This window comes from Podarcis pityusensis (assembly GCF_964106645.2).
Source record: "Podarcis pityusensis genome assembly, chromosome: 15".
Lineage (NCBI taxonomy): Eukaryota > Metazoa > Chordata > Lepidosauria > Squamata > Lacertidae > Podarcis > Podarcis pityusensis.
Window position 1 is genome coordinate 779,219 of NC_138040.1, and position 115,838 is coordinate 895,056.

The 115,838-nt window shown below is 51.7% G+C and overlaps 5 protein-coding genes and 1 long non-coding RNA gene across 11 annotated transcripts; 1 reads left to right on the forward strand and 5 right to left on the reverse strand.

Annotated features, from left to right (window-relative positions):
- Positions 1-8,422: 8,422 nt before the first annotated feature.
- Positions 8,423-50,417, reverse strand: RPA1 (replication protein A1). Its single transcript, XM_080983967.1, has 17 exons — positions 50,278-50,417; positions 39,739-39,786; positions 39,449-39,527; positions 37,580-37,688; positions 35,901-35,989; positions 34,088-34,198; positions 30,676-30,805; positions 29,359-29,461; positions 26,980-27,048; positions 25,787-25,979; positions 23,913-24,052; positions 22,368-22,516; positions 18,257-18,389; positions 16,912-17,088; positions 13,071-13,178; positions 10,151-10,237; positions 8,423-9,377 (listed from the first exon to the last, which is right to left on the reverse strand). Exons 1-17 carry the CDS (start codon positions 50,308-50,310, stop codon positions 9,264-9,266), a joined length of 1,872 nt encoding a protein of 623 aa, XP_080840093.1. The 5' UTR covers positions 50,311-50,417; the 3' UTR covers positions 8,423-9,263.
- Positions 49,129-64,885, forward strand: SMYD4 (SET and MYND domain containing 4). 4 transcript variants are annotated; one of them, XM_080983965.1, is made up of 12 exons: positions 49,129-49,150; positions 51,762-51,829; positions 52,597-52,736; positions 53,418-53,562; positions 55,719-55,808; positions 56,519-57,650; positions 58,988-59,170; positions 60,427-60,602; positions 61,790-61,925; positions 62,465-62,581; positions 63,630-63,753; positions 64,537-64,885. In XM_080983965.1, the coding sequence occupies exons 2-12, from the start codon at positions 51,827-51,829 to the stop codon at positions 64,709-64,711; spliced, it is 2,421 nt and encodes an 806-aa protein (XP_080840091.1). In that variant the 5' UTR covers positions 49,129-49,150; positions 51,762-51,826; the 3' UTR covers positions 64,712-64,885. The 4 variants fall into 4 exon arrangements, with proteins under 4 accessions (XP_080840091.1, XP_080840090.1, XP_080840089.1 ...); XM_080983964.1 differs by lacking the exon at positions 49,129-49,150 and adding an exon at positions 50,504-50,715; XM_080983963.1 differs by lacking the exon at positions 49,129-49,150 and adding an exon at positions 50,902-51,047.
- Positions 51,012-64,530, reverse strand: LOC308464569. Its single transcript, XR_013980095.1, has 3 exons — positions 63,947-64,530; positions 52,613-52,809; positions 51,012-51,070 (listed from the first exon to the last, which is right to left on the reverse strand). It is a non-coding gene; the product is annotated as an uncharacterized lncRNA (long non-coding RNA).
- A 638-nt stretch (positions 64,886-65,523) lies between the features above and the next one.
- Positions 65,524-74,269, reverse strand: SERPINF1 (serpin family F member 1). The gene is made up of 8 exons (XM_080983984.1): positions 73,922-74,269; positions 71,358-71,452; positions 70,790-70,982; positions 70,548-70,703; positions 69,792-69,995; positions 69,410-69,552; positions 66,796-67,006; positions 65,524-65,930 (listed from the first exon to the last, which is right to left on the reverse strand). Exons 2-8 carry the CDS (start codon positions 71,442-71,444, stop codon positions 65,674-65,676), a joined length of 1,251 nt encoding a protein of 416 aa, XP_080840110.1. The 5' UTR covers positions 71,445-71,452; positions 73,922-74,269; the 3' UTR covers positions 65,524-65,673.
- A 3,272-nt stretch (positions 74,270-77,541) lies between these two features.
- SERPINF2 (serpin family F member 2) lies at positions 77,542-87,493 on the reverse strand. Its single transcript, XM_080983985.1, has 9 exons — positions 87,336-87,493; positions 86,414-86,510; positions 86,025-86,075; positions 84,044-84,443; positions 83,100-83,240; positions 81,850-82,053; positions 80,018-80,160; positions 79,548-79,752; positions 77,542-78,528 (listed from the first exon to the last, which is right to left on the reverse strand). Exons 2-9 carry the CDS (start codon positions 86,486-86,488, stop codon positions 78,191-78,193), a joined length of 1,557 nt encoding a protein of 518 aa, XP_080840111.1. The 5' UTR covers positions 86,489-86,510; positions 87,336-87,493; the 3' UTR covers positions 77,542-78,190.
- A 947-nt stretch (positions 87,494-88,440) lies between these two features.
- On the reverse strand, positions 88,441-108,217 carry WDR81 (WD repeat domain 81). Of its 3 annotated transcripts, none has more exons than XM_080983961.1 (11): positions 108,088-108,217; positions 103,347-107,003; positions 102,985-103,092; positions 102,117-102,307; positions 97,720-97,910; positions 97,332-97,485; positions 96,694-96,826; positions 95,334-96,023; positions 94,404-94,549; positions 92,514-92,693; positions 88,441-89,751 (listed from the first exon to the last, which is right to left on the reverse strand). In XM_080983961.1, exons 2-11 carry the CDS (start codon positions 106,975-106,977, stop codon positions 89,428-89,430), a joined length of 5,748 nt encoding a protein of 1,915 aa, XP_080840087.1. In that variant the 5' UTR covers positions 106,978-107,003; positions 108,088-108,217; the 3' UTR covers positions 88,441-89,427. The 3 variants fall into 3 exon arrangements, with proteins under 3 accessions (XP_080840087.1, XP_080840088.1, XP_080840086.1); XM_080983962.1 differs by lacking the exon at positions 108,088-108,217 and adding an exon at positions 107,970-108,040; XM_080983960.1 differs by lacking the exon at positions 108,088-108,217 and adding an exon at positions 107,413-107,545.
- Between the last annotated feature and the right edge of the window lie 7,621 nt (positions 108,218-115,838).

The window sequence follows — 115,838 nt, forward strand, 5'->3', positions numbered from 1 at the left end:
GCGGGGTGTGTGTGCCTTTCAAGAGAGGTGAGCAAAGTTTGCATCCCCCACTCCCCCAAAAAACAACAACCCATACACACACTTGAGAGACCTTTGTGCAATCGCCAGAGCTCAGAGTACACAAACGCTCTCAATCTGCCATTTGTATCAACAGGAGAATCGTTTTCGAGGCTTCCAAAGTTGGCATAATTTTCTGCTTGGGATTTGCAAACAGATGCCCAGATCGTTGTTCGGCTCTGAGCGGCAGAGCTTTTCTGGATAATGTTGTCGGTGGGCAGCAAAAGGAAATACCGCGAGGAGGGCTATGAAGATGAGAAAGGACCTAGAAAGTCCGAGGGAAATGGGGCACTTGTAGGGGGATTTCGAAGGGAGAAGCGAGGCCTAAGTGGGGCAGAGATCTAAAGGGACATTCAAGTGTGCGGAGGGGGAGACCAGGACAGTCTGGTGGGCAAGACAAGAGGAGGTTCAGGGAAGGCGCTGGTAGACTTCGCCTGTGTGGAAGGAGCAGCTCCATGATGAAATGAATCAAGGAAGAACTGCAGCTCTGGGTGCAGAAGGCCCCGATCCCAGTCCTCAACAGCCCCTCCAGACAGACCTGAGAAAGGTCCCTGCAGCACATATCCAAAAGCACTTGCTGGCTCCAACCGTGGAGGGGAGGACGCAGCGATCATGGCTGACAACTCTTGCTAGCCTTCTCCTCCTTCAGGCATTTGCCTAATTCTCTTTCAAAGCCATCCAAGTTGGTGGCCATTGCTGCCTCCTGCAGGAGGGAGTTCCGCAGTTTCACTGTGCACTATGTGGACTTTATTTGGTCTGTCCTGAATCTCCCAACATTCAGCCTCATTGGATGACCCTGCTGGGCTCTGCAGTTAGGAGAGAGAGCTCTTCTCCCTGTCTGGCAGGCCAGCCCCATCAGGCCTCCTCTCCCCCAAGTGCTATCTGGGGGCAGCCATCAGACTGCCTCAGTTGGAGAGAGATGGGGAACGGGGTTCATGGCAGAGCTGGCTCCATCAGGCACCTCCTGCCTCTCAACTGGGCCAGCTGGGCATTACAGGAACACCTGTTTAGAAACCGGTGCCTGAGTTTTGGTTTTCCTCTTACCTCCTTATCTCTTTTTCCTTGTGTGCTGTGCCTTTTTTAAAAAAGGGACTTTCTTGTCTTGATTGTCTGTAAACTGCTTGGGGAGTCTTTTTAGCCAATAGATCAGGATACAAATGCCGAAAACCTTTCCTCACGAAAACCAAAAACCTTTCCACACAGAAAAACGGACCAACGTTTCCAACTTGGGCCAAAGGCCGCTTCTTACATTCCTCCACCTGGGATTCTGGAGGCAGCAGCGACGGAGGGAAAGAGAGAGAACTCTAGGTACTGCAAGTTAAATATAGGCTGTGTTCCTTGTATTTTTACAAGTGTGAGGCAGGGATATTATCCAGAGAAAGCTGTCATTTTTAATGACAGCACAAGCTCCAATTACCAGAAAGCCAATACACTTGGGAGCTGAAGGGTTTTATTCACCCAACCCCCAACCCCACCAAATTGCTCAAAATTGGGGAAGGAAAAAGAATGAGATTCATGATGCCAGCGTCACAGCCAGATGTAAATAGCTACGCCTGGCCTTAAGACTCCCAACCGTTTCGCAAAGTGCTTCCAAGAGCTGAGGCTCATTTATGCGAAGAACACCTCGACCTCTTCACAAAGCCCGTTGGGAAAAGGGCTTCTGGCTGGAGATGGGGTGGGGGTGGGGAAGCAGAGTAAGGCTCAGAGGCTGACCCTACCCTGCAGGGAGCAACCTGGACTGAGAGGGCCAGAAGAAGAACTGTTTGCTGTGGACACACCGCCCCTGGGCCATTGCAGCTGGCCCCGAGCAAGCAGCCAAGGCCTTGATCCTCTGTGCAAAGGTCCTTGCTCACTGTTGCCCTCAGGCACTGCTTGCTTTGGGGCTTCCCTTGGGGACACCTGGGGGCCCACTGCGAGGACATGCTTGGCATCACAGTGGGGCAGAGCCGTCTTTCCCATAGGGCTTAGTGGTGTGTTGCGCCAGGGCGTTGGCCTCTCAGGGGTGCCCCAGCGAATGGAGGAGCTGTGCAGCTTTGCCAGCGGCCTCCCCTTTCCCTGCACGCCCTCCAGCTGTGCCCTGCCAGCCATATGTCTGGTGGGTGTGCAACTTCCCTTCCAAGCCTCTGCAGCCTCTCCTCCCAAGGAGACTTGGGAGGGAAGCTGCGTACCTGCCATCCATATGGTTGGCGGGGCACAGCTTCCCTCCCATGTCTCTGTGGGAATTCCTCTCACACAGTGGCATGGGGGAGAGTTGCACCCCCCTATGGCTGGCAGTGCGCAGCTTCGCCCCCCCCCCACTATCCGTGGTAATTTGGGGGTGCTGGACAGATATTTGCACCCCGGCGCCGAATCTGCTAAAGGGCCCTGAGTGGGGATGTGGCACTCCAATCCCGCTTGCTTGCAGGCTTCCCTTTGGGGCCTCCAGGTAGTCTCCATGAGGATGGAAATCATAGAATGGAGTTGGAAGGGACCTTGAGGGTCATCTAGCCCAACCCCCTGCAATCTCAACCCCCGGTCCCTCATCCCATTAGAAACCATGGAGGCTGAGCTAGATGGGCCGCCTTTGGGCTCTTCCTACACCTTTAAGATGCTCTCTCCCCTTTGGCTCTTCGTCCTCTGTCTTGCAAGTGCTTGGCTGGGACTGGACCAGGAGCTCCTCACATCGCCTGAGACAGACTTTTCTCCCACCACTTCCTCCTCCGTGGCTGGTTTTTAGCAACCGTGCTCATGAGCACTGCAGGCTCCAGAGTCCAGACCATCATGGCTAACAGCTTCTGGAACCAGACGCAGATTTTGGCAGAGCTAGGGGTTGGGCTAGATGAACCCAGGGGTGCCTTCCAACTGCACAATTCTATGATTCTAGATAGTCGCAGCTCTTGATGAGAATCAGCTGGGTGGGGGGGCAATTCAAATACGAACGAGGTGAAGGCGAGCCCCTCCCTCCCTCTCGCTCACAAGGACTTCCCCTCTAGAGAGTTGATAATCCTGGCCCACTTGAAGAGGCTTTTGAAGCATTGCTGAGATAAGTGTGTTCAAACATCTTCCCCATGCATTGAGGGAAGGGCTCCCTTTATGGTTTCCATGTAAGAACACGAAAAAGAGCCCATTTGGTCCAGTTTCCTGTTCTCACAGTGGCCAAATATCCCTAGGAATATAGATAAGACTCTTTCTGGAGGTCCCATAGGGACATGCTAAGAGTTGCTGGATCAGGGCAATCAAGTCCAGCCTCCTGTCCTCACAAGCGGCCAACGAGATGCCCCAAGGCAAAGGCCCCAAGCAGGATCCATGCACGAGAGCCACACTCTCCCCGCCTGTGGTTTCCAGCAACTGGGATTATAAATAATAATATTATTTATACCCCGCCCATCTGACTGGGTTTCCCCAGCCACCCTGGGTGGCTTCCAACACAATATTAAAATACAGTAATGCATCAAACATTAAAAGCTTCCCTAAACAGGGCTGCCTTCACATGTATTCTAAAAGTCTGGTAGTTGTTCTTCTCTTTGATATCTGGTGGGAGGGCGTTCCACAAGGCGGGTGCCACTACCGAGAAGACCCTCTGCCTGGTTCCCTGTAACTTGACTTCTCGTAGTGAGGGAACCACCAGAAGGCCCTCAGAGCTGGACCTCAGTGTCCGGGCAGAACGATGGGGGTGGAGACGCTCCTTCAGGTATACTGGACGGAGGCTGTTTATTCAGGATTCAGAAGCATTGCTGCCTCTGACTGTGGAGGCAGAGTAGAGTCGTCAAGAGCAGGAAGTGGTCCAAACCTCAGTTTGTTCCACAGTTTAACTCTGTGCTGCGTGGACTTTATCTGCCCTGAATCTTCACTGTGCTGACTATGGAGGCTGGCACCCATGGGGTTGGGTGGCCGGTAGGCGGATCCAGAGTCAATGACAGTAGGAAGAATTGATGATGATAATTTATATTCTGCTAAGGAATTCTGCCTGAGTTCTATTAAGGCAAACTTGAGACTAAGGGAGGAAGGGGAAAGCAGCCAGTCCCATCCCCTGAGAGGAAGGCAGGCAGGTGGGGAGGGGGCTGGCTGAGGCTGGTGGGGGAAGACAGCCATTTGCCCACATGGACCAGACTCCATCCTGTGCAATCCCACAACAGGCAGGTCTGCTTCTCGCCATCTTCATCCTCCATACCTGAAGCAGAAGAGCACCTGGCTCCCCCCCCCCAGCTGCTCCAGGGTCCCACCATTGAACTGGGAAGGAGGTTCTCTGGAGACGAGGGAGGGATGTGGTGCTTTCATTACGAAGTGGTGGGCAGGCAAGCTGGCAGCTGCCGTGAGAAGGATGGGCCATGGCAGAACCACATCTCAGAGCGAGGGCTGAAGCCCAGGGAATTGCGGGCAGCAAAAAGAAAAGAAAAAAAGGCACTTCTAACATGCCATTGAGTTACTTTGAAGGAGGGAGAAGCCAATGGGTAATAAGAAGAGTTTGGATTTGATATCCCGCTTTATCACTACCCGAAGGTGTCTCAAAGCGGCTAACATTCTCCTTTCCCTTCCTCCCCCACAATAAACACTCTGTGAGGTGAGTGGGGCTGAGAGACTTCAGAGAAATGTGACTGGCCCAAGGTCACCCAGCAGCCGCATGTGGAGGAGTGGGGAAGCGAACCCGGTTCACCAGATTATGAGTCCACTGCTCTTAACCACTACACCATAAGCAACACCTGGCCGATTCCTCCACTTGGGCAATTGGGACATGGCCTGGCGCATCCATAACGGCTCAGCTCCTTGTCTGTGGGACTCATAGGGGAGGGTGGGGAGATATTATCTTTAACCACTAGGGAACATAAGAGCCTGCTGGATCAAGCCAGTGGCCCACCTAGTCCAGCATCCTGTTCTCACAACCAGATGCCCCAGTGGGAAACCAGAGAGCCCTCTCCCCTTCCCAGCAGCTCAGTGGGAGAGCATCTGTTTCGCATGTCCAGGACCCCAGGTTCAATCCGGGTTGGACAGGGAAACACCCATCGTTTTCTGAAAACCTGCTAAGCTGCTGCCAGTCAGTGTAGACAGCACCATGCTAGATAGACCAAATAGTCTGGCTCAGCATGAAACTCCCTCAGATTAAGACACCTGCCCAGCCAGTGTCCTAACCACCAGTTGTTTCTGCTTAGCCAGCACACAGCAGAGGGGTTGCTTGCTTCCTGATCCACTGGCGAGGAAAGTGAGCGCTTTCCCCCTGGGAAAGACACTGAGCAGGGGTACTTTGCAGAGGAGGGGACAGGGTGTGTGGACGCATCCCTTGGCCTCCAGCAGGCACTTGAAGCAGCTGGCTGGTATCATTTTGAAAGTTTCCCTGGAATACAAGAGGCTTTTAAAAAAGGACACCCTTTATTGCTCCTACAGTAAGGTTACCAGACAGTCCCCGGATTTACAAATCAGCCCCCATACAAAATGAATTGAAGTTGAAAAGTGTCCCCGGATTCATTGGGGAAAAAAATCTGGTAACCTTATCCTACAGTGGTACATAATAAAAGACTTTTCCTGCTATGGGCCAAACACCATTTGCAGTTCCCCCCCAGGGAGGTTGGGAGGCTTTGCTCTGCTTGCAGGATTCCAGGTTCAGGGCTGGGAAAACCCTGGAGAAGGGCAGCCAGGATTCGATTCTGGGTGAAGTGAGCCAGTGGCCTTCCTGGCTATAAAAGCAGCTTCCAGTGTTGGCCCTCTCTGTTGTCACAATGGGAAAACAAGCCAGCCAGCCTCAAAACCCAAAGGCCACATAGATTCCTGAAACTGCAGGCTCAGTCTGGTGTGGAGTGGGGCATTTAATAGCTGGGCTAGACAGTGACACCAAACAGCCATCCTGCTATCTCTGAAGGTCATGTGGAAGATGGAGGAAGCTATCTGCTGATACAGAGGATCCAAGCCAACGGATTCAAATGCTGAGAAATGAGATTCCAACTAAACAGGTAGAACTTCCTGGTGGCAAGAGCCACTCAACAGTGGAGCAGACTCCCTTGGAAGGTGCTGGATTCTCTTCCATGGCCATCTGTCAGGGATGCTTTAGCTGAGATTCCCGCCCTGCCAGGGCTGGACAAGATGACCTTTGAGGGTCCCTTAAAGGTAAAGGGACCCCTGACCATTAGGTCCAGTCATGACCGACTCTGGGATTGCGGCACTTATCTCGCTTTATCGGCCGAGGGAGCCAGTGTACAGCTTCCGGGTCATGTGGCCAGCATGACTAAGCCGCTTCTGGCGAACCAGAGCAGTGCACGGAAATGCCGTTTAGGTACCTATTTATCTACTTGCACTTCGACGTGCTTTCAAACTGCTAGGTGGGCAGGAACAGGGACTGAGCAACGGGAGCTCACCCCGTCACGGGGATTCGAACCGCCAAACTTCTGATGGGCAAGTCCTAGGCTCTGGGGTTTAACCCACAGTGCCACCCGCGTCCCCTTGAGGGTCCCTTACAACTCTACAATTCTATGAACAGGGTAGCGTAGGAAGCTCCCGTGAGGAGCAGATGGCACCACCTTTCTCTGGAAGAACGTCCCCCACCCCCGCCACCAGCTCAATGTGCTGCTAATGCACAGCAGCCGTATCAAGGGAGGCTGCGAATAACACAGCCATTAGTGCAAACTCACACGCCTGCGTTGCTGCGCTAAGAGATAGCATAACAGGTGAAAAAGCTAAATGCCTGGGAATTTTAGCACCCCCGCAGATAAATGGAAGCCTTTGAGCAGGTAAAAAGCAGTTCTCTTCCTCTCTTGTGTTTGGTGTGGGGGCCAGACTCGCCCCACAGAGGAGGGGAACCGGCTTCCCTTTCTATAAATAAGATGGCCAAGGCAGGCTCCCTGCCAGAGCAGCCCAGTCAATACGGCTTTCTCCGTCTGTGCTGCCAAACTTCACTTTAAGGGAGTGTATTAATTACGTAGTCGATATCTGTCTGTTTCATTAGTGTATTAAATACCCGGATCAATAATATTTATACTGTTCACAGAGACAGCCTTAAGTAGGGGGGCAGGGAAGGGGGGGGAGAGAGAAATGGGGGACGTTTTGGACCTGGAGGATTCAAAATGCCAGGGGAACCCACCAGGGACCAGCCGGGGCCTTTTAATGGAAAGCATAAAGCACTGGAAAGAGACAGGAGCCAGATTATCACTATCTGTTTTTCAGTCCCTTGAACAACGAGGCACGGGGGAATTCAAGGAACATTTAAGAACTGGAAGTGAAATGATTCGGTTCACTTCTCCCTCCCTCCCTCCCACAGAGAGAAGGGGGAGAGAAGGAACGCGATTCTCCACCCACCACTCCCAAAGAGTTAAGTGAAAAAGCGGCTCGATTGCAGAGCCCACCATTGGCCTTTTATTACAGCCTTTACGAGGAAGCTAATGACTCCGTGCTTGAACCTAATTAGGACATATGGCTGCATAGAAGACTTTGGTCACAGCACTCCCACTATGGTTGTCTGCAAACAAACTTATTGGTGTTTTCTTTGCGGGGGAGGCTGCTTTTCTCCCCTCACCCCACATTCAACCGTCAGGCCAGAGAGCCATCTGCACACACTGAAAACTCCACCATTTCAGCCTGTGTCCCCTTCTCCTTCCTGAATTTGGGGGTGGGTGGGTGTGGTAGTGAATGGAAGCCAGGAAGGAATAGAGACTGGTTAGCAGAGCAGAAAGAAAGACGATCACACCAAACCTGCAATTTGTCAATCGCAAAGCGGGTGGAAGACCATAATTTCCCAGCCAACGTTTCATAAGCAAGGTCAGAAGGAAGAAGAGCCAAGGCCCCAGAGCTCGCTTGGGAGAGCCAGAGAGGGATGCTCTGCTCCACGGAGAGAGCGAGGAGGGCCAAGAGGTCAGGGGTCAAGGGAAGCCCTATTTTCATGCTCATCGCTAGAGAGGACACGCGCTAAACAAGGGCGACCTGTGTGGGCAAAAGCATCGTCGGCTCCAGAGCCGCCTTCCAATTCACACCCCACGGGGAAGCTGCAATGCTGCCCAGCCATGCAGCCAACGCTTTGCTGCAGCTGGCAAATGCATAATTCATGCAACCAGAGGCAGGCGCAGCTCTCTGGCTCTGCTAACTAGCCCAGCAGCAGCACCTCTGTTCCCGGGACCAGTTCACGCAGAGCACGTGTATGTAAAGCCTGGTTAGTTCTTAGGCTGCTGGGTAAACATTAATAAAATAATAATAATCCAAAATGCCAGAGAGGCCACCTTCACCAGCCAAAACAAGATCACATTATCGGCTCTCGCTGACACAAGGCTGAGAAAAATCGCCACTCTTCCATCTCGCCAACTTCAGCCCCAGCGTCTTTCCCCCAAGTGAAAGCGTATTATGAAAACTAATTAATTGCTTTCCAGTAATGAGAATCCGCTGGCGTTTGCAGAAAGCAGAGACCACAATATAGAACTAAATGCTGTTTATAGAAAGAGACAGGAGGAAGAAGGGGCACAGGTGCACCCTCCGTTGGAGGCTTCTATGTCCTCAGTGATACAGAGAAGGCATTTCGTTCACACACAAAAATTATGGACAGGTAGCAAAGCCACCGCAGTCGGCAGCCCCAAAAATGCAGTATTAATTGAAGTGCAAAACTAAAGCACTGCTTTGTAGTTGCCTAGATTTCCCAGGGGGATGAAGAGTCAACGCTTATCAGCCTCTCTCAGAAGAGACAATTTTGATTAATATCGGGCCCATCTGACTCAGTCTATTAAACCCTGAAGGAAGGATATTCTTCAGATATAAGAGATACGTCTTTGATTAATAATTCTGCCATATTGCCATTCCAAGCATTAACAGTCGCCTGGCACCTGTGGAAGGAATGAAGCCTTTGAACATTAAGGGGGGGAGGGGAGCCTCTGTTGAGCTAAGGGACCCCTTCCACACAACACCCCCCCTCACAGAAGCCCCTCCCACCCAGGTCTTTGAGCATTTCCCAAGTTTGTGGGGGGTAAGGGGGTCTATCGCAGCCTGGGGTCTCCCCTTCCCAGCTCAGCCTGCAGGTATTCCCTTTGTGCCGGCAGGTCTTCTCCACCTCCCACCCCTGTCAACGATGGCACTCAGCCACGGCACAGGAACACAGAAGTCAACGGAGGCAAAGAAGGGGATGCAAAGCATTCTGGAACTTGGGTCTGTGCAAGAGTGTGGAGAAACCAATTCAAACATTTGTCTCTAGTTATTCTACAGAGGGGACCCCGGCTCTGCCAAGGGGCAGGGGGGCACCAGTGCCAGGCTGCTCGTCGCCCTCGTCAGCATCCCAGCTGGGCAGCATTCTTCCTGATGGTCCCGATCAGCCTTCTGCTGTACTCCTGGTAGTTGACAGGCTTGACATCCAACGCTGTCGCCTTCAGGCGCGATTCGTCCTTGGGAATGAGAAAAGGCTTCAGGTGAGGACACCGTACCGTCTCCAGGCTCGGCTGTGCTGCTAGCAAATCACCTGGCGCGGCTGCACAGTTCCCGGCATTGCAAGCGAAACCCGGAATTGATTGGGAGAGGCCCAATTCTCAAAGGCTAATTCTCTGGCAAAGGCAGAATCCTACACAGCGTGCGGATTGAGGGAGCAGTGTAGTGGTTAACAGCCTGCCTTTTGAGCTGGCTCAAGTTCACAAAGTGGCCACAGGCAAAAGCTTCTCAGGCCCCCGCAGGAGCCTCCAGCAAAGGAACATCTCTACTTAAGGGGAAAGAGGGAGAAGGGGGAAAGTGCCTTTATATATATAAAACACACACACAGAGAGATTCCTTTGGAAGAGCCACAGAGGTGGGACCTGTTTCAAACCCATCTCAGTTTCTAGTGCAGACACTCCCTTCAATCCCAAGCAAAAAACACCTGCATGGAATTCCCCCAGATATAGTTTTAACTCCTTGCGGCTACTGATCATCACACAGCATTTCCTGCTGCTGGTGTTCAAACCCTCTTTAATTTTGTCTAAGCTCTGTGTGTGACGTTCCACTGGACAGCCTCCAGTTCTATTCTGGCAGGGCCCCCTCTCTCCTACTTTTTCATTATTCCACCTCTGCCAAAGAAGAGCCCAAATTGCTTAACAAACAAACAAACAAACAAACAAACAAACACCCCAACCCCACAAGATACAGATCTGCTTGTTTCTGAGTGCACATCTCCGTGTGTCCGCCTTACGTTGAAAGTCTCTTGCTTGACTCTGACCCGGAATACATGGGTGGTGAAGCTGGCTTTCTGGAGCACCTCATCAAACGCGTTCTCATTCTGTGGAAGAACAGCAGAACAGACGCGTTGAGGCCAACCCTAAGCTGGAAGTGAGCATGGGGAGCCCAGCAGAAAACGCATTGTGGCACCTTCAGCTCCAGTCCTAAGCCAGCTCAGAAGTTCCTTCCCAAGCCAGACAGACACGCAGGTTCACCATGAGACGCTATCAGCAGAAGGTGTGGGAGGCTTCTCTGCTGCGATTAAAGGAGGGTGCCTAAAACACAAGTGTGGACGGCCTTTTCCTTGTTGCCAGGAGCCTTATCAGAGGCAGTCAGCTGTCCCTGCTTATCTTGCAAGCCACATCCTGAAGCTGCAGTTGTTCCAGCTGGGGGGGTAGGGGATGGGCAGGTGCTGAATGCTCTCTGGTCATCCATAGCATCAGCGCTATAGAGCCACTGGCTTCAGCGCGTAGGGGAGAAAAGCAATGGACTAGCAGCTCGGATGCCAAGCACTTGTGCCCAGGACACACCTCACGGGAGCTGCTTCCCTTCATTCCACCCCAAACCAGCCAAACTCTCCGGCTCCGAAAGAGCTCTCCATTAGCCGGCCACTGCATGACCCTTTGCCTTCCCTCCATCTGCATCTTCCCTTTCTCCACAGCCTTTTAAGATGTGCTCATCATCTGTGCCGATCTAAGCAAGGCTAGCCCAACCCTCAGAGCTTTAGGTTAATGATCAGGCACTGGCTGCCCAGGAAAGGGGCCTGCAGAGAAACAAGGAAATGCTATTATCTTGTTGTGCTAAACGCACAGCTTGCATCCTCCTTGGCAAAATGGCTGCTTTGAAAGCAGCGAGGCACGACGCCTTGCTAGAGAGCACCGCTGCCCATCTACCCCTACGGAGCACGGCTCTTTTGCCAGCCACAACATCTCTGTTCCCCAAAAATTAAGACACAGCAAAACCTTTCGTTCTTGCCGGAGTCTACCCGACGAGAGGGCAGATCGCGTCGCAGAAGCGAAACCGCATGCCAGGAACTTTAACTGTGTCAGTTGGAAGCCCTTTTTCTAGTTCAGGGAAGCAGGTGAGCTGCTAACGCAAAGGCAGACTCTGCACCACAGGAAGGAAATGGATGGGGGGGAAGGGTTGTCACATTAAACGAACACAGGTTCTTCAGGGCACGAAGGACTCGCTCTTCCAAAAGCACAGCATTTTGGCTGCAATCTGGAAAGACTTAGTAAGAAAAGCTGCAGCCAGATCAGGCTGGGGTGGGGGGTGGGGCTCATCTAGGCCAGCATCCTGTTCTCACAGTGGCCAAGCAGTTGTCACAATGGGAAGAAGCCTGCAAGCAGCACATGAGAGCGCCTGGTGATGACAGGCGCAGGGCCTCTGGCCCTGGAGGAAGCACAGAGCCAGCACAACTCCTGTCAGCCGGACTCCTGGCCAGGCCTTTCTGGAAAGGGCAGCAACAGAGATGTGCCCCCAGCCAACTCTGGTTTCTCATAAAACATCCAGCTACTCCTACATATATGAAAAGCCATTTAAGGAACAACCCTATAGGACAGTGGTTTTCAAAGGACATGGCAAGAGAGGATGGAAAGGGTGGCAGGAAGATGCAAGGACAATCCAGGAAACATTAAAAAATTTTCAGTGTAGTACAGTATAGTATCAAAATAATTTATTTATTTGCAGAATATGGATAGGTATCTTTTCAAAGCGAGCAAGAGCATCCTTCCATGTGACAACAAGGGGTTAGAGGAATTCACAGGAGGTTATCCCTGGTGAGGCAACACCAGGCAAGAAGGGCAGAGACCACCTCAATGAGGCCATACGCCCCGAATGTCAGCTGCTGGGAAGGAGTGTGTCAGTTGATCTGGGACAGCACAGCAGTAGGAAAGGTCATGGGCCTCTGCCAAGAGACCACAGGCCACTGGGAGGTTCTGCTCAGCTCTACCACCTCCCAGAAAGAGCATCACTATGAGGGAAAGACAAGCCTGGGTCCATTTATGGGCAGGAGAAAGCTGCTCTCCCTGCAAAAGAGAACGCTTAGACTGCAGAGCAGAAGGGAAGCAGACTTCAGGGAAATTCATCTGCTGTGGGTCTACTGGTGTGTGTGTGTGTGTGTGTGTGTGTGTGTGTGTGTGTGTGTGTTGTTTTGTGTGCATTGTTACAATTTGTTATTATTATCTTAAACCATCACTATAGGTGTAACTGTTTTTAAATGTTTGTATTTACATTATTTCTTAAAGCCTGTATTGTTCTCTTACACAGAACTGAAGTGGAACTGATTTTCATTCTTGTTGTAACTGCTTCATTTGTTTCATAAGAATGTATTTTGCGTATGCTGCCCAGGGACCTTGTGGTGAAAAGCGCATTAAGAAATCAAGCAAAATAAACAAATAAACAAAGTATTCTGATTGAAAGGCAGGGCACAAGTCTCCCAAAGTAAATGGATCCCAGGGAAGGCAGTGCACAGCACTCGCTAAGGACTCCTCATGCCCCCCCCCCGGCCGGAAACACAAAAAGCCAACAGTCCAGGCTGCCCGGCGCAGCTACTCAGGATTTCAGGTATTTTCTCACTGGGGTGGGGAGTGTCCTCAAGAGAGAAGCAGGACTGTGCCCTGAGTGCCCTCCATTTTCAGACAAAATTGTTACCCGCTGCCTTGCCTGCAGTCCTCCCGCCACTGGCTGCCAAGCAGCCTTCAGACACAGCCCCCCCAAAACACTGCCAGCAGTAGGCAGACCCCTCAGGGCAAGCCCCCCAGACTCCCCTCCCCAGAGAGCTCATCGTTGTCAAGGAGCCTGAGAGGCCTCTGCAGACCCCGTAATGAGTGTTAAAGCATCCAGGTGACGAAGGGAAGAGAAGCCCCCAAGGCAAGCGACACAAGTGGCCTGACCTTTTCCTTCAGTTCTCCCAGGAAGGCTGTGTTCTGCCCAAGGATGGTCTCTGCCGATTCCTGGAAACAGGTCAACCACAAATTGTCCTGGAAATCAGCAACGTTGACCTGGGGGGGGGGGGAGAGAGATAAGAAGACCAATGACACAGCAGCACAGCCTCAGCCCACCACCAAGGGCAGCCTGGAGCCCCCAGCTCAGCCCCTCCAACGTGCCCCCCCGAGCCTTGACTCCTCCTGTTTCCACTGCCTGCAGGCAGCCACCACAAGTGGAGGCACACATGCCAGGGGGCAGCAGCCACCCCCCAAAGAAAACGACATGTCAGGGGGGTGTCAGCGGAAAGGAGCTCCTCTCGCACAACCAGGCCGCCCAGAGCAGCCACAAGTCAGGGCAGATCACAGGGCTCCTCTGCACAGCCCTTCCCAAAACCTCTGTCTTTCAAAGTCCTTCCATTTTATCCCCATCAGTGCCCACATCCATTATTCAAAGCAGTGTTTCTGTGCTGTGAAAGCAGCTCAGGGGTTCTTGGGCAAGTTTGTTTTGTTTTTAAAAACCGAGAGAGAGAGAAAGTGATGAGGAGGGGATGGAGAGTAGGAGCCTGGCCAAGAGGCTTCACTTCAACCAGCCACATCCTGCTGGGACCATGTGGGACAATCAGGGCTGTAGATAGGGGGTGGTGAGGTGGGCCCCTGCCAGGGGCACAGGCAATGGGGGGCGCAAAATCGGGGGGAAAATTGTCCATAAATATAAATATTGATTATTGCCTCATAAGAAATCGTTTTAAATAGAGGGTGAATTGAATGGGTGGAGGGGGGGTTGGAGGAGAGGCGGAAAGAAGAGCTAATTTGTCCGTGGCTAGGGTGCGCAACCTGGACGGTTCTGTGGCCATCCCCAGCCGTGGAGAAAAAGCAAGGGATGCCTCCTTAGTGGTGGGGCCAATAATGAGGGAAGAGGCGGGGCTCTGGGGCTTTGACTCTGGCAGGAACTGGCGCCCACCATGGTGGAGGAAGGAACCAGGGCAGCCAGGGAAAGCAGGCTGATAATGCCTGATGGGCATTTAGATGCCTTCTGAAAAAGCCAAGACACTTTTGTGTATTTCCAGGAGCCAGGACCAACTTCAGAGCAAGGAAAGGGCAGCCTTCCCTTTGTCCCACTTTCTGACTTGCAAATTGACCCCCTTCTGGACGGACAGGGCAGAGCCTTCCACTCTTTGGGGATTTGAGACAGCTCCCAGTTCACTCAACAATGTCACTCAAACACAGACACACTTTCAACAGGAACTGGGCATGCAAGACCTCTGGAGAAGCCGCCCAAACACGTCCCTAGGAGTGCACAGTGCCCACCTCTTCTGCTCTGCAGCTCCTTCCTGGGACCACCAGCATCTCTCTCTATTTCTGGCCCAGCCACCCGCTGCCTGCTTGGGCCTCACAGCCAAACACACTCCCTCGGAAGGTGTGGGGCTCTCCTTCCTTGGAGGTTTAGAAGCAGAGGTTGGCTGGTCACCTGTCACGGACACTTTAGCCAAGATTCCTGCATTGCAGGAGTTTCACTAGATGACCCTCGGGGTCCTTTCCCATTCTGCAATTATATTCCCCCCTCTTTCTCTCCCCCTCCTCATGCTCGCTATCTTCACCATTTGGGGCGCGGGGGCAGGCAGAGAAGGGATTTCAAAAGGAGCTCCTGTCAAACACCAGGCAAAATCTCTTGCCCACCGCAGAGCCTAGCAGAACAAATGCGGAAGGAGAACTCAAGTGGCCCGTAATTCAGAAGCACTTCTCCGGCTTCCCTCTCCCTCTTGTCCTCCCACCTCCACTCCGTACAATAAATCCTTCCCCCAGGGGGACAGCTCCCCCCACCGCCACGTCCTCAAACATTCTAATAAGGTGAGGCCGTCGATTTGGAGAGGCTGTTCATTTAGCCGCTCTATTAGCTGAAGTGAAGCCTCCAGCAGCCGCCAACCTCCCCTTTGCAGGCTCCCTGCATGGGAGTTTCTAAAGGCGAGTTGCAGGGGCCCTAATTTGGGGGCACTTTCATGAACCGAAAGATGGAGGAAAGCAGCAGTGTTGCTCTGGAGGTGCAAGCAGGCCTCACAATGGCAGCCCTCAGATGCTCTGCTCCAAAGCCGGTTCCCGTTAATGCGCGAGACACAGAACATTAGCCACAAAAGAGAGAACTAAATATAGGGAGCAGCTGAATGAGTGCAATTACAGCTCTCCAGAAATGCCATTCCACATTAGCTTATCTTCCTAACAAAGAAACGTGGGCCAGCGATGCTCCTGCGCTGAAGGCTGCGATGCTCGCAAAGGGGCTCCGCTGGGCGAGAGGCACTTGGGGTGGGGAGGGAGGGAGGGCAAAGGGCTCAGGAGGGCGCAAGGACCACAGAAGCCAGTTGAACAGTACCCCCTTGAGTGGGGGCAAAAAGGATCTATTCGTTCTACTTCCTCCCCTGCCACTGTCGGACATCTGAAAACGCTCTCCAAAACCAGTCTCTAAGCGAAGTGCACAAAGGTGTTGTGGCCACACAGTTCTCAGCAGCAGGGATCCTAATGCACCAGTTCCCAGTTCAGTAGGAAAAGAGCGGCAGGGATAAGGGACGTTTAACGGCACAGCACCATCTAGGCTGTGCAGCAGTAGCAGCAGCGCCACAATGGCAGCAGAGCAGCCAGAAAGACGCACAATGAACAGGCAAGGCCAACTTTAAAAGCTTAGCCATTAAAAAGGGGCATGTTCTGAACTGCAGTCAACAAACAGAGCGCGCAGTTCAAGAGGCTGCAAGGCCCTCACAGAGCAATAGCCTGGATGGTTTAGCACAAATAAATAGATGGTCATATTGCTTATAGACTTGGTTTGGACAAATATACTGACATTTGGAATGAATTAATACAGAATGTAGTAGATTATTAATAACCATAGATGTATTAAAATAGCACTTAAGGTAATAATATCACTGTCATGGATGTTTTAGCTGAGATTCCTGCCTTGCAGGGGGTTGGACTAAATGACCCTTTTGTGTCCCTTCCAACTCTACGGTTATATATATATATATATATATATATATATATATATATATATACACACACACACACACACACACACATATATATGTATGTATACGTGTGTGTGTAAAACGTATGGAAATGAAGCTGATTTTACTAACTGTATTACACTGAACTTTCTGCCCTTTTCTTTTCCCCACCCTTTTTTCCTTTTATCACTTTATTTCTTTATAAAGGAAATTCTACTAATAAAATATAAAAAAGGAATGGAAGATCATGGCTGAAAGGGGCCCATTTGGCCTGGGTGGGCAGGAGAGCAGCCGTTGCTACACTCCTTGCAGAGGCTGCAGTGAGGAGTGGGAAGAAGGGTTGCTTGGCCCCTCTGCGTGGCATATGAACAGCGCATCTTTCCATGGGAATGCAGGGCTTAGGAACAGAGGAGCCTTGCCTGATGCCAAGTCAGGACATCTGGCTCAGCACTGCCTGCGTTGACTGGCAGCAGCTCTCCAGGCTTTTGGAGGGGAGTCTCTCTCTCTCTCTCTCTCTCCCTTCCTCCCTCCCTGCAGGGGTTCTGACAGTGAGCCTTCCCCCGCAGCTCCAGAGAGGGAGAAACAGAAGGTGGTCTCTGTGCACACTCACGTGGTCTGGGAAAGACCACTGCAAATGCCGATTGGCTCAGCATAATCTTCTCTCGTCCGCTGGAGCAGGAGACAGAAGCTCTTTGGTGCTCATCTTTCCCCTCAGCAAGAGCAGGCTGGCATGCACACACACAGCGCTCTCTGCTCCTCCCAAGCCAAAAAGGAGCCTGCCTGCGAAGGGCACAGGACCTGCTGGAAAAGGGACTCACCGAGAGGATCATGCGGTACTTGAAGTTGGAGAACTCCCGGTCACATTTCTCGCAGCGGTAGAGCCCGTTCTGCAGGTCGACTAGCTTCTTGTTGCAGTCCGGGGATGGGCAGGCCTGGTACATGCAGTTCTCCTTGCGCAGGTACACCACTGTGGCCAAGCAGCTGAAGTAGTCTGCCTGCGGGGGGACCGGAAATGCTGTGGATGGGATTTTGTTTTTCAAACCTGACAAGCCACCACCAGAGCAGCGCCTCAGGGAGACAGGCAGGCCGCTGCAGCTCTAGCCTTGCTGGAATCAACACCGCCAGCCCCCCCCCCATGTTAAAGGGACCCCAACATGCCACACCTCCTGCTCAAAACCAGAAGGGTCCACTGCCTAATCATTCCTTCGCATAATCAGGCAAACTCCCAACAGTGAGTTGAACAATGCGCCTGTGCTAGTTAGGAGTCAAGATAAAGAACTGTGTTCATTAAATATCCTCCAACACATTACCTGAATTGAGATATTGTAACCTGCGCATGTGTGTTTTAATTGACTGATTAATGGACGAACCGTTTAGAGAGTGAACTAATTGAGCTGGCTGAGGAGTCTGACTGGCTGTGCGGCCGACATTTCCCTCCATTGCAAATGTGAGGCCCTTTGTCTTGCCTTATTAACATCCCAACACCTCAAGACACCAGGGCTATTGCTCTTAATTCTTATTTTAAAAGATAATGAGCTGTTATCAAGACTGACATTTAGGCTACCAAAGTGTTTCCTTCACGTTTCTGCTCCACTGGAATTGAATTGCCTCCAGACATGGTATGATTTAATGTGGTTTAACTGCGTTGCTTTTAACTGGTTATTTACTGTAAGGTTTAGGAACGTCTGATGCATTCTTAAGAATAAAATACAGCCACTTCAGTATGAAACACTTAATGAATTCCAATATGCAATTTTTAAATTATTTTGATTTTTGTCCTTAGTGACTCTGCAAGGAAGGTAGGAACACAGGAAGCTGCCTTAGACTGAGCGAGGCCGTTGTGCCCAGCTAGCTCAGGAGCGTCTCCTGCATCCTCCGGGGTCTCAGGCAGGAGCCTCCTTCCCAGCCCCACCTGGAGATGCTGTTGAGGACCTTCTGCTTGTCAGGCAGGTGCTATGGCCCGTCCCCTGAACGTAGCTGCTACTTTCGTTTCGGAGAAAGGGAAGGGATACTGAAGGGGGAACTTGTCTAAGGCTCTGCATATGACTTTGCAGGCAGCAAGGGGGACCCTTCTAGTTGCAGGGCTCTGCTGACTGCCTGCCTCTGCCACCTCCACCACAGGAGCCCCAGGGAACAGCCCAAAACGCTGAGTCCCCATTGTACCTTATCTCCTTGCCCCAGGTTCTCAGATTTGGCCTCATGCAGACTCTTCCAGTTGGTGTCTGCACCTCCCATGGGCCCAGTCCTTGTGCCTGAGATGGAGGTGGACTCCAGGAGCTGCCCTTCAGAGTCAAACCTGGAAGTAAAACAAAACAAAGCGGGGGTGTGGGATATTTCTCTCGGTTCCAAGAAGAAACAGAAACATACCAAGGTTTTTATTTTTACCCTCCTGCGCTCAATGCAAGAGGGATTTTTATCAATGGCTTGCACAGGAAACAATTACAGTAACTTGTGTATATTACTCACTAAAATAGCATTTCAGGATACGCTAATACTCCATTTTAATTAGTGCAATATTTTATAATCTTGGAAAACGGGGACACGCTCCGTTTCGCTCGTGCGGCAACTAGAGGCCATGGCTCAGCACTGCAGCCGCTTCAGAGGAGAGCTGAGGGCACTGGGACATTTGCACGGTGAGAGCTAAATTACATGCTCACATTATCTTTGCAGAAGCTTGGGAGAGAAATGCAGGGAGAGCTTAATAGATCCCATGCCCGGAGTAAAAACCAGCCGGCCCCTCTGCCAACCAGATAAGCCGGTGCTACCACCCCTGCACCAACAAGCAGCGCCGCAGTTTAATTTGTTTTTTAGCACGAAGCACTGGCCTTTGTTTCATCAGACCCATCAGGCACGGCTAACAAGCAAGGAAGCGAGAGAGCAGCTCACGTCGGGCGGAGGAGAGGGGCTCAGTGACAACCTCTCGGGTACCGCTGGCGGAAAGAGAAACAGAGAAGAGAGGAAAGAGGAGAGAAGCAGCAGCCCACACCAACAGCAGCAAGAAGCCGTCAGGGCAGGGAGGGGAGGGCGCTTTGCTTCAGGAGATTTTTGTTCCCCTCCACAAAATTTCACCAAGGAAGGGAGAGAAAAAGGGCTGAACGCAGCATTTTCCGCTTGTGAACACTACTGGCTTCTGAAGGAGCCTGAGGCAGAATGCCAGGTGGGAGTGTGCTAGGGCCAGAGCAAAGGCAAAGCCCTCCCTCAACGGAGACAGGACACAGGGCCTGCTAGGAAAAGAGCCAGGAAGGCGGCTGAGGAAAGAGCCCAGGCAGAGTCCTGTCTTTCTTCCCAGGGGGCTCCTCAGGCCCACCTTTGCAAAACCTCCCTGAAGGGGTGAGCAGCAGTCTAGGCAGCTATGCAGGCTTCCCCTCTCAAGCCTGCAGTGGAAGCAGGCACCTCGGGGAACAGAGCCAGCCTGAGCTACTGACCCCGTTCTGGAGGGATGCAGCCACATCCCCCTCTGGAAAAATGGTGACAGTGCTTGAGAAGGACCCATCAATAATCAAGGTGGCAACATGCGGGGCTCACATGGACCAGTGCTCCTCCATACAACAGCATTCCTTGCCTGCGGACAACTAAAAGGCAGAAGGGAAAGGAGTGGAGCCAAGCCAAGCCCTTGGCACTTGAGTTTCATATGCCCATGAGCCCATCGCTTGCACATCTTAAGCAGCTCAGCTCTGACATCCAAGAGGTAAACAGGCCCTGAGAGTCTGAACTGAAGTGGAAGCCGCAGTTGTGTTTAAGAGGAACAACAGAAGCTGCCTTATACAGAGTCAAACCTCTGGCTCCACCTAGCCCAGTACTGTCCACACTGACAGAGGCTCTCCAGGGGTCAAGGCAGGGAGTCGTTCCCAGCCCAACCTGGGGATGCTGCCGGGATTGAACCTGGAACCTTCTGCATGCAAAACGGCATCTATTCCACGGAGCTGTGGCTCTTCCCTTCCAAAACTGTTCCCAGAGCAGGGGTAGGCAACCTAAGGCCGGTGGTCCGGATGCGGCCTAATCGCCTTCTCAATCCGGCCCAAGGATGGTCTGGGAGTCAGCAGGTTTTTACATGAATAGAATGTGTGCTTTTATTTAAAATGCAGCTCTGGGTTATTTCTGGGGCATAGGAATTTGTTCACATTTTTTTTTCCAAAATAGAGTCCGGCCCACCGCATGGTCTGAGGGATGGTGGACTGGCCCACGGCTGAAAAAGGTTGCTGACCCCTGTCCCAGAGGGACGAAGTCAGGCAGGGTGGCACTTTTGAGGCTCTCTCTCGCAACCACCTGCTTGGTCCTCCTTGGCCACGCTCTGCCCCACGGCTGCTTCTGCCTCACAGCTGCCTGCCCCACCTCCCTCCGGTGCACACGTCCTCCCCCAACACGGTTACCAAGAAGGCAGGCTCGGCCTCCTTTCCAAGCCCCTCTCCAAACCTCCATCACGCCTGCAGAGCCGTCCATGAATACCAGCCCACGCACCGGCACTCCAAGCATGCAGGAGGTGCCCAGAGACAAGAGACGCCACCATCCTGTGCCTCTCCTGGTGGCTTCTCAGGCTGGCCAGCAATTCAGAAGAGAAGCGTTTGGCAGGGGGAGGAGGAGGCGAGCACGGCTGCCTCCTCTTCTGTCTCTGGCACAGCCTTGAGTGTGCCAAGAGCACTTAGAGAGGAACAATGCGCCAAATGAAACGGAGTGCATTATTGAAGTGCCTCCGTCGCTAATGGATTCCTTTCCTCAGCAACACACACGAGGCAGCAGAGAGGGGTTGTCTGCGCCCCGTTTATAGACGGGGGGGGGGGGGCAAGGTTAACCAAGCAACTTTCTCAAAACTTGTTACGGCTGATTCAGGAATGCACGCAAGCTTCCCTGAGCGTGTTTTGGCCACGTCTGGATTCCTCACACGTCAACTGGTGGGGAAGGAAAAACTCTTCCCCTACCCTGGCCCCAGAACCTGATGCTCCAGCAGGCAAGTGTGGAGCGGCTACAGCCTCTGCACAGTTGCCAGCAACTAAATGCCCTTTTGGCATCATGTCAAATGCTGTAATCAACACAGAAGCCAGAGTGAAAATAAATGGCAAGCCCCTCGCAGAACAAGAAAGCAGCATCGCCTCCCCCTGAAGAGGCTCAAAGGAAGCAGGAGTATTCTACAAATGAGAGCAAGTGGAAGGAAACACAAACGGGGAGGGGGTGTCCCCGAAGAAGGCTGGTCTAATGGGCATCTGGTGGGTGAGGTGGGAAATCCGAAGGACAAGCCCCCTCCTGACTGATTCAAACATGGGGTGCAACACAGCAGGGAAGTCTTGTGGGGCAGCCTGGTGTGATGTGGACCACAACTCTCTCCCCCACCCCAGCCAGTGCAGCCAATCAGAATCACCTGGAGGGTAGCAGGCTGGCCTAGTGGGCAGATCTAACTGAAATGGTCAGGAATCACCGGGAGACCTCGCTGAAACGATCAGCACAGAGTCCAACCACGGAACTCCCTCCGGCAGATGGCAGAGATGGTCCCCAACTTGAGCGGCTTTAAATGGGGATTGGACACATTCATGGAGGAGGAGAGGGCTATGGGTGGCTGCTATCAAGGTTGGCTCTGCCCTGCCTCTGCAGTCGGAGGCAGTGATGCTTCTGAATACCAGCTGATGAGACCCAGAGGGAGAAGAGAGGCTCTTGCGCTTCAATCCTGCTTGCTGGCTTCTCACAGGCATCAGGTTTATTTATTTATTAAATTTGTATGCCGCCCTTCATCCGAAGATCACAGGGCGGTTCTCACAACATAAAAATACAAAATCTGGTTGGCCACTGTGTGAACAGGATGATGGGCTAGATAGGTCATTGGCCTGATCCAGCGGGTTCTGCTTATGTTCTAAGGAGCTGTGCTGCAAAAGCAGCCGCCTGCAAAAAACTCCCAGCGGATGGGTCGGATCTGCCTCGCCCTCCACTGTCCTCCAGGGTGCCCAGAACCTGCCCTGTGAAGCAAACACCTTGCCCCCTTGGCTCCCAGAGCAGAATCCCATTTCATGCTGCCTTGCACAGATCAGGGAACTGCTTCTGCCTGACCCTCTCCCCATACCCTACATCTGTTTCAACACCCAATCCTTCAAGGTTTGGTCACAGGATTATGGGTGTGCGTGTTTTGCCTCTCTCAAGAGGAACACCACCTCAAATTCCTAGTGCCTAGATTTTGCATGCAAGCATGTGGCCAGGAATGGCGTGGGGTGTACCTCCCCCCCCCCCACTCTAGCCAAGATGTTAAATCCAACACGTGCCGTGCGGCGCTCACAGAAGCGAGCAAGCGTACCATCCACGCAGCTTGAAGGACTCTGGGATGTCAGGGTTGATGAGGATGCTGCTCGATGAAACAACAGACAGAGTCCGGCCACCAAAATCCGAGACTTTGACTCCCTTGATGGCCACCACAGGCTGCTTAGAGCCGTCAAAGTTCTCTGCCTGCGAAGATAAAGAGGAAGGGGCACACTCATTCCACAAGAGGGCATTTGAGTTTAGGGGAAAGGTGAGTGAGAAGCAGCATGATAGAGCTTGAGAAAAGTACACATGGTGGGGGGAAAGCACTAGAACTCGGCTGAAAAGCAAGTATTTCCTTCACATCATAGCACATGAACTCTGGAACTCCCTCCCACAGTAGGCAGTGATGGCCACCAATCTGGATGGCTTTAAAAGACAATTAGACAAATCCACAAAGAAGAAAGTAGGTAGTAACCATAGTTACTAACACTCATGCTTATGTTCTGCTTCCACTGTCAGGGAGAGTAAATGCACCTGAATGGTGGCGGCAGGGAATCCCAAGAGGAGAGAGAGCCCTGCTGGGCCATGATCACTAAATGGACTAGGCACAGGATTGGTGAGCCACTGCCCTGATGCAGCAGGCACTCCTTGTCCATCCCTATGTAGGGCACGAGAAGCAGCATGCCTATGGGGTCTGGGTGGCCCTGAGTCTCCCTGGGCGCAAGTGCAGCAAGCACTTTCTCAACCAGCCCTTGGTTCTCGGGTCTCTACAAAAGGTGGCAGGAAAAGTGGTGCTCGCGTGGGCTCTGCTCACCCCCCTGCATAACTCCCCAATGTTTCAAAAGCAAGAGGAGTTTGCAATATCGACCTAGGAAGCCGCGGTGCAAAGTATGGAAATGACTCCCTCAGTGCTTTCTGAGCACGACAGCATTAAACCCAAGGCCATCACGACTCCATCAACCCTACTTGGGGGGCGGGGGAGGGGAATTGCAGGGAACAAAAACCTTAGGAAATAAAAAATATGTCCCTGGCTTTTAAAGCAAGGAGCTGAGAATAAACTACAGCTCAGGAAGCTGCCCTCTCGTGAGATCAGTGCCCTGCCTGGCCTTCCCCGACCTGGCGCCCTCCAGATGTTTCAGACACTACAAGTCCCAGCAGCCTCAGCTTTCTCCAGTGGTGCTGGCTGAGCCTGATAGGACAGTGCCAGGCGGGAGGAGGTTGCTCTGCTAGGACTGTCAGGACTGTGTCTTCCTCATTGCCTCCCCTCTGATCCTTTTGAACAGGAAATGCCAGAGACGGAACCTCGGACCTTCTACATACAAAACCAGGGGCTCTCCTATGGCTCCTCCCAGATCCAGGGCCAAGAGGCACCTGTCAAAGGGTGCCATTCTCCTGGGTCCACAGGTGAGGCAAGCTGGTCAACAGAGCAGCAGAAATGAAGAGGTTTGGTGGCCCTCTCTCTTGGATGCTTTAACCCCCCCTGTATTGCAGAGGGTTGGACTGGATGACCCTTGGGGTCCCTTCCAACTCTACAATTGCATGATTTCTACGATCTTAAGGGTCTGCCCTGAATGGGTTCCCTACTCCTCTGACAACTTACGTCGTTTCCCCACAGAGTGACGTTCACTCCTTTCCCAGTCATGTCCATCAAGTGCACAACTCTCTTCAACACCTCTCGATTCGAAGACTTTATGGTGATTTTCGTGATGTCCTCGCAGCTCTTGCAGATCCCAATTACATCTGAAAGGCAAGCAGAGGGTTGTTAGGAGCGTCCTCCGTACGTTTATGGCACAGCCCATGTTAGTGGAGTAGCCCAGATCAGCCCTGCTGAAATAGGAGACGGTCCATCCGTATTGGCCTTCCGCCGACTCCTGAAGACACACCTGAACCTGAACTTCCTGATCTGATAGCTTTTTAAAAATAACTCTTCTAATTGCTATGCGTTTTAACTGGCTTGTTTTACTGCATATTAAATTATGGATGCTTTTAATGCTTTGATGGAATAGTTTCACTGTATATTGTTAATTATGTATAGATTTTATAATTGATTTTATACCTGTAAACTGCTTAGAACAGGGCTTGTTGGTGGCTATTCGCTACAGTGGCTATGTTCTCCCTCCAGTGTCGGCGGTGGTATGCCTCCAAATACCAGTTGCTGGGAAACACAAGTGGGGAGGAAGAGCATCTGATTGGTCGCTGTGGGGAACAGGACATGGGCCCAGAAGGGCCTCCTTTGGCCAGCCGCCAGCCTCTGCTGACATTCTGATCCTAACTAGCACCGTACACTTATCATTTGCTACTCCATGCATCACCAGGGGTAGGGCTTTGGATCCATTTCATGAACGGGGGGTTTTCCTGTGAGGAGGGCACAAACCCTTGGCTGACGTGCAGGACAGAAGCATGGCCACGGAGGAGCCTGGTGGCGGCTGCCTTCAAAAGTATCATTCTGAGTTGTTAAATGTGGATAAGGAAGTTTTTAATGTTTGACATTTCACTGTGTTTGGTGCTTTAATTTGTTGGAAGCTGCCCAGAGTGGTTGGGCCAACAGTCAGATAAGCAGCATAGAAATAATTAATAATAATTAATAATAATTAATAATAATAATATCACCCTGAAGGGAAGTACTGCAGCAGTACTGCAGTCCTGACCCACAGCCCAGTTTGCTTATGCACCTTTCGAATTAGTAAGGCCCTGGAAAGCTGTGCCTTGGTGCACTAAGGCAGCCTGGAACCGTTCACCTGAGCTACTACAAGAGCTGGGATCACTCAGGGGAGGGGAAGTCTGGCAGAGCCAGTCTAGAAAGCAAGCCAAGAGGAGGAAGGTCGAGAGAGCAATTCAATGGTCCTCTTCTTGTGAAAACACAAATTACCATGTACCCTAGCTGGTGGCTAGGTCTCTGCGTGAAGGAGGAAGGCTGCTGGTCTCTTGGCAACAAGGAGCAGCACTGGGATTGTGCCAGGGGATCTTTCCAACGAGTGAGCATGAGAGACTCGTACCTCAGTACCTAAGGCAGCAGCACAGTACTGACTTGGGCTGATGGGAATTGTAGTCAAAAACACCCTGGAAGGCGCCAGGTTGGGGGTGGCTGCCCAAGGCCTTTGGGACCTTTAAAGATGCTCTGATGTGGCCTATCATGTGGTTCCCCTCATACCCCCTGAGGCTTGGGCTGCCTTCACTAAGGACTGAGCCTTTAGGGTGGCAGGCCCTCTGGAACTCCCTGCCAATGAAGGTTCAGCAGGAATCATTCCTGCCTTCTTTCAGACATCTCCTAAAAACTGTTATTCAGACAAGGTCTTTGCAATGGCCATCTTTTTCTTGATGACTTGATTGTAATTTTGTGTGCTGTAAACCACTTTGCTGTGGTGTTGTTGTTGTTGTTGTTTTTAATACCCTCACATGGCTGGATTGTTATGACAGTGCTGCCCAGAAACATTTTGCTAAACACGCAAGCAATGCCCCCGCTGCCTGCCTCACCCACAAGGGCGTCTCTGTCTGCGCTCTCCAGGTCACCAATGGGGACGAAGTCAAACTTCACAGAGGGGAGGTGCTGCGCTTCATCGCAGGCGACGACGGACGTCTCGTTCGAGAACGTGATCTCGTAGTCGTTCTTCACGGTCGTGTACTGCTTGTTGGCCGTCTTCAGGTGGCCCTTTGAGAAGTAATAGACCTGAGGCAGAGAAAAAAGAGTGAAGCAACCGCACACACCCCAATTCAAGTGCTCTGCTGCTCCCTTCTCAACCCCAACTAAGGAAATTCCAAGGGGGTGGGAGATCAGGGTCGCATCCAGAAACACAGAGGAACCTGCGCTTTCAGACAAGTCCACTTGCTGTCTCCTGAAAGGGGAACCTCAAATTTATATGGGCTAGCCCAAACCCTGCTGTCTTTATCAAAGGCCCTTCTCCAGATGCCCCACCCGAGGGAGGGGTGGAGGGTGACCACACGAAACGGGCTCCAGCTGCAGAATACTCTGCTGGCCTTTGACAACTAAGCTGCCTCCCACGGTGGTGCTCGTCTTTCAGTGGGGCAGGGAGGTCTTGTGGCCTTTTATGTTAGCAGAGGAACACCTTGTGCTTTTGAATTGTTCCCTGCTTTGAATGTTTCTCCTTTTAGTTTGTTGCATTTTAACTTGCCAAGCTGCTCTGAGGCTTTTTCTTTTGTATAACACCGCTGATAAATTAAATAACCATGATTATTACTATACGAGAGCTCTGCTCTTGTTTTCAGGCATGTGGACAGGGCAGCCACACCTCCTAACCTAGTTCCAGTTACAGATAGGTAGCCGTGTTGGTCTGCCATAGTCAAAACAAAAAAATACCTTCCAGTAGCACCTTAAAGACCAACTAAGTTGGTCTTTAAGGTGCTACTGGAAGGAATTTTTTTGTTTTGACCTCCTAACCTGTGAGCTAACCCAGAGACCCTGCAGGGGAGGGGGGAGGTTTGGCTATGGGCAAATCAAGCTGTACTGCAACCCTTCACCCCTTAGGCAAGAGTAACTGCAACACTCTTCCCCCTAGCCTTAAGAGATTCCAGTTATCAGGCCCACAGATCAGACAGACCCACACAAGGTTTATTCCTCCAGGCAAGAATGAAGGCAGGCTGTGCACATTCTGCTTTAACACGTTTAAAATACGCCCCCACCCCCGCTGATCCAGCCAAGGGCACAGTACCTTGTTCAACTCAATGAGGGGGAAAAACTTGTCCACTTGTTCATTGAAGGCCGTTGCTCTGATCTCACCCTAAAATAAGGAAGCAGGAAGGGCAATCAGCACAAAAAGGGGATTCTAACCCCACCCCCAGACCACATGAAAATTGCGGGGGGGTCTTTGCAGACCCCTTAACGGTTCTTTCGCCTGTTGAAGCAATGTGCTGTGCTAGATGCTGTACGTGAAAGCAGCAGTATTTTTACTGCTGCTTTCACTGCTTACATATTGTATTACCATTCCACAGTATTCAAATTGCAATTCAATAAGATACAACAGGTAAGAAATAAAAGAAGCAATTAAATTACAATTAGCAGTCAATATGAATGTTATATATCTTCAGGCGCCAGGCAAGAACATTCCTTTGTAATCAGGCCTTTGGCTTTTAATGATCTGGGGCTTTTTAGAGTGGGTGGGGTGTTTCAATGTTTTCTTTAATGCATGATTTTTTAATTTTGTTAAGTTGCTTTGAGTTGCCTGTAGCAAAAAAGTGACTAACAGGGTTTGTTGTTTTAAAAAAAGTCTGTTGTGATGGATATGCAGTCTCCTATCTTCAACCATAAATCTGCAGGCATGCCACAAACCACCTGAAGTGGCACCGGTCTGTTCCCACCAGGCACCAGTGCTGATCTGTTACCACAGAAGATGGAAAAGGTGAAAAGATGGCCTTCCCTTTCAGCAACAGGAGAGGAAACCTTTTGCAAATTCTCACAGTTCCACCATTATCCCAGAGACGCAGGCTTGGGTAGCATGTAAATTTCACATGAATTTAAAATCAATCAATCTGTTGAAAGGGCAGATGATTTCTAGTTGCCAAATCAGCTGACAATCCTAATGATGCGAGGTATTTTGTATTTGCTTTATGAACGTAATTTTACTGTTGATTTTATGCTGTTCGCTGCCATGTTGTTTCCCCATCCTTAATGTCAGTGATGTAATATTTTTTTGCAAATGAACAGATAAGTATAAAAATAATACCTATGAACAGATTCCTCTCCCCACCTGGACTCCAAGAAGACTCTCTGGGTTGCATGCTTCCCTATAGTCCCCTGAAAATAAACTCCAGAAGAACTGGGCCTATGCCAGGCATAGGGAATCTTTGCCCCCCCCCCAGTTGCTGATGAACTACAACTCCCATCCTCCCCTGCCACTGACGATGCTTGCTGGGGCTGATGGGAATTGTAGTCCAGCAAAAGGTCCCCCACACCTGGCCCTTACAAAGCAGCAATGAGCCCCTTGTGCTGCCGCCCAGCTGAGAGCCCTCTTCCGGCTCCACGACAGTGTCGTCGTCTCACAAGCTCCCTGATACCTGCTTCTCGCTCCACAAATTAGCGGATGACATCACCCACATAGCAGCAGGAGCAGAGGCACCCAGAGTGTTGTGACAGGCCCTTCCCAAAGTGATAATTAAAAGCGGAGCTAGAGCACCACCAGCTAAGATGTTTATGCAGGAGGAGTATTAAAATTGTAATAAAAACCGTCAGTCAGGAACCTGACAGCACGGAGATAGAGAGGAAGCAAAAGGAACAGCTGACGAGGATGTGCCAGGAGTTCAGAGCCACACCTCCCCCCCAAAAAATGTTTCCACACACGCAGACAAACAGGCAACAAGCCTCTGCGCAGCGAAGAGAGCTGTAATTTGATCAAAAGCTTGGAATTACAGAGCTTAAGTACAGGGCTTGGCTAATCAAGCTTCCCTCCTCGCAAACAAACTGGAGGCAGGAGTTTTCCTCCAGTTACATATTTATTTTCCAATTAAAAAGATGTTCTGTTTGGAGATGCTAATCATTTGCATACCATACCTCCCCGATTCCACAGGGCGGCTGGGCGGGGGGGGGGGGGAGAACCTGCAATCCACACTGCTGCAGCAGCAGCAGCAGAGCCAGCTGTCCATTAAAGGGGTGCAGCAACAGAAACCAGCAGGCTGCTCTACTCTCTAAAAGTTCCTCCTTACTGACACAAGGTTTTCGGTGGACAGAGAACCTGTGGGGTAGAAGGCTAGAGAAGGTCTGGAGGAGACATGGTCCTAGTCACTGAGTGACCTTGGGCCAGTCTCTGTCTCTCAGGGAATAAGCAGCGGAGTAAATATTCCATTTCAAGACTGGGAATGGGGGGGGGGGGGAATGGTCGATTTGAACTCAGAGCGTTCAAGGAAAGGTGGGCTGTTGAATCCAGTGGCGGCAGCAGAGACGGGAGCGTGTAGAAAGTTCAGAGCTTTTGGCTGATCTCTCTGTAGTCTTCTTCTGCAACAGCCTTTGCCAGTTGGGTGCCTGCTGGAGGGTTTGGACTACAACTCCCATCAACCCCAATCCAGCCTTCAATTCACTCCTCGCCATGAACACTTACACTTTCATCAACCAATTCGATGGAGAAAAGCTTCCCTTCCCCACGTGAGTTGCTCCATGCACGGACCTGGCCCTTCTGAGTCACCCGGGCGCAAATTGTCCACCTAGAACCACAGGGGAGAATTAGGAACCTTGCCAGCCCACTTGGACTAGCTCCTGCCAGCATCTCTTCCAGAGCCTTTATAGACGGACAGCCTTGAAATCCATTTTAAGATCAGGGAAGAACCACACAGGAAGTGCTGCAGTCTCTTACCGTGTGTGTGTGTGTGTGTGTGTGTGTGTGTGTGTGTGGAGGGGGAAGAACGAAGCCCTCTAGGCCTGTCTGTCCAGCCCTCTGGACTCCCCCTCCCCAAAGGGCTTCCCACTCCACCCCTTCCCTGCACCCCTCTCTCCTAGAGTGCTTTTGCCAGGGTAAGAGATGTGGTCCTACAGAAACCACTGGCACCGATCCCACTGGAATACAGATCAAATCTGGTGTTCCACCCAATTCTGCCTCCAGCCACGCCCAGCATTGGCATGTGGGCTCTCCAGAAGGTTACCCCCCACAAGAGAATGAGGCTGAAAGGGCCTCCAACCCCGCCTTACAAGCCTCATGACAGCCAATGGCTGATCCAGGGACTGCCTCCCGCTCACCCAGCAGAGCACCTACAGGGCAGAGACAAAGGAACACGCCTGGCAGGCACTTCTGTAGGCAACAGCCTACTTCATCAGATGTGCATATGGAATAAGTGGCATTCAGCTCATAGCTCTCGTACATCTCGTAGCACAAAAGCCCCTTTGTTCTGCCGCAGTAGGAGTAAGCCTCCCTATTCTTCGCCTTCCCCCACAATTTACACCAATGACTACAGCCAGTGACTTGCTGAATGAAGCACGGCAGCATTGGAAACCCGAAACGCAAAGGAACAAGGACGGTAAACAGGCACAATGGAAGCCTGCCATGCCCAAGCCACCTGCTAGGAACGCAGTCGGGAAGGACACTCTGTTTTCGCTGGGAAGAAAAACAAGGCAAAGACGCATGCACGTGCACTCAAGAGCGCAGCTTGCATCGGATTCTGCAGACTTTGTGCCACAGGAGCAAAGCCCTCCCCCCCCCCAAAAAAGAGAGGCACCTGCAGGCTTCAAAATCAACTTCCTAAAAATTAATCTGTCACCCAACCGGGAGAGGTTAATCCCACAGTAGTTGGGGCTAAGCAATTAAGACCAGAGACACAAGCATAGGGCAATGGGGCAGCAAGCCCTGACGTGAAGCTAACGCAGCTCTGAGTGCCCAGGGCGTTCAGGCCATGGTGGTGGCAGGCCCTCACGCTGGACAACTTACCTGGACTGGTACGGGTTCAGACTGGCAATGGGCACCACTTTGGTCTGGGAGCCCCCAGGGGTGCTCAGGAAGCTGGAGCCGCCTGCCTTCCCAGGCACCTTTGAAGGGGTGATGTATTTTGACGCAGACCCTAAAGACAAGAGATGTATCGGGCTAAACATTAGGAAGAACTTTCTGGCAGCAAAGGCTGTTCGATGGTGGAAAAGACTTCCTCAGAAGGTGGCAGACTCTCGTTTGCTGGAGTTTGTTTAAACAGAGCTTGGGTAGCCATAAATTGGGGATTATTTAGCAGTGACTCCTGCAGTGCAGGGGGGGTTGGACTAGATGCCTCTCACTGTCCCTTCCGACTCGACAATCCTACGATCAGGGATTCAGCTCTGCGGCGCAGCAGCGACATCAAGATAGCCTGGCACTTGAGCTCCTTCCATGTATTGACCAAAACCCAGGACAGACTGGTTCTGGCGCCACTCGGCCACTTCCCCCACCCCACCCCTTCAATATCTCAAGCAAAGGCAAGAGCTGGTACAAGCTATTACCACAACTTTTTGTTGTTGTTTTGCATTTAGCTTTTATGGCCAAGAGCATCCTGCTCTGCCCAAAGGGAACAATCACCGCAACACTCAGCTGGCACCCTGTGACAGTTCACAGTCTAGTGCCTTGTACCCTTCTATAGCAATTCTGTGTGCAAACGCTGCCCCCCACCAGCCACACTGAGTACTGCAAGGGGGGGAAGCCTCATTATGCAGTTTGCTAACATTCTCTGTTATCACTTGAATTGCACATTCCATGAAAAAGAGGACAAACTGCAGCACCAGTGGGGGGGTGAGGGAGGGTGTTTACAATATTAAAATCAACACAGATCCTTTCAGCATCTTAAAGACTTAAAACATACTTATTCTGGCCTACGCTTTGCACCTCTAGTGAAATGGGCTGCCGCCTACGAGGGATCGCACCTTCATAAATGTGCATTGTCTTTTCTGAGGTGGCAACAAGACACTTTTGCAGGGGTTTCTGTTGCAACCGACTAGTCTGCCTCCGGAAGTTTTATAATGTTAGCAATATATACACAAGCTGTTCTGATATGTAAACTCCTTTTGCAAGACATGTATTTCCTTTTCTCTTATGCTGAATAATTTACGCTGCACCACAGTTTGTTTCGCTGTTGTGAAATAATGCCTTAATAATAAGTAAAAGGGGGGGGGGGGGGAGAGAAAAAGAATTAAGCTGCCTATCAAATGCCAGCACAAAGCTGCGTTTCCTCATTTAGATAACAATTACAGTGTGCGCCTCTGATAATTTTCTGCAAGCTACGAAAATGACTGGCTCTATCATTATTAATGAAGCTCCGCTGTAACCTGACAGGGGCTAAAAATTATTTTTCTGTTTCAATTTCAGCGTCCGCCTCTCTTTTTCAATTTGCCTTTCAACTCCGTGTCACCATCCTCCCTGTTAGCACCACTCACCCCTTGGAAACAAAAAGGCACTTTTAATTATAAACGTTTGTTGCAAACGATCCAGGAGCCAAACTCAAAGAGCTCAGTGTCGAGCGAAGCACCAAGAGAAACCTTTGGCAAATCAAGTCCAGTATGCTTTGATGTTACTTTTCCCCACCTGCAGGACTTTCTGGCTTTCCATTTAAAGCAGGGGGAAGGAAATATCTGTGCCCCCCCCGGATGCTGCTGGGCTACAATCCCCACCAACCCTGACCACTGGACATGCTGGGGATGATGGGAGCTGAGAGTCCAGCAGCAGCTGGAGGGCCAGAGGTGCTCCCCCATCCCCAGCTCAAGGCCGGCTCCATGCAGAGGCCAGCAGAGCGAACGATAGCAGCGCCTGGTGACAGAGTACTTGCCTTGCATGCAGGTTCCATCCCTGACTGCAGCTCCACCTAGGGTTGGGAAAGGCTCCCTGCCTGAAACCCCCAAGAGCATGGGTAGGCAAACTGAGAGCCAGTGTGGTGTAGTGGTTAAGAGCGGTAGTCTCATAATCTGGGGAACCAGGTTTGCGTCTCCGCTCCTCCACATGCAGCTGCTGGGTGACCTTGGGCCAGTCACACTTCTCTGAAGTGTCTCAGCCCCACTCACCTCACAGAGTGTTTGTTGTGGCGGAGGAAGGGAAAGGAGAATGTTAGCCGCTTTGAGACTCCTGAAGGGGAGTGAAAGGCGGGATATCAAATCCAAACTCTTCTAAGGCCCGGGGGCCGAATCCGGCCCAATCGCCTTCTAAATCCAGCCCATGGACGGTCCAGGAATTAGCGTGTTTTTACATGCGTCCTTTTATTTAAAATGCACCTCTGGGTTATTTGTGGGTAATAAGAATTCATTCATCCCCCCCCCCAAATATAGTCTGGCCCCCCACAAGGTCTGAGGGACAGTGGACTGGCCCCCTGCTGAAAAAGTTTGCTCAAGAGCTTCTGCCAACCAGTGCAGACAATACTGCGTTAGAGGGGCATTGTATAAGGCAGCTTCCTACGTCCCTATGAAGTGGGCGCCCACTGAGCAAAACCTCTTTGCCCTTTCGCTCAAAAGATCCTATAGCTGCATACGACAAAGTAGATCCACTGGAAGTAATGGGCCTATGTGAGCCACGTACAGTGGTGCCCCGCAAGACGAATGCCTCGCAAGACGAAAAACCCGCTAGACGAAAGGGTTTTCCGTTTTTCGATGCGCTTCGCAGGACGAATTTCCCTATGGGCTTGCTTCGCAAGACGAAAATGTCTTGCGAGTCTTGAGATTTTTTTCGCTTTCCCCCCCTTTTTTCTAAGCCGCTAAGCCGCTAATAGCCTTTTAGCCGCTAATCCGCTAAGCCTTTAATAGCCGCTAAACCGCTAATAGCGCTAATCCGCTAAGCGGGTTGCTTCGCAAGACGAAAAAAACGCTAGACGAAGAGACTCGCGGAACGGATTAATTTTGTCTTGCGAGGCACCACTGTACATCAATTCCCATGGGTTTGCTCTGGGTATTTAAGAATGGCGGCAGCCCTGACTTAGCACAGGGCAGCCCAAATCTCTCCAGTTCTTGTGAGGCCAGAATGAGCTTAGCGCAGGGATGGCCCCTCTGCCAGACACAGCTGGCCTCCAACTCCCAGCAGTCACCTTGGCCAATGGTCAGAGGTGCTGTCGGGAGCTGGAGCTTGGCAGTATCTGCAGGACACCACATTGGCTACCCCTAACTAAAACCTACACAGATCTCAAGACTGGGAAGGGCCTTCAGCCATAAACCAACCAACCACCACCACCTCCCCCTCCTTCAAATTGCAGCAAGTAACATTTTGACCAGTGGTTTTGAATGCAACCCTGACCTCACACAGACAAGAGAAGCCAAGCCGCATGGGAGCAGCAAGACACGACCTTCTCTTGCTACTCATCAAACCTCCTTCTCTCTCTGCTTCACACCATAAATGGACCATTTACCTGCTGCTGTGGCTGCTGCGGCTGTGCTCTCATTCGGATGTGCTGGCCTGCTAGGGGCTTGGTTGGTTGCCAGGCTCCCAGAGCTCTGCTGCTGCCCTGCTTGCATAGTGCCTGGGAAGCAAAGGGGGGAAAGCCATTTCAGTGGCAAGAGTTGGCAAGGAAAGTCTAACCTGCTCCCTTGCGGTCTTTCGTGCAACTGCTCAACCAGTCAAAGCAGTGTACAGAGCAGGGGGCTGTTGGGCTCCCAGCTCACGCCAGTCCCAGGCACCACGGAGGGCACCACATTGGCGAATGCTGATAAACGGTACAGTTTATCAGTTGCATTTTGGCTGCTCATGTCCATCAATTTCAATGGGTCTACTCTGAGGAGTAGCACTGGCCAGAACCTTGTACATTCTTTGTAAACCGCTCATAACTTTTACCTAAATTTAAGCCGCATACACTTCTTCAAATAAAATAAAATGCAGAGGATGGAGGAAACTCCTGGAACTAGTGCGGGGCGCTCTGCTTCAGCAGGCTCCGGGCAGCAGGCTGCTATCTGCAGCCTAGGGAGCCCTGCGGGAGTTCCCACAGAGCTCCCTAGGCTGCAGATATCTGCCCGAAGCGCGGGGCGCTCTGCTTCAGCGCGCCCCGCGCTCTGGGCAGCAGGCTGCTATCCGCAGCCTAGGGAGACCGGCGGACACTCCCACGGGCTCCCCCAGGCTTGCTGATAGCTTCCTGAAGCCTGGAGAGCGAGAGGGATCGGTGCGCACCGACCCCTCTCGCTCTCCAAGCTTCAGCGAAAGCCTGCATTCGCCCCATAGGACGCACACAGATTTCCCCTTCATTTCTGGAGGGGAAAAAGTGCGTCCTATAGGGCGAAAAATACAGTATTTGTAAACTCAAGAACTTGAACCCCAGATTGCTTGTTTCTAACTTTCTCCCAACCCATATTCATTTTGTGCCATGTCTCATAAGGGCAGGGACTGTCTCTCTCTCTCTCCCCCCGCCCCCGGCCTCTTCAAGTCTGTGAGCCTCAGGGGGGGGGGTTAAGAGGGGGATAAAAAATATTTCAATAAACAATAATAACCCTAGCAGCTATATAGTGAAGTCTCATTATAAAATCTCATTTTCATCTATGCTGCATTTAAAACAGGCACACACTAAGCTTTAAGGGCTGTGGATATCCAGGCTGTAGGGTTGTTTATTTCCACACTTCAGCAAATGGACAACGAAAACTGTTTTTGTACTCCCAGAATATTTTCCTTCTGGACCTGAATTTATGCTTTAGATTTACGCTCCACAAATTTGTGAAGTTCAAATCATCTGCATTAAGTCAGGCTGATTTGACTCAACCTATGAACCAACTAACTCCCGCGGCTCCTCTCTGTGAGGACAAGGAAATTTTGTGGTTCACCAGTGTGTTGCAAATAACTCATAGCATTCTTAAATATGGGTTCTCCCTAGAACACTTGCCACCTTCTCTTGGGCTGATGGATTTAAACCTTCGTCTGAGATGTGCCCTGCCTACTGGGCACCGAAAATTCAATTTTAGCGTCATCCGACTCTGTTCCAAAGGGCCGAGCACATTCCGACGGTGGCGACCGCTCACCAAAGCGGAAGGAGTTATGAATGAGAGAAGTGATCCCGGAGTTAACGGGGGACGTCAGCAGAGAAGAAATCGCTAATCCAGACACAAAGGCATTTCAAGCCAAAACACAAAATCCCTGTTTCTCATTAGGACAGGGAAAACACATCATTGAAAAGGGCATCGCGGCAGTTAAGATGCCAGAACAAGGCCCCTGCAGACCCATTGCTCAGGAAAGCTCCTTACCTTCGGTGTACTGCACTGGATTGCCTATCTTCCCCGCCACCATGTCGGCCGTCTGGAGGACTTCTAAATCCATCACAATAACCACCTTCCTGCAAAGAAAAAGCTGAGGTTTTACCCGCCTGGTGCCTGCTTTGCTTGTTAAGAGACTGTGAGCTGGAAAGGTAAACAGGAGCCAGGATCTTTTGCCACAGGGCAATACCTGAGAGGCAGAGGTAACCCAAACTGGGGATTTAAGTGCTACAGCACCTACAATCCATGCTGCACTTTAATTTTAATTATTGAATTTATATACCACCCTATACCCGAAGGTCCTCATATGATAGAATAGGGGTGGGGAGGCTGCATGCAAGGGCCACATTTCCTTCACAGCAATTTTCCAAGGGTCCCATGGCAGCAGTAAGCAGGACCAGAGGGAAAAGTAGGCAGAGCAACACACGTCAGTTTTTACCTTTGTACAGTCAGCTAGTTTCTACTCACAAACCCCTCTCTATCTTCCATTCAGGAAACCAAGGAGCATCACCAGGGTTTAAAGTTACTTTCCCAGCCCTGCTAAAATACTCGAGGTGCAAAGCTGGGTCAAGTTTTGCAAGCCAGACAGAGAGGGCTGGAGAATCATGTTGGAGAGTCAGAAAGGGCTCGGGTCTGAGTTTACCCACCCCTGTATTAGTACAGTGGTACCTCAGGTTAAGTACTTAATTCGTTCCAGAGGTCTGTACTTAACCTGAAACTGTTCTTAACCTGAAGCACCACTTTAGCTAATGGGGCCTCCAGCTGCTGCCGCACTGCCGGAGCACGATTTCTGTTCTCATCCTGAAGCAAAGTACTTAACGTGAAGCACTATTTCTGGGTTAGCGGAGTCTGTAACCTGAAGCGTATGTAACCTGAGGTACCACTGTACTGGATTTAAGAGTATTGGGGGTGGGGGTGGGGTTTACAGTCCAAGATTTGGAAATCTTGAGGAAGCAGAGAAAGGCGAACTGGAAATAATACATTCTGTCTGCCCATTGTTTTCTTATTTTGAATGCATTTTAACTACCATTGGATCAGATGGTGGTTTCACATTTTATGGCCCATAAAAGAAACCACTTTTGTCACATGTGATTTTGTGATTTATTTGCTCAACACTACCCAATAAGTGAAGTTCTGCGAGGGGTTTACAACAGAGATTAAAAAGCATTAAAAATTACCCAAAATCTGAAACAGAATAAAAACACAAAATGTGTAAGAAATTGCTGCCTGCTTGCCTGCTCTCCACAAGGAGGGGACACAATGCTGTATCGGAGTCTTGAACCCTAGATCAGGCTCCCCAGAAGCCAGCGCTCACTCGAGATGTTTTGGACTACAACTCCCATCAGCACCAGCATTGTACAGCCATTATGATGCTGGGGCTGATGGGAGTTGTAGTCCGAATCTTCTGAGAGCTGGTCCTTTTTGTTTTTTTAGACCCTCAATGTGGCTATGTGTGGGTAAACAAGGCAATTCGAAAATCTAAGGAAAAATTGCTGTTGCAAACTTCCTCCCCAGGTTGCCGTGGCAGACCTGAGAGCTAAGATGAAACACCGCAAAACCATACCAAGAGGAATAAAACACCATGCCTGGACCTTAATGTCACACTAGAGGGGATTGGATTGTAAAGCAGAATCATAGGCCCTCACTTTCATCGCAGATTGAGCCGTTACCTTCCATCCTTCAGGACGTTAATGATGAACCTGTTAATCTTGCAGATGGCATTCGCACTCAAGCCCTGGTCATTAACCAGGTCGTTCAGCTGTGTTGCCAGCATGAAAGCTGTAGAAGAAAAAGAAGAAAGGAGGGGGAAAGTATTTTATGAGGTGAAAGGAGGCACTGCGTGATTGTGGCCTGGCTGTGATAAGACTTCAGGTTACTGCTCAGGGATCTAAGAACTGCTTGACTTAAATCAACACTCATCTCATCAACCACCCACCCAAAGACTGACTCTGCTTTGATAGAGGTGCCTGAATAAAAACTGGAGGACAGCCACACGCCAAGGAGGCCTGCAACTGCATCTTGCACTGATTATGATTCTACGGATATAGTTGAAATGCAAACCAACATTCCGTTCCCAAAAAGACAATTTGAGACGGAATAGCCTCTACATTAAGCCAAGAAACTGAAGCCATGTTAAGCCACGTGACACAACAGCTCTCAAACTCTTTAAAAAAGAGTGTCCCACATTGGTAAATTTTTGGGAGGGAGTAATAGAAATGATTAACATGACTATACAGAAAAATCTTGAATTTGCAGAGGAAAATATCCCTTTGAATTTTATTCCCAATGCATGCAATCTAACTAAGAGACAGTATGAATGGATTCTAGATGCCCTTAATACAGCAAAAAGACTGGTTTTAATGAACCGGAAGAACAAAAATGCATCTCCCTTCAGCGAATGGATAAAAGATATGTATAAACTCACAACGCATGAGCAAATTACATATAAACGTAGACTTGCTATGGACAAAGTCAACAATATATGGAAATCAGTGGTACAGTGGTATCTCTGGTTACGTACTTAATTCATTCCGGAGGTCCGTTCTTAACCTGAAACTGCTCTTAACCTGAAGCACCACTTTAGCTAACGGGGCCTCCTGATGCCGCCACACGATTTCTGTTCTCATCCTGAAGCAAAGTTCTTAACCCGAGGTACTATTTCTGGGTTAGCAGAGTCTGTAACCTGAAGTGTATGTAACCCGAGGTACCACTGTATAAACACTGCATTAGATAAAGTTCAGGATATGTATAATAACAATCCTTTAAGTTTTCTCCCCCCTTTTCTTTTTCCTTTTTTGTTTTTAATAAAGAACATAAAAAGCTCTCAAACCCAAAGGCTCAAGAACATGCTGAGGCCCCTAGCACAAGAAGGCTTCCACCAAACCCTACCAAAGCAAGTTCCTATTTTTCTGGAGGGGAAAAAGGGCTGTGAATACACCATACATTTAAAAGCATGTTCCACCACCACTAAGGAATGCTGGGAAATGCAGTTTGTTAAGGGTGCTGAGAACTGTAGCTCTGAGAAGGGTAAACTACAGTCCCCAGGATTCTTTGTAAGGAAGTAAAACCAAAACCACCGATTCCTTAGTCTTTATCTAACCAGTGGCCAAGCCGCAAGATGGAGAGAGAGTAAGTCAAACTTCACTGGAGCAGGAATTAGGAAAGTTACTCTAGGTAACTTCACCAGTGTAGGGTAAACTCTTAAGACCTTCTGATTGCACTCCACACCCTCTTGTAAATGCACATTGGCAGTGGGCCTCTAGTCACAACGGCATATGGTCTATTTAGCCTAGTAGTACCATGTTTGGCTGACGGTGGCCCCCCAAGGTCTCAGGCAGAGGGTTCTCCCAGCCTGTCTAACTCAGGGTCCTTTTTTAAGAAGGGTGTGCCAAGGGCTGAGCCTGGGATCTTCTGGGTGTAAGCCTGTGGCTCTACAACTGAGCTACACCAACACCCCTCCAAATCGCCAGTGCTGATGTCCAGGAGCATCTTGCAGCAATGTCCCTCCAACCAACTGTCTCTGTGCACGTGATGCTTACAGGAAAGGGTTTGCACACCATCACTCATCAGCATCCGGTAACGCTGTGGGCCGGTTCCAGTGGAGATAGCTCGGATGGTCTGCACAGAAAAGCACAAGAGGCACAGTTAGGTCCAACAAGGAGAGCTGACTTAAGGCAAGAACAGTAATGTGAAGGACACATACAGTGTCCCCAATGCTTTGCCCCCTGGGTCAAGATGGTAAAGCTCCCCCCCCCCCCTTGAAGGCCAGTACCTGGCCTCCTGTACATTTATCTTGAAGCTTATTGGACAGGCAGCAGGGAATACTCACAATGAGCTGCAAGACGGGATTATTAACATTCTCTCCTTGCATCATGGCCTGAAAAAAGAAATAGACAGCTGACTCCTTTGAGCAAGAGAGGGTGAATGGCCTGATCTCAGGAAAAGGGTTCCTTGGACTAAATGAAGTTTTTCATTCTCCTGGAGCAAGGATCAGCACATTTACAGGTGGTTCCCCAGGGAGGCAATTCCAGCTCCCCCGGCCTGCAAAAGGAGCATATCTAGGAGACAGGGAGTGGGGAACCTGCAGCCCTCCAGTTTTTGGCACCCGATGAGAGCCGACCTTTTATCTGCAATTTTAAGTTGTTTTAAACTGTTTTAAACATTGTGTTTTAATTGTTGTAACCTGCCCAGGAACCTTATGGTGAAAGGCAGGTAATAAATTATTGTATTTATCTGGACTACATTATCACTCAAAGGAGACCCACTGAAATAATAAGAAGAAGAAGCAACTTTTATTTGTATCCCACCCACCCCGGCCGATACCGGGCCCAGGGTTAAAAGACTAAGCTATTCGACTTCCGGAGGTGGCGCCATCGGTTAATGGCGGATTTCCTCGGATCGGAGGAAATCGCTCTACGGAAAACAGGGTCGGATCCCGCTTCGGCGTAGCGGGGGACCCTTGAAATCACAGGCGGGGGAAGCCTGTGAACTTGGGACCCAGTGGGCACGTTTGGCGCCCCCCCAACCCGTGAAAGAGCCCAGCAACGGGTTCAGAATCGGAGCGGGGGAAGGAGCGCTGTGCTGTGGGTTGTTTGCAGATGACTTAGTATTGACGTTACAGGAGCCAGAATCTAGTACCAAAAGGGTTTTAGAACTGATTCAAGAATTTGGTCAAGTGGCAGGATTTAAATTGAACAGAAGGTACATTTTTTCACCTTTGGTGGACGTGCCCAAAGATTAAGGCTTTCTGGGAAATGATATATAATGAATTAAAAAAGGTATTTAAGTATACCTTCCCTAAGAAACCAGAGGCCTTTCTCCTGGGCATAGTCGGCCAAATGGTGTTAAAAAAGGATAGAACTTTCTTTATGTATGCAACAACAGCAGCAAGAATACTCATCGCAAAGTATTGGAAGACACAAGAACTTCCCACGCTGGAGGAATGGCAGATGAAACTTATGGACTATATGGAACTGGTGGAAATGACTGGTAGAATCCGTGACCGGGGAGAAGAGTCAGTGGAGGAAGATTGGAAGAAATTCAAAGACTATCTTCAGAAACATTGCAAAATTAAAGAATGTTAGAGTGATGTTGGACTGAAAATAAGCGGTTTCCAGCTGTACAGGTTAAGGTTAATGATAGATTAAGACTAAAGATTAGGATTAAAGATGTTTAATGAAATGGAAATTTGACAATTAAGAGGTAAAATTTTAATGTTACATTACATTAAGACTAAAGATTAGGTTTAAAAGAAGTTGAAGTTATATATTTCAATATTATATTAAATTAAAGACTGGGATTAAAAAAGTGGAAAAGAAATTGCTGGACAAACAATTTGGATTGGAATACAAAAGAGGGAGGTATGAGGAAGTCCAGAAAATAAGTAAATTTAAAAACGGAAATGGAAAAGAGATATTGTTTTTAATTGTTATGTTCTTTTTTTATTGTTGATTTTTGTCTTTTGTATTTTTTTTATTTTCTCTTTGAGATTTGTATGGTGTATTTGTGTATTTTTTTTTGATGTTTTTCTTTCCTTTCTTTGTTGTTTAATTTTTGATTGAAACTTTAATAAAAATTATTATATAAAAAATAAAATAAAATAAATTGAACAAGTCAAAAACTAAGTGTGATGGGACGATGAGCTGCTTGTGTGTAAAATCCTAGTCCCTCAGAGTTTGGTCAAGTTTGCAAACCTCTGTCTGTAACGGAGCCCCTTAAACATGGCTCCGTCAGTCGCTGGCAGATTCCGACAGTGGTTGCTTTCGGAATCGCTTCCAACATAAAAGCTCCTTAACGGAAACACGTCTTCTGGACTCTCTGCGTGACAGTTTCCGGCGAGGAGTGGGTGTCCCTACAGGAGGTCCTGAAACCTCCCCACTGTTTTCGCTGGAAGTGTCTCTGAGCCATCCCTCCAGCTCCCTTTCCCTCAGCTCAGCTCCTCTCCCCCTACTGGTTCCCTCTTCAGCTGCTGAGTCTCTCCCAACCTGTGTGAGCCCTTTCACTTCCCTTCCTTCCGATGGCAGTTCCCTGACATCCACCTCCCCTCCAGGGCCCCCTTCATCCCCTCTCGCCCCCTCCTCTACGGGCGGTGAGGAGGCAAAACCCCGGAATGAACTTCCTTCATCTTCCGATGTCCCGAACACTTCTCTCCACCTGTGGCGGTTCCTGGTCTCGAAGTACTCCTCCTCCTCAGAGTCCATCTCCCCTTCCCCTTCCGATTCCGAGAATCCTTCCAACTCCTCCTCCTCATCGGTGGTCCCAAAGTATTCCCTCCGGAACCTCTCCACAGGCTGAGGTTTCCTTGGGAACCTTTGATGGAACGTTTCTATCAATACCTCGTCATTGATATCTTCTGCCATTACCCAAGTGTTTTCTGACTCCGGTTCTCCTTCCCACGCTACCAAATACTCCACCTGATCCCCCTTCCACCTGGCGTCGAGGATTTCTGCCACATGGCTGCTGCATTCCCTTTCTTCTATGACCGGTCCCCGAGTGGCCATCCCTTCTCGTCCCCCCTCATACGGTGACAGTAACGACCTGTGAAATACTGGGTGCAGTTTCATGTGGTTGGGTAACCGGAGCCTGAAAGCCACTGGGTTGACCTGTTGAATGACCTCAAAGGGACCCAATCTCCTGGGTCTTAATTTCTTACAACCTCCTTTGAACGGCAACCCTTGGGTTGACAGCCACACCCTATCTCCCACCCTTATGGTTTCACCTTCCCTTCGGTTCTTGTCTGCCTGCCTCTTGTATTCTTCCTTCGCCCTTTCTAAGTTGAGTTGGAGCTGACGATGGATTGCTTCCATTTCTTCTACAAAATGCTCGGCTGCCGGGACACCCCATCTCTCCCCTTCTCCCCCTGGGAAAGCCCTGGGATGACACCCATAATTAGCCAAGAAGGGGCTCATCCCTGTGGACACATTCTCGGCATTGTTGTAGGCAAATTCCGCCAGCGCCAACTTTTCTACCCAGTCATTCTCTCTGTCATTGACATAACACCTCAGGTATTGCTGGAGGACCCCGTTTGCTCTTTCCGCCTGCCCGTTGGTTTCAGGGTGCCGGGCAGTCGAAAAGTTGACCTCCACCTGCAGTAAGCTCATGAGCTTCCTCCAGAACCTGGAAGTAAATTGTTTTCCTCGGTCTGAGACCACCCTCAATGGCACCCCGTGCAACCTAAAAATGTGTTCTACAAATAACTTCGCTGTCTCTTCCGCCGTGACTGCATGCGAGCAGGCTACAAAGTGGCACATCTTTGTTAGTAGGTCTACCACCACCATGATGGCTGTTTTCCCCTTGGACTTCGGCAGATCAGTCATAAAATCTATCGACACTGCCTCCCAAGGTCGTTCTGGGGTTGGTAAGGGTTCTAATAGCCCCGCCGGTGCCCGCCTCTCCCCTTTGGCTCGCTGGCATTGCTCACACCCTCTTACATACTCCCGTACATCTTCCCTCACCTTAGGCCACCAAAATTCCCTGGTGACCAACCACATGGTTTTATGTTGTCCAAAATGCCCCGCCGTGGGGCTGTCGTGCAACTGCTTGAGTACCCTCCCCCTTAAGTCTCCTTCAGGGATATACAGTGCCCCTTTGTAATACAAAGCTCCATTTCTTTCCTCGAAACCCCCTGGTTCCTCTCCCTCACCCCTAAGACCTCTGAGCTTATTCTGGGCGTATTCATCATTCTCTGTTTCCTCTACCAGTTCTCTTTGTCCCACCAATGCCGCCCCACACACCCAGCGGTCCTCTGGAATGACATGTCTCTCTTCGGGTGCTCCCTCCCCCTCCAAATATTCAGGTTTGCGTGAGAGAGCGTCCGCCCTAATGTTCTCTGGGCCTGGCACGTAACAAATCTCAAAGTTAAATTTGGAGAACTCCTGGGCCCATCTCACTTGCCGTTGGTTGAGCACTCGTGCCGTCCTCCAATACTCTAGGTTCTTGTGGTCAGTGCACACTTGCACCTTATGTTGTGCGCCAATTAGCAGGTGCCTCCATCTCCGGAACGCCTCATGAATGGCTAGTAGTTCTCGGTCATACACCGTGTAGTTCCTCTCGGATTTGTTCAGCTTTCGCGAAAAAAAGGCACACGGTCTCCACTCTGACTCCTCCTTCCCTGGCTGCAGAAGCACCGCCCCAATAGCTCTGTCTGATGCGTCAGTTTCCACTCTCATCGGTTTTTGTAAATCCACATGCAGGAGTTGTTGTTCCGAGGCGAAGGCCCTTTTTAGTTCCTCAAATGCTCGCTCCGCCTCCTCAGTCCAAACGAACTTCTTCTTACTGCTGAGACAGTCCGTAATGGGCGCCGTCAGGTGGGCAAAGTTTCGGATGAACTTACGATAGAAGTTCCCAAATCCTAGGAACCTCTGCACATCCTTCCTTGTTTTGGGTGTTTTCCATTCCAGCACCGCCTGGACCTTGCCGGGATCCATGGCCAATCCCTTGTCTGACAGGCGATACCCCAGGAATTCCACCTCCTTGGTATGAAACTGACACTTCTCCAGTTTCACCCACAGCTGGTTGGCTTGCAGCCTGCTCAACACTTCTCTGACGTCTCTCACATGCTGCTCCTCATTCTCAGAATACACCAACACGTCGTCTAAGAAGGCCACACAATTCTTGTAAAGCAAAGGCCCCAGGACATGGTTCATAAACGATTGAAAGCACGCGGAGCCTCCTTGTAGGCCGAAGGGCATAACTAAATATTCAAATGCCCCCAAAGGGGTGAACATGGTGGTTTTCCATTCATCCCCCTTCCTTATTCGTATCAGGTTGTACGCCCCCCTTAGGTCCAGTTTAGTAAAAATCTTTCCCTTCCTGACCCTTGTCAAAATGTCGTCAATCCTGGGCATAGGGAAAGCCACTGGTTCTGACACTGCATTTAAGGCCCTGAAGTCACACACAAGCCTCGGCTTGTTCGTGTTTTTTTTATCCACAAAAAACACTGGGCTGCCCCCCACCGCCCTGGACTCTCTGATGAACCCTCTCTTCAGGTTCTTGTCAATGAACTCTCTTAGCTCCTGCATCTCTCTGTCTGACATGGCGTACAGCTTGCCTACAGGGAGCTGTGCCCCAGGGAGTAAATTGATTTGACAGTCAAAGGGTCTATGCGGGGGTAGTTGGTCAGCTTCCCTTTCGCTGAAGACGTCGCGGAGATCTGCGTATTGTCGTGGTACCTTCACGTTCTCCGTTACTTCAGTCCCTGCTAGGGTGGCTTGGGCCCCTGCCAAACCCTTTCCCTCTTTGCAGTGTTCTAAGCAATGTGCTGAACCAAAAGAAACCACTCTCTGATGCCAGCCCACCAGCGGATCATGTAACGCTAGCCAGCTCATCCCCAATATAATGGGAGCTCCTCCCAAGGTGGCCACATTAAACGCTATCAGTTCGGTGTGCCTTGCCACCTTCATTATCATTGGGACGGTCTGCAAGCTGACTTCTCCTCCCAACAGCTCCCTGCCATCGATCGTGGTCACCTGCAGGGGGTTGCTTAAAGGGATCGTCTGTATCTGGTGTTCAGCTGCAAACTCTTTGCTCATGAAATTGCAGGAGCTGCCTGAGTCCAACAGCGCCTTTATCTTTAGAGGGTGTCCGTTTGGCAGCTCTAGCACCACTTCTATCACTAGGGCGGGTTTAGGAGGTTCTGGCGTGGGCACTTTCACTGCTCTTTGGCCTGGCTGCTGTGCCCCGACGGTGGCAGCCAGGCGTTGGCTTTTACTTGCTTCGGTATTTCTTCCTCTCTTCCCTCCACAGCTCCTACCATCCCTTGCCATTCCTTCCTCTGGGGGCAGACTCTGGCAAAGTGACCTGGCTGTTGGCAGAGATAGCATTTCCGGGCGCCTTTTCCCTCCTTCTTTCCCCCCTCACTGGGCTTTGAAACTGCACGCGCGCGCGCTGTTCCGATTTCCATCGGCTCTGCCGGCGGGAAAGTTGGCTCTGGAATGTCTGGAATGCGGAACTCCTTCCAACGTTCCCCCTTCCCTTCCCGCCTCTCCAATGCTCTCGCCTCCTGGCGCGCTCCTATGGTCAGCGCTGATTTGGTCAGCTGGTCCATAGACTCCGCCCTGGGCGCCCGGGAAAGTTCGTCTTTCACAGCCGAAGAAAGCCCTTCTTCAAAGAGCATTTGAATGGGTTCCGCCGATAGATCCCACCCCAATTTATGGATCAACATGGTGAACTCAGTCCAGTACTCACGGACAGATCGGCTCCCCTGTTTGCAAGCCATTAACTGTCTGCGGACCACTCCCTGTTCAATATCGCTGGAAAACATCAGATCCATGGCGCGAAAGAACTTCATCGTGTCCTTTAGGACGTCACTATTCGCTGCCATCAGGGGTCTAACCCAGTCTCTCGCCCCCTTTTCAAGATGCCCAATCACAAAAGCCACTCGTGATTCCTCGTCAGGGAATTCATCAAACTGCAGATTGAGGGCATATTGCATCTCTGTCCGAAAGCCATGATAGTCTTTGGGCTCCCCCCCAAACTTCTGCACCAATCCTGGTACCTTTCTGACGAGCTGGGTGTCTTTCCCCTTTTTGTCTGCATCCTGAGCCCTCCTCTCCTCAAGCCTCGCCGTCTGCAGCGCTAGCTGGACCTCCAACACCCGGTACCTTTCTTCCAGGCTTGGACCCGCTCCAGCTCCTGCTTCTCCGGTTCCGGCTGGGTTGCTCATGATGCCTTCTCCTGCACAAGCTGCTCACGAAGACTGTCGGAATGCTGTGATGGGACGATGAGCTGCTTGTGTGTAAAATCCTAGTCCCTCAGAGTTTGGTCAAGTTTGCAAACCTCTGTCTGTAACGGAGCCCCTTAAACATGGCTCCGTCAGTCGCTGGCAGATTCCGACAGTGGTTGCTTTCGGAATCGCTTCCAACATAAAAGCTCCTTAACGGAAACACGTCTTCTGGACTCTCTGCGTGACAGTTTCCGGCGAGGAGTGGGTGTCCCTACAGGAGGTCCTGAAACCTCCCCACTGTTTTCGCTGGAAGTGTCTCTGAGCCATCCCTCCAGCTCCCTTTCCCTCAGCTCAGCTCCTCTCCCCCTACTGGTTCCCTCTTCAGCTGCTGAGTCTCTCCCAACCTGTGTGAGCCCTTTCACTTCCCTTCCTTCCGATGGCAGTTCCCTGACACTAAGGTTTTAGAGAAAAATTTAACACCGATTGAAAGAGAGAGGTTTCAGAATGAGACAGGTTTAACAGTGGTTAAGAAAGTTAAATACCTGGGGATTAACATGACAGCAAAAAATGGGAATTTATTTAAAGACAACTATGAAAAATGTTGGGCTGAAGTGAAAAAAGATTTAGAAATTTGGTCAAATTTGAAGCTTTCACTGCTGGGCCGTATTGCTGCGATAAAAATGAATGTATTGCCTAGAATGTTGTTTTTGTTTCAAACTTTGCAAATTGTGGACAGAATGGATTGTTTCAAGAGGTGGCAGAAAGATATTTCTAAATTTGTCTGGCAGGGCAAGAAGCCTAGAATAAAATTTAAAATACTAACGGATGCAAAGGAAAGAGGTGGATTTGCCTTGCCAGACCTCAAACTTTACTATGAATCAGCAGCTTTTTGCTGGTTGAAAGAATGGCTACTTCTTGAAAACACTGACATTTTGGACCTAGAAGGTTTTAACAATGTATTTGGATGGCATGCATATCTATGGTATGATAAGGTCAAAGCACATAAAGCATTTAAAAACCACATTGTCAGGAAAGCGCTGTTTAATGTTTGGATAAGATATAAGGATTTATTAGAAAATAAAACCCCAAGGTGGCTGTCACCAATGGAAGCGAAAGCCTTGAAAAAGCTCAATATGGAGGTCAAATGGCTGAAATATTGGGAAATTTTGGAACAAGATGGAGATAGACTGAAATTGCAGAGCTTTGAAAAACTAAAAAACAAAGTGCGAGACTGGCTTCATTATTTTCAGATAATGGAGGCATTTAAATTGGACAAGAAAATTGGCTTCCAGGTGGAAAAATCAAAATTAGAAACTGAACTGTTAGAACCCAAAACTAAGAATTTGTCAAGAATGTATAACTTGCTGCTGAAATGGAACACTCAGGATGAAACGGTAAAATCGGCTATGATTAAATGGGCACAAGACGTTGGACATAATATTATGTTCACTGACTGGGAACAGTTATGGACCACAGGTATGAAATTTACGGCATGTAATGCCCTAAGAGAGAATATTATGAAAATGATATACAGGTGGTACATAACCCCAGTCAAGCTTGCAAAAATCTATCATTTGCCCGATAATAAATGTTGGAAATGTAAATAAATTGAAGGTACATTTTTTCACCTTTGGTGGACGTGCCCAAAGATTAAGGCTTTCTGGGAAATGATATATAATGAATTTAAAAAGGTATTCAAATATACCTTCCCCAAGAAACCAGAGGCCTTTCTCCTGGGCATAGTCGGCCAAATGGTGATAAAAAAGGATAGAACTTTCTTTATGTATGCAACAACAGCAGCAAGAATACTCATTGCAAAGTATTGGAAGACACAAGAACTTCCCACACTGGAGGAATGGCAGATGAAACTGATGGACTATATGGAACTGGCGGAAATGACTGGTAGAATCCGTGACCAGGGAGAAGAGTCGGTGGAGGAAGATTGGAAGAAATTCAAAGATTATTTACAGAAACACTGCAAAATTAAAGAATGTTAGAGTGATGTTGGATTGAAAATAAGTGGTTTCCAGCTGTACAGGATTCAAAGTTATAGATAGACTAAGATTAAGCATTAGGATTAAAGATGTTTAAGGAAATGGAAATTTGGTAATATTAAGATTAAAGATTGGGATTAAAAAAGTGGAAAAGAAATTGCTGGACAAACAATTTGGACTGGAATACAAAAGAGGGAGGTATGAGGAAGTCCAGAAAATAAGTAAATTCAAAAACGGAAATGGAAAAGTGATATTGTTTTTAATTGTTCTGTTTCTTTTTAGGTTTTTTTTTTGGTATTTTGTTTTCTGTGTTTTCCCTTTCTTTTTGGATTATGTATTGTGTGTTTTTGTATTTATACTTTTATGTTTTTCTGTTTAACTTTTATTGAAATCTTAATAAAAATTATTTTTTTAAAAAAAAAACTTTTAAAACTTCCCCACCATATCCCAGAATACAGTTTGCACAGCATCATTGCTATATCACAGACATGTCACAAAAGGGGAGGGGTTAAGCTTAGCAAACATGTCCAGACAAGTCCTTGGTACAAGATTAGCATGAGCAGACATGTCAGGGCAAGACCCAGGTATAAGATGAGCACAGACAAATATGTCTTAAGTACCCACCACCCAAAAGTACAATAGAAGTTCCTTTGCATGTCTGGAGCCTGAGGCTTCCTTTGGCTAACAATGAGCCCAGCAATTGTCACCTCTGGGAACTTCCTGGAGTCCTTTTTCAAGGGGAAAATAGCTTTGGAATGGAGGAAACTGGGAAAGGTGATGATTTTATATTATTTTTAAAGCTAGGTAACTTCCCTGAGCTGTCAAGTTGAAAGGATACATTCAGGCATAATATTTGTAATATTTAACTTTAAAGATGTGCCCCCCCCCCCGTAATTTTCGTAACACTCTGGAGCAGCTCTCCCATGAAGGCTGCCAGGGTTGGAGGGGGCAAGGCAGGTGGAAAGAGCCATTGCCTGATGCTGGCCAGATGGAAAGTCTCTCTCCCCTTGCAGTTCATATTGATGCAAATAAGTGTGTGGATACACAGGCATTCTTCAGTAGCCAGACATTCCAATGACTGTTCTGTATTTTAAAAAATGGTTTCTGATGTTTTTATTGTGGCTGCAGACCACCCTGGCAGGGTAACATACAAATAGGCACATGCACGCATAAAGTGCCTACGATTTAGGGATTACAGTGGTACCTTGGGTTAAGATCTTAATTCGTTCCAGGGGTCCGTTCTTAACCTGAAACTGTTCCTAACCCGAGGTACCACTTTAGCTAATGGGGTCTCCTGCTGCCGCGCGATTTCTGTTCTCATCCTGAAGCAAAGTTCTTAACCCGAGGCAATATTTCTGGGTTAGCAGAGTCTGTAACCTGAAGCGTCTGTACCTCGGTACCACTGTATATACAAGTATGTAAAATGGAAAACATACACGTATAAGCAAACTTATGTAACCAATTGTAAGTTATGCACGTTCTTGCATACACACACACACAGGCACACGTGTACTTTCGTGTATTCCCGAACTGGATTTCTAGCCACGTGCAAATATTACTTGCAAAGTCGCCAGGAAAGCGCTAGGAGTCATTAATCCGGGGTTGGCGGCTCCCGCTCCCCTCAGCCTCACTAAAAAAAGCCACGGCAGAGGAAGCGGGAGCGCCGTGCGCGCGAGCATGTGCAGAGTCCCCTCCCCGCCTCCCCTCTCACCGCGATGGCCCCCTCGCTGAGCCGCGCCGCCATCCCGGCCTCCTCTTCTTCCTCGGCGACGGCGCTTCTGCGGAGAGCGGGAAGGGGCGGAGCCGGCCTCCTCGTCCCGCGCGCGCGAGGCAGCCGCCGCCGCCACCGCATTTCCCTCCGTCACGTGCTGCTGCCGCGGAGGCGCCATTGGCCGAGGGGAGCCTGGTGAGGGCGGAAGGCGGGCCCCGGAGCCGCCTCCCCGCTTCACCGCCGGCAGCGACGCAGCCGCGTCGGGCCCTCCTCTCGCTTTCGCGCCTTTTCGCGCTGAGGTGGAAAACAACGGGAGGAGGAAAGGCGCGCAGATTCCCGCGCGGGCGCTTCTTCTGAGGCGCCTTTGGTGGTCGGGGCGGCGGGGGCGAGAACATTGAGGGTCGGGGGCACCGAACAGCCTCCCTCCGCTCTTTCTTGGTGCGGTGTTATTGCCGCCATTGCTATTATTATTATTATTATTATTATTATCCTCGCTCAAGTAGCATGACGGGGTTGTGTCGTAAGTTTTAGTCGGACTAGACCCCTTCTCTGCCAGGCGAGGGGCCAAGAGATTTCTCTGCCGCAGCTGTAAGCCGCCTTGAGCCTCTCTCGGGAAAAGGCGGGGTACGAGAAGCAAGAGCGAGTGGTTAGGGAACTGGGTACAACAATTGTTGTTCTTCTCCTCCCCTCCTTTTGCAGCACTGCTATTATTAGTTGTATTATCAGTATACTTACAACTTACTACTCAACCTTCACCTGCAGGTTCCAGGGTGAGTCACAACAGTTTAAAATTCTGAATTAAAAAGAATGAAAAAAACACTGCAATCACAATGCTAGGCTGGGTATTAAGTGTGTGAATATTTGTGAGGGTGGGTAGAGAGAAAGAGACCAATGTTCAGTTCTGGCTACCCCCATTTAAGAAGGATATTGAGAAGCAGGAACGAAGGTGACCAAGATGGCAAAGGGTCTTGAGACCAACCTGATGAGGAACAGTTGAAGGAGCTGGGGATGTTTAGCCTGGAAAAGAGGAGATAGAGCCATCTTCAAATATCTCAAGGGCTGTCGCATAGAAGAGGAACATGCTTGCTTGCTTCTGCTCCAGAGGTTAGGACTCGAACCCATGGCTTCAAGTTGCAAGAAAGGAGATTCCAACTCAACATCAGGAAGGGATGTTCAAAGTGGAATAGTCCCCCTCAGAAGGTGGTGGACTCTGTTTCATTGGAGGTTTTTAAGCAGAGGTCGGAAGGCCTTCTATCATAGATGTGTTGATTGAGATTTCTGCATTGCAGGGGGTTGGACTAGATGACCCTCGGGGACCTTTCCAACTCTACAGTCCTATGGTTCTATCTCAAGTGCCAAATGCCAGGGGGAAGAGGTGTGGTTTCAGCATAGGATGAAAGCTCTGGGGATGGAATTTCTAGTTCTTTTTGGAGCAGTACCATTATTGCTGTCATCGTCCTTGTCCTGCTTCTTCTTCCCTCCAGGGTGACAAGCACCATACTCACCTGCCCCAGCTTTACCTTCACAACAACCCTGTGAAATAGGCTGCATGGTAGGTGTGGGGGATATCTTTTGGGGGGGAGGGATAGCTGTAGATGTCATCACAGCCCCTGGTCGCAAGCCATGCTGACTGCTGGAGCCAAGAAGAATTGGGAGCCCAAAGGCATTTGAAGGGAGAGCCACAGCAGGTTCCTCATCCCTGGTTAGCGCCCAGAAGCACACCCTCATATGTCTTTGATGCAAGAGATTTTTTTTAAAATGCCCAATTTATTATATATTTTTGTCATTATTAGAGCATGTATTTTTGTGTTTTTATACTGTATTGTAAACCGCCCTGTGATCCTTGGATGAAGGATAACTTTAATAAAGTACTACTACTACTAATTTTCCACCTGCTCTGGTCTAAATTCACCCTCTGTTAAATCAGGTATCTTCAACCTTTTCAAGCCCAGGACCCACTTTTAACTCAAATGTGCATTTGGGGCACTTTTCCTAATCTTTTACCATATATTGGCATTGTAGTAGTGCTATTGTTTTAACCTACCATTGCAGAGGCTTGCACTAGATGACCCTTGGGGCATAGCTGTCAACGTTTCCCCTTTTTTAAGGGAAATTCCCTTATTCCGAATAGGATTCCTCGCAAGAAAAGGGAAAAGTTGACAGCTATGCCTTGGGGTCCCTTCCAACTCTACAGTTATGTGATTCTATGACCCACAAGTGAGTCCCAACCCACCAGCTGAACACCAGTGCATTATCAAATAGCTGTAGATTGTATAACCTCTGAATGGTTAATCAAAATTTGGATGGATTTGTTTCTAGCTTATCATGGACTTACCTGTGGAAAAATGGAAGCTTTACATTAGCCAGAAACTGACTTCACTGCAGCCATTATTGAAGGAACAACTTTGTCACTCCATGTCGCTCAGGGACAGTTTTCTTCTTTCCTTGACTCTTTTTCAGTAAGTAACTTTGAGTGATGTGTGTGAATATTTTGCTGAGAAGCCTGCATGCTGTTCCTCTGCAGTTCGGCTTCTGAAAAAAACCAAAAACGTTGAGCTAGCTGCTTGACTATGGTGAAATTTAATAACATCATTAATTTGTGATTGTTATGCAGTGCCACGCCATTCATTTCTCGGAGGGGAGCATGTTGCAAATAATGACAGCGAATCGTGGACAGAAAAGGCAGCAATGGCCACCAACCTAGATGGCTCTAAAGAAGATTAGACAAATGCATGGAGAGCTCTATCAGTGGCTAGTAGCTATGATGGCTATGCTCTGCTTTCACAGCTGGGGGTAACAATACTTCTGAATACCAGCTGCTCAAATCAAAGCAGGGAAGAGTTGCTCTTGTGCTCAAATCCTGCTTGCAGCTTTCCCACAAGCCAGTGTGAGACCAGGATGCTGGACTAAATGGGCCCCCTTTGGTTCTTCTTATGTTCTTGCATTAGATTATAACAGCCAATACCAATTGTATTTGCTGCCTGATATGTATTCCTGTTTGCAGATGGGCACACAAACTAATGCCATTCCTGCTCTCATTTCCTGTTTTGACAGAATTCTGTGACATCTCTAGTGCTTACTCTCTGCACACCTGTCTCAACTCTCTCCCCCTGTCTCTTGCTCTTTTCTCCCTCTTGTAGTCCTGAAGATGAAGAGTATTTGCTCAGGCTGTCCAGGTACTATTGTGTGAAGAAAGATCCTAAGATGACTCTGTCCTGCAAGGAGGAGGGGAACAAATGGTTTCGAAAAAAGGAGTATAGAACAGCAGCAGTACTCTATTCCAGGGTAAAGACCTGAGAGTGGATGAGGGCGCTTAACACCTATTTATTTATTTTGTTGATTTTTATCCCCCCCCCCCTTTTCACTCAGAGCACTCTCAGCGAAGTTTGCAATATAACACGAATAATGCAAAAATGGGACACAGGTGGCTGGGTTAAACCACAGAGCCTAGGACTTGCGATCAGAAGGTTGGCTGTTCGAATCCCTGCGACGGGGTGAGCTCCCGTTGCTCGGTCCCTGCTCCTGCCAACCTAGCAGTTCGAAAGCACGTCAAAGTGCAAGTAGATAAATAGGTACCGCTCCGGCGGGAAGGTAAACGGCGTTTCCGTGTGCTGCTCTAGTTCACCAGAAGCGGCTTAGTCCTGCTGGCCACATGACCCGGAAGCTGTACGCTGGCTCCCTCGGCCAATAAAGCGAGATGAGCGCTGCAACCCCAGAGTCGTCTGTGACTGGACCTAATGGTCAGGGGTCCCTTTACCTTTACCTTTAATGCAAAAATACACTGAAATCCATCTACCATATTTTTCCATGTATGACACCCCCATCTATGAGACGACCCCTATTTTTTTGAACCCCAAATTAAGAAATCAATATTTTAAACACCAGAGAACAACTTTGATATTTCATTAAATATTCAAAGCACTGGGGGCGGGTGCACACACAGGCACCAGCCCAAGCCAGCTACATGAGATGGACAGTGGCTTTGGCGGTTCCGGCAGCTTCTTCACAGCAGCTGCAGGAAGTTGAATGGTGTTTTTTTTAACCCCTGTGCATTCACCGTCCCTGTATAAGATGACCCCCAATTTTTAACTTCTTTTTTTCTTTCAAAAAACATCATCTTATATACAGAAAAACGGTAATCTAATATACATTTTGCAAAGTTGTCAGCATTTGGACACCTCTTTAAGATAGGTAAAGTTAAAGGGACCCCTGACCATTAGGTCCAGTCGTGGCTGACTGGGGTTGCGGCGCTCATCTCGCTTTATTGGCCAAGGGAGCTGGCATACAGCTCCCAGGTCATGTGGCCAGCATGACTAAGCCGCTTCTGGCAAACCAGAGCAGCGCACGGAAACGCCATTTACCTTCCCACCAGAGCGGTACCTATTTATATACTTGCACTTTGATGTGCTTTCGAACTGCTAGGTTGGCAGGAGCAGGGACCGAGCAACGGGAGCTCACCCCGTCGCAGGTATTCGAACCGCCGACCTTCTTATTGGCAAGTCCTAGGCTCAGTGGTTTAACCCACAGCGCCAATTTTGCATGGCTGTTCCTGAGATCAAGGAGCATGTTTTTGTCTTGCGTTTGGGTAGAACTGCATGCCCTTTTGAATCAAGATGCTGGACTGAACCTTTCAAAATGGAATTTAGCTCAGTCTTCTTACATGGTCATTTCTGAGATCAAGGAGCAGGTTTTCATCTGTGTTTGGAATCAATTGGATGGTGTTTGGATAGCAGACTGAAGCTTTCAGCACTTCACTGATTTTAACTACTGATTTCAAAACTGCTTTGCTTTTTTTGTTTTCTTAGAAATCCTGAGCAGTGCCACGTATGAGACTGCTAGTATGTTAACAAAGCTAAACCACAGCAGAGCAAAAGCTATAGCTGGGAGACTAAAAGCCATCAAAGGGGTGTGTGAGAGAGAAAGCCTGGGAGTGAGAAGCCATAAAAAGGATGGGCCAGGCAAATCCCAACATAGGGCAGGGAGTTCAGCATTTTGGGCACTGCCACAGAGAAGGCCCCCCTCAAAGTCTTTTCCACTCATAAGAGAGATGGGTGTGGGGGGGGTGTAGTGGTTAAGAGCAGTAGACTCGTAATCTGGTGAACTGGGTTCGCGTCTCCGCTCCTCCACATGCGGCTGCTGGGTGACCTTGGGCTAGTCACACTTCTTTGAAGTCTCTCAGCCCCACTCACCTCACAGAGTGTTTGTTGTGGGGAAGGAAGGGAAAGGAGAATGTTAGCTGCTTTGAGACTCCTTTGGGTAGTGATAAAGCGGGATATCAAATCCAAACTCTTCTCCTTCTCTTTTGAAGGCACACCAGTGCATTTTGCCTCTGCAGTTAGCTGTGTCCTGTGGCTGAACTGAGGTTCCAACCAGAAACTTCCCAGCTCTTGCCCTTTAGCCACTCTACTTATTTTGGCCTCCTCTTTCTCTGATCTTTCCAGGCACTGTCCCACGCAGAAGCCAGCAGCCCAGAAATGGCAGTGTGTTATGCCAACCACTCGGCAGCTCTTTTCCACCTGGGTCAGTTTGAGGTGAGTTGGGGCCAACCAAGCATCACATTGTCCAAAGCCATTGTTTCCAGCTGGAGGCCTGGCAGTCAGAAAGTCACATGTCCCCAGAAGCATTTGTGTGTCTGTGTGTATAGCGCAAGCACTGCAATATGTAGGGCTCCCCCACCTTTGGGGAATCCGGGTTATCGCTTAGAGTTAGAGCATTGTTCTTGCATTCCGACAGTCCCAGGTTCAACCCCTGGCTTTTCCAAGAAGGACTTCTTCTGCCTGAGCCTCTGTCAGTCAGTGTAGATTTTACTGAGCTAGATGGCCCAATATTCTCACTCAGCATAATGCAGCTTCCTGTGTTTCTAACATGGTAATGCACTCTCTGATTCTAAAGATTGTAAAATAGCTCTCACTGCTTATTGTGCCTGACTGAGGTTAACTGCAGGATAGTGATTTCCTGTAAGTAGAAAGGTGAAAGCTTGGGGGAGCAGGGGTGTGGGAAGTATCATTAGCATGTAAGCACTTCTGGGGGAAGCCATTTACAACACAAAGAGAACCTTGCATGGTATACATGGCACTTGTAACTAGCAAGCTGGCAAGTGGTGGGGCAGATGAGGACCTAGTTGTAGCTGTAAATGTAAATGTAATAAGAAAGTTGAGCAACAGAATAAGCAGAGCTTAGGACATTGTAGTATCCACAACCCACTTTTCAAGCTTTCAGAAAACCTTTATTTTCTCCGCAGGTTTGTTTGGAGGACATTAAGAGGGCACAGGGAGGGGGCTACCCAGAAGAACTGCTCCCCAAGCTGTTGCTGCGGAAGGCCAACTGCCTCCTTTCTCTAGGTCGATTTCAGGAAGTGACAGAAGCCCTAGACAGCATGGAGGAGAAAATGTCTGCAGTCCAGAGTTTGGAAGCTGCCAGCCATCATGTGCTGCTTAGTAAATTGAACCAGCTGAAACTCAAAGCCTGCAAAGGGAAGAGTGGTTCAGTCTGTCAGCCTGCTGTGTCTGACAGGATCCAGAAGGATTTGGAGCCCTGGGAGGAGAGCAGTAGGATTTCATGTGCCTCTGCATCAGTGAGCTTAAACTTCTCTGCGTGCAAAGGGCGCCATTTAGTTGCCGCCAAGGATATCCTTCCTGGCGAACTCTTAGTGAGGGAAGAGGCGTTTGTAAGCGTGCTATGCCCCGGGGAAAGCCTCTTGCTTCAAGGCAGTGCAGAGGCCATGTTGAATGGGCAGCCGGCTAATGAAGATCTTCACTGCCACCATTGCTTGAAGCAGCTGCTGTCGCCTGTTCCCTGCCAGGGGTGCAGCTATGCCAAGTACTGCAGCCATGCCTGTGCCCAGCTGGCATGGAGGACCTACCACAGCAGAGAGTGCTCCTTCGGGGGACTGCTTCTGACATTGGGAGTGTTCTGCCATGTCGCCTTAAGATCGGTTCTGGTGGCAGGCTTTGCAGAGGTCAGCACTTTAATAAAGCAGTCACACACAGAGGAAGTGGTGACAGAACCTGTTGCTGAAGCACCAGCTCCCAGTGTGGTTGTAGAAGAGAACTCGGCCTCCTCCATTCCTGGCTGTGATGCTGATGGGCGGTACAGCAGTTCCTACCAAGCCATCTTCTGCCTTTTGCCACACACTGAAAAGCACAGCCTTGAGCTCAGGCTCCTCTACAGCCTGAGCGTTGCTGCCTTGTGCAAGAGGCTTGGAGAAGCTGGTCTGGAGGCTTTCATTTCAGGGAAGAGCACACCTGAAGACCAGGGAGGACCAGAAGCTGGCAAAGCATGTCCTGAGTGGGAAGTCCCAGGGGAGGCCATGCTGAGGCACATGCTGCAGCTGCAGTGCAATGCGCAGGCAGTGTCTGCACTCCACGTGTCAGGTGAGTACACATGGGATTGCTCTTTCTCATGCTTGGACTCCCTAGAGGAGATGGGCAGAGAGTGTGTTATACATGAGGAAGCACTTTTAAGAACTGGAAGCTGTAAAGGCCTCCAGATTCTTCTGGCTGGGTTCTCTCCTTCACTGCTGAAGGCAGTAAATGCCTCTGAATACCAGTTACCACATTTCATTGGTAGTGAGAGGTATTGGAGGGCAGGGTGTGGTTGGTTGGCTGCAATGGGGTTTGTTTGCATTTGTGAGGAGGGGAGGGCTTGTTGGGTCAGGAAGCCAGATTGATTTGTATGCTGTTGATGGATTCTTTTTGTCTTGTTGGGCTATGAATGTGATTAAGGGGAGTCATACCAGGGCGAACGCATCCTCTTCTATTTATCCCCTTGTCAGTTTCAGTTTATTGGTTAGCTTTTCTAGGAAGGGCCTATCCTGAGCCAGGTGCCACCCATTGTTGACTGAAGCGGAGTTCGCTCAGGAGTTGGCTTCCTTTGGGTGGGTTGTGTATTTCCTGTAGGAAGGCAATGGGTGGTTTCATGGTGTTTACTTACAAGTTGGTGCGTTTTCTTTGATCAGGTTTCCCAGTCCGCTCACATTTAGTGTAATTGCTTTTCAGCTAGCCATTTTGTTTGTCTGTTTTACAGGATGATTCCCTGCTAACCTGTCTGGGTTGTCCTGTGTTTCTCACCTTATATTGGCTATTGAACCTAATGTGCTGATACTTAGTGTGGTGGGTGGAGGAAGAGCAGGGGTTAGTGTTAGGAATGGGCTGAAGATTGGGGGGTAGGTTATAGAGAGTAATCTTTATGTAGTTATATTGGTGTTTGTTTGGGGTAGCTTAGACCATTTGGCTCCCAGCCAGTTGGTCCTGTGTCTCATCTGGCATGGATGGCCTTGTTTAAGAACAGGCTGTCCCCCCCCCTTTCACTTGCCATAGGGGTGTGTCAGTGAGATGGTGCCAAGCGCCTTTGTGGCACCTGTGTTGGGTGTAAAATTTATAAAGAATGTTGTCTGCTGGGCTGTTGGTGGGGTGCTCCCAGTCCTGGTGGGGTTGAGACCACTAGTGGGGCTGGGGCTCTGTGTGGCCTCCCTGGTTGTCGCGTTGGACACCCCTGGTTGCCGTCCCCCCCCAGTGGTGGTGGCAGTGTTGGCACGGGGACCAGCCAGGTCCAGGACCTGCCAACCCCCCGTCGGTGCTGGCGGTCCTCAGGTGCTCCACTCAGCCATAGCGCTCTCACCATCTTGCCTTGTCGGATGTCCAGCCAGCCTCTTCTGATGTTCTTATGGATTCCTCTTGTCCCTAAAGGCCTCATTGTCACTTTCACTCAGGGGCTGAAAATGGGCCAGTGGTGAGCAGCAAACAGGTGCGTGTGGCCACAGCTCTCTACCCCGTGGTCAGCCTCCTGAACCACTCCTGTGAGCCAAACACCAGCGTGACTTTCAGCAGCAGAACCGCAGAGGTCAGAGCTTTGAAGTCAATCCCAAGAGGGCAGGAGATTCTCCACTGCTATGGTGAGTAACTGCTATCATTTGGCTGAGGAGGGGACCAGGTGAACTGATGCCTGGAAACCCTGTCACGCTTCTCTCAAGAGAAGCCAAAATGTACCAGTGGCGTAGGTCTTGGGATCTTATCTTTGCTTGTACCTCCTCCCTTTCCCTTTTCTCCCTCCTTGACTGAAAACGGGGCTTAAGGGCCTCATGCCTGCAGATCAGCCTCATTAGTTTCTTGGTTATGCTGAAGATGTTCTGGGGAGCTGCTCTCAAATTCCTCAGGATGCTGGAATTTGGAAAACAATTTCTCTGCTTCTTTCCAACATTTCAACATGCTTTTTGTCAAAACGGTTACAGCTGAGTTCTACGATTTTATCATTTTTATTTCAATTACTGTATCTGGGATTGAAAGTGAATTTGAGAACCCAGCCAACTGATGAGCGAGATATAAATTTTTAAGTAGTTAGCACAATATCGCATTTCTGGGTGACCCGAGTGCATGGAATTTTTCCAGCTCAGGAAAGCTCAGGCCAGAGTGAAAGGTGCACACAGGAAGGCACCAAAAGAGCCACACTCTTGAAAGTGTCCAATTATTCATTTCAGTTATTTATATCCCACCTTTCATGATACAAATCATTCCAATGCCAAGACACTGTAAACAACTTTTTTTTTTAAGGTAAGGTATACCAAACAACAAAAAGCCTTAAGGTCCCCCCTGAGGTGGCCTTCGCCTGCCTCCTGCTCTCTCCTGGAATCCTCCCCGTAGGCGAGTTGATAGTGGATGAGGACCCCATGGGACAGAGAAGGGGGAAAGTGTTTGTGCCTGTTCAGGGCCAGACTCAGGCGAAATAAGCTTTCTGGTTTTGCAGTGGGAGATGGCATGCTGTTGGTCAAGATGTCAGCCTCACCTCTCCAGATCTGTTTTACAACCTTTAAAAAAATTGACCATACTTATTTCCTTTAAAAGCCATCCATTAAACATTAAATTGAATGAAGGCAGTGTTCTAACGCTTTTCTACGTTTTTTAATGGCCATCAACCTGCCCACGTTACTGGGAGGGGCAAGACCTGAGAGCTCAAATAACATTGGGATTGCTGGCAAGTCTGCTTGTTTCTGGCAAAGCAAAGGCAGCAGGAGGAAGGTGGACTCAGAACCACAGAAAAGCGTGGTGCAGGAGCAGTGGCTTTGATCTGCTTTTGCAAGCACCCTACACTCCAGATCAGTTTCCCCTTGTGGCTGTGGCTCCTGTGGCTATTCTTTGTGTCCTCTCTCAACAGGGCCTCACAGGTGCAGGATGGGGGCTGCCGAAAGGCGTAAGCAGCTCCTTTCTCAGTATTTCTTTGAATGTTGCTGTCTGCCCTGCTTGGAGGAGCTGCAGCCCAACTCAGGAAAGAGAGCATCCTCCCAAGGCGGTCTCTTCCGTTGCCCTGCCTGCCACAAGCCCATGCAGCAGGTAATGCTCTGACAGGGTTGCTTCTGCGGTATTGAACGGGGCAGCTGCATCTTTGACTGGGGGGGTGGGGCACAGCTCTCCAGTTTACAAGCTGAGGACGTTCTCCGCTTATGATAGTTAAGAACGTAAGAGCAGCCCTTCTGCATCAAGTCACAGGCCTCTCCAGGCAGGCATTCTGTTCCCATGAGCCAGCATGAAGGCAAACAGGCCTTTCCCACTGTCGTTCCCCACCAATTGGCACCTAGACATGGAAGAGGCATCGTATGGCCATTGCAGCTTCTGGACACCAGTCCACGCTGTGGTGTGCTTGCCTGGTGGTTTTAGCCTTTCTCGCATCCCTTTGCTTTCCCCTTTCATGATATAACTAAAGGAATATTTGAAAAGGAATTTCTCCACACATAGTTGTGGAACTCACTCCCAGAAGAGGCAGTGATTGCTGCCAACTTGGATGGCTTTAAAACAGGATCAGACACATTCATGGAGAAGGAGATGGCTATTGATGGCTGCTAGCCAGGATAATAATAATAATAATAATAATAATAATAATAATAATAATATAATAATAATAATAATAACAACAATAATAACAACAACAACAACAACAAAACAATAACAATAACAACAACAACAATCGTAATCATAATAATAATAATAAATTAATATTTATACCCCGCCCATCTGGCTGGGTTTCCCCAGCCACTCCGGGTGGCTTCCAACTGAATATTGGAATAGGATGGCTGTGTTCTGCTGCTACTGCTGGAAGCAGTAAAGGCCTCTGAACAATTGTGGTTGGTTGGTTGGTTGGTTGGTTGGTTGGTTGGGTTTTTTTAATTCATTAAATTTTTATACTCCCCTGCTGGGAAACACAAGTGGGGGGAGTTGCTGTTGCACTCAGGTCCTGATAGCAGGCTTCTTGCTGAGTTGGCTGTTGTGAGAACAGGAGGATGTACTAGTTGGGGCCCCTTTGGCCTGATCCAGTTACGGTGCCCTTTTTCATTGTGAGAGTAATGCTCATGTCATTTGCTGCAAAGGCACTCAAACCGTTTTTTGCATAAATTGGGCTGGATCTTTGCCTGAGTCGGTTTATGGGGTGCCCTTTTCCCCCAAGCACCACGTGGCTCAGGGGTGTGATGGATGAGGCTCTGTAATGTGATAGAAACAGGGAGCTGTCCGGTGGGTTTTTCCAGGGTGCAGAGGGTTTGCTCCATTGCTCCAGTGGGGCCTGCGAAGTACGAGTTCATGAGGATCACTTCCAGCATCAGCTCTGTGACCTTCGACTGCAAGCCGAGGCGGCCTTGGAGCTTCTGCAGTGTGGCCACCCAGGTGAGCATCTTTTGCAACAAGTGCCTGTGCTGCTGCTTCCTCACTGACCAGTTGGTCAGTGGACCCTAGGGTGTTGTGTTCCTGATGACCACATGGGGGCAGCATTGTTGTATTCACGCTGTTCCCTCTTAAGGAGCCGCCTTTAAGGAAATGCTGAAGGGGAGAGGCCAGATGAAGTGTGAGGCTTAAAAACACCCAAGAAACTCAGGCAGGGCCTCTCCCTGGGTAGCTTGTGTAGCTAGAAGAGTCGGGTGGGAACCAGGAAGCCCTGGCTTTAGCTACTTAAACGTTTCTGCCATACCTTTCTGCAGCATTATGAGCCACTCAAGGCATCTCACAGCAAATCGGCCCTTAATAACAATAAAAACAAAAGGTGACACTTTTATCTGTCTCGACAGCAAACCTCCACAGCCGCACATATGCAAAACAATACAGAGATCGTAATAGAAATCTCCCCCACAGGCCTCTTGTGAATATAGCCAAGGCTGTCATGTGTCCATCTCACAACTGCATTGGGCCTGGGCCTCTTAAATTTCCAGATCAGTCGATGGAGCTGCTTCTGAAATGCAGGTTGGATGCCAAGAGATTCCTCTCTCCAGCGCACTTGATGGTGGGAGAGATTGAGGATCACCTGGCGCAGGCCTACGTCAGCCTGGGTAAGGTGCTCTTTTAAACTAAGGGGGAAACCCTTTTTGGCTCTGCCAGCCAGAGCCTTATCTGGCCCCACCCCTGCAGACCACCCCACCTCCTAATCAGATGATGTAATTATGATAACAGATGAGTGACAGGTAACCTGTCCGGCCCAACTGTCAAAATCCCAAGCGCTCCGCTGGCTGTCAGGCCCTTGGGAATCCCAAGCAATGCACTTTGCAATCCCTGTGCAGGCAATACAGCCTGCTTCAGCTCTCCTGCCCATCAGCTGATCATAGCTGCATATATTCCTAGCACATCCCCCACAGCATTCACTGTCTTCCTAAACCGAAAAATCCCAAATGCACCAACCTTTCCTTGTAAAAATGGTGTGCCAGCTTTTTCATCATTTTGTCCTCTTTCAACACCTTTTGCCAGCTCTCTGATATCCTTTCTTGAAACAGGGTGGCCAGAACTGTGTACACTATATTTATTCCAAGTTTGGTTGCAACAAATAATTACATAAGGCATTACGATAAGTGCAGCTTTATTTTCAGCCACTTCCCCGACATCCTCCAGCATGGAATCTGCCTTTTTTTGACAGAATCAGACTCTGAATTATCATTGTCCTTGAGCTAACCATGGTGACCCCAAGCCCTGCCAGCTAAGATCCCCTAAGTCTGCATATATGGAGTTAGGGGTGGGTTTGTTTGTCTGTCTGATTGTCTTCTCCAGTATGCATCACTTTGCACTGATATTTGGCAGTTTGCACTTGAGTAGTAAGTTTGCATGATTGATTGATTGATTGATTGATTGATTTTGCAAGGTTCATATAATCTTAAAATGGGAGCTTGGCAGCAGGGCTGTGATGATAACAGCCCATGAGATAATACATACAGGCATACAGGCAACCACCATTGCTTAGAGCTAGAGCCCTCCGTAATCCGTAAATAGATAGCATTTAAGATAATGAGAGCATGAAGCAGTAGCTGTGAGGAGGCTAAGGAAGCACTCTGGCGCCCAGTGAAATGATCCTCACATTATTTCTTCTACCTTGCTCCCAATCTTTCCCAGGGAAATGGCAGGAAGCAGCAGGGCATCTACGCAGCAGCATCCAGACTGTGGAAGCCCATTACGGCCCCTCCAGCATAGAAGCAGGCCAGGAGCTCTTCAAACTGGCACAAGTCCTCTTCAATGGGTAAGTGCCCCTCCCCCACCCCCTATGGTGGCTGACAAGGCACATGCGTCCGCATAGCAGTGGACAGGAGCAGCGTGCTTTTCAGAAGGGGCTTTTCAGTGCTGGCCTAGGGAAAGCAGCTGAAGGGTTCACACAGAGGGGTTTTGTGGCCCACCCTGCATCCCCTTAGGGGCTGTGGAGAAAATGGACTTACCTGTGTCATAGGAGTGGGAGGCATGTCTTGGGGTTGCCTCATCTGACCCCTGCCTCTATTCAAGGCGGAAGGTCCTGCTCTGGAAGTGTCCGCAAGAGCCAGCTTTTCACTGGAACCCTCCAAAAAGAGCCTGAGCACTTTGCTGTGTTACTCAAGGGCTGAATCACATGGGAAGTTAATTGCATGTTAAGAACATGTGTATATTTTTAATGTAAATAGCAGCTGCTAAGCCTGGAAGCCATGTGGAGGGGGAGGTTTAGTTTTCCCCCCTCTCTCTCCCCCTCCCTGCCACGGTCAGGATGAATTGCTTTTCAGAGAGATTTTTGTCCAGATTGTGGACAAATTGCTGTTACATAACACCAAGTTCTTCCTAAAAATTAACTCCCCAGAACCTCCATCCCTATTTTTTGCTGCCTCCTCATCCTTCCTGAGGCCTCCTGCTCTCCCTCCCTTCAGCCTCTTCTCCTTCTGGACTCTTCTTCATTTTGGGTGGCTGAGATTAGGTCCAGAGCTCAGCTTGGGGTTCTGTTGAGGGGAGGGAGCCATTGCTGCAGCCCTTTCAAGAATGCCTCCTTTTCTTCTGTGGCCAGGCGTGCTGTACCAGAAGCCCTGCACACCATCCAGGAGGCTGAGAATGTTTTGTCTAGGCACTTCGGCCCCCAGAGTACCCAGCTGCAAGAGCTGCAAGAGATGAAAGCCTGCCTGGAAGAGTTGCTCAGAGGAGGCGGAGCCGCTGTTGCCAGTGCAAGACCCAAGATGTCGTAAGTGAGAAACATGCAGGCCGCCCAGTTAGGCTGCTGTTTGGTACCCTTGGCGGGGATGAAGACACCTGAATGATGGGAAGGACACGCCCTTTGTACTCTGGGCAGCCAGAGGCAGGGAGCAAATCATGTGATATTGGCAAACTTCATTAAACTTCCCCAAAGGCTTGAAAAACCATTCCTGCCTCTGCCCACTTGTTCCAAGGAGGACACAGAAAGTTGCCTTGTGCCAAGTCAGACTTTGGGCCAACAAACCCAGGATGGTCTCCTCTCATAGGCAGGATCCCGGGTAGAGAAGGGTTTTTCCCACTGGGAGGGGGAGATGGTTGGGCTGGAGCCTGGACCTTTCCCATGCAAAACATGCTCTCTTCACCACTGAAGCAGCAATCCTTTGCCATTAAATTTTCCTCAGTGCATTGAAGGTGGCGGCTGCCATCAAACACCTGCTTTGGGAGGGGGAGATGCATCTGTGTCTCGGGGGGGGGAGTGGGGAAAGTGGGGTCCTCAAGTCACAGGATTGGGAGTTACCTGTTGGTTCATACAGGTGCACACACACAGGTCAGAGCCCCTCCGGAGGTACAGGCGGGACTGCTGGAAGGCAACCCCCTCCCCCAAAGCACACACAGGCTTCTCTGGATCCCTGGGGAGTAGGGTATTGCCTAGTGGTGAGAACATTGTGTTGGACACTGGGAAGGAAAAACAGGGAACAGAGGTAACTTTTCTCTGCTATCTCTTCCATCCATCTCAATAATTCTGTCTCCCCTGGTATGCTTTCTCTGTCACCAACAAGATAATGAACTACTGAGACCCACACAGTTGTTCTTGGGGCATGTTTATTGCAGCACGTAAGCATAAACAGTTGTGGGGCACAGCAAGAGTGCAACAGGGCAGTCGGGCCCCACCTACCTACCCCCAACCCATTTCCTCCCCGATGACCACAGGCTGTTCTGATGGGTTGGGGGGGGTCTAAGCACTCCGAGGGTCCAGAATTTTCCCAATAAAAAGGAGAGTGCCTGTGTCATTGTCCCGAAGCACAAACAGGAAGGGTCTGTCCAGGTGGTAGTCTATGGCGAAGTTCAGGGGTCCGGTCATCTCTGGAGCAGACACAGGGCGTGCGCCGTCTTCTCTGAGCTCAAGGACTACTTTGTGCTGTGCGTGGGTGAGCTTGACAGGCTTCACAGCGATCTTGCTGAAGTCGGGAGTCGAGAAGAGTGCCTGGAGCCCTGTGAGGAAGGAGGATGTCTCATTAGCGGGGGGGAGAACTGACCAGGGGTGCAGCCAAGCTGCATCTCCTGGGCTCCTAGCCAAAAAGAAGAGGACAACACTGGCAAACTAGGGAGAGTTGGCCAGCAAGGAAGATCGGTGCTGACATCGCTGGACCAAGGCAGTGCATGGGAAAAGAGGAGGCTGCTTTATCCTGAGACCATAAGTCCACTGAGCTCAGCCAGGTCTGGGCAGGACTGGCACTAACGCTCCAGGGTTTCAGGCAGGGAGTCCATCCAGGTATCTGAAGCTGAGACCTTCAATATGCAGGACAGGGGCTCCACCATAGAGCTGTGGCCCTCAGTGCACAGTCTAGTTGGCTGGAAGTTACATGAGTGATACTAGACCTCTCGCCTTCCAGTAAACTAAAAACTGGCACCAAGGGTCACATTGCTTCCTGCAGTTGCCCTATGGCTGCCACAAGTGCAGTTTACTTGTTCAGAAGATTAGACGGGTTCACTGGAAGAGTAGAGGAAGCAGCCTTAGACTAAGCCATCTAGCTCAGCAGTGTCTGCACTGACTGGAATGGGAAACAGCCCACCTGGAGACTCTGCAAATTGAACCTGAGGCCCTTCTTCAGGCAAAGCATGTGCCTCTTATCCTGCCCATCCCCAACGTGGACAGAGTCTCTTTGTGTCCATTAGCTTTGGCAACTAGGAATGGCCTTCCATGTTCAAAGGCAGCCAGTGCAAAAATAAGGGAAGGGAAGGGGCTTGTAACCTTCAGTGCTTCATCCACCCTGCTGGGTGTGTCTATTTTGCCAAGTGCAGCACTGCACTGACGCTCTCGCCCCACCTCAGCTGCAGAACTGGGCTGGGTACATACGCATTTCCTGGAGTGTGCTGGCAAGGTTCGTCTCAGAGGTCATCTTGAGCTGGGGTATGCTCAGCACCGCCTGGACGGTCTTCAGCTGCCTGTCTATGTCATGAATGAACTCTGAGGTGAGGCTCTCTTCAATCAGCGTCATGTTTTGGGTCACACTCTGGGGCAGGAAGAACATGATGCTGACACTTCCTGCCAGGGGCAGCTGAGCAATCTAGAAATGGGAGCCGGAGAAAGTGAAAGGTGTTAGGTGCTGACATTTCAAAGGAGTTCCGCCATCTGTGCTCCTTGCAGGGCTTTGACCCACTCGCTCAGCCCAGGACCCCACCCCCCAAAAGAACGTTGCAGAGTGAGCTATGTGTCCCACTCTTACAAAGGTAATTAATTTCCCTCTGTTCATGCATGTCTTAGCCATCATAGATGGTTTGAGAAATGTTGCCATGGCCCAGGAGATCCCGTTTGTTCCCAGCCTGTGGGAAGAAGCTTATGCTCCAGAGGAGGATTTTTGGATGTGTTTGTCACTGGGACTATGGGTGCAGCTCTTTGGGAAGCAAAAGGGGGAGTTGTTGACTGAGCCGGGGCAACAGTCGTAGGCAGGTGGAAACTGGGGTCTTGGGATGTTTAGAAGGGTTGAATCCTGCCTACACACATATTTGCACACGCACATATATATCCATGGGGCATTTGTACCTGCAACACTTAAGAACACCCTTCATTCTCTATTGCAGCAGCTGGCTAGGGTCCTGCCACTTGAAGAGAGGCACTTTTGAAAATGAAAGAGATGACCCAATCAAAGTTGTTCTCAGTGCATAAGCTGCAGTTTACAATCCCTTCTTTTTCATCCCCAGCTTCCAAGTTTAGCCTGCAAATGTGTTGCAGAAATTGACATACAGTGGTACCTCGGGTTAAGTACTTAATTCGTTCCTCGGGTTAAGTACTTAACCTGAAACTGTTCTTAACCTGAAACACCACTTTAGCTAATGGGGCCTTCTGCTGCCGCCGCGCCGCTGGAGCATGATTTCTGTTCTCAACCTGAAGCAAAGTTCGTAACCTGAAGCACTATTTCTGGGTTAGCGGAGTCTGTAACCTGAAGCGTATGTAACCTGAGGTACCACTGTACTTGCAAAATTTGCAATTCTTCATGAACCAAAATAACCCCAACTTATGTAGCCTAGTTCTCCTGGGCTTCAGCCCAAACAAGCAATGGATTGTGCTGCTCTCTGACTTGGACCTCTGAGAGGAGCCCCGGGGTGGGAGGGACTGCTCCAGATGTGTGAATGAGTTGCCAACCTGCAAGGAGCGGGGGAATCTTTGCTGGCCAGTTTTAGCTTATAGCAGGGCAGAGCCACCCATGGAGGTACATCATTGGCACACATTTATATTTCAATAGCATATCCATGCAGAGGTTCAAACCACAGTTCAAGAAGGACACTGACAAACTGGAACGTGTCCAGAGGAGGGCAACAAAAATGGTCAAAGGCCTGGAAACGATGCCTTATGAGGAACGGCTAAGGGAGCTGGCCATGTTTAGCCTGCAGAAGAGGAGGTTAAGGGGTGATATGATAGCCATGTTCAAATATATAAAAGGATGTCACATAGAGGAGGGAGAAAGGTTGTTTTCTGCTGCTCCAGAGAAGCGGACACGGAGCAATGGATCCAAACTACAAGAAAGAAGATTCCACCTAAACATTAGGAAGAACTTCCTGACAGTAAGAGCTGTTCGACAGTGGAATTTGCTGCCAAGGAGTGTGGTGGAGTCTCCTTCTTTGGAGGTCTTTAAGCAGAGGCTTGACGACCATATGTCAGGAGTGCTCTGATGGTGTTTCCTGCTTGGCAGGGGGTTGGACTCGATGGCCCTTGTGGTCTCTTCCAATTCTATGATTCTATGATTCAAATCCATCCTCAAATCTGGGCCACTGAAAGTGCAACAATTAATGTTGTTTGTATCCGTCTGTCTTGAGAGACAAAGGAATGTGCCTTCAGAGGCGAAGTCAAACCACTAGCAGCACCAAAGTGACTTCCCTGGGGAGCAAGTCTGGGCAGTATATGGAGGTCCTGGGCTGCCCAGAAGACAAGATGCCTCTCTCAGCCTCATTTATGTGGTTCAAAGGAAAGCAGAGCAATATATTTGGCGGCAGGAGTTCCTGGAAGGAGACCTACAAAGCGCCATCCAACTATCTTAAGGACTCCACTCTGGACTTGTTTGGGTTGACTCCTGAGCCTTTTCTTCCCCTGAAGATATCCCACAAGGCAGTGGAGGTTTGGACCAGAATTTTCCTTCTAGATAGACTGCCTTCCCAAGTTGACAAACCCCACTTGCTCCTCACCTCTCTACGGCACGTGCTGAAACTGCCTTCTTGACCATTGGACCCACTATTGCTCTCACCTCCTCTATCCGCCAGAGCCTGTCTTCACATGCAGGGGAAGTCCCTAACTCACTGAGGGTTTGAGACACTTTGGCTACCCTCACCTAGTTTAGCTGGCCAAATGAAGCTGTTCCCTTCCTGTCACAAATTTAGTGATGAGAGGGAGCAACTGGTGAAGGAAGGCCTGCCTGCCCTTATACTGTGAAGCAGGCAGGGAGACCCTTTCTGCAGGGTCTGCTCCCTGTACTGACCTTGCAGTTGAGCTCAGAGTCAAAGCCGTACTTGAGGATGGCTTTGGGATCTGACATCATGGGCACTTTCACCGTCCGGCCCTCATCCAGATGGAAGTCCTGCAGCTTAGTCAGCCTGGTGTCAAACCTGGTGACCCACTGCCCTGTTATTAGAGAAGGGAAAGAAATGTTATCGAGTTCCTAATTCCCTCTTCCTTCGAAAAGCTTCAGCTGGAACAGTGACTCCCCCTGGGGAGAAGCAGAAGACACAGCCCAGCCTTCACCCTCCTCTGTGATCCTAACCTCAAGGAATTTGAGACACCTCTTGTCACCCCAAGGTGCCCGCCACTGGACCTTACCTTCTCCTTTCCTTGAGCACCTCTCTCAGCATGTCTCCCCTTACCTTTGAAATAGGCTGCCCCAAGGAGCAGGATGCTAATTCCAGCAGGGATCTCGCCAAAGAACCTCGTGACCTTCCCGCCAGTCCGCTGCTGCACCCAGTTGTTGATCTCTTGCAGGTCTGCCCGGGCATTTCCACTCAGCACTCTGGGGCGGACTCCATAGGCCTTGTCCAGCTCATTCACAAACCCAATTTTCATTTTCAGCCCTAGGGGAGTGGGAAGGGGTGAGACCAGAAAGCTCCCATCCTGCTCAGTACTTGGAGGTCTTAACAGCCTGTACTCATGCAGCCACAGATGTGGAGGCAGCCAAAGGTGACCTGGTCGAGCCTACTTGTATAGAGCCACTTGCCCAGAGGCAGCCAATGAAAAAACCCTTCCAGGCACTAAATCTGAAGTAACTTTAGCAGTTCTCAACAGGAACTGTTTCGTAGAAAACAGTGAGAATCGTGCAGAAGGCAGGCGTTAATTCTGCCTTGGACTTTGAGGCTGGGCTGGTGCTCACTGGCTCCAGACAGCCTGGGCCAAATTGCTCATGAGACTGACGGACTTTTTAATAGCGTGGCTAGGTTAGGTGGCGCCTGCTGCCCAAATATCCAATCCTACCAAGGCAAATGGGTACATCCTGCAAGTACGGATGATTTGATTTGGGGACCAGGAATTGCTGCTTGCTGGACCATGTTCCCCGTGGCCGCCCACTTTGCCTTGGGGTGCCTCTTTGCCATCCCCTGTGACATGGGGAGCAGGGTCACAAAGTTTACTTCTCTCCATGATGAGGCGGAAGACGCTCTTCAGGCCTTTGGAGGGAGCCGCCATGGTGGTCAGGAGCTCCTTGTATGTGCTGTGGATCCCGGCCTTGTCAAGCATGTCGTAGAACAGAGCACGAGAGATTATACCTTCGGTCCGTTCTCCTGCCCCTACGAACCACAAAGAAAAAGGCCTGTGAAATTCGCCTTCCTGGGATGGGTGATGTTAGGAAAGGATGGAACAGAAATAAGCTCACCAAGGGAAATGCCAGAGAGAGCAGTGGCAATGCTGAAGGGGGACAGCAGGACGTTGGCGCTGGGAGCCTGGCTGGATTGCTGGCGGTACAGGTCATAGCCAAAGTTGGAGACGGCAGCTGCTAGCTTGTTGAGAGGGCTCTTGAAAAAGGGGTCCTCCTCCTCAGCTCCCTCTGTGTTGTCAGGTTCAGGATCCTGTGAAAGGCAAAATTTGCTTGCTCACAATTGTCCCGTCCCTAAGACTCCTTCCATTTGTCTGAATGCCTTAAAGAGAGCCTTCGCCGCCGCCACGCCCTCCAGATGTTTTGGACAAGGGTTGATGGGAGCTGTAGTCTAAAACATCTGGAGGGCATCAGGTTAACAGAGGCCGCTGTAGAAACATCCTAGGGACTTCTCAAAGTACAAAAGCGAGAAGGCAGCATATGGGTTTTCATCCCCAGCTTGCCATGGGCTAGGTTATGCAGCCCGTCCCTGCCCCTTTTTTCTAGTTTTTAAACAAAAGGGGACATGAAGAATGCCTCAGGGGTCGTGTTCAGTATTTTGGGAGGAGCCCTGAAGCCTCAGACAGACCTGTGGGCTGCTCCTGGTACCAGAGTCCTGGCTTCTGCAGGAGATGGCTAGGAGTCCCAGCCACAGAAGAACCACCAGATGTCGCATGGCGGGGCCTGGAGAGGAAAGAACGAACAAGTTTAACTGCTGTCCCCCTCAGCCTTTCCTCTGGAGCTGGAGCTGCAAATACAGGACAGCACTGAGGCAGGAACTCATTTCCCAGGACTTTCATTTAAAACAAACCAACAAAACTTCACTTCCTGTTTCATTAAAGAGAAGACTGCAGTGGGCATTGGCTTTGGTGCTTGCTGATGTCTTACTAACTGCCCTGCTCCCATGAGCCAGCAGAAGCAATAAAACTACAAGTAATATTTACTATTTCCACCCCCCTTGTGAATATTCCAAGCAAGAAACAATGGAAGAACCACAGCTCAAGTTCAGTGCTTGTCACGGTCCTAAACATGAATCAAAACCTTGAGCTTTTAACTTTGCCCCAGTAGCAAAACTGAGTATTCCTCAGGAAAGACTTCCCTATAACTTCTAATAATTTGTGCAATAACTCCAGACCAGCAATTCCTTGGACTGCCACAGGCACATCTTTCCCCCATCGTGAGTCCTTCAGTCCCAATGGGACAAATGGACTGGGGCAGGGGAAGCAGACCTCTTGTTTTGCAGAATTCTGGCATGAATTCATGACTTGTGTTTGCAGGGGATAGACTTAGATAATGCCACATCCAGTCCAAAGGGTAGCCTGTAACCCCAGCAGACACCAAAGCCATGTCTCTGAAAGCTGGCGCCACAAGGGCTATGTGGAAATAGTAGTTAGGTCTTTAAAAGGCTACAATTAAAGGGAAGGCAGCCAAATCACCAGGATGGCACAAAAGTTTCAAATTACTGCAGATCTAGAGTGATCATGTCTCAAGCACACTCTTCTCCCCATTTGTGATTCCCAGCAACTGGTATGGAGAGGCATTTACTATTTCCAAGAGTGGAGGCAGAATTGTGGAGGCACAATTCCATTGTGGCTAGCAGCCATCAATAGCCCTCTCCTCTGTGGATTTCTCTAATCCTCTTTTAAAGCCATCCAGGTTCATGGCCATCCCTGCCTTCAGGAGCGAGTTCCACAGAGAAGGGTTATCTTTCCTCTGCTCTGAATCTTCCAACATTCAGCCTAAGCCACAAGTTCTAGTCTTAGGAGAGAGAGAAACTTCTCTCTACCCATTTTCTCCACACCATGCTTGGTTTTAGACACCTCTATCCAGTCTCTTCTTAGCTGCCTTTCCCAAACGTTGCCCTTTCCTGAACCTTTTCCAGCTCTCCAATATCCCTTTCTAGTTTGTTTGACGGACTACTGTATTTTAATATTTTGTTGGAAGCCGCCCAGAGTGGCTGGGGAAACGCAGCTATATGGGCGGGGTATAAATAAATAAGTTGTTTGTTGTTGTTGTTGTTGTTGTTATGAAGCGACCAGAACTGGACATGTATTCCAAATGCAGCCACACCATAGATTTTTATAATGGCATTATGTCATTGGCAGTTTTATTCTCAGTCCCTTTCCTAATTGTGCGAGGTGACCAGAGAAGAACGAGAGAGAGAGAGAGAGAGAGAGAGAGAGAGAGAGAGATTGTGTGTGTGTGTGTGTGTGTTATATGCCTTATTTAGATGCAAATGGCTATTGGCATGTTGGTCGTAACCCCATTCCACGCTGGGGAAGAGGGCCTCAGAAAGGAGATGATCATGCTCCAGCTTCATCACCATTGCCAGGCTGAGAATTTCCACATTTGCCAAAAACCTATGCTGAAACTCTGCTTGCTTGCTTGCTTGCTTGCTTGAGTCGGCCTAGACATCTGGATCCCATTAGCACAAAACTTAAGCACACAGCCAAAATGAGAAAAATAAGAGCTACTACTTAAGCCAACATTGGGTGGTTCCTGGGACAGGGTGGTCCAGCACCCCACCCCCTTTGTACGTTGCTTCTATGAAGGAGAAGAATCTAGACCCTGAACCTCTCCCCCCCACACACACACACCAGAGGCACCTGAGGCAAGAGAAAAGGAGCTGTCAGATGAGGTGGTGGGTGATCTCTGCCATCTGCAAGTCTGAAATAAAAAGGCAGGTTTCTTTCTGAAAGGTGGACTGAGGCTTTGTTCTCTCAGGGTGGAATTTTTGCAGCTGTCAGAGGATCTGCCATTAGCGCCCTGGGTAGGGTTTACAAAAACAGTCCTATTCTTACAAAATCTCACACTGGGACCTTCTTTCTCCAAGTGAAAAAATGGAGGTGTTGCCTGGCTCTTAACTGATGCTGCCTCCTGGGCAGAACCAGTGGAGCTGATGGTGCTTCCTCTTAAACTCTCATTTGGTTTCTGTTGCAGAGACAATACTTCTAAAGTAGGGCACAAGTTGACAGAAGAGGGTGAAAAAGTGGACATTGCTCCCATGTCCCCCACCCCACCCCAATACGGCCTTTTTTCCCTTTTGAGTTTTGCCTTCCTGCTGCGCTGTGCTCTACGCCCCAAAGGAAAGTAGCCTTACACCCACCCACACCCCTGGGCAGCTGGAATAAGCTCCTCTGAGCACCTCCTTACCTCAGGCTCCTGTCCTCCACTGCAGTCCTTCTTGACCAGGCTGTGTGTGAGTGTGAGTGGAGCTTCACATCTGCCTGGGCTGCTGCTGCTGTACTGCCAGCCCACAGGCTATCCCAGCCCAGCCATCAGCAGGCTTCAAGTTACAGCTCCCCTCTTAAAGCAGCCTCCTTTTGTTTTCCACACTGCATGGACAGCTGTGCAGCAAGGCAGAGCATAAGAGCCTGGCTGCTGGATCAGGGAGGAGTGAGAGACCCATCTAGCCCAGCATCCTTTCCAAGACCCGAGTACAAGAGCACTCTCCCCTTCTATGGGGTCAGAGCATAATCACCATTGGCCAGTAGCCATTGACGACACCCCTGCTCCATGAAGCTTGGCCCAGGCTGGAAAAGGGGAGCCTAGCAGAGCCAAGATCATCTTGCCAGCAGACGAGTCCTGGGATTGGAGGTGTGCTGCTAGTATGAGATGGGGTGGAGTCTTAATTATCCACCCTGCACATACATGTGCAGACACATAACATGCTTTGTGGGTGCACACTCTTGTATTTATTCAAATGCTGGGACAGATTAATAATTAACCAACCAAGTTTAATTTCTTCATAACCTAGATGCTAGACTGCTAAACACTTTTCTGACATTCTGCTACTTTGGCAAAGTTTCTCATCCTTAACACTGCAAAGATTGGCTTGAAAGTGTGGGCAAAACCTGATGATGGCAGAGAGACGAAAGGGCTCAGCAGGAGTCCTGGTTCTCGGTGGTCAGGGCTTTGCTCAGTTATTTGCTTCTGCCCAAGGAAATTCTGTTGTGGCAATAGGTAAAGGACCCCTGGACAATTAAGTCCAGTCAAAGGCGACTATGGGGTGTGGTGCTCATCTCGCTTTTCAGGCCGAGGGAGCCGGCGTTTGTCCACAGACAGCTTTCCGAGTTATGTGGCCAGCATGACTAAACCACTTCAGGCACAACGGAACCCCGTGCCAGAAGCCAGAGCGCACGGAAACACCATTTACCTTCCAGCCACAGCGGTACCTATTTATCTACTTGCACTGGCATGCTTTTGAACTGCTAGGTTGGCAGGAGCTGTGACAGAGCAATGGGAGTTCACCCCATCGTGCGGATTCGAACCGCCAACCTTCTGCTCGGCAAGCCCAAGGGGCTCAGTGGTTTAGACCACAGCATCACCCGCATCCCCTTTACCTTTACCTTTGTGGCAATAACCTAACCTTGAGAATTCGTCCTCTGGGTGCCACAGTCCCGGGCTAGCATAGTGCAGTGTTTTGCTTATTCAGCAGTGGGATTCTAAAATGAGGAAAGAGCATCTTATGCCATAAACTGCCAAGCCAGTCTGAAGACTTGGATGATACCTTCCTAGAGCAGACTGCCACACATTCAAAAAGGAGACATATCGTAGTCATGGAAGATTTCAACTACCCCAATATCTGTAGGAACACAAACTCTGCCAAGAACATAAGATCCAACAAATTCCTCAGTTGTCTCTCTTGACAGTGACACCATCACCCTGAAGGTGAAAGAAGCAACAATGGGATCATCTGTCTTGGACCTGACCCTCACCAACAGAGGAACTGATCAGCCTTGGGAGGAAGTGATCATGTCCTCTTGGGTTTCAGGATACAGAGGCAAGGGAAAGCGGAGTGTAGACAGACATGCACTCTGGACTTTAAGACGGCCAATTTCAAAAAGCTTAAGGAACTACTGGGTGAGGTCCCATGAACAGAAATACTCAAAGAGAAGATGGATGGGAGTTTCTTAAAGGTGAAATATTGAAGACCCATGTAACTACCGACCAGTCAGCTTGATGTGGATACCAGGAAATGTCCTACATCAGATAATTAAGTCTATGAGCACTTAGAAAGGATGCTGTGACTACTAAGACCCAGCATGGGTTTCTCATGCCAGACGAATCTCATTTCTTTTTTTGATAGTTATAAGCGTGGTGGATGAGGGGAATGTTGTGGACATAGTGTATCTTGATTTCCGAAAGACTTTTGACAAAGTTCCCCATGATACTCTTACAGAGAAGCTAGTAAAATGTGGATTGGACGAAGTAATTGTTAAGTAGTTTTGTTGTAGGTGATTGGCTGAATCCAAGGAGTGCTCACTAAGGGTTCCTCATCATCCTGGAATAAAGTGACAAGTGGGGTGCCACAGGGTTCTGTCCTGGGCCTGTTGTTCTTCAACATTATTTATAAACAACTTGGATGAAGAAATTGAGGGGGTGCTCATCAAGTTAGCAGAAGACAACAAACTGGGAGGGGGTAGCTAATGCCACAGAATACAGAACTGGAATTCAAGATGACCTTAACAGATTGGAGACCTGGGCCCAAACTAATAAAATGAATTTCAAAAGGGACAAATGCCAGGTTATAAACTTAGGAAGGAAGAACCAGCTGAATAAATGGAAGATGGGGGACATTTGGCTAGCCAGTAGTACATGTGAAAAGGATCTAGGAGTCTTAGTAGACCTCAAGCTGAACATGAGTCCACAGTGTGGTGCAACAGCAAAAAAAGCAAATGCTATTCTAGGCTACAGCAACAGAAGTCTAGTGTCCAGATCAAGGGAAGTAATAGTACCGCCCTATTCTGCCTGGGTTGGAGCACACCTGGAATACTGTGTCCAGTTCTGGGTGCCACAATTTTAAAATGCCATTGGTAAGCTGCAATGTGTGCAGAGGAGGACAACAAAGATGATCAAGGGTCTGGAAACCAATCCTTATGAGGACTGGTTGAGGGAGTTGGGTATGTTTAGCCTGGAAAAGAGGAGACTGAGAGGAGATATGAGAGCCATCTCCAGATATCTGAAGGACTGTCACATGGAAGATGCAAGCAAGCTTGTTTTCTCCTGCTGCGGAGGTTAGGACCCAAGTGAATGGATTCAAATGACAAGAAATGAGATTCTGGCTCAACATTAGGAAGACCTTTCAGACAGTAAGAGCTGTTTGACATTAGAACAGTCTCCCTCAGGAGGTGGTGGACTCTGCTTCACTGGAGGTTTTTACGCTGAGGTTGGATGGTCATTTGTCAGGGATTCTTTAGCCATGATTCATGGATTGCAGGGAGTTGGACTAGATGACCCTGGGGTTCCCTTCCAACTCTACAGTTCTATGGAAAGAAGGTTTGAGCATCTGGAGGGGAGCAGTTTGCTGGTCACAGGTGTGCAATATGGGGAGTCAGTCTAATTGATTCTGGAGTGCAGCCAGAAGCACATACCAACTTTCAGTTCCGCATTGTGGCTGCTTGTGCAGCTGCTTTAAATAAGGAGCTGGGAATACAGAACTGGGAAGTCTTAACCAACCTCAGTCTCATCCCCCCCCCCCCATGAGTCACTGGAGATCCCCAAGCAATTCTCTCCCCACACCCAACAGCCTCCTTGTCTATCAAGGCAATTGGCATTCACATTCATATTCTCTCTCACACATGCCCTGTTGCTACAACAATGTAAGTGTAAAGCAGCCCAAGTGGGATTTTGCACAGAAAGGGCAGGGGCACTTTACACAAACCCAACAAGCAAAGAGAACAAAGACTCCACAGTGCTCTGCAATACCCTTCTTGAGAACTGTTTGCAGGATTCAAAGTGCAGTCAGTCACACACATTAGTGGCAACAGGCATTAGGATACCAGCAGGTTTATTTTCCTAGCAATTCCCCACACTCTTATTTTTTCTTGAGTTGTGCAGCACTACGCAGTCTATTCTGTTGCATTTTTGTGGCCACCTGAAAGGAAAAGTTGTGGTCTGGATATATTGTGGGGCTGCAATATTGAAGAGAAGCTGGCGCCAAGATGGGAAGTGAGCCCGTAAACTCCCTAGGGCCTGGGCTGCTGCTGCTGCTGCTGCTGCTGCTGCTGCTGGTTCTTGTACTCTCTGCATCCTTTTATTTCACGGCACTCACAGCTCATTCATATCTGTGGCGCTTCGGATTCCTCAGCCAGTGTCCCTGCAGAACATAGAACCAGAGGAGGAGGTGCAACCTTGTGACCTTTTGCTCAGCTTTAATTCTAGGGCCAAAGGCCTGCAGGTCAGGGTGCAGGATCCCAGCCGCAAGGGCCACTGAGAAGAAGATGAGTCAATAGGGCCATATTTTATAGCTTGCAGGACTGGGTACAGGATGGCAACCCACAGCAGCAGCCAGTTAGGTGAAAGGGTGGCTTTTTGTTTTGTTTTCTGGACATTTGGGGAGAGGCTGCTGAAAAAAACCCTGACTGGCCACAACACACTTGCCCTCCTGGGTTTCCTGCATCCTGGAGGCCTCTGAGGCATTCAGGGCTTCTCTTGGTCCGTGGAGCACGGAAAGAGCTTTCCATCATCTCCCACAGCACAGTCACTCGTCTTCCTCTCCTGAGGGGCGCTGGGGTTGGGGTTCCGGATGGCGCCGAGGAAGAGAGGGATGCCGGTGGTGTCCTCTTGGATGATGAAGAGGAAGGGCTGGTTGAGGTTGAAGACAGAGAGGGAGCGGAACATGGAGACACTGGTGGCGGCTGATGCCTCTACCCCGTCCTCAGAAAGCTCCAGGGCGGCTCTGTGCTGGACACTGGAGACCACGAGGGGACCCTCTGTTATGGGGTGGAAATTTGGGGCAGAGAACAGCTCACCAAGGCCTGCAAAGAAAGAGAGGAGTGAAGGCAGTGCCAAGGGGGAAGCTGCGGGCTTCTCTAGAGAGAAAGCAGCCGTCAGTCAGGATGGTGCTGGTGCATAACATCAGCAGCGTTTGTGACCCAAGACTATTCTTAGGGCTGTGTATATTTGGGGGACGAGGAGAATTTCCCCCCACCCACAGCCTGAATTCTGCCACTGCATTAAAATCATTAAAATGGAGCGCCTGTATGTTTTACTAAGGAGGCAGAATTTCTGCTGCTTCCAAGACTAGCTTGAAACAGAACCTGGGCTTCTGGAGCGGAGATGGCGGAAGAGTTAGGAAAAAGTCACACACGTTTAATCCGTGAGTGAAAAAGAAAACTGCTGCCAGTGACTTGCTTGCAATACCAGAGCAGCCCATTTCGCAACATTAAGCCTCCATCTGGAAGCGTCTGAAGAGCCACTGTGGAGGAAGCAGAGGGAAACGACACAAACATCCCCTCGCCAACATGCCCTGCTAAGGGTCTGAAAGCTCTTTCCAACCTCCGTCTGGTGAGGACTCCAGAGAATATCAGAAGCTGCCTGCGCCCATTTCAACAGACAAGTCTTCAGATAATGTTATGTGTCTGAGGTCACAGGAGCACAAGGCAGGGACTGTATTTAACACAGGGATCTGCCTTGCTTGCCCAGCTATCCTCGCACAGAGCATGTCAGGAGTGCGGAACCTGTAGATCTCTGGCTCTCCTTGGACGGCAGACTCCACCATCCTTGACAGCTGGCCTTGCTGGCTGCTGGGGCTGCCGGGAGGTGAAGCCCCCCAACTCTGGTCTGTGCCAACTGGCAGCCGTGGCTTCTCCAGGGCTTGGGGCAGGGGGACAGAACCTGGGACCTTCTGCATGCAAAGCAGGAGTTATGAACCGTGGCCCATCAAGCTGTTTGAAATAAGGCAGCAAGGTGGCTGAGGGTATCCAAAACTGTCCTGTAAAGGCGAAGAGTGAAGCAAGCTGGCCCCCTCCCTCCCTCCCTCCCGCCCTCCTCTTACCCAACTGGCGGAGGGCTTGCTCTAGGTTCAGGTGGTGCTGCAGGTGCAGTTTGGGCATCTTCACCATGGTGGGCCTCTCCTTGGGGAAGTGGCTTTGGAAGTTGGCCTGGCTGAGATCGGAGAGCAGCCGAGAGAAGTTCTGCTCAGGGTGGTTTGGAAGGATGGCCACAAAGCTCGTGTTGCCCTTGAAGGGGAACCTGGCCACCTGGGAGAGAAGCACAGGGAAGAGTCAGCAGGGGCAGCCCAATAGAACATTATTTGTGGATGCGAAAGGGCAACTGCCAGGAGCAGAGGAGAGGAGAATCAATGGTACGGCTTTTGCCTTGAGCCCTCCTCTCGTGTGCTCCAGGGGCAGGAGAAAGGCCCATGCCCACCCCACAAGGGAAGGCAAGGAGGCCAACGCTCTCCCAAGCACTTTGACCTGATGCCAGACCCTTTGGCAGCGTCAACAACAAAAGTTCCCACCCCACCTGGACATCCTGGGCCTCCAGGTTGAACCAGCTGAGAGGGTAGACCCGAGCCCGCATCATCTCCACGGAGACGGTGAATTCATCATCCAGGTAGAATGTGTCAGGCTCAGTCAGAAGGGGATCAAACTTGTTCTTCCAAAACCCTGCCCAAAAGGGAATAAAAAATGGGTTGAGGAGAGGAAAGGCAGCGTCTGGAAACCAAGCCCCCTGGAGTCCTGTCTCCAGTTCTGGGCACTGCAGTTTAAGGAGGATATTGACAAGCTGGAAGGTGGGCAGAGGAGGGCGACTGAAATAATGAGGGTTCTGGAAAACAACCCTTATGAGGAATGGTTGAGGGAGCTGGGCATGTTTAGCCTGTGTGATAGGAGACTAAAAGGTGCCATGATAGTCATATTCAAATAACTGAAGGGCTGTCACAGGGAAGATAGAGAAAGAGCTTATTTTCTGCTGCTCCAGAGGGTGGGACCTGAGCCAATGGATCAAATTGCAAGAACTAATGATTAGGAAGAACTTTCTGATGGCTTGACAGTGGAGTGGGAGGTGGCAGACTCTTCTTCCCTGGAGGTTTCTCAGCAGAGGTTGGATGGCCATTTGTCAGGGATGCCTTAATTGTGATTCCTGCATTGTTTCCGAGCACAATTCAAAGTGTTGGTGCTGACCTTTAAAGCCTCGGCGCAGTATACCTGAAGGAGCATCTCCATTCCCATCGTTCTGCCCGGACACTGAGGTCCAGCGCCAAGGGCCTTCTGGCGGTTCCCTCGCTGCAAGAAGCCAAGTTACAGGGAACCAGGCAGAGGGCCTTCTTGGTGGTGGCACCCGCCCTGTGGAACGCCCTCCCACCCGATGTCAAAGAGAAAAGCAACTGCCAGAATTTTAGAAGACATCTGAAGGCAGCACTGTTTTTTGTTGTTGTTGTTTAGTCGTTTAGTCATGTCTGACTCTTCGTGACCCCCTGGACCAGAGCACGCCAGGCACTTCTGTCTTCCACTGCCTCCCGCAGTTTGGTCAAACTCATGCTGGTTGTTTCGAGAACACTGTCCCGCCATCTCGTCCTCTGTCGTCCCCTTCTCCTTGTGCCATCCATCTTTCCCAACATCAGGGTCTTTTCCAGGGAGTCTTCTCTTCTCATGAGGTGGCCAAAGTCTTGGAGCCTCAGCTTCAGGATCTGTCCTTCCAGTGAGCACTCAGGGCTGATTTCCTTAAGAATGGAGAGGTTGGATCGTCTTGCAGTCCATGGGACTCTCAAGAGTCTCCTCCAGCACCAGAATTCAAAAGCATCCATTCTTCGGCGATCAGCCTTCTTTATGGTCCAGCTCCCATACATCACTTCCATACATCACTACTGGGAAAACCATGGCTTTTACTATATGGACCTTTGTTGGCCAAGGTGATGTCTCTACTGCAGCGCTGTTTAGGGAAGTTTTAATGTTTAACAGAGTATTGTATTTTAATATTTTGTTGGAAGCCACCCAGAGTGGCTGGGGAAACCCAGCCAGATAGGAGGGGTATAAATAATAAAATTATTATTATTATTATTATTATTATTATTATTATTACAACTACTACTACTACAGGAGGTTGGACTAGATGACACTCGGGCTCCCTCCCAACTGTGATTCTATGACAATCTTGCTTTTCTTGTAGGTGGTAAAAACTACGGTCCATAAAATCACAACAATATTAAGTTATTAGGATGGATTAAAACGGGAGAAACAGAGGCCTTGTTCACACAGTTACTTCTTGGGCTGCTGCAATAACTGAAAGGTTGACTGCTCTGCTGGCTGTCCCAGCAAGTCAGGGGGCTGGGGGTGGGGAGGAGCAGCCGAGCTCACCTCGGAAGTGCACGGCATTGAGCAGCAGCATCACGACACTGGCCGGCAGCTCAGTCAGCATGGTGGGGATCTGCCCATGGGTCGCGTCTTTCACCCAGGTGTTGATGGCCGCCAGGTCTGCCTGGCTGTTCCCAGACAGGGTGGCTGGCTTGGCCCCGTAGAACTTCTCCGAGTCCTCCAGGAACTGCTCTTTCACTGGGAATCCTGCAAAAGCACTTGATGTGAGGCAGTCAGGAGTTTCAGCCCTCCCCCTAAGACTGGGGTAAGCCTGCTAGGATTCTCCCCAACCCGTTTTTGGGCCAGGGGACTGCTGCTGCTGCGTGGATTTCCCTCCTCCCCTGCACTTGAGATCCTCAGGATTCAAACTTATTTGTGAATAGCAGCTGCCGGGGTGGGGATTCTTGGGACAGATTGGGACAGAGAGGGGTGCTGACCCCTCCCAGTGCTGTTATCCTAATGAAAACTGCTACCACCCATCCAACCAATGCTGTTTGCACCATTCACATTATGATGCTTTGGTACTGGTGCATGGAGATGGATGGTGGTGACATTAGCTGGGGAAATTACATGGGCAAAAGGGTTAAGAAAAAACACTACTATTCCTCTCCAGTCCCAATACAGATTCTCCCCCTGCCCCATCCCTCAATATCTGCTATCCATTAAAGGTTTAGTAGAGGTTCACCTGAACCCTTATATCCTCAGCTCAATCTCTGAGATCACTCACAGGAGTGTTGCTGGCTGTTCCCCGAGTTGGTGAGGCTCGTTTGATAACAAGAGACCAAGCCTTTAGTGTCATTAGCCGTGTCCTGTGGAACTCTCTACCACTGGAGATTCAGTGGCACCTTCTATGCCAACTTTTAAATGCCTGTTAAAAACCTTTATATTCTGCCAGCTTTATTATTATTATTGTTATTGTTATTTTGTTATACCTTGCCTTTTTCCCTGACAAGCCTACACAGGCAGTTAAGAATACATCTCCCACAATGGTCTACTGATGTTTGTTTTTAATTCTTTGGCTTTTAACCTGTTTTTAACTTTTTACGATTTTACTTTCTGTTTTTATATTGGTAGGAACCGTTGTGATACTTTTTTTTTAATGATACAGTGGTATACAAATATTTTTTTATAAATAAAATAAGGAGAGAAATTCAAGCCACACCATGTGGAAATGCTTGCTCTTCTCTCTCACGCCCAAAGGGCAGGCTCACTCGACTTCTCCTATTCTATACCTGCCTGCCCACACCTCTCACCTTTCTGTAGGTAAAGCCGGGCTGCGATGCTGAGCGTCTGGCTGAGGTGCTGGGAGATGGTGCGCAGAGCCTGGTGTGGGCAGGGCACAGACTCCACGTGCAGAGCCTTCAGCAGTTGCTCCTCAGTCCGGTTGGCTGCGCCTGAAAGGGAAACCAGATTAACAGCAACTCAGTTAACACTCAGCTAACCTGGGAACGTGGTAACCAGCAGCACCGAGCGTGTGAGCATGGCAGTCAGGCATGGAAGCCCTCTTGCTTGCATTGGGCCCCTGTGCTCCAAAGCGCTTGTCACATCAGCCAGGAGTGAGAGAGCTGCCGCTGTAGACCCCATGTTAAAGCAGGAGAGGGCGGAAGACCTTTCATCACACAAGCAGGAAGAGGGAGGCTTCCATGCTTAGCACTCTGTTATCCTTCAGTAACAGAGCACCAGCGTTGCAGGCAAAAGGTCTCTGGTGCAGCCCCAACGGCTGGGAAAGACTTCCTGCCTGAGACCCTGGAGAGCCACAGCTGACAGTGTGGAAAACACCAAACTAGATGGACTGCTGGTCAGACCCTGTACAAGACAGTGTCTTCTGCTCCTACTCTTCCCATCTCCATTGCAGAAATTCTCAGACTGTGCAGCCAACAAGGCTGCTCATGTGCTGGAAGAAATTCAGTTTACTGGAGTCCAGAGCACTCAGTGGCTGGCAGGCTGCTTTGCTTTCACCCCTGCTGGGCATTTCTCCTGCCATTCATTCAGAGAGATGGCAGGATTGCCTCTCCTCGGAAGAGGCTGCCCCTTGCACATAGGAGCCATCACTACTTGGAGGGAGAGCAGCATCTCACCTTTTCCACATCCTAAAAGCAAAACCCTTCATTGCTGTTAACCACGAAAAGCACCTTTGCTTTTGAGTTCAGAACAAGTCAACAAACAGGCTGTCTTTGAGGGATTTGGGGATACTGACCTAGAGCCAAGTGAGCCAGTGCCAGGCTGATGCTGAGGGGAGAGAAGAAGAGGTTGCCTTTGCTGTTCTCCAGTTCCACCTGCCGCAGGAGGTTAGCGCCCAGCTTCATCACAGCCTCGGCCACCACGTGCGTCTTCTCCAGAGGGATGTCCCTGTCGCAGCTTCTTCCACGGTCATCCTCCTCGGCCTCAGAAGAGCTCTGGGGCTCTCCCAGCTCTGGGGCTGAAACCTCCTCTGCCACGCTTGGATCAGAGGGTGGCAGCATGGTGCCAAGGAGGCTCTCCAGGGTCTCGGATGCAGGTGGAAGCACCTCCGCCTCAGGCAAAGCAACCTCCGGCAGCAATGCTTCTTCCACCAATCCATCTGCTTCATCGCCCTGTGAAGAAATGGGCCCTAGGAGCTGAAGGTGGGGAGGAAAGAATTGGCAGCTAAGTGTGGGAGGGAAGCAGACATCTGGGTAGGTGAGGGGCAGAGGATGGGCTGGGCAGGCAAGAGGGCCCAGGCTTACCCTCTAAAGAAAGAAGCACCTTGTTTTCACACTGGGTAAAAGCTGGCAAGTTCTCTGCTTGTCAGGAGACCAGGGAGCTGCTGCCAGTCAGAGCAGGCAGTGCTGGACTGCATGGACACAGAGACTGGCCTGATAGATGGTAGTGTTCATAAGCATAAGAAAGGCCTTGCTGGATCAAACCAAAGGGGCCCCATCTGGTCCAGCCTCCTGTCCTCACAGTGGCATCTGAATGCCCCAAGCGAAGCTCACAAGCAAGACCTGAGGTGCAACGGCAGGACTCTCCCCCTTGTGATTCCCAGCAGCTGGTATTCAGAGACAGAACACAGAAATGAATCAGAGCTAGCCTAAGTATTCCTTAAACCCTCATAAGGCAGCATACAGAAAAATAAAAGCAACACACAAAATCACATTTCAGCAAAAACCAATCACTTAAAAGCAGCATAGGCCTGGGGGAATAACCTGAAAGAAGTTTCAGCATCAGGGGCACTGTCAGGTCCTTTAAGACAGAGCTTGTGCCCTTCCAGGCGTCTCTGAACTGCAACTCCCATCATCATGGGAGTTCTAGTTCATCAGCATCTGAAGGGCCAGCGATTGGTTCTCCGCACCTGCTTTGGGAGAAAGCCGCCTGAATTGACTGGGTTTGCAAGGCCCTTTTAAAAAGCTTCTTCTGGCAGGGAGTTCTCATGACAGTGTGGGGTCTCTGCTGAGGAAATCCTGCATGCGCTTGATTATTTTGCCTTTAATAGTACTTCTCAGCAATTTACCTGGAAGAGATGCCAAGCCTGTAACTTCCTGAATCCCTTTGTAAATATTGGTGTTGCGCTGGCTGCTTTCCAGTCCTCTGGGACCAAGGACACTCTTAGGAACGGTACATATTTTTGTTAGAAGATCAGTTTCACATTTGAGTTCCTTAAGAGCTCTTAGGCAATACCATCCAGATTATCCAGCATGGCCTGCCAGCTCCTCTCCTGCTTGCCTCTGCTCCCAAAACTCCCTTTCCCGAAAATGTCATTCGAGGCAGAGAGATCTGCCCTACATCTCCCGCAGCGATTCATCCTCTCCACCATCTCCTTTTGCACAGCTTTGGCTCTCTGGTTGTCCAGAGGCCCAGTTTCCAGAAGATGTCTCTCAGCACCCAACAAAACCAAGCCCTTCTTCCTGACAGCCATGTGCCCAAGCCCTTCTGTGGGGAACTTTTTAGAGAAAGCTGCCTCAACAGGTCCTGTCTTTGAACTTTCTACTTGCCAACCTAAATTCTGCTTCCGGGACTGGCTACGTTTGCCCACGCCATTGGTGTTGACCTCTACATATGATTAAAATGTGGTGGTGACCCAGGACTAGAACCATCAGGCAGCAATGCTACCCGCCCTGCTCTCCATTCCCAAGTCCCGAACTCGGCACAGTATTTGCCTTTTCATTAAAAAGAAACAAATCTTTAAAAAAAGAGAAGCTGTGAGATTCCTCTCCCCTTACCTGGAGAATGTTCCTCTGCCCGTCATCTTCAAAGGCATGGGCAATCGAGACCTAAAATAATAGAATCTTAGAGTTGGAAGGGACCCCCCCCCCAAGGGTCTTGCAGCCAGCTCCCTGCAATGCAAGAGCCACAGCTAAAAAACCCCTGGCATCTGACCATCCAACCTCCTGATTAAAGACCTCCACCACCTTCCCAAGGCGAGGGGGTTTGTTCCACAGGAAGCTCCCCCCACTTGGGAGACCAGCAGCACAGTCCAGGGGCCAGTCCCCCCACCCCATGGTCCCCACGCCCTCTCCTGCCCCTGCCTGTCTCCCCGCCAGTCTCCCTCGGCTGGGCTCTTCTGCCCCGGTCGGAGAGGAGGAGCTGGCCGGACCGTGGCGGGACTTACCCCGTGGTGCGTCGCGCGCAGAGCAGGCAGGCCGGCCAGCAGGAGCAGCAGCAGAGGCCAGGGCGGGGCAGCCATCTTTTGACGGAGGGGTGGAAATCTGCCGGAGATGGGCGGATAAGTGATGCCTAGGGTGGCTTCGGGGTCCCGTCCCCCCTTCAAGACAGAGAGGGACTCACAGCCTCTCCGGCCGCTTTCCCTTGAGCTCACCCCCTGCCTGCCCCCCAAAAGGAGGTCTCCACGGCAAGCCCCCCTTCCAGTCACCATCCTCTTCGAGACTGAGGGTTGCATACGTTTAAATTCCACCCCGCGTCCCTTGGAGTTAGGACTTTGGTGGGTGGCTGTCGTGGCTTTTTGAAACGAAGCTCTTCAGGGACTCGCTCGGCTCCTTAACGCTTCCTGGGCGCAAGTTTGGGAGGGGAGGGAAGGAGGCTGAGTCCCCCCCCCCCCGCCAGCTGCAGGCCGAGAGAAAGGGCAGGAGTGGGTGCTGGAAGCTCCAGCTGGTGCGTGGGTGCGTGTGCTCTTTCCCTTCCACGGCCACAGAAGCCGGGGGGGGGGGCGCAGTGAGTCAGTGTCGGACCTCGGGAGCGACCCGGGTTCAGATCCCGCAGCTCAGCCCTGAAGCTCCCACGGGGTGTGAGCCTGGGGGCCAGTCACTCCTGCCTCTCGGCCTAGCCTACCTCGCAGGGTTGTCGTGGGGATTAAATGAGGAGGGGCATAATTGGACATGCCGCCTTGAGCTCCTTGGTGGGATATGAAATGCAATTAAATTAAATTAATAAAAACCAGGAAAGCAGAGCCAGGACATTCCCCCACAGCCGCCTCTCTCTTCGCCCAGAGGAACCCAAACTGCCCATTGCGCAAGGACTCCAAGCTCCGGCTCCCCTCTCTCCTCCCCCCACCCAGCACAAGCCCCCCATCTCACGTGGGTCCTGCACGGGGCTCTTCCTTGCGCCTCTCTCCTGCCGCCGCCGCCACCACTGCCAGCTTCGTGGAGGGGGGCGATTTTGCAGAAGTGGCCCCCAAGCTTCGCCAGGGACCAGCTGCTGCAGGAGCAACGCCTACTCGTGGAATCTCTCCCCCTTCCTCACTACTTCACCACCCTCCGTGGGCAAATATTGACTTTTTCTGCATCTGGTTAAACATTTCTCCGGGAACTGTGTGGCGGCGTAGGAAGGGACCTCAGCAACAGGACCGAACCGCCTCCCCGCCTGCAGGGCCGCTGCCCGACGTGTGTTTGGGGTGGGCTGGGGAGCCTGCTAGAGGGCAAGAACGCGGCCCTTTGCACCCCGAGCCCAGCTGCAGCCTCCGTGCAGAGGCGAGCAACGCGGCCCCCTCAGCCGGCCCAGCTGGGACTACCCAGCCCTCAAGCAGCCGCCCGCTGGATCCTGGCCAAAGCACGGGCATCTGTGGAGGGGGCAGCAAGAAAGGGAAAGACGACTCTCGAAACTTTGCATGCAAAAGGGACATGCACTCCCCCCCCCCCCCTGAAAACCAGAGCTGGGCCAGGCGGCAGCAGCTGAACAAGCAGCCTGCCTTGGGAGAAATTGAGGAACAGGCCCAAGTGAAGTCCAATGATTTCTAGCAGGTCTACTCCCTGCAAAACTTAGCTGAATGCTACCCCAATAATTCCTCCCTGCTTGGCTGGAAGCTGCTTGGCCTTTTGAGGCCTCCTTTGAAATCAACGTGGGGCTGGGAGCGACCCCAAGGGTCATCTAGTCCAACCCCTTGAAGTCAGGAATGGCAGCTTTGCCTTGCCTAGAGGGCACTCATCACCTTGACTATCTGGTGTGTTTGTTTCTTGCCTGGGACCGGACACACACTTACTAAATAAATAAACAGCCAGGCTGTCTCACTATCTGGCACAGATTAACTTTTGAGTCACCACAGAAAGTTTTGGAACATCTTGGCCCTTTTGTGGCACCCTGTTGTCCCTTACGGAGGAGGAGGAGGTCTGGGGGGGGGGGGGAGAGAAGGAAGCAGCAGCAGGACACCAAATTCATGCCACACAAACAGAGAGAGGAGGCAACTGCGAGCTCCAGGGTGTTTATTAGAATATGTATATATATATATATAATCTATTGCAATCAGTTAATCAGCAAAGGGAGGGTCTGCTCCCCTCCCCCCCAGGAAAAGGGGGCAAGCACTTGCACAGGTGTGCTGACCCTTGCCTGGGTGGGGGTTTTTCCCACAAGCTGCCTCCCTGCCACTCCCACCCCAGGGGGAAAATATCATTCCAGGAGGACAGGCAGAGCGAGACAGAACGTGGCACCCAAGTGCTCAAGGTGCCAGGGCAGTTGGACCACTCAATCTGTGTGTGTGTGTGTTTGCATCCTCACTGGGCTTGAGCAAAGACAGGGAGATGGGAGAACCAGGTGCCAAGGGCATCTGCAAGGGCTGGTCAGCCAGGAAAGAGGCCGCCCCCCTCCCAGAGGAGGAGGTTCTGAGGGTTCCAGTTCTCCAAGCACCACATGAGGACCATTCTCCACAGGGTGGGTGGAGAGAAGGCACTCTCCATAGTCCAACTGGAGGAGCCCTCAGTGCCCAGGTGATGCGTGCAGGTGCAAAGCCTTCTCTCTTTGCACGGAGGCCAGCTCTTGCACGGTGGGGAGAGGAGACGCATATGGGATGGATGGGGGGAGCCAGGAGGACAGAAGAAGTCTTGTGCAACACACGCACACAACACAGCAGAGGAAGTGCTCTCCCTCAATTGAAAAAGTTCAAGAACAGGAATGCTGCGTTGGAGAGGGGCGGTGGATGAGGGCACCAAAGCTGCCACCTTCCATGGGTTCCTCAGGGAATGCCCACCCCACTTCCCAAAGAGAGTCAGGCACATACGGTGATGAGAGGATTGGGGCCTCTGGCTGCCCAGCAGCCTGCTTGCAGAGAGTCAAAGCGGGAACGGAGGTCTCCTCGAAGCCCCCTGCCCCCTCTCTCACCCACCCCCAGTCCCCCCACAAAGGGGCTCTGCCCCCATCCCCAGAAGGGAGGAGAGGCGCGTGTCACGGGAGCCGGGGCTACGCCAGGAGCCGGACGGTGCCGTTGTCGGAGCCCAGCAGGAGCTGGCACTTGGTGGGCAGGACCGCCAGGCTGGTGAGGGTGCCCCGGAAGTTCTCGGAGCTGAGCTTGGTGACGCTGGGGGGCAGCGCCTCCTGCAGGGCGTAGACGCTGATCCTGTTGGCCACAGTCCCGGCCACCACCTCGTTGCCATAGAGGTCGAAGGTGTGGATGGGCTCCGAGGAGGCCGGCTTGTAGGTGTGCAGGGGCTTCGGCTCCAGCTCCTTCCAGATGGCTAAGGAGTGGTCGGAGGAGGAGCTGATCAGCACATTGCCCTCCGTGGCCTGTGGGGGAAACGTCACCCGTCAGCTCAGGGGCATCTCGGCCCACACCCAGGAACCCCACCCAGAACGTGGAGGGCAGCGGTCCTTTGATGCGAAGGGGAGATGCACCCCACCACTGAATCCTGCTTTACAAAGTGGCAGGGGAAAGGCACTTTGCACATGCCTCAAGGCACTCTTCCTTACCCAGCAAGATCACCTTACCCTCCATATGCCCACTCGACTTCTTCCATTGCCACAACTGGCCACATATAACACCCGTCCCACATTTGCTCAGAACTCAACCTTGGAGTGTGGTGGGACCTAACCTTTGTAACTCCCTGCCTATGGATATGAGGCAGACACCTGCACTCTACTCTTTCCAGCACGAAACATTCACGTTCAGACAAGATGGCCCAGAAAGTTGTGGTAATTTTAATCCGTTTTAGTATTTTAGGTTTCTGTATGTTTTAAAGAACTTGCAGATTTTTCATGATTTGCTTTTCTTTCTTTTTTAACAATCAAGCGGTGAATGAATTTTATGACATAAATAATTTCACTTCCTGTGCCCCAGGCAGGAACCCTGGCTAGTATTCAGCCCCAGCACTAACTGGGGGACTCACCCACCCCCCACCCATGGAGGATTCCAGTGGTGCCAGCTTCTCCACCGTTCTCAGCGTGCTCTCCAGCAAGTGTGGCAAAACCTGAACCGGCCGCTGGCATCTCACTGCCTCCGCAGAGCTGGTGGGGAGGGCCTTCCCAAAGGCCACCGCTCCCAATGCAGAATCGGTTGCGAAGGACCAGGGGGCTGCCTCACAGGGGTTGCACATCCCATTTTGCCACCTGAGGCAAAGCTAGAACATGCGGCCGCCTAAGCCTCCCTTGCCTGCAGCAGCAGCAGTCTCTGGCAAGATCAGGGGAGATTTTGGCAACATTCTGCCAGAATCCAGTGCCGCTGGCAGCAGAGGCAGCAGGGCGCCTGTGGGATACCGCCTTCAGCGTCTGCCACCCAAGGCAGCCTGCCTAATAAATAATAATAATAATAATAATGATAATGATAATAATTTATTATTTATACCCAGCCCATCTGGCTGGGTTTCCCCAGCCACTCTGGCCGGCTTCCAACAAAACACTAGAATACAATAACCTATTAAACATTAAAAGCTTCCCTAAACAGGACTGCCTTCAGATGTCTTCTAAAAGTTTGGTAGTTATTTTTCTCTTTGACATCTGGTGGGAGGGCGTTCCACAGGGCGGGTGCCACCACCGAGAAGACCCACTGCCTGGTTCCCTGTAACTTGGCTTCTCGCAGGGAGGGAACAGCCAGAATGGCCTCGGTGCTAGACCTCAGTGTCCGGGCAGAACAATGTGGGTGGAGACGCTCCTTCAGGTATACTGGACCGAGGCCGTTTAGGGCTTTAAAGGTCAGCACCAACACTTTAAATTCTGCTTGGAAATATGCTGGGAGCCAATGTAGGTCTTTCAAGACAAGTGTTATGTGGTCCCAGTCACCAGTCTACCTGCCGCATTCTGGGTTAGTTGTAATTTCTGGGTCCCCTTCAAAGGTAGCCCCACACAGGGCCCTGCTGCCACACAGGACGCAGATGCCCCACCTAGCCAAGGAAGGAGGGTGTGCGCATGGGTCCCAGCCAGCCTCTTTCGGCACTGGCAGCCCAGTCCTGACAGCAGCAGTGCCTGGGAGCTGTCAGTGGGGCTTTGTGGCCGAGGGCCTCCCGTCAGCGGAGGAACACAAGCAGCTGGGTTGTTTGGCTCCGGGTGAAGGACACGGAGGGCAGCCCAGGGAGCAGGCAAATAGGGAGAAGGGTTAGCCATCCAGATGGGGGCAGCAGGCCAGTGCTAAGGAGGGAAAGCAGGGACCGGCAACACACACACACACACACACACACGGCTTCCCCTCTTCTGGCACACAAGACCTTTGTCCTCCTCCCACCAGCTCAGAAATGGCCCCCAGAGAAGGATCAACAGAGGGGACAACCGGCTAAACCCCCAAGGCCCTAACCCCACTTCCACACCCACGCAGTACAAACCGCTCCACAACTGGACGCCTTCCACAAGGTATTGCTCACATGCGACCGCCCTCTGCTCTGGAATCATGAAGGCTAGAGGCAGGGGTTTTTGTTTGTCTGTGTACAACATTGCAATACCAGATCCCCCGGTTTCTCCAGTGTGCAATCTGGGAATGCACTGGAGACACGTAAGCAGACAAGGCTATGGCGAGTGATGCCCCTGTGTTGGATCTAAAGCTGCAAGGGCCTTGGGGCATGGGGCCTGAGGACCGCCCCCCCCATGCAAAGCATTTCCCTGTACAGAGAGCAGGCCTCAGCCTGGCTACTTGCGCTCCCTTAACCTGAGTCCCTCAGCCCAGCGCCCAAGAGCACCAGGCGATACCTTGGACCCACAGAAGGGAATCTTCAGCTGTCTGCTGGGCAGCAGTGGGGAAAGGGGGGCAGCCGGTCTCTGAGCGAGAGTGAAAAGGCATCTAGGTCAGACCAGGAGAGGCAATCTGGGGCCCCCAGGGTGGTGCCCATGGGCCTGGGATGCCCTCCCACACCTCCTAATTCCTGGCTTTTATTTCAAAAACTTGGTTGACCACAGGAGGTTGCTTAGATGGGCCTGAACCAGAAGGCTCTTCTTGGGTTCTTACGACAGGATGGTCCCTAGTTTTAGCCAGCATTTGAAAGGTCAATCGTAAACGAATTTGCCTTCGAGACGAACGAGGCGGGGGGGGATGCATGCAAATGAACCCCTCCAGCCCAGCCCCTTACCTTGATCTGCAAGATGTCTCCCTCGTGCGCTGGCCACACCTTCAGGATGAGGCCTGTCCGGGTGTCCAGCAGGGCCATGAAGCCGGAGGAGAAGCCTGCTACCACGCTCCGGCCACTGGGGCTGACGGCCAGGCAGCGGACGAGGCCAGCGTTGGCCCCACAGGCCAGGCGGAATTCATGCTGGGGGCACAGAAGGAGGGGAGGCAGAGGGGCGTCAGAAGCAGCCTCTCCCAGTCAGAACCTGCGGCAACTCTCCCTCGGTGTCACCTGCTCTGACTGGCAGCAGCAGCTCTCCAGGGTTCCCCCCCCCCCCCGCATTTCTCCAATGCTGCCATCAGGGATTGGACCTGAGACCTTCTGCCTGCAAGGCCACCGCTCTGCCTCAGAGGACCAGGGGAAGTTGCTTCAAAACCACGTCAGGCGCTCTCTCCCTTTGGCCCTCCAGGGAAAGGGAGACCCTCCCAGCACCTGCCACGTGGCCCCCTTTGTAAGTGAGGGGACTGGTGTGGGGCTGGATTGGGGACCTCCTGCCTGCAAGCTGGGGGCCTCCCAACTCCCAAAGTTGTCGCTTGGGGTCAGAATTCATGACTCCCAGATAAATGTGAGGCCCCCTCCAGCCCCCAGGCCCACCGTCACAGGGCGCTGCCTGGCTGCAGGCCAGACTCTCTGTCCATCTGGTCCAGTGCTGCTTGCTCTGACTAGAAGCATCTCTCCAGGGCCTCAGGCAAGGGAGGGTCTTTCCCATCACCTGACACTTTTCCTGCAGGCTGGGAGTGAACCAGAGACCTACATGCAAAGCAGATGTTTTGTCTCCAAGTGAAAGATCCCATAGGGAAGCGGCTGAGGCATCCCGGAAAAGAGACTCAGAGGTGACATGAGAGCCATTTTCCAATCTCTGAAGGGCTGCCACATGGAAGGTGGCGCAAGCTTGCTTTCTGCTGTTCTGGAGGGCAGGAGCCGAACCAACAGATACCAAATGGCAAGAAAGATTCTGACAGAACATTAGAAAGAACTTCCTAAGAGCTGTTTGGCAGCGGGACAGACTCCCTTGGAAGGTAGTACCCCCTCCTTCGCGGGAGGTTTTTGAGCAGCTCTGACCACCAAGACGTTCTTCCGAATGTCCCGTCAAGTTGGCTGGCCATCTGCCAGAGATGCTCCTGTTATGATTCTGACATTACAGGGAGTTGGACTGGAGGACTCGACAAGGCTGTTATTCTAAGCTGTCTTCTGCCTTTCTCTCTCCAGCTCAGTCCTGGCAGTACAGGCAATGACACAGCATTTACATGTATCCATGCAACACGCCAAGCTCGGAACGACCCGAAAACATCATCAAAAGGGGGACTGCCATAAAACTTAGGGAAAAAGCTGTACTACAAAAATGATTAAGGTTTTAAATGATAATTTTAGGTTATATTTTAGGGATCAAGATTTAATTATTTTTTTTAACTGCCGCTATATCTGAATTGTGTCTGTTTTACCCAATTCAATGTATTCCTGTTGTGTTTTATGATTTTCCTGATATTGTAAGTGACCCGGAACTGGTCTGTGACCGTAATAATAAAATTCATTAATATCAAAAGGGGTGGAACAGGGTGCTGGCAGGCTTTTCCAATGGTGCTTCAAACATATGCAATTTCACATTAACATGCGATTCCTTGGAACGTAACCGCTGCATAAATTGGGAGTTGCCTGTATTGGCTCCCTGGTGTCTGTGGAAGAGAAAACCATTGCCTGCTCTCAGACCCTTTTCCAGTGGGAAGCTGGACCAGGGCGGGTGCTCTGTCCCAAGGCTACGGCCTCCTCTTCACAGTCACGCCCAATGGGGAGTGGGAAATGTCCCCCACCTCTGCCAACTAAAGCAGCCCCGGGCGCAACAAACCCTCAGAGTACCTGGAGTCCCGGCTTCCGGTGGTCTATGAAGCGCAGGACCGAGTCGGCGCTGGCCATGCTGATGCTGCTGTAGGGAGGTGGCATGGCGCTCACCGCCGTGATGGGCACTTTGCAGTCAGGTGCCTCAAACGTGCGGACGACTTTGCCTGCAAGAGAGAGACAGCCGGTTCAGAGGGGGCGAAAGGGGCAGCTGGCTCCAGAGCCGGTTGGGCTGCCCCAAACCCACCTCGGGCGTGTTTTCCTCCTGGCACAAGTGCGTCACCAGATGAGGTATTCCGAAGAGGCTCCAAGCCCCGCTTTCCCTCAACTAGGGCCAGGGCCATTTCAGTACAGTGGTACCTCAGGTTACAGACGCTTCAGGTTACAGACTCCACTAACCCAGAAATAGTACCTCAGGTTAAGTACTTTGCTTCAGGATGAGAACAGAAATCAGGTGGCGGCAGCGGGAGGCCCCATTAGCTAAGGTACCTCAGGTTAAGAACAGTTTCAGGTTCAGAACGGACCTCCAGAACGAATTAAGTTCATAACCAGAGGCACCACTGTACTGGCTCCAACGTGGTGGAACGCTCTGTCCCAAGAGACCAGGGCCCTGCGGGACTGGACATCTTTCCGCAGGGCCTGCAAGACAGAGCTATTCCGCCTGGCCTTTGGTTTGGACCCAGTCTGACCCTTATGTTTCCCTCCCCTTATGGTTTTGATCTATCGGCTACTTTTAAAACGGGGCTGCATTTTAAATTGGGGGGGTTTTGTTTTGTTCTCTCCCCCCCCCCATTATGTATTTACTGTAATTTTACTGGTGTTAGCCACCCTGAGCCTGGCTCTGGCTGGGGAGGGTGGGGTATAAATAAAATTTATTATTATTATTTTTATTATCACACCACCCCGCCACAGGGGGCCACACTCCTGCCAAGCCCCCCCTCCCCGCCTCACCAGTGAAGGGGTCCCAGATGTGGACGGTGCCGTCGCAGCTGACCACGTGCTGGGGGGCCTCCAGGGCGCCGACGTAGAAGACCGACTTCTTGTGCTGCCCGTAGGTCAGGCGGGGCTCCTCCTCGCGGGTGCCGTCCCCCCGGTTGTAGAGGGGCCAGAGGCGCACCGTCTTGTCCTTGCTGCCGCTGAGGAAGAAGTCCTCCCCGCCCAGGGGGGCCAGGCACTTGATGGCCCCCGCGTGGCCCACAAAGCTCTGCAGCTTGATCTGGTGGAAGTGGAAGCGGGCGTCGTGCTGGCTCACCCCGATCTCGTACTGCCAGTAGGCCAGCCAGTTGCCGCAGAGGTGGTGGGTGCTGCGGTGCAGCTCCTGCTTCAGCGCCTCCCCCTCCTCCCGGCTCCCCGCCGTGGGGCAGAAGCTGCCGGGGCTCCCCGAGGCCTCTTGCTGGGCCTCCGTGGGGACCTGGATCCGGTTGCCCACCAGTACACTCCCAAAGGTCCCAGAGTGGGTGTCCTCGCAGGGGCCGGAGGAGGGGTCCGCGCCCAGGGTGCTTTGCTCCAAGGAACCTGGGCCTGGCGCGGCCGCATCCTGGCTCTGGGAAGCCAGGCCTCGGGGGTTGATGCTCTCCAGGTAGAGTCCGGCCAGCCGGCCGACCAGCGCGTGGTTGGGGACGAGGGTGTGGATGACGTCGCCTGCAGAGAAGGGAGGAAGGGGGGAGAGCTCTGGCTATGGATCCAGGCCCCGCGCAAGGCCAGGGAGCTCCAAGGCCTCTCCTCACCAAGCGCAATGGGGTCAAGGAGCCGCGAAGGCAACAGAGTCTGGGGCTTGTCAAGTTTTAAAAAAGGAGGGAGAGAAACAGTCGGAGGGATTTATAAAAATTGTGCACAGGTTGGAGACAGGAAGCAGGGAGACGTTTTTCTCCCTCTCCTATGCAGTTCTAGAATAAAAAAGTTTATTCAAACTGCTGCAAATTAACCTGTGGAACTCACTGCCTCAAGATGTCCAGGGTCCAAAAAGAAGAATGGATGTTCCTTAGGGGCCTTCAGGTCATCACAAGGAGATGGGAAAAGACACACACTTATACCTTTCTGCTTTGCCAGCCTGCCACCCTCCCAATGTTTTGGGCAACTTGGCCACCCCAGTCCCTGCAGCCCAATACAGCTGGAGGGCACCAGGTGGGCACAGGCTGGGCCGATCTTCAAGGTGCCTCAAGACTCGCTGTTGTGTCTGCTGCCCGAGACTCGCACCCAGAGCCATTTGAGAAGGTGCAGAGTCTGTGCGCATGCATGTGTCTGCAAGAGCACAAAAGAGAGACACGGATCGGGAGAGAGCAGAGGAGAAGAGACAAGCCACACGCCATACCTAGCAGGCAGGAGAAGGGGACAAAGGTGATGTAAGCCATCTCTAGGCTGAAAACCTTCTGCAGCTCCAACACAGCAGACGGGTCCGGGGGCAGCAGCCTCGTCGGCAGGGCAGGTGGCTCCTGTGTCACACCCTGCGCGGGGGGGGGGGGGAGGAGGAGGAGGAGGAGGAGGAGGGAACCAGTCAGACAAACCTCCGCCTTGCTGGCACCCACCTCTGGGAGAGGATTCCCACCCAGCGCCAACAGCTGCCCTGAGAACAGCACTGCATTTTGGAAGAGGCCATTTCCCCCCTGCCTGCACTTTTCATAGAACTGTAGAGTTGGAAGGGACCCCATGAAAGCATTGTAGAAACTGGAACCCAGTGTTTGTTTCTCCCCAGCCTCTGCCACCAAGCTCCCTAGAGTACAGCGAATAAGACCATTTTGGCTCTGCAGAGGAAAGATCTGGACGTTTGTGGCCTGAGAAATGTCTCCTGGGTTGACCTGATGCCTCTTATGAGAAAGAACCCCTTCCACCCCACTTCCACGTGCCACGAGTTCAAGTCTTGCCAGAGCCAGGGGTCCTTCTCTCTCCCCCCCCCCCATCAGCAGAGGCCGAAAAAGCTCCCCGACCTTCTGCCCTCCCTTCCCGACTCACCTGCTCCAGCAGCGAAAACGTCTCGAAGAACGTCCGGAGAGTCTGGCTGAGGTGCTGCTGTACCATCTCCGACCCGATCCGCAAGCAAACCAGCGCCACGAGGCCGATGGTCTTGAGGCACAAGCCGACGCGGGCCTGGGCCCCGCTGGGGAAGCTGGAGGGGAGGGTGGGGCGTCAGCCAAGAAGGGTGCCCAAGAGAGACACCCCAGCACACCCCACCCAGTCTCCCCCACAAGGGATCTGGGTTCCCCCAGCCAGCGCCTCCAGAGCGGAAGCCCTCGTGGCCAGAGAGGGATGCCTGGGACTGGTCCCTCCTGCTCCATGCCAGAGGGGGGCTCTCGCCCCAGCCTCTCACCCCGAGCAAACTGCCCTAATGGCAATACGTCACCTGATGGTGGCCGAGGTGAGGAAGCCCAGGACAGGCAAAAGGACCTCCTGGCTGATTTTGGGCAGGATATCCATGAGGGTGGTGTCCGAGAGGTAGACAACGATCTTGCGGGTGAGCGTCATGGCGGCCAGGAGCCCGGCCTCCTTGCGGCTGTTCAGACGGACGACGCCTGCTCCGCCCCCAGGAGCCACCTGGAACAGGGAAAAGAGGTCCCACGTGGGTCAGCGGCAGAATACCTGCTTGGCATGCAGAAGGTCCTCAGGTCAATCCCCAGGAGGTAGGGCTGGGGACAACCCCCCACCTTAAAATCCTTGAGAGTCACCACTGCCTTTCCTACGGCACTTGAGAAAAATCATAGAGTGGTAGAATTGGAAAGGACTCCAGGGTCATCTAGTACAACCCCCGGGGGAAGCCTGCAAGCAGAATCCGTGCACAAGAGCCCTCCCGCCTCCTGTGCTTTCCAGCACCTGGTACTCAAGCAACCATGGATAGCCTTCTCCTCCATGAAACAGACCATGGCCTCATTTGCACCCCTGCCTTCAGGGGTGCCGGCCCACTCATGAGCAAGCTGAGGTGACTGCCTCAGATGGCAGGATCCACAGCGGCAGCAGATCCAGTCTCCAAGGAATGCATCACCTGCCGCTGCTGCTGCCTCTGTGGCCGCAATGGCTGTGGTGCGCTGCTTGGAGGCTGGATCTGCCACCTCCCGAGTAGTCGCCCCCAGGGGTCTCCTGGCATGATTCAGTGCCCTTGGATTCCCACTTCAACCGTCCGGTTGGTTCCCCTCTTGTTCCTAATGTAGCTCTTCACCCACCCCTTTGCCCCTAGTGGAAGGGGGTGCCGTTTTGTGGCTCACCCTCGGTGCTAAACTGACTTGGGCAGGCCCTGCCTGCCTTGGCAGCCTGGCCAAGTGGACATCACGGCTGTGAGGCTCAGCGCAGCTCTTCCCAGAGGCCGCCTCCTCCTCCTCCTCCTCCCACCAAGCGAAGGGGCTGCTCCCTCCCCTGACTTTCCTGAATACAACCCTCCATGTTGGGAAAGATTTAAAATGGGGAAGTGTCCCCCAATACAGTGTGTGACCTCCGCACACAGAGAGAGAGAGAACAAGTGAGTGTGCAGGAGGCATTCAGAGCCCCTGAGGCTGAGCGTGAGTCAGCTTCTCCTTTCAGAGCAGCTGCCGGGGAGGAAACGAAACTCCTCCCTGAAAAAATATGGTTCCGGAATTGAAATATTAATAGTCGGAGCTAAACAGTACAAATTGAGAGCATTTGCAGATGACTTAGTACTGACGTTACAGGAGCCAGAATCTAGTACCAAAAGGGTTTTAGAATTGATTCAAGAATTTGGTCAAGTCGCAGGATTTAAATTGAATAAGGTAAAAACTAAGGTTTTAGAGAAAAATTTAACACCAATAGAAAGAGAGAGGTTTCAGAATGAGACAGGTTTAACAGTGGTTAAGAAAGTTAAATACTTGGGGATCAATTTGACAGCAAAAAATGGGAACTTATTTAAAGATAATTATGAAAAATGTTGGGCTGAAGTGAAAAAAGATTTAGAAATTTGGTCAAATTTGAAGCTTTCACTGCTGGGCCGTATTGCTGCGGTTAAAATGAATGTATTGCCTAGAATGTTGTTTTTGTTTCAAACATTGCAAATCGTGGACAAAATGGACTGTTTCAAGAGGTGGCAGAGAGATATTTCTAGATTTGTCTGGCAGGGCAAGAAGCCCAGAATAAAATTTAAAATACTAACAGATGCAAAGGAAAGAGGTGGATTTGCCCTGCCAGACCTCAAACTTTATTATGAATCAGCAGCTTTTTGCTGGTTGAAAGAATGGCTGCTTCTTGAAAACACTGACATTTTGGATTTGGAAGGTTTTAATAATGTATTTGGATGGCATGCATATCTGTGGTACGATAAGGTCAAAGCACATAAAGCATTTAAAAACCATATTGTCAGGAAAGCATTGTTTAATGTTTGGATAAGATATAAGTATTTATTGGAAAATAAAACTCCAAGGTGGCTGTCACCGATGGAAGCGAAAGCTTTGAAAAAGCTCAATATGGAGGTCAAATGGCCGAAATATTGGGAAATTTTGGAACAAGATGGAGATAGATTGAAACTGCAGAGTTTTGAAAAACTAAAAAACAAAGTGCGAGACTGGCTCCATTATTATCAGATAATGGAGGCATACAATTTGGACAAGAAAATCGGCTTCCAGGTGGAAAAATCAAAATTAGAAACAGAATTGTTAGAACCCAAAACAAAAATTTTGTCAAAGATGTATAACTTGCTGTTGAAATGGAATACTCAGGATGAAACGGTGAAATCTGCTATGATTAAATGAGCACAAGATGTTGGACATAATATTATGTTTGCTGACTGGGAACAGTTGTGGACCACAGGTATGAAATTTACGGCATGTAATGCCTTAAGAGAAAATATTATGAAAATGATATACAGGTGGTACATAACCCCAGTCAAGCTCGCAAAAATCTATCATGTGCCTGATAATAAATGTTGGAAATGTAAAGAAACTGAAGGTACATTTTTTCACCTTTGGTGGACGTGCCCAAAGATTAAGGCTTTCTGGGAGATGATATATAATGAACTAAAAAAGGTATTTAAATATACCTTCTTGAAAAAACCAGAGGCCTTTCTCCTGGGCATAGTCGGCCAATCGGTGTTAAAAAAGGACAGAACTTTCTTTATGTATGCTACAACAGCAGCAAGAATACTCATTGCAAAGTATTGGAAGACACAAGATTTACCCACACTGGAGGAATGGCAGATGAAATTAATGGACTATATGGAATTGGCAGAAATGACTGGCAGAATCCGTGACCAGGGAGAAGAGTCGGTGGAAGAAGATTGGAAGAAATTTAAAGACTATTTACAGAAATATTGCAAAATTAATGAATGTTAGAATGATGTTGGATTGAAGTTAAGTGGCTTCTAGCTATATAGGTACAAAAGAATATGGAAAAATTGGTTTTTAATATGTAAAAATCTAATGTTACAATATATCAAGATTAAGGATTAGGATTAAAAAGGAGGGAAAGGAATTGTTGGATTAACAAATTGAATTGGAATACAAAAGAGGGAGGTATGAGGAGGTCCGGGAAACAAGTAAACGTAAAAGAAGTAAGGAAAAGATGGAATTGTTTTTAACTGTTTTTTCTTTTTTTTCTACTTTGTATTTTTCCTTGTTATTGTTAAATTTTTTTTTATTAATGTGATTCTTTTTTCCTTTGAAACTTTAATAGATTTTTTTTAAAAAAAAAATGAAATATTAATAGAGAACGTGTAAAACGTGCAGGAGTAAGCAAGAAAATAATAATAGAATCAATTAAATAACACAACACAATAAGATGGATGAAGTAAAATATTGAGATCACACATGGGTGAAGGGGAGTGGAAGGTATATGGGAACCTATAATATAACTTATAATATAATTTGTTAATTGCTTTGTATTTACATATAGCAAAGGGAAGCATAGAGCAATTCGATATATTTTAATTTAGGTAATCTCTGTAATAGGCTTATGTTAGAAAATGAATATGGATTTTGAATTTGATGTTTGTAAATTTTTTTGGGTTTTGAAATGATAATAATAATAAAAGAAATTCCTCCCTTAGCTGCCACCGCCCCCCCAGGACACAAAGCAAGGCAAACTCCCTCCTTGGAAGGGGGGGGGGCAACATCTAGGATTTTAGTTGGCATATATTTGCCCAATCTTCCGTCCCGCTGGCCCCTCCTCTGCTCATTCCCCCCGCCCTCTGGGAGTTCTCCAGGCACTGCTCAGGCACATTTCAGCTTCTCCCTAAAGCCATGAGGGCTAGAAACTTGGGAAGGCGAGTCTGCTTGGGCTGCTTTGTTTTTAAAGCTAAGCTTCTCTGGCTGCTGAAATCTTGAACTGAATCCTGTGTTCCCTGCAGCAAGCTGCTCAGGCTGCCCAAGAATGGTGCTGGAGTGGAAGGATATGAGAGAGAGCCCCGGGTAAGGGCCCAGTAGCGCAGAACACCTGCTTGGCATGCAGAAGGTCCCAGCTTCAATCCCCAGTGGCAGCCCCAGGGACACTCCCTGCCCGAAACCCTGGAGAGCCATTGCTGCCAGTCAGCCTGGACAAGACCGTGCCAGGTGGGCCCGGGGTCTGAACCAGCATATGGCAATGGTGTAGGAGAAGGCAAGATGGAATCAGAGCATCCTGGAGCTGGAAGGGACCCCCAAAGGTCATCTAGTCCAACCCCCTGCGATGCAGGAATCTCAGGTAAAGAATCCCTGGCAGATGGCCATTGGAACTTTGCTCCAAGGAAGATGAAGAGAGAGGGAAAGTGGAGGGGCCCCACAGACATGCCTGGAGCCCTGAAAGTCACCCTCAGATAGAGACACTGACCAGGTAGCTGATATAGGGCAGGTACAGGTAGGTGAGGACGGGCTCCCCATACAGGTGTGCTAGGTGGATGAGGCAGGTCAGCACCGGCTCAGACACCACATCCCCCACCAGCAGCCGCTTCTGGTAGATGTTCCCGGAGCTCAGAGGGCTGCTGTCTTCAGCCCCGGCCACAAACTGCTGCCTGCCAGGACCTGCAGAAGGAGAAAGAGCAGAGAGGGAATGGGGGGGGCACCCTCAAAGGTCATCCAGCCCAACCCGCTCCCAAGGCAGGAAATCCGATTGCGACAGCAGCCCTGAAAGGCGGCCGTTCAGCCACTGCTTACACGCCCCTGGTGAAGGAGAGTCCACACACACAAACCCCGGGGCATCTCAGACCCTCAATGCCCCTGGTTCAAGTCCTACCGTCTAGGGTATGCCTGTGGGGCTGCTGGGCTCTAACACCTGTCCCTGTCCCTGACCAGGTTGCCCATGCCAGCTGCTGCAGCTGATAGAAAACTGGAGCCCAGTGAAGACAAGTCCACCACTTTCAGAGGGAATCTGTTCCACTTTGAACAGCTCTTACCCTCAGAAAGTTTTTAGTTGGACTCTCCTTTCTTGCAATATGAGTCTGTTTGTTCAGGTCCTGCCCTCCAGGGGAGAAAGCAACCTTGCGCCTTCTTCCATGTGACAGCCCTCGAGACAGTGGAAGATGGCTCTCCTATCTCCTCTTCTGCAGGCTAAACTCACTCTAGACCCCAACTGCCCACCCGCCCCACTTGGGCACCAGGCTGGCAAAGGTGGTTCCAACAGAAGGCCTCCCCCAGACCCATGAAAAGCAGCCTCCTCCTTTCCCACCCCCCCGCCCCGTAACCCCACAGGCGAGAATTACCGATGTAGCAAGACGTCAGGAGTCGGAGGAGGTTCCTGGCTACGTAGCGGGAGGTGGTGGTGGGGCCCAGCTTGGGTGAGAGCCACCTCACCATCTTGCAGGCTGTGTCTGGGAGACAAGAGAGGGCGGGAGCGGGCGGTTAGGCGGCACCCTGCCCACACCCAAGGGAGCTCCCTTTGCGGGCGCAGCCTGGCCTCCCAGCACCTCCCCAGTCCCTGCAGGTGTTTGTTTTGAATTCTTCTTTTGCTTATAACTTATATTACTCTAATCCACTATGATACAGCGGTGTACAATTTTTTAAATCAATGAATGAATGACTAGGCCCCCCTCCCCGCCCACCCCCGGAAGGAGCCTTGGCTCACCCAGCAGAATGCTCCTCTCCTTGTCCCCCTCCTGGTCCAACAAGCCCCGTCCGACCCGGTCCTCCTCCTCCACCTCCTCCTCCTCGCCATCATCGTCCTCTGCCAGGCTGGCTTCCACCGAGGCGCTGAGTCCCAAGGAGAGCGTCAGCTCCTCCGCGACCACGGTGGTGGCGTCATCGCGCTCTTCCTCCCCATCCTGCTGGACCTCCTCTTCCTCCTCCTGCGGCTGCTCCTCCTCCTGCTCTTCCTCCTCTTCCTCCTCGCTGTGCTTCAGGTCCTGGCTGCTGTCAAGGGACTTGAGGCTCCCTTTGTCCTTCTGGGATTCCCCGTCGGCAGCCGACCGGTCCTCCCCCAGGGAGACCTCGCTGGCGCTGCTCTTGTCGCTCAGGCGGCCCAGGCTGAGGGATTCCTCGGCTGCCGCAGCCTCTTCCTCCTCCTCCTCCGTGCCCCGCAGAGCCTCGGCCACGTAGAGCCCGTTCTGGAAGTCCTCAGTCTCAGGCAGGTCAGCCTGGTCGTGCAGGCTGACCCCGGACATGTAGCCCAGCAGCTGCAGGGCCGAGCCCCTCTCCGCCTCCGCCTTGGCCTCCTCCCCAAAGGAGCAGGGCCCGGGACTGCCCCCTCCGCTCTCGTCGTCCTCCTCCTCCTCCGTCACCCCCAGCAGGGCCTTGTTCTCCTCCGGGGCGGCCCCCTCGGACCCCACCAGCACCTGCAGGATGTGGGGCAGGAGGGCGGAGAGGAAGAGCTGCAGGCCCAGCCGCGCCATCAGCTGCGCCACGAAGCAGTCGGTGTACAGGTAGAATCGCCCATGGAGGCAGCGGGGGTTTTCGTAGGCCCCCACCAGCAGCTTCAGCAGGTACTTGTGGGCGTTGCGGGGGCCCAGGGCCCTGGCGATGGGCTCAAAGAGGTACCAGGCGGCGTGGACAGCAGTGCGCTCCCCGGACAGCAGCGCCAGGACGAAGGGCAGCAGGATCTCCAGGCCCTCGGGGGTGATGCTGCTCAGGACGGCCTCCAGCTGCCGCCACAGCTGGAACACCAGCTCCCGGCCCTCGGCCTCCGCCTGGCGAGACAGGTAGGTGGAGATGAAGCGGTGCAGAGCCGGGAAGTAGGCGGGGAAGGGCAGGACCGCGCTGAAGGAGCTCCGCAGCTGCCAGGGGCAGGGCGGAGGGAGGCCCTGCCAGACAGGGGGGTAGTCAAACAGGAGCGGCCCCCACCCCGCCCTGGCGAGCTGCCCATCCGCCACCCTCAGCCGCAGCAGCGTATCCAGCAGGTGCTGCAGAGGAGCTGGGATGTCCTTGGGGTGCTGGCGGCACAGCCTCCGAGCCGCCTGGAAGCGCTCTGCCAGGGCCGCCCCGGGCTCCAGCGCCCGCAGCTTCGGGGCAAAGACGATCTCGGCCACCACAACCCCCAGGGCCTGCATGTCTCTCTGGAAGACGTCCGAGGGCCCCGGGGGCAAGCGAGGCTGGCGCTGCTCCGGCCGGCCCACCTGGGCGTGCAGCCCCTTCAGGAGGAAGGCGTCCAGCTTCTCCAACTCCTCCAAGGCCTGCAGGAAGTTGCAGCCCTCGGGAACGACGATCTTGGCCTCTAGCCCTTCCGCAGGAGGAGCCCCCGCCTTGGTCCTGCTGCGGCCGAGGTGCTTGCCCTCTGCGGGGATCCCCGGGGGCGGGGCGGGGGGACCGGGCAGCTCCGTGGCCCGGCCTGCCCCCGCAGGGAGGGCCTCCAGCGCCTCCGCCCCCTGCTCCACTTCCTCCTCCGCCGCCGTGAACCGACCTCCAGCCCACACGCCTTCGCATGGCGCCGCTTCCACGACCGGCCCGCCGGCCCCATTGGTGGCCTGGCCCTTGGGGGCGCCCCCTTCCAGGACTCTCGTCTCCTGCACAGGTGGGATGAGGGGCCTGGTGATGGGCGGGGCTTCGGGGGAAAGGAGGGCGCAGCCCCCCGCCAGGCGCCGGGGGTGGGGCTGGTCAAAGAGAGGCACCACCCCGTAGCTGGCCAGGTGCGTGTGGCCGTCCACCAGGTGCAGGCAGACGTTCTTCTCCTTGACGGCCTCCTTGCCCAGCAGCTTGTAGCCGAAGGTGAGGTCGATCCAGTGGTGGAGGTCCTGGGAGACCTCCCAGCTCTCCAGCAGCGCCCGGTGGGCCGCCACAAACTCCTCGCGGCAGGCGCACCAGGCCGGCACCTCCAGGTCCGGCATGTCTGGGTGGATGGAGCGGAAGATGGCGGGGTCCGAGTAGAACTCGGGGATGCACTCGTCCGGCGTCCAGCCCTGCATGCGCTCCATGCTGGCCGGGTACTCGTTGGGCTCCCACTGGGAGCGCACATGGGAGCACAGCACGGCCCGGGGCGTCCGCCGGGCGGTGTAGACGTAGTAGGTGATGTCAGAGAGGACGTCGGAGATGTGGTGGGGCACGTGGGGCTGCTCCCCGCCCAGGCCGCCCCCGGCCACAAAGGCCTGCTTGGTCATCTCGTAGGTGAAGTCCAGCTGCTTGTCGCCCTTGTTGAGGCGGAACTTCGACTTCCGAAGGTCCCGGAAGCGGCCGTTGCGGGTGCTGAAGTCCACCACCCAGGGCAGGACCGGGTGGTAGTTGGGGTCACCCGCCCGGCGGCCGGCCAAGCGGTTCAGGTGCAGGAGGTAGTCAAAGTTGCTGAGGCGCCCGTGCACCCAGTCCAGCACCAGCTGCCCAAGGCCCTTCCCAGGCGCTGCAGGGATGCCGCCTCCGTCCGCCAGCGGGACCCTCCCTGCAGTACCCGCCTCCGCTTCTGCCGCCACCTCCTCCTCCTCGTCCCGCTCGTAGTCCCGGAGCTGGACCCTGAGCCGGGCGCACAGCTTCTCGTCCACGGCCACGTCGTGCAGGGAGAAGGCCCCGCACGCCAGCCCTGCCCGGTGGCAGGCCTCCATGGCCTGCAGGACCTGGAAGAGGATGAAGAGGAGCTTGGCATGGCTGTTGGTCAGCTTGGCCGGGCTGAAGGTCACGATGTCGTGGAGGCAGAACTGGACGTAGGGGAAGACCACGTACAACATCTCCGGGGACTCCAGCAGCGCCTCCGCCGGGAGGATGCTGGGGCAGCACAGAGGAGGACACCTGCCGGGCGAGCAACCACCCTCTTTGGCCGGGGAGGTGCAGGAGGGGGCGCCCCTGCCCACGGGGACGATGGGGCAGCCGTAGAGCCTCTGGAGGGCCCCACAGAGCACCTCCAGGGCAGGGGCCGTGGGCGGGGTGGTCGCGTGGCAGTACGGGCGGACGTAAAGGCGGTGAGCCTGGCTCCACAGGTTCCGGTAGTTCTGAGAAGCCACATGGCGCATGAAGCCATGGAGCGTCTCCGGGGGCTCCTTCGGGTCGCCAGGCACCACAGCCAGCCCGTAGCGCAGCCGGTCCTTCCTCAGGCCGTGGATCTCCACTCTGGTCCAGCCGGACGGCAGCTTCTGCACCGAGTGCTGGAGGCAGGTGCGCACCTCCACATCGCTGAGCCCTTCGGGGTGCGGGCACAGGCTGGGCAGCACCCCCCGCTCCTTCAGGCCGGCCAGCCACTTGGTGGGCACCAGAGCGATGACATGGGAGCTCCCCGTGGCAGCTGCCAGCTGGCTGCGGTCAATGCCCAAGTCCTTCTCCACCTGCCTAAGGAGGGTGTCCATCCTGGGGGGCAGCACAGCAGCATTCCCTGGGGAGGGGGAGACACAAAGAGCCACAGATCACTGGGGCAGAACATAGAACGTCTGTGGAAGGGGTGGATGGCTAGAATCAGAGAATTGGGAGGGACCACAAGGGGCATCTAGTCCAACCCCCTGCAATGCTCAAACCCACAACCCTGACTGAGATTGGGAGTCTCAGGCTCTGCCCTCTGAGCTATCCCGGCTCACAGCCAGAGGCCTGTGGCAAAGTTGGAATGCCTGTGGGCCGCCTGTTGAACCCAAGCCCCATTTGAACAAAGGGTTGGGCTGGATGACCCCTTGGGTCCCTCCGAACTCTAAAAGTTCTGTGGTTCTATGGAAGAGAGCCGCCAGATACCAGCTCCGACCATGTCGGTCCATTCACCAAACAGCGGCTGCCCAGTCTCATAAGAGATCTACACATAAATGAGTCCATCTAGCTCAGGACTGCCTGCTCTGACTGGCAGCAGCTCTGCAGGATTTCAGGCCAGGGCCATTCCCTGCCCTTCCTGGATTTGCTGCCAGGGACTGAGCCTGGGAGCTTCTGCGTGCAAACAAGGGGCAGCTGAGCCCAAGCAGAGCTCAGAGACAGGATCAAACCAGAGGCCCACCTCGCTCCCCCCTTCCCACGAGGCCAAGGGATCCCACCCACCCCGGAGAAAGTCACCAGCTCCTTGACGATTAATTTCCAAGAACTGAGGAAGCGCCCAGCCCGAAGCTGCCTCGCGTCACGCGCCTCGCGCGCTGCAAACTGTCAGCTGACAGAGCGCTTCGCCGGCGCTGCCCCGCGGAAAGGGGAAATCCACTCTGCACATGCTCGGGCGACCGGGCTGCCAGGACCACGCGGGAAACGAGCTGAGGGTCCCAGCCCGGACTCCGGGCGTGGGGCGGCCCCCTCCTCCAACCTCCCTCAGCTCCGGGGTCGCGGCAGCGGCGGACCCTCCCCGGCCCTTCCCCGCCGGGCGCGCCCGCCCTACCTCCGGCAGCGAGCAAGGCACTCTGCACATGTTCAGAGGCCCGCCTGCCCCGCTTCCCTGGCGGGGAGCGCTGCTGGGCGAGGCTCGGGGCCGAGCAGGGGCGGCGGGGCAGCCTCACCTGGCCTGGGCGCGGGGCTCAGGCGGCGCGCGAGGGGGCGCCTTCCTTGGCGGCGGCCGATCTCGCTCCGCTCCCAGCCATGTTGGGTCAGCTGACGCGCGGGTCACGTGGCGCCGCTTCCCGGGGAAAGACACAAACTCCACGTGGCCCGAGGGGGGGGGGGAGCGGCGTGCACGCGCAGCCAAGGAGGCACGGGGGCGCGCGCTCGAGAGGCGGGCGCGGGGAGCGAGTTGACCTAAATTTACGTCCAATTTACGTAAATTTGGAACTTCCTGCCTATTGATATCACTATTCCGCTGGGCAGCTGCTGAGAAGAGTAATGTTTACTCAAGTCCACCCAGATGGAAGTTGCTGGGGGATTTAATCTAATATTTTAACTTTTCATCTGTTTTAAAGCAACGCTGTAAAAATTTCTCGATTTTATTGCTTCATCTTTTTTGTAAACCGCTCTGAGGTTTTGTTTTTGCGATCACGACACCTGCGCATCAGATGTCTAGTTAAGGAAATGTGCTGACGATTTTTCCCCGAATGATGGGCGCGGGTCACAATCCATACTGTGCCTTATAAACTTGAAAAAGCCACAAACCGTCTCTGCCGTGCTGCATCCCCCCCCCCCGCCCTTCTTTTGAATTTGAGAGAGTTTGGTGCGCGGGCGGGTTGGAAGGAACATCATTGACCCGCCCGGGAACTCCAGACCCGCCCCGCCCCCCCCGTTCCTCCCCCCCCGCACCCACCACTGTAGCATCTGGAGCTGCGATGCCCCCTGGTGGCAACTGCTGGGGCGCCACCCTCGTCTTTTTCCGCGGTGGCGGCTGTTGCGACACAGCCGGCAAAGGTGGGCCGGCTGCGCGAGGAAGAGGAGCCTGCGAGCCCACCCTCTGCCCCTCCAGGCGCCTCGGACTTCAACTCCCATCAGCCCCAGCGGGTGGGCAAAGGCTGCTGCAAGCTTTCTCCTTTGTTCCCAAAGGTCGGGTTGTGACCTCCCTGGATTGTACAAGCACTCCAGGGCCCTCTCTGAAGATCAGGTCTATGGGGTGGGGCACCCCAAATCCTGCTGGACTCCAGCTCCCATCGCAGCATGGCCAACGGGCAGGTCATGGTGCTGAGAGTTGTAGGTCCAGCAACATCTGAAGGGTGGGGGTGGGAGTCGCCACCTTTGCATGAAGCCCTTGTAGTTCTGCGGGGGGGGGTTGCCTTCCTGGCCCCCACTACTCTGCAAATCTCAGCTGGTGCTAAAAGCAATTCATTTACAGCAAATTGTTGCTCCAAAGAGTTCAAAGCTGTGTCTCTTGTTCCTTGTTCCTCCCCTTCCCCAAATTATCTTCACAACAATCCTGAGAGGTAGACTAGATTTAGGGGTAGCAACGGGCCCAAGTTGGGCTGGTTGCTGAGTTTTATTATCTTGGGCAGCTGCGCTATCTATTGGGGGACCGTAGGGGCCAAGCCCCCCCCCCAATATTCCTCAGCCAGCTGAGCCCCATTGGGCCTCCTCCCATTGTGTTGGGCAGAACCCATCACACCTGATCTCGGGTCTCCTCAGGCCTAGTCTGAGACTCCCACCCCTCATCTGTGGGGCCCCATGGCTGCTCTCACCCCTGCACCACACCAGCTCCCTCCCAATATTCTGAGGTGCTTCTTCCTCCTGGTAACTTTCCACTCCACCATTTTTGGGTGACCTAGCAGATGCCTCTCCTGGGAAGCCCCCCAGCAGGACCCCCATAGCTGCTGCTCTCCCAGTTTGCTATTCCCAGCAACTGGTATTCAGAGGCCAGCTGCCTCTCACAGGGGAGGAAGAACCTTGCCATTGTGACTAGGATACACACTAAGCCTTACTCTCCTCGGTTCACCTATCTCATCCTTCCTAACAGCAGCAGCTGGATCTGGCCAAAGCAGGGCTATCTAGTCTGGCATCCCGTCCTCACAGTGGCCAAATATCCCTAGGAGTCTAGGTAGACTGCCTGTGGACCTGGAGGTTCCATTGGACCATAATAAGAGCCTGGCTGCTGGACCAGGCCAAAGGAGACCCATCTAGCCTAGCCTCCTGCTTTCACATTGGCCAACCAGGTGCCCCCAAAGGGAAGCACGCAAGCTCCCCCCAATTTAGTTTCCCACCAATAGGCACTCAGAGGCCTCTGGCAGTGGCTATAGGCATTCAGCGGCTAGTTCACAGCTAGGCAGAATAGTATCCGCAGAGACAAGGACAGGAGGATATCTCTTGCAAAGCTATTCCAGACTTTGGGTACCACAACTGGAAAGACTCTGTTTCCATAACTCACCAGCCACCATCCAATAATTGGTGGGTGGGGGCAGAAAAGGAGCATCATTTTGTGGGATGAGCAACTGTTGAGAAATTCTTATCCCATGCAGTTTGAGGCTTTGAAAGGTCAAAACCAACGCAAGAGATAAGCAATACAACCCTATGTGCTGGGAAGGAATGCCTAAATAGTTACCTGAAAGATAAATAAGGAAAACCATCTCCCTGTGGCCAGCAGATGGCGCCCCAGCCAGGTCTTAGAGAAAGGGGTTTTCCTTCGGGGAACTTTTGGGTGACCCTGAAGGAGAGCAAGTCGGGGGTCTCTTATGATCCCTTGATTCTTCTTCTAGTCTCTCCTGCCTCTCCACCGACAGCGCACAGCACAGCGGATAAAATGTGTTTTCGCCGCTTGGGATAGTTGCTTGCCTTTTAAAAACTGAAAAATACCTTTAATTGGTTCAGGAAAGGGGTCAGTTTTGACCCACCAGCGGGTCACCCTCTTGCTATTTCTATCCCACCTTCCGATTTTATCCTCCCAGCCAGCCCTGCGCGGGGGGTTAGGCTAAGAAAGAGACCGTGCGTGGTCCAGGGTCACACTGAGCAGGAACTGCAGTCGGGGTCTCTCCGGGGTCCCAGCCCGGCACTCTCGCCGCTGCAAAGAGTCGCCCCCTCCTGCCCGCCCCCGAGGAGCTTCTCCTCGCACAGCAGGCGGGGGGGGGGGGAGTAAAAATGGTCAATGGCACTCTGGAAGAATGGCAGATGAAGGTGATTGACTACATGGAATTGGCAGAAATGACTGGCAGAATCCGAGACCAGGGAGAAGAGTTGGTGGAAGAAGACTGGAAGAAATTTAAAGACTATTTACAGAAATATTGTAAAATTAAGGAATCTTAGAAGGATGTTGGATAGAAACTAAGTGGCTTCCAGCTGTAATGCTTTAAGAGATACGAAAAATGGTTTACAAATGGGTAAAAGCTTAATGGTAAGGATTTGCTGAACTAACAAACTGAACTGGAATACAAAAAAGGGAGGTACGAGGAGGTCCGGGGAAATAAGTGTAAGGAAGATAGGCTATGGAAAATTAACGTGTTTTTTAACTGTTTTATTTTGTATGTTTCTTTTTATTTTTCATTTTTTTGTTATATCTTAAAAACTTTATTCTTTTTTCTGTATTCTGTATTTCCTTGTATTTTTACTTTTTGTTTTTGTGTGATTCTTGTATTCTTTGAAACTTTAATAAATATCATTTAAAAAAAAAAATTAAAAAATGGTCAATGGAGGGAGAGGAGAGGCTTGCCTGCTTCTGAGCTAACTCCTTAGCTGGGTCCGCAGGCATTCGCCCGGCTGATGCCCCTCCTTCCTCCGGAGACGGGCCAGGGGTCTGAGCAAGGGGCGCCTGGGGGGGGCGAGGGCTGCGAGGGGACGGCCAAGCACCAGGGGGGAGATGTGGGTGGCTGTCGCCTTCCTGGGATTTGCTGCGCGCCTCTCAGCCTCAGTCTCCCCTCCGGGAAATGGGAATAAAAGAAACCTCCTTCGCGGAGGGGTGAGCAGGGCAGCCTTGCCCGAGTTCTCCCCTGTCCAATGCGGACTCGAGGGAAACGGGTCGGCGCCCGGACGGGTGCGCGCGCGCGGCCCCGGGGATGGGCGCCCCTCACCTTGGCACAGGTGCGCCGGACATGCTGCGCTGCCCTCGCCAGGGGCGGCCAAGGGGAGTTACGTAAGTCCCCGCTGGGTGCCCGAGGCAGCGGCCTATACATAGCCCGGCGGCGGCGGCGGCTATTTCAGTCCCGGGCGGAGGTCAGAGCGGCGCAAAGGCGCCCCGAGGCAGCAGTTGGGAAAGTGGCGCTGGCGAGGCGGCGGCTCGTAAAGGCTCGGGCACCCGAAGCAGCCGCAGGGCGCCTAACGGGGCTGGCGATGGGCGACGTCGGGCAGGGCTGACGGGAGAGCCTTGGAGTGGGAGCCTCTTCCTCGTGTCCTCCGTCTAACGCAGAAGCGGAGGGGGCCGCGGCTGCAGCCGCCTTCCCTAGGAGAGGAGTTGGTTCTTTTTTCCTTTTAGAAATCCCCACGGGAAGAGCCAGGGCTCAGAAGCCATTTGCCTCAAGGAAAACCTCCTGCCTTCTTCACTGGAGATTTCCAAACACGCGTTGCCTATTTTAATATTTTGTTGGAAGCCGCCAAGAGTGGCTGGGGAAGCCCAGCCAGATGGGTGGGGTATAAATAAATTATTATTATTATTATTATTATTATTATTATTATTCCTCTCTAGCTGCCATTCCTGAATCACAGGGGGTTGGGCTAGATGACCCTGGAGGGCCCCTTCCAGCTGTATAATTCTATGATTCTGCCACAGCCCTCCTAGTTGGCACCGGGAGTCGTGAGATGGGCCTGGAACTCCAGCAGCAACAGCAGCTGCCTGGGCCTAGGTCCATCTTCCTCACCCCATCTCTGCTGCCAATTCCCTTGCTCCAGGCCTCCAGCCTTGGGTCAGCTGCTCTCTGGCCTCCCCACACCCTCCAGGCCAATGGGGGGGCTGTTTCAGGTGACATGGGAAGAGCGAAGGCCACGACTGCTGGATTTCTGCTGCTGCCCCTGTGGCCACAGAGCATTCCTCTGCCGCCTCCTCCCATGACTCATCCAGGAATGTCTGGAGAGTGAGACAAGCAAGGCCCCCTCCCTCTACACCCCAGGGCTGCTGAGGGCGGAGGGGCCCCGGCAGAGGCTGCCTTTCCCCCTCCCACGTGGCATCCCTCAGGATGGTGCCCTTTACACATGCAGGCAAGGTCTGGCGGGAGAACCAGGAGCTGCTTGTGGGGGCCTTTGCTGCCCAGGTGGGTTTGCCCTGCCCCTCCAGCACCAAAGGGAAGGGCGTGGCATTTCCTGGTTAGAAAAGCCCTCCCTGGGTACCTTCCCCCTTCCAGGGGGGCTGCCTGCCAGACTCCTGAGCCAGGATGTGGTGCCCTCTGCCTCTCCTGCCACCCACCATGTGGCACCACTCCTGGGCACCTCTGTCTCTCTGGCTGGAAAGGGAGCCCCTGCCACCCTGAGCTGCCTCCAGGGCTCCGTCAGGCCCACATGCCGCAGGAAGGGCGGAGGCACATAGCTGACATTGCTGGGGCATTGGCTCATGTGCAGAAGCCTGATTTGCTCTGCAGCTTCTGGCAGGGTCTGGAGGGGCCTTGGCAGGCCAGGAGTCCTGCAAGGACAGGGGAGGCAAGCCAGGACTGGGGAGGGGAGAGCAGGGACTGCCCCAGAGGAGGAGGGGGCAAGCAGGGGGAAGCAACTTTCTGGGTGAGGGTTTGGCAGACTGCAGAGGGAGGGAAAGGAGTTGCAGCCGCCTGGACCGAGTTGGTGGACCCCATCCCGCTCCTGTCTCTCCTGGGGCATCTGGTCCCTAGGTAACAGGTCACCTCCAGGGACTAAGTTGCCAAGGCAGGCCAGAGGAAGAGGTCAGTGTGTTTGGGTGAAACAGAAGCTGCTGTGTCAAGCTTGTGAGGAACAAACATATTGCCTCAGTTCTCTCGCAACAGCCCTCCTGAGGCTTCCTGGCCTGCTTCCTCACAGGGACAAGAGAAGCTGCCTTCTGCTGAGTCATAAGAACATGCGAAGCGCAGGCTGGATCAGGCCAGTGGTCCATCTGCTCCAGCATCCTGTCACCAACCAGGTGCCTAAATGGGGAGCCCGCAAGCGGGACCTGAGTGCATGAGCCCTCGCCCCTCCTGCAGTTTCTAGCAACCAGGATTCAGAAGCATTTACTGCCTCCCAACTCTGCAGAGCAGAGTCATTGTAGTTAGTGGCCACCTCCATCAGAAGAGGACGCAGGTGGCGCTGTGGGTTAAACCACAGAGCCTAGGACTTGCCGATCAGAAGGTCGGTGGTTTGAATCCCCGCGACGGGGTGAGCTCCCGTTGCTCGGCCCCTGCTCCTGCCAACCTAGCAGTTCGAAAGCACATCGAAGTGCAAGTAGATAACTAGGTACCGCTCCGGCGGGAAGGTAAACGGCGTTTCCGTGTGCTGCTCTGGTTCGCCAGAAGTGGCTTAGTCATGCTGGCCACATGACCTGGAAGCTGCACGCCGGCTCCCTCGGCCAATAAAGCGAGATGAGCGCCGCAACCCCAGAGACACCCACGACTGGACCTAATGGTCAGGGGTCCCTTTACCTTTACCATCAGAAGACTCTTGTGCTCCACCCGGACCGGCAGCAGTGGCTCTCCCGGGGCTTCAGGCCTACCTGGAGATGCCGCCAGTGGGGACAGAGCCACCTGTATGCCAAGCAGGTCCTCTGTGCCCATGCACTTGGCCTCTTGAGACCCTCCCAAGCCTCCTGTGCCTTAGATCCTGACCCTCACAGGCAGCAGCCCCCACAGCCCTCCCAAAGTGCCTCCCCTTGAACCTGACCAAAGAGGCAGAATGATAGAATAATAAAAGCATAGAATTGTAGTGGTGGAAGCGACCCCCAAGCGCCATCTATTCCAACCCGCTGAACTGCAGAAATCATGGCTAGAGAATCCCAGACAGGTGGCCTTGCTCAAAATACCTCTGCCTCCCTATGGGCCCTTTTGGCCTCCTTGCCAGAGGCTGACGACTAGGAAGCCACCTCCAAAAGCTGCTTAGGCTAATTAGGGCTTAGCAAAGTCTCCCTCCAGCCAATCGGCCTCCTCCTCCTCCTTCTCAGAAGCCTTTGCAATATGCATCTATCATATCTAGAGTTCTCATTTGCCTCCCCCGCCATCCTTCCACCCTCCAACATTAGCCTGCTTCCTCCATGCTGGCTGGGCTTCTGCTCAGCCTCGTGGCTGATTCCGTGGCCAGGATTTGGCAAGGGGCCTCTTCCCTCTCCCTCCCCAGCCTCTCAGTTAGGCTGCAGTCCTCTTTGGGCACGATGTGTCCATTTGCGCCTGGCCAGCGTCAGAGGAGCAAAAGAGCAGGAGGGGAAGGCCTAGGCTGCACCAGGGCGGCCTCCGTGCCCCACTCCCAACACGAGCAGCTAGCCAGGGAGCTCAGCATGGATTGGCAGCAACAGTTTTCCAGGTTTGGGGCAAAGTCTCTCCTCCCGGCTCTGCCTGGACCTTCTGCATGTGGCTCTTTGGTCATGGAGGGGAGGACTCTTGATGGCTCCCAGCCACTGTGGCCACGCTCTGCTTCCACACCGACATGCAGCAGTGCTTTGATTTCTACCCTTGCACCTGGATCCTGCTTGCTGCTTTCTCACTGTTCAGCCACTGGGAGAACAGGGCACTCCCTGGACTATTGTGGGCTAGCTGTGGCCTGAGCCAGCAGGGCTCGCCTTGTCCTTATGATGAGCCCTTGCTCCAAAGGAGGAAACTTCGCCAATGCCGTCTACACGTGCAAAAAATCGTAACTCGCAACGCGGTGCTTCGCGCATTTCCACCGCTGAGAGCAAGGGGGCTTCCCTCGGAGTGGGGGGCGGGAGTATGCGGGCGGCGGCCCCTTTAAGATCCAGTTTCGGGGAAGTGGCGCACGTGGGCTGCCCCCCTCC

Excerpts from the sequence above, each read along its gene's own strand:
- RPA1 (XM_080983967.1), bottom strand. The coding sequence starts at position 50,310 with ATGGCGGCGCGGCTCAGCGAGGGGGCCATCGCG. Across the intron at positions 37,689-39,448 it reads TGGTGTGCAAACCCTTTCCT|CTTTCATGCTGGCAACACAG; the intron begins GTAAGCATCACG and ends TTTCTTCTACAG. Across the intron at positions 22,517-23,912 it reads TCACTCTGTGGGGAAACGAC|GCAGAGAACTTTGACGGCTC; the intron begins GTAAGTTGTCAG and ends TTATCTTCGCAG.
- SMYD4 (XM_080983965.1), top strand. Across the intron at positions 57,651-58,987 it reads GTCTGCACTCCACGTGTCAG|GGGCTGAAAATGGGCCAGTG; the intron begins GTGAGTACACAT and ends ACTTTCACTCAG. Across the intron at positions 63,754-64,536 it reads GCACAAGTCCTCTTCAATGG|GCGTGCTGTACCAGAAGCCC; the intron begins GTAAGTGCCCCT and ends TTCTGTGGCCAG.
- SERPINF1 (XM_080983984.1), bottom strand. The coding sequence starts at position 71,444 with ATGCGACATCTGGTGGTTCTTCTGTGGCTGGGACTCCTAGCCATCTCC. Across the intron at positions 70,704-70,789 it reads TCTCTCTGGCATTTCCCTTG|GGGCAGGAGAACGGACCGAA; the intron begins GTGAGCTTATTT and ends TGTGGTTCGTAG. Across the intron at positions 65,931-66,795 it reads CAGCACACTCCAGGAAATGC|GGCTCCAGGCACTCTTCTCG; the intron begins GTATGTACCCAG and ends CCTTCCTCACAG.
- SERPINF2 (XM_080983985.1), bottom strand. The coding sequence starts at position 86,488 with ATGGCTGCCCCGCCCTGGCCTCTGCTGCTGCTCCTGCTGGCCGGCCTG. Across the intron at positions 83,241-84,043 it reads ACTGGCTCACTTGGCTCTAG|GCGCAGCCAACCGGACTGAG; the intron begins GTCAGTATCCCC and ends TTTCCCTTTCAG. Across the intron at positions 82,054-83,099 it reads CCGGCTTTACCTACAGAAAG|GATTCCCAGTGAAAGAGCAG; the intron begins GTGAGAGGTGTG and ends GTGCTTTTGCAG.
- WDR81 (XM_080983960.1), bottom strand. Across the intron at positions 97,911-102,116 it reads TGCCCTATATCAGCTACCTG|GTGGCTCCTGGGGGCGGAGC; the intron begins GTCAGTGTCTCT and ends TCCCTGTTCCAG. Across the intron at positions 96,024-96,693 it reads CCCCTTCTCCTGCCTGCTAG|GCGACGTCATCCACACCCTC; the intron begins GTATGGCGTGTG and ends CCTTCTCTGCAG.